The sequence below is a fragment of the Leucoraja erinacea genome, chromosome 1 (assembly GCF_028641065.1).
Source record: "Leucoraja erinacea ecotype New England chromosome 1, Leri_hhj_1, whole genome shotgun sequence".
Taxonomy (NCBI): Eukaryota; Metazoa; Chordata; class Chondrichthyes; order Rajiformes; family Rajidae; genus Leucoraja; species Leucoraja erinaceus.
In genome coordinates, this window is record NC_073377.1 from 69,884,909 (window position 1) to 70,029,087 (window position 144,179).

Sequence of the window (144,179 nt, forward strand, 5' to 3'; positions counted from 1 at the left end):
TTTTTCCCCCACATTGAATGGTCATGGTCTAGGACTTCTCAAGAGTCTGGGGATGTGTTGTTTTTCCTGGAACACTGTCTACTCTCCACCTTTTTGCTGTCCATCTGGGTAATGTCATAATGGGTCCAAGGAAAGGAGAAAAAGACTGGTCCAACATCAAGCACGTTTAATGTGATCAATCACAAACTGCGTTCATTTTGGGCAGGGATCGGCAACCTTGTTCTGCATAGGGGCCAGGACGCATGTCTGAGCGGATGATGGCCCACATCTATCAAGTGTACACATAGATCCTGCCCCGGATGGCAGGCATCAAATCACGTGTACACATAGATCCCTCCCATTCGAGGACGCCACCCGGAGCACTGGCCCCTAGTTACGGGCTTTGGTTACGGGCATTCACGAGCCTTCGGACCATTGCCTTGGCTCTGTCCTGAAGGCAGTGGTTCAAATGCTCACACTCACTCGTCCCTGGCCTATTAACAACCCCGATCCCGACAGTGAAGCCTAGACACAGAAGGTGCGCAGCTGTTCTGGCGGCTCTGCGCAGGATGCGGTACAGCCAGAGTTCGGCGCTGCTCGACAGCTCCACCATTGCGGCCGCCAGCACTGGCCTCCTTGCATCACCGCGCCTGGGCGTCGTGGCCTCGGGCCCGGGAGGTACCGGAGATGACGGAGGTCTGCGGGTCGGATAACTACGGGGGGAAAAATACCGCCTGCGGGCCGGATGATTTCAGGTTACGGGCCGCATTCGGCACGGGGCCCGTAGGTTGCCAACCCCTGATTTAGGACCTCGGTGCTACGGTTGTTGGTTCATTTGGTCTGCTAATAAAATTGGAGGATTTTGCAGGAAATGCTCAGCATTAGCTCTCCAGTGCTTTGAGATGCCACCTGCAGATATTCCAGGTTTTAGAAACGGTAGAAGAGCACAAATCAGTGGCCCCTAGGCCATTGGTTCTGTGACGTTTCCAGATGATTTTCAAAGACTGTACTTGTACATACTTTTTGTATAGTCTTTTCCCCCAGGAGTCACAAGAGACTGCAGATACTGGACTCATGATTGAGAAAAAACAAACACAGGTTAATCGGACTAGTTGAGATGCATCTTGGCTGACATTGATGAGTTGAGTTAAAGTGCCTGATTCCATGTTGTATGACTATGAATAGCCGTTCCTGAATGCAACATGAACAACAAGATGTAGCCAGGGTGATGAATATGTATTATGGAAGGACCCTTTCCCATGCAACTGCATGAGGTGCAGTACCTTCCTGCATCAAACGCCCTATTCTCAGATTGCCAAGAGTAAAGAAAAAATATCCAAGAATATGATTTTGTTCTTGAAACATGCAGTGTGCCTGCCATCCAATTAAAGTTCCTACCCCATCACCTCTTAAGAGAGCAGGAATATCTGGAAATGACTGGGCACCTTGGGTCTCTCCAAAGGGAACAAGCTTAGATCATCCAAACTGCAGAAGAGATACACAACACCTCATTACTTGTATCCATGAGCATAATTGCAGTGCACACCTATGTGAAGCAAGGCTGTGTTATCCACACTCTCCCACCACCATCTTTTCAATTGTCTCACTCCTCTAATGCACATCACCACCAGCAAGCTGCCCATCTGCTACCTACAGATTAAACTCCATGTGGTAGGGTCCGAGGTTCCCACACTGGCCTCAATTGCCAGAATTCAAATGGAAGCCAACTATCTTAACCCCTAGGGCTAAGGAAAGTGCATGCCATTGTACCCAAAATAGATGACATATTTTAGCCTTTTCGTTATTTAAATAGGAAAAGAGAAAGTCTGCAACTCCTCAGACACTAATGTACTGTGTGAATTCATTGAAAAAAATATACTGCTAGTAGTAAATCAAACATTGCCATTAATGTTAAATGCTAAATCTAATATTAAGGCTTTGACTTCTAATTGACTAATTTGTATTTTAGAAGTTGAACTATGTATGGTGCACTCTCTGATTGAAATGTACTTTAAAAACCCAATATAACATTTTAAAGAACAGCTTGGAAGTATGCCAAATATATCTTGGTTAATATTTTATGAAAGTATGACTAGAGATTTTTTTTCTAACAAACGTGTCAGTCTTTTAGATCATATTGATGGATTGTTAACATTCATCTGCTTAAAGCATTTGAAACTGTTAGTGTGCATACACATATATCCCCACGTTTCTTAACTCCTTCCATTTTAATGCAATGAGGGTAAAAATTAAAGATTGATTTTTGTTAGTTTTAAATGATTGATTGTCAAATGGTGAGCCATTGACAAATATAAGCAAATACGTAGGATTCAGCAGATGATAGTGAATATTAGCCACCAAATTTGATCTTAAATCTTGTTTTCCAGTCTGCCGCCTGCAATGTTTTACAGTGAGTTTTAGAGAAATAGTGCGGAAACAGGACCTTCGGCCCACCAAATCTGTGCCGACCAGTAGTCACCCCACACACCAACACTATCCTGCACACTAGGAACAATTTTACTATTTTTACCAAGGTTGACTAACACCTTTGGAGTGTGGGAGGAAACCAGAGAAACCCACATGGTCACAGGGAGAATTAACAAAACTCCCTACAGACAGCATCCGTAGTCAGGATTGAACACAGGTCTCTGGCACTGTATGGCAGCAACTCTACCACTGCGCCACTGTACCACCCAATAGTTACAAGATGCGTTTTTGATGACCACTTTTAAGTCTGAACAGAAGAACATGGGGCACCAGTGTTGCTGCCACTTCTGTGCACATAACACATTAGTATACGTAGGCTACCAGGTCTTCATAATGACATTACATTGCATCATTGTTTGTTGTCATCCATACAAAATTCGTCAGTGTGGCTCTAAACAACATCCACAGTGATCCATTAAGCAAGTCTTAACCACAGCATTGAGGACTGCTTCAACATTAAGAATTCTCTTGCACCAGGCTTTGTGTGTGCATGGACCGCGTATTGTGTGTGGATGGCAGGTTTTCATCTTCCCAAATGAGCTTTTATCCTCAACTCATCCACAGTTAGGGATCCACTGATACACTGCAAGCACAAGGACATGCTAAAAGCATACAGTACCACAGGAATACAGGTTCAACCATCACAAGCTGCGAAGCAAACCAGCATTCAGCCTCAATAATCCCATCCATGTAGCAACCTTTCCTGAGAAAGGGCTTTATACCCCCAAAGCTGAACGATTTAACAAAGGAGAAGAACCCTTGGCCTCACCCATGATAAAATATATGTCCTTTGTGGATGAAGCAAGACTCAAAAATAATCTGTAATAAAGATAGCCTTTATCTCAAGGGATCGGATTATAATTCAATCCAAGTTGGATGGTTGTAGCAATGCTTTGCAACAGGTGAACAGAAGATGACAACTTATCCAATTTGGCAAATATTTATTGTTGCAATGCAAATTCCTTGTCCACATCAGCAAAAAGCATTTAGGTGTATTTAGGTGAGAATGGAGGAAGAAGTGGATGATCTTTAACTTTAAAAGGAAGACATGTTTTCCTCAATTAATATCAGCTAAGAATTCTATGAGATCAATTGAAAGGGGAGCAATATAATGGAGTATGGGTGTGGGGTTTTAGCATTGAAGTTTCAGGTAGAAAGCAAGAAACAAGGAATTGAAAGAGATTACAGTGGTCTGAATGCAATGGTACAATTTCAGGAAGAACAGAAAGAACTTGAAGGAACCTATAGAAACAGAAAATAATGAAAGAACATGTCAGGATAAGAGCAGAGAAAAGTCTAGTCAAGTTTATTGTTAAATTGCACACAACATTGGTGAGGTACAGATACAATGAAAATCTTATTTGCAGCAGCATCACAGGCATATAGACTCAGACAACACATAAAATAAATTATGCATCAATTATTCAAAAATTACACATGTTCTGCAGCAAAAGAAAAAGATCTGCAGAAATACCAATAAATTAGTCCTCTGTAATGCAAGAGGCAGCCTGTAATATTTTATTGCCAATGTAGGATTAGGCCTGTGCAGGTCTGTTTAAGAACCTAATAGTTCTAGGAAAGTAACTATTCTTGATCCTGGTGGTGTGGGACTTCAGGCTTTTGTACCTCTTGCTCGACATTAGTAGCAAGAAGGTATAACCCAAATGGTGGGGATCTTGATGGGGCATCCCCCTCAAGTAGATGATTTTGATGGATGGAAGAGCTTTGCCCATGATGGCCTGGGCTGAGTCCTCCACTCTCTGCAGCCTCTTGCATTCCAGGCCATGATGCAACCGGTGATGATACAATATTTGTGTAGAATTGTGTCAGAGTACTTGGTGAAATACCAAATCTCCTTAAAAACTTCCAAGACGCTGGTGCACCTTCTTGTGATTATGTCCATGTGCTGTGCCCAGGGGAGGTCACCCGAGAAACTAGCCTCATGGATTTTGAAGCTGCTAACTCCACCGCCAACCCACGAATGAAAACTGGCACGTGGTCTCCTGACTTCACTTTCTGCAGTCAACGATTAGTTCCTTGGCACAATAAACTGGAATAGCTCAGTGGGACTGGCAGTATCTCTGGAGAGAAGGAATGACCCAAAACACCATCCATTACTTCTCTCTAGAGCTGCTGCCTGTCCCGCTGAGTTACTCCAGCTTTTTGTGCCTATCTTCGGTTTAAACCACACACGAGTTCCTTGGTATTATTGATGTTGAGAGATATTGTGTGGCACCATTCAAACAGGTGTTATCCCTCTCCTGTACACTCATTCATCACGATTCGGGATTCAGCTCACAACAGTGGTGTCATTAGCGAATTTCTAGATGGCACTGTTTAGTCACATTGGGAGCAAAGGGAGAAAAGCAGGTGGCTAAGCCAGCAGCGTTGAGGTGCACTTTTGTTGATAATCAGTGAGGATGGATCATGTTAGTGACCAAGAAATGAAGGAAAAACATAGAAATTAGGTGCAGGAGTAGGCCATTCGGCCCTTCGAGCCTGCACCGCCATTCAATATGATCATGGCTGATCATCCAACTCAGTATCCCGTACCTGCCTTCTCTCCATACCCCCTGATCCCCTTAGCCACAAGGGCCACATCTAACTCCCTCTTAAATATAGCCAATGAACTGACCTCCACTACCCTCTGTGGCAGAGAGTTCCAGAGATTCACCACTCTCTGTGTGAAAAAAGTTCTTCTCATCTCGGTTTTAAAGGATTTCCCCCTTATCCTTAAGCTGTGACCCCTTGTCCTGGACTTCCCTAACATCGGGAACAATCTTCCTGCATCTAGCCTGTCCAACCCCTTAAGAATTTTGTAAGTTTCTATAAGATCCCCTCTCAATCTCCTAAATTCTAGAGAGTATAAACCAAGTCTATCCAGTCTTTCTTCATAAGACAGTCCTGACATTCCAGGAATCAGTCTGGTGAACCGTCTCTGCACTCCCTCTATGGCAATAATGTCCTTCCTCAGATTTGGAGACCAAAACTGTACGCAATACTCCAGGTGTGGTCTCACCAAGACCCTGTACAACTGCAGTAGAACCTCCCTGCTCCTATACTCAAATCCTTTTGCAATGAAAGCTAACATACCATTCGCTTTCTTTACTGCCTGCTGCACCTGCATGCCTACCTTCAATGACTGATGTACCATGACACCCAGGTCTCGCTGCATCTCCCCCTTTCCCAATCGGCCACCATTTAGATAATAGTCTGCTTTCCCGTTTTTGCCACCAAAATGGATAACCTCACATTTATCCACATTATACTGCATCTGCCAAACATTTGCCCACTCACCCAGCCTATCCAAATCACCTTGCAGTCTCCTAGCATCCTCCTCACAGCTAACACTGCCCCCCAGCTTAGTGTCATCCGCAAACTTGGAGATATTGCCTTCAATTCCCTCATCCAGATCATTAATATATATTGTAAATAGCTGGGGGCCCAGCACTGAGCCTTGCGGTACCCCACTAGTCACTGCCTGCCATTGTGAAAAGGACCCGTTTACTCCTACTCTTTGCTTCCTGTTTGCCAGCCAGTTCTCTATCCACATCAATACTGAACCCCCAATGCCGTGTGCTTTAAGTTTGTATACTAATCTCTTATGTGGGACCTTGTCGAAAGCCTTCTGGAAGTCCAGATACACCACATCCACTGGTTCTCCCCTATCCACGCTACTAGTTACATCCTCGAAAAATTCTATAAGATTCGTCAGACATGATTTACCTTTCGTAAATCCATGCTGACTTTGTCCAATGATTTCACCACTTTCCAAATGTGCTGCTATCCCATCTTTAATAACTGACTCTAGCAGTTTCCCCACTACCGATGTTAGACTAACTGGTCTGTAATTCCCCATTTTCTCTCTCCCTCCCTTCTTAAAAAGTGGGGTTACGTTTGCTACCCGCCAATCTTCAGGAACTACTCCAGAATCTAAAGAGTTTTGAAAGATTATTACTAATGCATCCACTATTTCTGGAGCTACTTCCTTAAGTACTCTGGGATGCAGCCTATCTGGCCCTGGGGATTTATCGGCCTTTAATCCATTCAATTTACCCAACACCACTTCCCGGCTAACCTGGATTTCACTCAATTCCTCCAACTCCTTTGACCCGCGGTCCCCTGCTATTTCCGGCAAATTATTTATGTCTTCCTTAGTGAAGACGGAACCAAAGTAGTTATTCAATTGGTCCGCCATATTCTTGTTCCCCATGATCAACTCACCTGTTTCTGACTGCAAGGGACCTACATTTGTTTTAACTAATCTCTTTCTTTTCACATACCTATAAAAACTTTTGCAGTCAGTTTTTATGTTCCCTGCCAGTTTTCTTTCATAATCTATTTTTCCTTTCCTAATTAAGCCCTTCGTCCTCCTCTGCTGGTCTCTGAATTTCTCCCAGTCCTCCGGTATACTGCTTTTTCTGGCTAATTTGTACGCATCATCCTTCGATTTGATACTATTCCTGATTTCCCTTGTTATCCATGGATGTACTACCTTCCCTCATTTATTCTTTTGCCAAACTGGTATGAACAATTTTTGTAGTTCATCCATGCAGCCTTTAAATGTCTTCCATTGCATATCCACCACCAACCCTTTTAGAATTAATTGCCAGTCAATCTTGGCCAATTCACGTCTCATACCCTCAAAGTTACCTTTCTTTAAGTTCAGAACCATTGTTTCTGAATTAACAATGTCACTCTCCATCCTAATGAAGAACTCAACCATATTATGGTCACTCTTGCCCAAGGGGGCACGTACAACAAGATTGCTAACTAACCCTTCCTCATTACTCAATACCCAGTCTAAAATAGCCTGGTCTCTCGTTGCTTCCTCTACATGTTGATTTAGATAACTATCCCGCATACATTCCAAGAAATCCTCTTCCTCAGCACCCCTGCCAATTTGATTCACCCAATCTATATGTAGATTGAAGTCACCCATTATAACTGTTTTGCCTTTGTCGCACGCATTTCTAATTTCCTGTTTGATATAATCTCCAACTTCACTACTACTGTTAGGTGGCCTGTACACAACACCCACCAGCGTTTTCTGCCCCTTAGTGTATCGCAGCTCTACCCATACCGATTCCACATCCTCCACACTAATGTCCTTCCTTTCCATTGCATTAATCCCCTCTCTAATCAGTAACGCTACCCCACCTCCTTTTCCTTTCTGTCTATCCCTCCTGAATATTGAATATCCCTGGATGTTCAGCTCCCAGCCTTGGTCACCCTGGAGCCATGTCTCTGTGATCCCAACTATATCATAGTCATTAATAGCTATCTGCACATTCAACTCATCCACCTTATTACGAATGCTCCTTGCATTGAGACACAAAGCCTTCAGGCTTGTTTTTACAACACTCTTACTCCTTATACAATTATGTTGAAAAGTGGCCCTTTTTGATTTTTGCCCTGGTTTTGTCTGCCTGCCACTTTTACTTTTCACCTTGCTACCTATTTCTTCTACCCTCATTTTACACCCCTCGGTCTCTACGCTCACACATTTAAGAAACCCTTTCCCTTTAACTCCATCCTCCACTATCCCATTCAACACCCCACCCCCCTTATTCAGTTTAAAGCCACCCGTGTAGCAGTGGCAAACCTGCCTGCCAGAATGCTGGTCCCACACCTGTTAAGATGCAATCCGTCCCTTTTGTACAGTTCCCCCTTACCCCAAAACAGATCCCAGTGATCTAAGAATCTAAATCCCTGCCCCGTGCACCAGTTCCTCAGCCAAACGTTCAGGTCCCGTATCTCCCTGTTCCTGCTCTCGCTAGCACTGGGAACTGGAAGCAAACCGGAGATAACAACCCTGGAGGTCCTGCTTTTCAACATTTTTCCGAGCTCTCTAAAGTCATGCTGCAGAATATTCATCCCCTTTTTTCCGACATCGTTTGTGCCGACATGCACTACCACTTCCGGATGTTCACCTTCGCCCTTGAGGATTTTCTGCACTCTGTCCATGACATCCTGGATCCTGGCACCGGGAAGGCAGCACACCATCCTCGCATCCCGTCTGTTGCCGCAGAAACCCCTGTCCATACCTCTCATGATGGAGTCTCCCACTACAATGGCCTTGCCTGCCTTAGGCCTTTTTGGTTTTGGCTCAACAGCCCTATTCGCATCGCAAGCCAGTCCGCCGCTCACGTCTTCTGTCCCAACAGCTTCTAAGCGGATGAACCTGTTTACAAGAGGTACACCATCCGGGGACGTTGGCATTCCATGCTTCCCTCTCTTTCTCACTGTCTCCCACCTTCTCTCTTCCAGTACCTTAGGTGTAACAATCGTACTGTAGGACTTGTCGAGGAACGACTCCGTTTCTCGTACGAACCGGAGGTCATCCACTTGCTTCTCCAGTTCCCCAACACGGCCCTTCAGGAGCTCTACCTGGATGCATTTTTCGCATTTGTAGCAGCCAGAGGCACCAGCGGTGTCCTTGACCTCCCACATCCTGCAAGCATCGCACTGAATCAGCTTGCCTGACATCTCCTTCTTTTGTCTCTCCCTCTCAAGCGTATTGCGTGGTCTCCTCTCCGAAGACTCTCGAGCCAAAGAGTCACACTTTACTCACAGGGCACTTCACTCACTGCCGCTCGCTAAGAGCTGTCCTGCTTAAATTGACTGATAAATTGCCCGATTTACCAATTTACAAGCAAATTCCTCAGTTTTCAACTGTTTTCACCCCTCTGACTCACTTCTCTCCTCCCACTTGGGCTAGAGCCAATCAGTCGTATCTCTTGCTAATCTGCTGCTGCTGTTGTTCCTCCCAAATCTACAGCAGGAAGAAAGATAGGAAGGGGAGCAGGGCTTGAAAATAAAACATTGAAACAAGGGGAGGGAATAAAATTGCACTTGCAACAAATCCAATCAAGAAGAGAACAGGAATAGCTTGGAGGGACCAGCTATCAGCTTGGATGAAGTGAGACAAAACAGTAAGACAGAAAGAGCTAATACATGTCAAACTATTAAAGTAAAACTGAAGAAATTTACCTGCGATCATAAGCTTTCAAGATAACTTGATATAATTGGCTCCTTGGTGGGATAGCTACAGCACTTTGAAAAACAGACAAATTGATTTTGATGTCATAAATACTAAGTTTTGTTATTTGGGTTTTGTATTATATTTTGGATCCATAATGTTTGTATCCACAGTAAACATCATGAACTCTAACTTACAACGAGGACTTGGCACTAAGTGCAATAAAAAAATAACAAATGCAAGGAAAGGTTGGTGAATTATACAAATTGGATGTATAAAGGCAAAGAGAAAGCAAGGAAAATCAGCAAAGATCAGTTCCCTACAAGATCAGGTGTCTGCACAAAACTGGTTAGGCATTTTCAGTGACAACTGTTGTCAGAAAAAATCATTAAATTGTCATTATAAAAGAACACTTGGGAGTCATCCAAAACTTACCCTATCCAAAGATAGGTGCATTGTGTCAAGTGTCTATTGATTTTAATGGGGCAGGTGCTCTCTGCAATTTAAGATTGGAGTTTTTCAGGTGATTAATTTTAGCAGTTGGTACAATGAACTGTTTCCTCCGAAGGCAGGCAATATTTGTCATATTTTGGCATCAGTAAACATTTTTAGATTTCGGGAAGGACCATCCATTAATCACAAGTGAATGCAAAAGGTAATTAATTACTTACATGGCTGCTATTATCAGCCTATGGAAATCACTCACTTGCATTAGAACAGTATTAGCTGATATCACAAATTAATGACATTTTATTTGAATTGTTAAAGTGTCAACAAAAGCATTTACTAAAGGATCTAGCTGCTTTGAATGTAATATGCTCACATATCATTGCTGTTCTAAAATACTGGAATAGCATTTTGCACTGTACAATTGTTGCTTTGCAAGATGACAATAAAGGTTGATTTGATTTGTAAAGCACACTGAACACAGTGCAGCACAGGAACAGATCCTTCAGCCTGCAATGTATTTGCTAACCATGATGCTAATTTAAACAGCACATCTGTCAGTACCTTCATTTCTTGACTTTTCATATGTCTGTCTAAATGTCTCTTCAATTTTGTGACCCTATCTGCCCCCATCATTTCTAGGCAAAAACAGTAAAAAATCTTGCTTTGTAAATCTATGAATTTTGCTCATCACACCTTAAAGCAATGTCCTCTCGTCATTTTACATTTCCACTGTGGGAGGAAAAACACCCCATCAACCTATGCCTCTCATAAATCTACAAACTTCTATGAGGTCACTGGACAGCCTCCAATGCTTCAAAGAAAACTATCCAAATTTGTCCAACCTCTGATAACAACCTCTAATCCAGGCAACATCTTCTGCACTCTCTCCAAAGCCCCCACATTCTTCCTGTAATTCCACAATCAGCCTTACTGTAGTCTGAACTTACTGTAGCAATTTAAATGTTTCAAAAATATCCACAATGATTAATTTCAAAATCCACATCATAAATTTTATATTTGTGAAATTACATGTTCATATTTCATAGGTTTGTTCATTATGGGCCTGTCCCACTTAGGCAAATTTTTAGGCAACTATAGGCAACTAGTTTGTCGCCACATGTTCGCCGGGAGTAGTCTCTTCAGTCGTGCAAAAAGTCAAAGCGTCTTTCTGGTCGCCGGTTAACTTTCAACATGTTGAAAATATTTTGGCGACAGTGGGTTTGACGCCTACGACTGTACAAGCGTAGCTTGACTTCTCCCGATGTAGGTGCTGTCGTAGGTTATCGCCAGGATGACGTAGATTGTCGCCGTTTCTTTGGCGATCTGCTACGACAGACAGGTGCCGGCAGTTGCTAAAAATAAATAAATAAATAGATTGAAGATTAATTTGCTAAGTGGGACAGGCCCATTAGTTCCACTATTTTTAAGGTTCTCACCTACCTGCACAAAAACATTTCTTCACAACTCACATCCAGAAGTGTCAAGATATGATCATAGTTTAAGTTACTTTTTTGTCACATGTACCATGATATGGTGAAATTATGTTTTGCATACAAACCGGTAAAATTATACTATACATAATCAGTCATACATATATAAAAAGCACAAAGAATGTAATGTGAAAAAATGGTAAACATCTGTTTTAGCGAGGAAATTTTTCAAATTCCAACTTTCCAAGCAAAAAATCTGTGATTTCCAGCCAGTTAAATATTCCTGGATCAGTCGCCTAAAATTTATGAAAATAAGATTTGCATTGTAAATCTCAGATACTTGTGATAATGGCCAGAGCAATGTAAAATTATATTTTAGTCACATAAATGAGACCATGTTTTAAATGAATGAGAACCAGAAATACTACCAATGTATCCCAAATGTACCCCTCACTCAACTTTAAAGAAGATCCAATCCTCATCTCATTGCTCTTTGACTTTTACTACATCACCACAGAGATGGCACTTTAGAAGAATATATTCCAGCCATGTACGGGATGATTTGAGGTTATGAAAGATACAATTCTCCTACATCCTTGTTTTTCAATCTACCAATCTTGGACCCCCCCTTTCCCTCCAACCTTCCATCAAATTAGAGAGGCCATCGCTTGTGCAAAAGAACAATTTACTTTTCATAGATAGACCAGACAATATCAAACTGAATCATGTTGAAGTCACTGTAACTAACAATTTCTGTTGTTACACTCCATTTGGTCTATTTTATTCCTCAGAACCAGGTCCACATTTACCTTCCTTACTAGACTAAAGATATATTTTGATCAGATTTTATTCTCCTGCACACATCAAAAAATCGTTCTCATCTTGTCTTTCCTATTATTGCTATACATTGTGGTCAGGCAGTCCAGTTGAGCATGAATTGTTTAGTGTTAGCAAGTATCAAAATCTGTCAAAGGTCAGAAGGATGTTTTTTCAGACAGTATACACACAAAAAAACAGGCAAAAGAAGCAGTAACAGCAATAAACCTCTGAATAGAATAAATAGGTTAACAGGATCTCAAGAAATAAGATCAATCACTTAATTAGCAGCACTTTTGGTCAGGGCAGGGTGGTAGACATTGTCTATACCACCAGGGGCGCCGGGGAGATGGCCAGCCCTGCCGGCAGTCTGTTCCTTTTTTCAAATTTTTGTTATTTTTAGCATCTGTTTAAAGTTTGTTTTTATGTTCTTCAGTTTGTTTAATGTGGGGGGCGGGAAGAGGGGATCGGGGGAGACTTTTTTTTCAAGCTCTTACCTTCCTGGAGATGTTATCATTTTTTTGATCACATTCTCCGGGCTCTGCGGCCTACCAACGCTGGAGCTGGGAGCTGCCTCGGACTGTGGTGAGCCCCACCGCGGGGCACGGACTTACCATCGGAGCGGATCCCTTGCCTGGGATCGCTCCCACCGTGGAACCCAACCTGTGAGCCCAACAAGGGCTCACAGTCTCGGGAGAGGCAAGTCGGGAGCTCCAACGCCTCAGGTTCATCCAACCCCGATGCGAAGTTCGATCGCCTGGCGCGGGGGAGCTGACATCCCCCCCCAATTCAGGAGCTGAACGCCTCGACGCGGAGGGCCCGAACACCGTCGGCTATAGGAGTTAAGACCGTCCTGGCTACGGAGGGCTCGAGACGCTCGACCAAGGAAGAACGAAGGAAGAGACTTGAACTTTATTTCGCCTTCCATCACAGTGAAAAATGTGTAGGAGTCACTGTGGTGGATGTTCATGTTAAAAATGTGTTTTTGAATCTGTTGCTTTTAATTGTATGACTGACCTGGCCAATGAAATTCCTCATATATTGCAAAACGTACATGGCGAATAAAATCTGATTCTGATTCTATATCACCTTCAGCAAGGCCTTTGACAAGGTAGGCCCCTCCAGAACATTAGATGGCATGGTATGCAGGGTGAGTTCACCAATTGGATACAAATTGGCTTGGTAGGAGTCAGAGGGTTGTACAACAGAGATCTATGAATACAGGCACCTTGTTCCCTAAAAGTGCTGGCACAGGTACACAGTGAAGGCAACATTAGGCACACTTCCCTTCATTAGTCAGGGGTTTTAAGGTCTCGACACAAAACGTCAACTATTCCTTTTCTCCAGAGATGCAGTCAGACCAGCTGAGTTACTCCAACTTCATATTTTTTTAGAATATCTAGCACTTCAACTGTAATGCGGACTGTCTTCATGACATGCCATTCACTTTCAAGTCTTTTTCTCTCAAGAATTGAAATTTGTACAATAACAATACAAATGTTATTAAAACGCCTTTATTGAGTATACATAAATCAGTTAAGGTAATTTAGATTAAGGCATAAAGATAAGATGCTGCATATTAATGCACAAGTTTGTCATCGAGGAAAGGTGCTAATACAAAAAGTTTAACATTCAGATCCACAATAACATGAAGCAGTATTTAGTGCAGCAAACATTTGTATTATGTACAATTTATGCATCTTTAGGGAATCAAGCATCTATCAAATTCAATTTAAAGCTCAAGTGTGCGAAAATATCCTATATTAGGTTTTCTGAAATGATCCATACATAATACTTTAGCAGGTAAACATTTAAGCTAGTAATAACTCTGATGCCATTGCCATTTTCTGAAATGTTTCCAGTCGATTGAAATAGAATCACATTTATGTTTTTCTTCCACTAATTCCCATGATTATTACAATAACATAAGATGGTCCATTAATTGCACTCTAGCACTACAAATATAAAGTAAAGCAAACAATTGGTTATTACAATGTCAAGACAAATGGAGCAGTGAAATAATATAAAGCATTAAAAGTGCAACAGGAAATCTATAACAGAAATTAACCGTTATATGGTTTCCATTTGGCTTGTAAAATTAAAAAAAAGTGCTGGAGTAACTCAAGGGGTCAGGCAGCATCGCTGGAGAACATGGATAGGGATGTTTCAAGTTGGGACCCTTCTTCAAACCGATCCAAAACATCACCTATCCATGTTCTCCAGAGCCGTTGCCTGATCCGATGATTTACTCCTGCACTGTCTTTTTTGTAAACCAGCATCTGCAGTTCGAAGTTTCTTCATCTGGCTTGTAAAATAGATGTTGAGTCACTTAACTAAATCTTAAATTTGTAACTTTTCATGTCATTATTAATTTCAATATACTCCAACAATTGCAGTGTGCCACATTGTAATAGGTGAAGGAGGCAGTAACAAAAAACAAACTGCATTTGTTCCTTGGGTTGCTTAGATTGTGAAACAAAACAATTGGTGCGCGTTATAAATTTGATAATATCACTTCTAAAGTTCATGTAGTAGATGCAAGTAACTGAATATTTCTAAAGATGCCAAGGAACCTGGAATAAACAAAACCTCCAGTAAATATTTCAGCAAAATGGTCTTTCAATGTGTATGTGTCCCAAGTTACTGAATGTGAGAAAACAAGCTGAGGTAAGAGAGATCACCGCCAATTTGGAATGTTTATTTAAATTATGTTTTGGAATGGCCATTATCTCGCAAGTACAATGGTTGCCTGGGTTACCTGACTTACGGAAATCTGAAGCGTAAATTTTCCCAAACATTAAAAAAAATCAAGAGTGCTGGATCTCCTTATACGGGGAAAGTGGTTCAGAGAAGAAGGAACCTGAAGACTGCCTGCAGATGATTCCCATGATCCATTTATTTTTCCCCTTCTACACTGGTTGTAAGACTTCGTTATAAACAACTAAATATTCATGGTTAATGATCAGAGTACAAAAAAATATATAGGTCAGGAAAAAAGAACACTGAATATGCAAAAGGAATTTCAAAGTTACTCCAGCACAATCATTTTGCTTAATTAACATGAGTTTGTCAATAAAAAAGTTGCATAGAACTCAATTTAGCAATGCCCTTTTCAAGTTCTGGTCAGCTGAACATGATGGGAAGTTTTCTCATTTTAGTTTCTTCAATCGCTGTAACTTTTCATACTGTGCAATGGTTCCACAAGTTTATTGTGCACATGCATTAAACCTAAGAAATAAATGTTTCATTAGTTGGCAGGACTCCAAAATCACACAAGGATACATTAAATGCATAATCCTCCATTAAAGCACGTCACCTTATAAAAATAACTAGCAACACAAAGTACTACCATTGACAGGAAAAAGGGCAAATCAAACAATTTGCATGGCACAGCACCAAATAAACCTTTTAAGTTAGTGAAAGCATGATGCGATCATATTGAGGAAGAATCATTCTAATAATGGAGTAGATTATGACAGCTGTTTTGATCAATACTTACACGATTCAACAAAATCACGCAAACAATACAATTTTATGTTGAGGCTTGGTTTATATTAGAACAGAGAAAAAACAATTTTAATTAAATGGCCATTTTAAACATGATACATTTAAGTTTGCATAGGAACAGCACAATGAATTCCCTGTTCAAAAAAATGGTCACATGAATAGGTTCAACATATTTCTAGATTTGAAAAACATTAAAGTGGTGCTTATATGAAGTTTCATAAAAAATAATTGTGTTTACTTGGAATAATCATTGCACTGAATAAGTTGAGCAGTCAAGCCTCATGCTCATGTTTTATCAACAGCATCATGAAGGAGTTCACTCGCTTCTTCAGTACTCATCCACAAGACACTAATTATAAAACTCAATACCAAAATAAAATGAAACCCTGGCCCCACTTCCCCCATGCCCAGCCTCAATCACAACCTGCTGTTATTTTTTTTTATCCTGTATTTTAAGCATTTTACCTACCTTGGAAATATTTCACAGTTTTAACTTTAAGCTCCAAAGTAGCATCTTCATCACAAACAAAGGTTGTACGTGGATGTTGCTGGAATGCAGAAACTGTCCACATATGATTGACTCCCTCTTCTATTGCCTTGTACAATGCAAATGCTTTGTGCGCTCCTGTGATGAGAATCATTACCTATAAAAATAAGTTTCAAAACTAAGTTAGTTCAATCTTATACATCTTTATCAAGAAACTGGTATTAACAGCAAAATATAGGATTTGAACAATAAATGTGGACTGAATTTTTCAACAATTAAATTAGTTTCTATTTTTCAAATAAATATCTGAATATGCATATCTTAAACCACATTGGTAATTCATACCGTTGAACGAATCGAAGTGTGGCTTAAGGACAACTTTTAGTTACCATAAAATATAGGATGCAAATCACATCTGTCCACTTTCTTCCCCAATCCAGATCTTCAAGAAGCACAAAATTCTGCATTGTTTTCAGATTTAAATATTACCTCTTTAGCATCCATCACTGTTCCAACACCAACAGTTAATGCCATGTGAGGCACTTTTTTCAGATCGCCATCAAAAAATCGGGCATTAGCAAGAATGGTTTCTTTTGCTAATGTTTTCACCCTTGTTCTTGACACTAGGCTGGATCCAGGTTCATTGAAAGCGATATGTCCATCAGGACCAATGCCTAGTAAGAAAACGTAAACATATTTTACAAACAACAGCCTGAATAGCAAATCAACGTACACATGTATTTAAAAATGTTTAGCTAAAATAAAGTTATAAACCTTCCATGCATTAATAATATTCTTAATAATTAAACAAAATGTAGACTTTTAGCTAATTACCATTTAGAACTATAACATACTAGACTAAGTGGGACCCGTTGGGTCCCATGTTCACACAGGAGGGCTGGTCCCCCAACGCAATATTCCAGCTCTCCACCAATTCCAATATTGGTGGCCAGTGGGGGTGGGGAGGGGGGCTTTCTGGAGAGTTGGTATGGGTGTTGTTGGCTGCAGGGACTACTGGTCTCCAGAGAGCTAGTATGGACATTGTGGGCCAAATGGATTCTTGGGAGTGGCAGCTCAGTCCCTCAAGCCTGATGTGCTGGCAGCTCACTCACGGCTGGTGGGCTGGCAGTTGACTCACGGCTATTCCTTGAAATTCCATTTCAAGCAGAGTGCAAGGCCACCAAATTCAAATCCAGCTTCCTACCATTTCAAGCAGGGTGCGAGGCCACAAGATTCAAGTGCAGTTTCTTACCTCTTCGAGCAGGGTGCAAGGCCACCAAATTCAAGTGCAGTTTCATATCATTCAAGGAGGGTGCAAAGCCACCAAATTCAAATACAGTTTCATACCATTTCATGCATTGTGCAACAACACCACATTCAAATGCAGTGTCATGCCATTTCATGCAGGGTGCAAGGCCACCACATTCAAATGCAGTTTCATACCATTTCAAGCACGGTGAAACTACCATAAAACCACACAAAACACCACACTCACAGTTCAGTAGACATTCAGTGTGTTCAGTTGATTCACAGCTCAGACAGAGTTGTGACCTCTCCCTCCCTCATCATACAGAGACTGAGCCACACCCACACTTCCGGGTTTTTATAATTCCTCCCCCTTCCACCGGAAAAGGTGTGGCCTTCATGGCGTGATTTTGAGGAGAGAGATTCTCATCTTTTATTTTTCATTGATGGGAAGAATCCTCTGCACCTGATCGGCGGAGGGGGACTGAGTAAGACGGGCAAAAATCACAGCTATAAGTGGTAGCGGTTTACCTAAAATCAATATAGTGCAAACTGGAAGTTGTCAAATTTAGCCAAAATACCATTTGCAGTGCATTTTTACTTCAACCCAAACAACCATTTGCAGTGCATTTTTACTTCAACCCAAACAACCATTTGCAGTGCATTTTTACTTCAACCCAAACAACCATTAGCAGTGCATTTTTACTTCAACCCAAAGAGCATTAGCAGTGCATTTTTACTTCAACCCGAACAGCCATTAGCAGTGCATTTTTACTTCAACCCAAAGAGCCATTAGCAATGCATTTTTACTTCAACCCAAACAATCATTAGCAGTGCAATTTTACTTCAACCCAACCATATTTTTATTTTCAAACCACATTAAGGGCACTCACAGTTGAGTAGACATGTGTTCAGTGTTATTCAGAGCTCAGAGAGATGTTAACCTCTGGCTTCCTCCATCTTGCAGAGACTGAGTGAGGCACACCACTTCCTGGTTTTATAGTCTCTCCCCCTCCCTCCAGCAGGGGCAGCAGAGAGAATGGCAAATTATTTAAAAACATTAATATCTCAGATTTTTCATCGATGGGAAAAATCCTCCGGTCCCGGAAGGGGAGGGGGGCTCAGAGCGAGGTGGCCAAAAATGACGGCCGTGGGTGGCGGCGTTCTCTCGGAAATCACGCTACAGCGAGCCAAAAGCGGTAAAGATCAGACTTTTAGTAATATAGATAAGGAAAAATGCCTTTAAACTTTATACCCTACGTGGAGAGGCAATTTGGGGTGATATATTCTGGCACACAAATACTTGGTGAAAATGCACTACTTTAGATAACAACATTTCTGCCTGCGAGATGAAACTTTAACAATGTTTAAACTGACGCTAAAATTAAAATGGGCATTAATTAATAAATATACAACTAAAGTAGTGTCCAACTAAAAAGTGAAAAACTGTGTTTAATCTGGGCTGCCTAATTTTACAAATTACTGAAAATATCAATTCACCATTACCATAAAAAAATGTTCAAATTTGATCATTTGAAACATAACACCAGTTTTCTCTCTTATCTAAATGTTACTGGATGATAATTTGAAAATCATTAGCAAATTTCCAATTCTGAAGAAGGGTCTGGACCCGTAACGTCGCCTATTCCTTCACTCCATAGATGCTGCCTCACCCGCTGTTTTATCCAGCATTTTTGTCTACCAGCAAATTTCCAATTAGCAGGTTTTCCAATTGAGGCAGAAAAGAGGAGGTGTTTTGTATATAATCACTAATTCATGGAGCCATTTCCCAAGTAAAGTACATTTAAATTCCTACTCAAGTTTAAAAATAACCTAAAAAAAGGGCCAACTTAGTAAATTGCACATTTCCAAAAAAAATGTAAGCTTTACATAATGGCGTCGGACAATGTTTGAACAATGTTGCAGCACAATGAAATGACATTGCATTACAGTTTAGTTATAGAATAAAACATCAACATTCTTGCGTCCAAAAGGTTTGACTGCCTTAGAGTACAATTTAAAAGCATTGGGCACCTTATTTCTCAGTAACATGTTTTTAGTTTAATTTGTACATTTTGTGGCATACATATAGAATTATTACACTTTAAAAGAACACAAAATGTACCTCCGACAAAGAGCTGAATCCCTCCAGCATCAGCAATCTTCTTCTCAAATACATCACACTCTGCCTGCAGATCTGGTGCATTACCGTCAAGAATATGAGTATTATTTGGATCTATGTCAATGTGTTTAAAAAAAGTATTCCACATATACGAATGGTAACTTTCTGGATGATCTCTTGGAAGTGCTAAACAGCAAGATAAAAAGAGATTTTAAACCTAAAATGAATCACAATGTTAAATTCTGAATGACTGCAAGCAAACTGTTGAAACTAAATAACAAAGGTACAGCACTGAAGCTTTCAGTCACTAAAGCTTTCTTCAGCACCATTTGTTACTATACATTAGCCCTACACTTCAGAATATACCGTACAGAGCTGATGCTAAATTAGACAATATTGGAAAGAATGTTATTTGTTCGAGTAGAATTCATGCTCCAACTACAACTTTGTAGGTCAGTTTTTATAAAAACTGAAATTCTAACAGATGATTCCCAAAATAATTTTTCCCTTTTTTCCCTTTTTCCCGTAACTAACAGAACTGATGAAACTGAATTAAAGCTTTAATATACAGAAGATATTTAAACGCTGGGAGCCTTTATCTGCAACTGGCTTTTGGATTTCCTGACAGGCAGACCTCAGTTGGTTAGAATTAGTTATAATAAAGTTTCCTCAATGCTAATCCTCAACACTGATACTCCTCAGGGTCGTGTGCTCACCCCTATGCTCAACTACGTACACCCATGTGTGTGGCCAAGTACAAGCTCATTCAATCTTTCAGTTCACCAATAACACTACTTATAAGCTGGATCAACAACAAGACACAAACAGGAAAGAGATCGAGAACCTTGTGTCATGGTATCAAGAAAACAACCTAGCCCTTCACAAAGGCAATACAAAAGAGTTAGCTGTTGACCTACGGAAGTTTGGAATTAAACGCAGCCCTGTACTCATCAATGGAGTTGTGATGAGGTTTGTGCCTGCTGTAAAGATGGTTAACAGCTGTGTTGCATGGCATCCTTATTAACAGCAATCAGTTCTGGTCCTTCACATTGAGGCAGTGATCAAGAAAGCACATTTCAGGCTTTTGAGAAGATTTGGTATATGCACAAGAATTTTGGCAAACTACTACAGATACACTATAGAAAGTATTCTGATGGGGTACTTCTGAACCAGGGGTAGAAACTGCTCTGCCTGACTGCCTAAGCCTGCAGAGAGTGGTGAACACACCTGTCCATTATCAATTCCTTGCATCTAGTCCATCTTCATGGTGTGTTACATTATCAAGGATGTCTGCCATAAAGTCATAGAGGGATAGAGTGGAAATAGGCACGTTGGCCCAACTTGCCCAAACCAGCCAACATATCCCAGATACACTAGTCCCACCTGCCTGCATTTGGTCCATATCCCTCCAAACCTATCCTATCCATGTCTTAACTGTTTCTTAATGTTCAATAGTCAATAGTCAGATTTATTTGTTACATACACAATGAAAGTGACATACAAGTGCAGTGAAATGAACTTGCCAGCAGCGGTACAATAAAAAAGAACACACAATACACAATAAAAATGCAACATAAAAACATCCACCACAGCATTCATCACTGTGGAGGAAGGTACAAAGTTCAGTCAGACCTCCTCTATTTTTCCCCATGGTCGGGACCACAAACCTCCGCAATCGCCGCTGCGGGCGGCCAGATGTACAGGCAAGGTAAGTCCCGAATCGGTGCTTCCCTACCAGGGCTTCAAGATGATGTAGGCCGTAGGCCGGCAGTCGAAGATCTAAGTCCCCGCCGCGGTTAGAAGCATCGCAGGCCGCGGGCCGGCGGGCACAGCTCTTCTCCGGAGTCCCCAACGAGGGATCCCAGACTCCGCAGACCGCGGCTTCAGGATGTAACAGTCGGCGGGCCTGCGATCAGAGCACTCCATTCTGGTGACCCCCGGCGAGGGCTCACCCGCTCTGCGATGAGAAGTTCACGCTGCGCCCGCTGTTGAAGCTCTGGGCCCCGACTCCTGGAAAGGCCGCACCAATCCTTGTTGTTAGGCCGCGAGGGAGACGACATGGAAAAAAAATTGCCTCTCTGTGGAGAGGGCGACCAAAAGCGGTCCCCCCCCCTCACACCACCCCGACACAAGACACACCGAGAGACATTAAAACAAACATTTGGACATACTAAAAAAACTAAACAGTAGAAATGACTAACACGCTGCTGGCAGGGCAGCCATCTCGCAGCGCCCCCACCGACTGTTGGGATAGTCCCTCCTCTGGCGGCTTGTCCACCCACCACCCTTTGTGTGAAATAGTAACCCCTCAGATTCCTAGTAAATCTTTTCCCCTTCACCTTAAATCTATGTCCTCGATTCACCAACTCTGGGCAAGATACTGTGCAGATACCCGATCTATTCCTCTCATGATTTTATGCATCTCAATAAGCTCACCCCTCATCCTATTGCACTCCCAGGAATAGTCATAGCCTGCTCAACCTCTCCCTATAGCTCAGACCCTCTTGTCCTGGAACATATTTGTTAATCTTCACTGTACCCTGTCCAGCTTGACACCATCTTTCCTGTAACAGAACTGAACACAATACTCTAAATGTGGCCTCAACAACTACAACATAACCTCCCAACTTCTAAACTCAATACTCTGACTGATGTGCCAAACGCCTTATTGACCACCTGACCTACCTGCGACTCCATCTTCAAGGAACCATCCCTCTGCTCTACAACACTCCCCAGAACCCTACCATTCAATGTGTAGGTCATGCCCATGTTAGACTTCCCAAAATGCACCACCTCACATTTCTCTGTATTAAATCCCATCAACCATTCCTCAGCCCCCCTGGCCAATTGATCAAGATCCTGCTGCAATTTTTTACAAGCATCTTCACTATCTGCAAATCCCACCCACTTTGGTATCATCTGCAAAATTGCTAATCTTGCCGTATATATTCTCATTCAAATCATTGATGTAGATGACAAACAGTAACGAGCCCAGTACCAAACCCCGAGGCACACCACTAGCTACAGGCCTCCAGTTCAAGACACAAACTTCCACCATCACCCTCTACTTCCTTCCATGAAGCCAATTTTCTATCCATCCAGCTCTCTCCTTGGATCCCATGAGATTAAAAATTAAATATTAACCTTCCAGAGCAGCCCACAATGCAGAACCTTGTCAAATGCTTGCTGCCACCAGTCATTCCCTTTTTCTTTTACCTTCTGAAAAACCCGATGTCACTGAAGAATAGCTTCTTTCCCACTGCTATCAAACGCTTAAATCAACCGCCTCATTCACACCCCCTATTATTCATATATTGTACTTTTATATTCACTTGCTTTAGATTACTACAATCTTTGCACTTTGTATTTGCTCCTGTTCACCATTGTTGTATGCATCCTGTTTAATTGGAGCTTCATTGCACACTGCACATGTGAACATAAACTAATCTAATCTGAATCTTATTTTAATCTCATACTGGCCCCATTCAATTGAAAAGTTCAAAAGCATTAACCAGAATTTGTTTCACACCAAAACCATTGTGCAACAATAAACATTGGTAGGAGATTACAAACATTAGAAGAGATGAGACAAAGATCAATTATAGACAATTTCAGACAAATGTCAAATTACATAGAGGAAAAGGTAACTATTTACATTCATGTCCAGTTCCACTCCCTCCCCCCAACCCCCAGAACGATCCTCACTTTATTCCAGGACAGCTACATTATTCATGCTTTTCATCATCTATTAAATATTACTTTTATCTGTTCAAGGACTTCAGCCACTAACCCAAAAAATGCCAGGATTGAAAATTTATGCTGAAGCTAAAAGTGTCAGCCTATAAATAGTATTTCCAAACACAGAAAATTTGAAATACAGAATATTAATTTATTTTTCTATCGGAGTTGCCTTCCAGAGGGAAGTGCTTCAAAGAGCTTGTGGCCAGGGTGAGAGGGGAGAGAGATGATCTTACCCGCTCGCTTCCTGGCCCTTGCAATGTACAGTTCATCAATGGAAGGCGAAGGTTGTAGTTAACAACCTTCTCAGCTGATCGAACGATATGCTGCAGCCTCTGGATGTCGTGCTTGGTGGTTGAGCCAAACCAGACCATGATGGAGCAGTTGAGGACAGACTCTATGATGGCCGGGGGGGGGGGGGGGGGGCTCTTCTAATCTACTATTAATTCCACTGTCTTAAGCATTGAGCTCCAGGTTATTACGAAGGCCAGCTTTGTCACTTCCTGTCTGAAGGTAGATTCCTCCCCATCATGGATCAGTCCAATCAGGTTTTAAGAAGGGTTGTGTCATCCGCAAACTTGAGAAGCTTGTCAGAGGAGTTTGTGGAGATGCAGTCGTAGGTGTAGAGAGAGTAAAGGAGAGGGGAGTGTACCCAGCCTTGCGGTGCTCCTATGCTGAGGGTCTGCGGGTCCAAGATGTGCTTTCCCAGCCTCACATGCTGCTTCCTGTCTGTCAGGAAGTTGGTGATCCACTGACAGAGGGGTTCAGGCACAGTCAACAGACTCCGAGCGGACAGGACATCAGACTCCGGGAAGACCAGAGGTGGGGGCCTGTGCATTTATGTAAACAAAGCATGGTGCACGGACTCCACCATCATCGAGAGTCACTGCTCAGCTAACCTTGAGTTCCTCTTGGTTAGATGCAGACCGTTCTATCTGCCCAGAGAGTTCACCTCCACTGTTGTGACTGCAGCCTATATCCCTCCTGATGCTAATGCCAAGCTTGCAATGAAAGAGCTGCATACTGCCATTAGCAATCAACAGACGCACAACCCCGAGGCAGCCTTCATTGTTGCGGGTGACTTCAATCACTCTAACCTGAAGACTGTACTCCCCAAATTCCACCAACATGTATCCTTCCCCACTAGAGTAGACAAGACACTGGACAAAGTCTACACCAACATGGCTGAAGCTTACAAAGCCATCCCCCTCCCCCACCTTGGTCAGTCTGATCACGTCTCATTGTTCCTGCTCCCTAAGTACTCCCCACTCATTAGACGGGTTAAACCAACTGTGAGGACAGTTAAAGTCTGGTCAGAGGAAGCGGACTTCACACTTCAGCAGTGTTTTGGAAACACTGACTGGAAGGCATTTGCAGCCCAGGCCATCCTTGACTCCCACACGGACATTGATTCCTACACATCCTCTGTTCTGGACTTTATAAAGTCCACCATCAATAGTGTCACCTCCCTCAAACAGGTGACCATATCCCCGAGTCAGAAGCCATGGATGAACAGCGAGGTCAGGCTACTGCTGAAAGCACGGGACACCGCTTTCAGGTCAGGCGATGCTCGAGCCTACAGTTCATCCAGGGCTAACCTGAAGAGGGGCATCAGGAAGGCCAAGCACTGCCATAAGCTCAGGATTGAGGAGCACTTCAACAACAACTCCGGCCCCCGACGCATGTGGCAAGGCATCCAGGCCATCACGGACTACAGACCCTCCAACACCACCCCCTCATCCAGCGACGCCTCCTTCCTTGAGGAGCTTAATCACTTCTATGGCCGCTTCGACAGGGACAATCTAGACAGCCATCAAGGCTGTTCTACCTGCCGATCACCAACCCCTCACACTCACCCCCTACGACGTCAAGTCAAGTCAAGTTTATTTGTCACATACACATACGAGATGTGCAGTGAAATGAAAGTGGCAATGCTCGCGGACTTTTGTGCAAAAGACAAACAACAAAACAACCAAACAAATTATAAACACAATCATAACACACATATTCTTTTACATAATAAATAATAGAAGGAAAAAACGTTCTGTAGAGTTAGTCCCTGGTGAGATGGGCGTTTACAGTCCGAATTGCCTCTGGGAAGAAACTCCTTCTCAACCTCTCCGTTCTCACTGCAAGGCAACGGAGGCGTTTGCCTGACCGTAGCGGCTGGAACAGTCCGTTGCAGGGGTGGAAGAGGTCTCTCATGATTTTGTTTGCGTAGAAGCACTGGAGGATCCTCGGAGACACTCTGAATTTCGTCAATTGCCTGAGGTGGTAAAGGCGCTGCCTTGCCTTACTCACCAGTGCTGAGGCGTGTGATGACCATGTCATATCCTCATATATCCTCATGCCACGTATACGTGGCACTGTGTAGGACTAATACACGTAAGGCTGCTGGCCCTGACGGCATCCCCGGGCGCGTGCTCAGGGCCTGTGCTGCGCAGCTGACAGACGTCTGGACTGACATCTTCAACCTGTCACTTGCCCAAGCAGTTGTCCCCACTTGCCTTAAAACCACCTCCATCATGCCAGTGCCAAAACACTCCACTGCGGCAAGCCTCAACGACTTCCGCCCAGTTGCACTTACCCCCATCATCACCAAGTGCTTCGAGAGGCTGGTCCTGGCACACCTCAAAAGCTGCCTACTCCCCACACTGGATCCCTATCAGTTTGCCTATGATATGATATGCTATGATATGCCATTTATTGTCACTATACATGTACAGTGAAATTGAAAGCTGCTCGTACTCAGTGCATACATATAATTTAGTACAAAAAACAAGAAACAGAAAAACAAAAACAGAAGGGAGAAGGGGGGGGGCGGGTGGGAGGGGGGGATAGGTGCACAATTCTGCGTCGCTATATACATATATACAGATGGAAGTCCGGGTGTTGGGCTGTGAAGTCAGTGCATGTGTGAATTTGAATTAAGAGTAGTTATAATTTTCGGAAAGCAACTATTTCTGAGTCTATTTGTCCTGGATTTGATGCACCTATAGCGCCTTCCAGAGGGCAGCAGGTCGAACAGTCCAAACGCAGGATGGGAGCAGTCTTTGATGATCTTCTTTGCCCTGCTAAGGCAGCGGGAGGTGTAGATATCCATCAGGGAGGGGAGAGGGCAACCAATGATCGCAAGAACAGGAGTACGGAGGATGCCATCTCAACGGCACTTCACTCCGCCCTCTCCCACCTCGACAACAGAGACACTTACGTAAGAATGCTGTTCATCGATTACAGCTCAGCATTCAACACCATTATACCATCAAAACTGATCACCAAACTCGGTAACCTGGGCATCGACCCCTCCCTCTGCAACTGGATACTGGACTTTCTAACCAACAGACCCCAGTCTGTGAGGTTAGACAAGCACACCTCTTCAACCCTCACCCTGAACACTGGCGTTCCACAGGGCTGTGTGCTGAGCCCCCTCCTCTACTCCCTCTTCACCTATGACGGCACACCTGTACATGGTACTAACACCATCCTCAAGTATGCAGATGATACAACGGTGATTGGCCTCATCAGCAACAACGATGAGCTGGCCTACAGGGAGGAGGTCCAGCACTTAGCAGCATGGTGCGCTGACAACAACCTGGCCCTTAACTCCAAGAAGACCAAGGAGCTCATTGTAGACTTCAGGAAGTCCAGAGGCAGCACGCACACCCCCATCCACATTAACGGGACGGAGGTGAAACGTGTTTCTAGCTTCAGGTTCCTGGGAGTCAACATCTCCGATGACCTCTCTTGGACCCACAATACCTCTACTCTGATCAAGAAGGCTCATCAGCGTCTCTTCTTCCTGAGGAGACTGAAGGAGGTCCATCTGTCTCCTCAGATCCTGGTGAACTTCTACCGCTGCACCATCGAGAGCATCCTTACCAACTGCATCACAGTATGGTATGGCAACTGCTGTCTCCGACCAGAAGGCATTGCAGAGGGTGGTGAAAATTGCCCAACGCATCACCAGTTCCTCGCTCCCCTCCATTGAGTCTGTCCAAAACAAGCGCTGTCTGCGGAGGGTGCTCAGCATCGCCAAGGACTGCTCTCACCCCAACCATGGACTGTTTACCCTCCTACCATCCGGGAGGCGCTACAGGTCTCTCCGTTGCCGAACCAGCAGGTCGAGCAACAGCTTCTTCCCGGCGGCTGTCACTCTACTCAACAACGTACCTCGGTGACTGCCAATCACCATTCCCCCCCCCGGACACTTATTATTATTTATTCAAATCATTTGCTATGTCGCTCTTCCAGGGAGATGCTAAATGCATTTCGTTGTCTCTGTACTGTACACTGACAATGACAATTAAAATTGAATCTGAATCTGAATCTGAGTTTGGAGTGTAGTAGCTCTGGCACAATGGTGTTGAATGCAGAGCTAAAATCCACAAACAAAATCCTTGCATAGGTCCCCTGGCGGTCTAGGTGCTGGAGGATGAAGTGCAGGCCTAGGTTGACAAGCAGCTTTCAATTTCCGGTATGCAAACTGCAGAGGGTCTGACAGGGGGTTTGTGGTATTTTTCAGCTGGGCCAGCACAAGTCATTCAAGGGTCTGCATTACTACAGACGTCAGTATGACAGGCCTGTAGTGAGTAAGACCAGTAATCCTTGTCTTTTTGGGTCCATGGACAATAGTGGAGAGAGTGGACAATGATGCATCTGCATTCATTGAAGACCAGTGAAGTAGTATGAAATTTGGAACAATTACTGAATATTGAATTTCAGACTAATGGTTTCCCGTACAATCTTTCTATTGTGGTTTGATTGTGTGTACATGTTACATACAAAACTAAAAAAAAATTACTGAAAACAGTTTCAAACTCAATATTTGATTCTGCTGAAATACTGACAAACTCATTTCACATTGTTGAATTTAAATCTAAGCAACTCACCAACATATTCATCCATGTTAAATGTCTTCACATATTTAAACGAGAGATGGCCTTTTTTATAATATTCAATCAACTTTCCATAACATCCAGAAGGTGTGCTCCCTGGAAGTATAATTAAACGCCTAATTTACATTTAAACTTCATGTTAGCATTTGTTATGCATTACTAATAACCAAAAGGTTTATTATAGCAACTTTACAATTAACTAGAGAATATAGGGGATATAAATATCGGGCAGCACAGCGGTAGAGTTGCTACCTTACAGCGCTTGCAGTGCTTGAGACCCGGGTTCGATCCCGACTACTGGTGTTGTCTGCACAGAGTTTGTACGTTCTCCATGTGACCGCGTGGGTTTTCTCCGAGATCTTCGGTTTCCTCCCATATGCCAAAGACGTTCAGGTTTGAAGGTTAATTGGCTTGGTATAAGTGTAAATTGTCCCTAGTGTGTGTAGGATAGTATTAATGTGCAGGGATTGCTGATCAGTGTAGACTTGGTGGGCCATTGAGCCTGTTTCTGCACTGTACCTCTAAACAAACATAAACTGCAAGCGCATTCAATTCTAAGTGCAACTTAAGAGAGAAATAACTATTTAATTCATATAATTCAAGTGAAAACTAGGCAAACACGCACAGCTGGCTTTTATCTCTATCTGGAGGGTGCAGGAATAATCAAAACCTGAATTCCTTTGAACATTGTTGCCTTCTTAAATGGTAAACACAGGTTCTATATCAGACACTTGGTTCATGTTGTCTATTTGTGTGACTGCCAACTAATTACCACTTGTAATTATAAATGTAGATAGTAGCTTAGAAACAAAGTGCAATATCAAAATGAAGATAAACAATGTTCAAACATATTTTAGAATTCGAACAGCATTGCCCACTGCTAGATATGATGATTAATTTCTGTACTATTAGCTAATTATAGAATTCTACTTCAGAAATTTATGACACGGGGCTAGTCATTTGGACCAATGCATCGATGCTTGTGAAAAAGAATGATCAAGAGAAATACACTTTTTTGTAAACTGTAATACTTCCAAGTACCTTGAACGCAATTAAGATTTGTGATGCTACTATTTTTACAAGTTGAATGTTCTTACACCCCGAGTAACTATTTTGCCAATCCACTTTACTTCCTCTGCAAAATAGCTCAAATCTGTGCTCCCTGGTTTTTGATTTCATTAAGCTAAATAGGTCTTTCATATTCATCAACTCAACTTTGTGCACCTTACGTAAATCACCATTCAACTATCTCTTTTCCAAGAAAGCAATATTCCTAATTAAAATTCCCTAGATCTCATTACATTGCCAATTTCCACACTACCTTCTTTAGTCCAATCATATCCTTCTAGTTGGTATTTATCCCATTAAATTCCATGCTTGTAGGACTATAACCTTCCTATTGGCTACAACCCTCTGCCAAGACCTATCTGAAATTGCAACAGACTATTTGTGACCTTGCAGGCTTAATCAACAACCTAAGGGTTAATCAACAACCTAAAGGAGAAACAAAGAGTGACTACAAGTTAGCACATGCAGATAAATTAAGTCTTGAGACAGTGGATAAATCTTGAGGCAGCAGCTGATAGGAGCCAAAATGGTTGAAGAGGAACTCAGATAAGATGAATGTAATTATAAAAAAATGCCAGAAGCACTCAGCACATCAGGTAGCATTTGTAGAAAGGGAAGCAGTTACTACTTGGGTCCTAATACTTCATCATAAACTATCAGTTAACCATAAAATAATTTCAGGTTGTTGCAAAAGAAATACATACCTGTGGGCAAACCCAGCGTAAAGTATCGATCTGGGCCTGGCTTGAATCGAACAATGGAATTGCAAATGTAACTTGCTGCCCATTCACTGGCCTTGTCATAGTTGTCAAGAATAACCAACCGCATCGTAATGAAAAAAAATCACTGCAGGGAAAGATTGTCAATCTTAGTTCAATCTCAAAATAAATTCAATCTTAGGTCAATATGAAAACTAACCTTTTCAGCAGATAAGATTGCATTTCAAGTATCAATTTACACATTACTGACCCAAGGTGAAAAAAGTGCATGAGGGGAAAAATTACTTTTGCCAATAGAATTTTAAGCTATAGCAAAAAAACTTATTTTCTACCTGTGGCTTTCAGATGCATATCAGGTTGCCGAACAAAATAATCACGTTTACATAAAAATACTTAACATTATTAATAATTAACACTCTGGATCTACTAACTCTTAATTAACCATTCAATGTTGTGTAAATGCAGAAATTTTACTTAAGAATTACGTTATTTACATCTGGACAAGCCAAGTGCAAATTTAGACAATAGACAATAGGTGCAGGAGAAGGCCATTCGACCCTTCGAGCCAGCACCGCCATTCAATGTGATCATGGGTGATCATCCTCAATCAGTACCCCCTTCCTGCCTTCTCCCCATATCACCTGACTCCGCTATCTTTAAGAGCCCTATCTAGCTCTCTCATGAAAGTATCCAGAGGACCGGCCTCCACCGTCCTCTGAGGCAGAGAATTCCACAGACTCACCACTCTGTGTGAAAGAGTGTTTCCGCATCTCCGTTCTAAATGGCTTACCCCATATTCTTAAACTGTGGCCCCTGGTTCTGGACTCCCCCAACATCGGGAACATGTTTCTTACCTCAAAGCGTATCCAAACCCTTAACAATTGTATATGTTTCAATAAGATCCCCTCTCATCTTTCTAAATTCCAGAGTGTACAAGCCCAGCCGCTCCATTCTCTCAGCATATGACAGTTCCGCCATCACAGGAATTGACCTTGTAAACCTACGCTGCACTCCCTCAATAGCAAGAATGTCCTTCCTCAAATTAGGGGACCAAAACTGCACACAATACTCCAGGTGTGGTCTCACTAGGGCCCTGTATAACTGCAGAATGATCTCTTTGCTCCTATACTCAACTTCTCTTGTTATGAAGGCCAACATGTCATTCGCTTTCTTTACTGCCTGCTGTACCTGCATGCTTACTTTCATTGACTGTTGAACAAGGACTCCCAGATCCCATTGTACTGCCCCTTTTCCCACCTTGACACCATTCTGATAATAATCTGCCTTCCTGTTTCTGCTACCAAAGTGGATAACCTAACGTTTGTCCACATTAAACTGCATCTGCCATGCATTTGACCACTCACCCAACCTGTCCAAGTCACCCTGCATTCTCATAGCGTCCTCCTCACAGTTCACACAGCTACCCAGCTTTGTGTCATCTGCAAATTTGCTAGTGTTACTTTGAACCCTTCATCTAAATTTAAGGGTGTAAGCCCACAAATTACACAAGTCAAAGTTACGCAACTTAGCGATACATCTAAGACACGATGTCTCTCATTGTCAATAAACACAATCAATCGCGAGACGATAGTCAGATATTCAGTTCCATGCCCAATCAAGTTGCCTTGAAATCTGCCCAAGACGAAAACTGGAAGAGCAACAATTCTAACTGTATTGCATTTACCCGGAAGAATTTTCAAAAGTTAAAGGTATTGCATAACTTTTTTTAAAAATGCCTTGGCAGATTGAAATTGTGGTTGTCATATAGACTGAACGTTCAATCTCAACTTACAAGAGAAAAAGCATAAGCTACTCAAAAGGTCAATTAGCATTTGCGAAGAGAGAAATTCTCTCCATAGATGCTGCCTGACCTGCTGAGTGTTTTGAACATTTTCACATCCTCTGTAATTTATCTGCTTTTCAGTTGAAAGTTACTCCAATGTGAAACTAATTCTGATGAACAAAAAGCTAGAATAGTTCTGGCTCAGCATCAGTATCCTTCGTTTAATGAATGGAAACGGCAAGGTTTATTGATTCAAAAGCAGGTCAGACTATAACAAAGCAACTGCATTAACTAGCCCAGTTTGCAGAAACTGTCCTCAATTTGATGTTAAATTGCTTCAGCCACATGGGAGTACAGTACTAGAAAACATCTATTTACAAGGAATGTTTAAGAAAGAACTGCAGATGCTGGAAAAATCGAAGGTAGACAAAAATGCTGGAGAAACTCTGCAGGTGAGGCAGCATCTGGAGCGAAGGAATAGGCGACGTTTCAGGTCGAGACCCTTCCAAGGAATGGTACTTTATCAACGGGACTAATATACTATGTTCTTAAAATTGAACTTTACTCAAAGTTAAGGTACATCATACAATAGAGCAATCTCCATGGATTGTCACCTTGTCGTGGTGGAAAAGCTTGTGTGGTTCTGAGATCCTGAGAGCGATGCCATCTGGAGCTATGCTCCTGTAGGGCCACCAATTGCGGTAAGGTCGAGGGGGAGGTCTCTGACAAAGAGCAATCCAACCAAGACCTCAACGGTGGAACAGGCGCAGGATGATGGCACACTTTAGTGGAGCATCACAACAGCTGGGAAAGCGGATGAAGGCTGCAGCAGAAAAGGGTCTCTGGTCGTCTTGGACTTCATGCCACTGGATCCTGACCCAGATCTGTCAAGAACCGTGTGGTGGCTGTCTGTGCACCAGTCTCCCCACGTTAAACAAAGTCACGCACAGGTGTCCTCCATATAGGGAATCCACCCTAACACCCTGGATTAAGTCCTATGGCGATCAGCAAGTGGCGACGGGGGCAGGATTGTGAGATCTGGAAGCCCCTAGTCATGAGCTGGCACATCAGGCGGTGGGTGCTAGATTCAGTCGCTGGACTCTTGAAACGAGGCAGAAGATCCCTTCAGCAGCTGCACCCACGACTGAGCAGTCCTCTTTCAGATCCACTCTGCTCACCCCACTTGGGGAAAGGGCTAGAAAAGGTGCCCTAAAAATAGCCTGAAATGAACTATGGAGCACGGAATGTGCGCACATTGATGTATAGTGCAAACAGAGAGGAGAACTGCGATTATCGCAAGAGAACTGAGAAGATGCCGGATTGACATAGCTTCCCTTTCTGAAACCCGGCGGGCAGACGAAGGACTACTGAAGGAGGAGGGTGGCTACACTTTCTTCTGGAAAGAAAAAGCTGCTGATGAGCCCAGGATCCATGGTGCTGGGTTTGCTATCAGGAATCAGCTCATCAGCCACCTCTCTGAACTTCCAGTGGGAATCAGTGAGCATCTCATGACCATCTGTCTGGTGCTTGCCAACAACCAGATGGCAACAGTTGTGAGAGCTTATGCCCCTACTTTAGACTCTGAAGAGGAAGTAAGAGACCTTCTACGCCTGCTTGGACGAGACACTGTCTACAATCCCCAGGGAGGAAAAGATTATTCTCCTAGGAGACTTCAATGCCAGGGCCAGCCGGGACCTACACCTCTGGAACGGTACCATAGGAGGCATCGGGAACATCAACTCCAATGGAGCTCTGCTTCTCAGCAAATGTGCTCAGCACGACCTCATCATCACTAACACCCTCTTTCACCAGAAAAACAAACTTAAGGCATCTTGGAGACAGCCACACTCTAAACAGTGGCATCTCATTGACTATGTCATTGTCTGAGAAAGGGACCGTCGTGACGTGAACATCACAAGGGCCATGATCAATGCAGATGACTGTTGGACAGATCATCGCCTCATCCGCTCCATGAGTCCTTCAAACTCAAGAGGAAGAGGAGGATTCAAACAAAGCAGATCCGGCCAAGACTGAACCTTGAAAGCCTGGAGAAAACTGCCACCCAGCAGTGGTTTCAGGCTTCTCTTAGGGAAAGCCTCCAACAGGAATATCCTGAAGATATTAAAGGGCACTGGAGCCGGCAAAAATCCACCATCCTTGATACCTGTAAAAACATCCTTGGGTGCAAGTCCAGAAAACACCAGGACTGGTTTGACGAGAACGACACAGAGATATAACAGCTCATCTCCAAGAAAAGGAAAGCCTTTTGTGCCTGGCAAAATGATGAAACCTGCAATGCCAAAAGAGCGGCTCACTCCAGTGCCAAGGCAGATGTCCAGTGCTGGGAGAGTGAACTTAAGAACTCTTGGTCAACAGATAAGGCTCTGGAAATCCAGAGACTGGCAGGCTCGGGTGACACCAGAGGCGTTTTCAGCGCTACTAAGGCCGTCTATAGTCCAAGCTAACATGGCTTAATCCCCCTGCGCTCAAAAGACGGACAAGAACTGCTGAAGGACAATCAGTCCATTAACGCCCGATGAAAAGAGCACTTCCAGGAACTCCTCAACCGTGACAGCACAACTGAACCAGACATTACCCACCGCATCCCCCAGAGTCCAATCAGAGATGACATTGAAGAACCTCCCACTATGACAGAGGTTCAAGATGCCATCAAGAGCCTTAAGAACAATAAGGCCACCGGTCCAGATGGGATCCCAGCTGAGATCTTAAAGGACGGTGGACTGGAGCTCCTGCACCATATGGTTGAATAGATATTTTGGATCTGTCTTCACTAAGGAAGACACAAACAATCTCCCAGATGTACTGGAGGACAGAGGATCTAAGGGGGTAGAGGAACTGAAATAAATGTTCATTAGGCGAGAAATAGTATTGGGTAGGCTAATGGGACTGAAGGATGATAAATCCCCTGGGCCTGATGGTCTGCATCCCAGGGTCCTCAGGGAAGTGGCTCTAGAAATAGTGGATGCATTGGTGATCATTTTCCAATTTTCAATAGATTCAGGATCAGTTCCTGTGGATTGGAAGATAGCTAATGTTATCCCACTTTTCAAGAAAGGAGCGAGAGAGAAAACGGGCAATTACAGACCAGTTAGCCTGTCTTCAGTGGGGGGAAAGATGCTGGAGTCAATTATTAAAGAGGTAATAATGGGGCATTTGGATAGCAGTAAAAGGATTAATCTAAGTCAACATGGATTTATGAAAGGGAAATCATGCTTGACTAATCGACTGGAAATTTTCATCGCACCCACCCTGTTTGTCGTATTCATTGCTGCCATACTTCACCTCATCGGTGAAGAGCTGCCACAGGGGATCCCAATCCTCTACAGAACTGATGGTGGACTCTTCAACATTAATAGGTTGAAGGCCAAGAGCAAAGTCAGTAACACCGCCATCATGGAGCTTCAGTTACCGGATGACTGCGTCATTGCAGCACACTCTGCAGAAGACATCCAGGGCATCCTGTTTAAAAAAGAACTGCAGATGCTGGAAAAATCGAAGGTAGACAAAAATGCTGGATAAACTCAGCGGGTGAGGCAGCATCTATGGAGTGAAGCTATAGGTGATGTTTCAGGTCAAGACCCTTCTTCAGATTCAATAGGTGATGTTTCGGGTCGAGACCCTTCTTCAGACTCTCTTCTTCAGTTTGATGCTGCCTCACCCGCTGAGTTTCTTCAGCATTTTTGCCTACCTTCCAGGGCATCCTGAATGCCTTTGCCAAGGCATACAGAGCCATGGGCCTAGCCTTAAATATCAAGAAGACTCAGGTCCTACATCAACCTCCACCCAACCAGCCGTCTACCCATCCCACTATAAAAGTGGCCGACACTACTCTCGAAAACGTTGACCACTTCCCCTACCTTGGCAGCATTCTTTCCTCAAAAGCTGACATCGACTACGAGGACAACCATCACCTCAGTTGTGCCAGCGAAGCCTATGCCAGATTCAGGAAAAGAGTCTTTGAAGACCGAGACCTAAAGGATCAAACAAAACTGCTGGTCTACAGAGCCGATGTCCTCCCCACCCTGTTGTACAGAGCCGAGTCATGGACCATCTACAGCAGGCACCTGAGAGCCCTGGAACAATACCATCAAAGATCCTTACGAAAGATTCTGAGGATCAGCTGGTAGGACAAACGCACCAACATCAGCGTTTTAGAGGGGAACATGACCAGCATCACCACCAAAATAATGCAGCACCGACTTCGATGGACTGGCCATGTCATCCGCATGTCCAACACGTCTCCCTAAACAAATCCTGTACTCTCAATTGAAGGAAGGTCGGCGAGCCCCAGGCGGGACAACGAAACGCTTCACGAATAACATCAAGAACAGTCTGAAGAAATTCCACGTCACATCAAGCAACTGGGAGCACATTGCACTGGACAGGCACTCCTGGAGGAAATCCGTGCAGGAAGAAGCTGCACGTCACAAAATGGAACTACGCCCTGTCGTAGAGACAAATCGACAGCACCGTAAGGAGAGAGAGAAGGGGGCTTGACGACTACCAACCACCGCCAGTTGCACCAAGGTGTGTGGATCACGGATCGGCCTCTGCAGACATCTGAAGACCCACAAATAGACGACCCTATGGAGAGGAGAGGACAGTCATACTCGTTTCGAGTGACTGCCGATGATGATGATGCTGATGAGAGCATACTAACATCAATATAATCTGGCCAAATTCTTTTTTCCGTGTAACTATTTGGTACAATATTACATACAAGTGATTAAAGGTGGAAGTTTATTGAAGTAAGTTTATATATTACATAAGGGGCTTGCAGAAACTAGGGCTGATCCCTATTGGTGGCAATAATTATGAAACTGAATTTTAATTAATTGTATCCCAAAGCTTTCGAGTATCTTGCACTTCACCTGGGGGCATCTTTTTGACATCTATAACTAATCACTTGAATATATTATTTAAAAATGGAGTAAAGCATTTAGGAAGATCAAAATAATTGATTTAGCTTTGATGTAGAGGAACTGGGAATATAATTTTGCCACACTTTATTTCTTCCTCTATCCTTCACTATGTAACAACTGTAAAATATCAGGCAAGACTCTTTAAATGCACCAAATACATCAAATTACAAATTACACCCACATCCCCATGTTATTTTGGGTGGTTAACTAAATCACTGAACAGATACATTTCCAAAAAATGATTGAACAGTGAATTGTTTTCTGAAAACTAGCCTCAGGGAAAAATGTGCACTTTCCCCAGGATCTTTCTCTTGAATATACAAATATGTGCACTCGATTGTTAGATTTTGTAAAAGTTACACCCTTATCCTTGACACTCACACTGTAACAAGTGCAACAAGGTGCAAGAACCCCGAGGGATTTTTTGGGCCAAACTTTCAGGTTCCGCAGCTTCAGGAAACATTCCAAGGGCTACAACACTTTTGCTCCTCATTAAAATCATGGTTATTCTTCCATCTCAGCACCAATCTTTGAATGTGGAGGATATGGTGTTTATTTTAAGTTCAGTGCCACTTTCTGGTACCAAATCCATGCCTTTATTTTAGTTTATTGTCACATGTAATGAGGTATAATGAAAAGCTCTTTGTTGCATGCTATCCAGTCAGCAGAAAGACTATACATAATTACAATCGAGCTGTCCAGTGTACTGATACAGGATAAAGTTACATAATAATGTATAGTGTAAGATAGTCCAGTAGAATCCAATTAAAGATAGTCCGAGGGTTCCCAATGTGATAAATAATATCCAAAAAAATGTGTTTTCAACATGGTAGGTAATCAAGATTCTATATCCCTCTTCAATAGTGAAATTTTCAGATTCCCTACCCTCTAGGTGAAGAGATTTCTCAGATCTCAGACCTGGATGACTAACTCTTTATGTTGAGACCGTGGCCCCTGGTTCTAACAACCTAGCCAGGAGTAACCTGTCCATTGTATTCCATCTGCCATGCCCTCCTCACTTGCCTCTCTACATCACCCTGAATGAATCTTCTCTGCAACCTGCTCACAACACACAGTACTTACCGGTCTCGGACACTTTGCGAGTGCCACAATTACAGCAGACCACAGCAAAAGGCAGCCCCAGATTTGCTCCTTTCTTTGGAGTGGGTGCGGGGCGTATAAGGGGTCAGGAATACCTCATTGTCCCTAGTATGGCAATTTGTTCCACGCAAGGTGACAAATCTGGGTGGACACGACCCGACAAACTCCCCTACCTTGGGCCAGTACAGCAGCCCCCCATTACAATAGCCCATGGCCCCCGTGTCTCATTCACCAGCTGCTGACAACATCACCCGCAGCCAACCTCCCCTCACCCCGTTCCCATCCATCCTCCACCCCCTCCTTTCCCCACCCCTGATCAGCCACTGTAGCCCCCGACTCCCACTTTTACAGCCCGCAGCCCCTTTCCTCTCCACACCTCTACCCTCCATTCCCTTCCCTGTCCACCACCCCACCCTCCCTCCAACATGGTGGTGATCAAAGATACTAGAGGAGCACCTCTGTGATATTTAGTGGTGACGGTGTCGCCGCTTCTCCTTCCTTCTTTCTAACTAACCCTGGCCCCTCTCTCCCTCCCCCGTGTGTGTGTGTGTCCCCTCTCCCCCTGTGTGTGTGTGTGTGTCCCTCTCCCCTGTGTGTGTGTGTGTGTGTGTCCCTCTCCCCTGTGTGTGTGTGTGTCCCTCTCCCCCGTGTGTGTGTGTCCCTCTCCCCCGTGTGTGTGTGTCCCATCTCCCTCTATCCCGTGTGGGGGTGTATGTGTGTGGAAATGTGTGTGTGTGTGGGTCCCATTTCCCTCTGTGTCCGTGTGTGAGTCCTTGTACCCCTGTATGTGTGTGTGTGTGTGTGTGTCCCCCGTGTGCGTGTGCGTGTGTGTGTGTGTGTGTGTGTGTGTGTGTGTGTGTGTGTGTGTGTGTGTGTGTGTGTGTGTGTGTGTGTGTGTGTCCCTCCCCCTGTGTGTGTGTGTGTGTGTGTGTCCCTCTCCCCCACTGTGTGTGTGTGTGTGTGTCCCTCTCCCCTGTGTGTGTGTGTGTGTGTGTGTCCTCTCCCTCTCCCTGTGTGTGTGTGTGTGTGTGTGTGTGTCCCTCTGTGTGTGTGTGTGTGTGTCCCTCTCGCCCTGTGTGTGTGTGTGCTCGGTCCCCCCTCTCTCACTCTGTGTGTGTGTGTGTGTGTGTGTGTGTGTCTCTCCCCTTTCTCTGTGTGTGTGTGTGTGTGTGTGTCTGCATGTCTCTGTGTGTGTGTCTGTGTCTCTCTTTCCCTCTGTGTGTGTGTGTGTGTGTGTCCCTCTCCCCCGTGTGTGTGTGTGTGTGTGTGTGTCCCTCTCTCCCCGTGTGTGTGTGTGTGTGTGTGTGTGTGTGTCCCTCTCCCCCGCTGACGCACCTGTCTGTCCGTCTGTCTGTCTCCGTCCACCCGCGGCCGCACCTGAATCACGGGACGTCGCGAGTCACGTGACCTCCCACCGACGAGGAGCGCGGACCCGGGGTCACGTCACCTCCGGTCGCTGAACGCGGGCGGTTTGAAACAACGCTCTAGAATCTTTGGTTTGAATTCGGCTTGGCTGCTGATGAAAGATTCTACAGGCTCCGCTATAGGACCTTTGCTGCTGGTGGTCATTGAACATTGGGTTAGGAGCAGAGATACTCGAGGAGTTATCTTTGGTTAGGAGCATTGTATTGTCACATGTCCCGAAACGGAACAATTAGATTCTTACCAACAGCAGCAGCATGACAGGCTTGCAAATACAATACTCAACAGATAATATAATGAATCATCAAAAAAGGAAGTTCAATAAATAAGAAGACCTAAAGTAGTGCAAAACAAAAACAAACTCCCTAATGAAACTCTTCAGAGTTTAGTTCGAGTTGGTAGTGTTCAATAGCCCGACGGTTTTGGGAAGAAGCTGTTCCTCAACCTCTGTGTTACAGTTTTTGGATTCTTAGATAGGGGGGTTGCACGTAAGGTCACTGGGTCATAAGGCTTGACGCACGGAGCCGCTCAATCCATCTGGAGGACATCGCAGCTTCCGGTTAATGCACGAAACGCGTACTTTCCACCACCTATTAAAAACCACCAAAATGTTGAATTTTTGCGCTGTAAAAATTTTTGGAAATCGGGGTAAGCGTGAGAGACATGTACCCAACTTCAGAATTCCAAAAGTGAAGCGAAATGAAGGTAAAGAGAAGCGAGAGCTGAAGGGACAGCAACAGCTAAAGTGCTTGGCAAACATTGAAATATAAGATATCAAAATTGAAAATATTGGGAAATATCGCGTTTGCTCACCGCATTTCATCAACAGTAAGGCATTATTTGTGTTTTTTCTTGATTCCTTTGGTATCTAAAAAGTCTCAGAAGTGATAAATCTGGCTGTAAAATTTGCTTCAGAAGCATTTTATTTTTGTATGTAAAAACCCACATGAGAACCATGGGCGATTTTAAAATTTTACAGCCAGATTTATCACTTCTGAAACTTTTTAGATGCCAAAGGAATCAAGAAAAAACCAAAATAATGCCTTACTGTTGATGAAATGCAGTGAGCAAACGGCCAATGTTCGCCAAGCACTTTGGCTGTTGTTGTCCCTTCAGCTCTCGCTTCTGTCTAACGTCATTTCTCCTCACTTATGGAATTCTGAAGTAGGCTAAATGTCTCTCACGCTTATCCCAATTTCCATAATTATTTACAGCGCAAAAATTGACCATTTTGGCGGGTTTTAACGGGCCCGCTACGCTGGAAACAATGGTCAGTGCTTACCTGCAGTTCATCGCGTGTACTCCAGTTGGCGTAGCGGAGCAACAGTACGGGTCATGGGTCGTGACCTGACTGCCGTGCATATTCTTCCTGATGGCAGAAGTGAAATGACAGCATGAGACGGCCTTTTATAGGTACCTTCGATGTTGGGGATCGACAAAAATGCTGGAGAAACTCAGCGGGTGAGGCAGCATCTATGTAGGAAAGGAAATAAGCAACATTTTGGGTCGAGACCCTTCAGACTGATGTGGTGGTTTTAGTTGAATATATGGTGCTGGGCAGATACGTTACCTACTTACAAACTATTCTGAAGAAGGGTTTCGGCCCGAAACGTTGTCCATTTGCTTCGCTCCATCGATGCTGCTGCACCCGCTGAGTTTCTCCAGCACTTTTGTGTATCTTCGATTTGCCAGCATCTGCAGTTCCTTTTTAAATACAAACTATTCTGATTACAAGTAGATCTGTTGAATGGAACTCTGCAGTAATCTTGGGAGGACTTGCATGATCAGGGCAAAAATATTAAAGAATTTGGGGCCAAGAACTAAACGCTGGAGTATTCCACTCACATGAATGCTGTACATTTACTGAACTGGGCAGTGTGTGTACGCTGTGCTTCCAATGAAATCAAGCGTGTTTGCCATCATACCTGCTGTTTAGACTCTGGAACAAGAACATTTCCATCGAGTACACGCTGGACTGACTTCTGTTTCGAGTGGATATCATTTTGTGCAAGGATCTGCACTTCACTGAATTTAGTGATTGCCAAGATAAATTTTAATTATCTAGGGAATTTTACCATATAATTTCCCCCTGAAACTGCACAAGCAAAGTACAACAGATGTTGACAATCTGGAAAAAAGACCAGAAAATGCTGAATTTTCTTGCCAAGTTTTGCAGGATCTTCAGAGTTGAACAGTTACCATTTCATGTCAATTACCTTTTGTCAGAATTGGGAATAACGGGAGATAAATAGAAAGGGGGTCGGGAGTAGCAGGACAAAACAGTAGGCAACATTAATTATAGACAAAAGAATCTGCAGATGCTTTAACTTTGTACAAATAACAAAGTGCTGGAGGAACTTAGCGGATTGTGCAATATCTGTGGAGGGAAATGAACAGACAACATTTCAGACTGAAGATGGGTCCAAACCTGAATCATCAACTATCCATTTCCCTCCATAGATGCTTCCTGGCCTGCCAAGTTTCTCCAGCACTTTGCTTTTGCCCAAGGTTTTGATAGGTTTAATGGTCCAATGGATATTTATTATCACAAATGCAATTAAACATTACATAGTGAAATTCTATCTAGGATAGACAGTACCTTGAGAGGACAAATGAGAAAAGCAGTGGAAATGCAAACAAAAATCTTGAAAAAGGTGAAAATGCACAATTATCTGAAATCAATTTCATGAGCCTTTATTGCATTCTATTTATCATAATCATAAGTATGGAGACTAGACCTGTACACAATATTCAAGGTGTTGTCTCACCAAAGACCTGATTAATTACAGTACAACATCTTTACTCATGTAATCAAATCCTCCTACCAAAAAGGCCAACATACCATATGCTTTACTAATTGCTTGTTGCTTCTGAACATTAATTTACAGTGATTTGTTCCCTGATCACTAACACATTTTAATCACACCATTAAATAATATATTCCATTCTGTTCTGCTGAACTTTCTCCATTATATTCCTTCTGATAATAGATAGATAGATAGATAGATAGCCTTTTATTGTCATTCAGACCGAAGTCTGAACGAAATTGCAGCAGTCATACATATAACACAATACAATAAAACAACAATAAACACATATTAACATCCACCACAGTGAGTCCACCCAGCATCTCCTCACTGTGATGGAGGCAAAAGTCTTAGGTCTGCAGTCTCTTCCCTCCTCTTCTCCCTCTGCGCTGGGGCGATACCACCCCCCCCCGGTCGATGTTAAAAACAGTCCCGCGGCTCAAACACCGCGGCCCGGGGTGGTTGTAGCTGCCGCCCACCAGTTCTGCAGACGCAGCCGCTGGCCCGCGGCCGAACCCCGGACTCAGGCCACCACCGCCAGAACACCGTCCCAGCCACCCTCACGTGAATACTGCGCCGTCTTCAGCCTCGGGCTGGGCCGCCCCGGACATGGGCGTCGCTTCTCCCCCGGACCGGGCCGCCCCGACTTGGGCGTCGCTTCTCCCCCGGACCAGGCTGCCCCGACTTGGGCGTCGCTTCTCCTCCGGACCGGACATTCACTTACATTAGCTCATGTATCCTGAAACCTTTCTGTGTACTCCCTACAACCTACACTGCCACTTGGGTTAATGGTATTTGCAAACTTGTTCATGTATATTACTTGGTCCCTTCATCCAAATCATTGATATGGATTGTGAATAATTTTTATTCCTTTATTTAAGTAGTCAATCTACATGATCCACCTGCTCGATTTCATTAAAACAACATGTTTGGAACTTGAGACATCCATTGTTTTATTTGGATGTCATTTCTTTTGTCTCATATTTTCCTTGTATTGCCTCACTCTTTTCAATTTACATCAAATTAAGCAGAAGTAAACTGCATGGCCCATTAAGCCAGCTCTTCCACTTAATAGGATAATTTGTTAACTCTATAATAAGTCATAGAAAAAATAATAGCAAGTGGCTGACATAACATATGTAGACAAAAAAATCTATATGGTTTTATTTAAATTTTATATAGTAATGGCACTAAATTACAAGTAACATAGTGTGTTAAATTTGGATGCCCATTTGTCTACAGTCTAAAATTAGAACATTATATATAGCCTGTAGGTTTGGTTTGCACTCGATCATTCGCTGAGTTTAAACTCTGTTGGTTCACTAACCTTCCTTCATACCGTCAAGAAAAGGATTCATTCCTGATTTGGTGTAACCTTTTGCTTAAGGTTTGTAGAATTAACAATTTCACAACTAACATTGGAAATAAAGTTGTGTTATTTAGTTGCTAATCTAACATTAACAGCTAAAGTGGGCAAGGTTATTATTAATAGAAAATATCAACGTTACTACCAGTCTCTATTTAAACAGAGCAAGTTGGTTGTCAAATGCCTGCTTCTGAATTTTACTACAACACAGTATTTGTGAAGATTTAAAGCTGAAAAGCAGGAGATGCATTAGTGGCTGGAGAGCAGTTTTTAAGAGATGTCTCGCCATCAAGATTTTTATTATTTGTGAAGCAGTTGACACATGTCTCAAGTCTAGTGATAGAATACTTTTTCTAAGTACTTGTTTACATGATGTATCTTCAAAGTCGTGTTCTTGCACTGATTTGGCTTATGGTCAATGCTGGTTTTGTTGGCAGAAAGAGGAGTTACTATTCGATGTGTAAATCTGTTTCCCCACAACTGAAATTGCCAGATGTTGACAAAGATAAACTTCATTTTAAAACAAGAACTATTTCAAATATCATCTCACTTAGTTTAACAATACAAACAATATTTATTCATTGTCATCTGAACCTCAAATGAAACTCTGTTTCTACAGCCATACATACAGAAACAAATTTCTACGACACACAAACAATTCAATTCACACAAACATCCATCACAGTGAGGAGGAGATTCAGATCCATCACAGTGAGGTGGAGAAGGCAAAGTATTTTCTCTCCCCTGTGTTCCATTTTTCTCCCGATGTTAAAGCCCCAGGCGGGCGATGGTAAGTCCCACGGTTGTTAAGGTCGCGCGGGGCAATGTACGGCCCTGCTCCAGGTCTTAATGTCTCAATGTGGAAGCCCCCAGCGGTCGTTGGCATGTCCCGCGACGGTTAAATCTGCGCCGGCGATGTAAGGCCCCGCTCCGGGTCGTTCCAATCCCGCGACATGGGCGGGAGAAGTTACGTTGCAGGAGCTCCAAAAAGCGGTCTCCCACCCGGACTCGCGAGCTCCCGATGTTCCTGTCCACCGGGCCTGCGGCTGGAGCCTCCAAGCTCCGGAGTCGGGCCGCAGCAGCGAGCCACCACCACTCCCCACGCTCCGAGGCCAGCCAGCCCCACGATGGCGAGTAGTCCGCAGGCTCCGCGACTGGAGCCCCCAGGTCGTTCCGGTTGGAGGCCGCTCCACGGTGCTAGGCCCCAACGACAACGGAGACCCGACAGGAAAAAGTTTGGGTCTCACGTACAGGGAAGAGAGTTTAAAAATGTTCCCCCTTCCCTCCCCCCGTCCCCCGCATATACACAGTTAAAAAAACTATTTAAAAAACACAAACAACTACATTTAACAAGACAAAAAAAAAAAAAAAGACATACAGGCTGCAAAGGGCCTTTGCAACGTTGGTCGCGCCGCCAACTGGAAAACTGAGCAGTAATGAAGAAACTAATGGCGCAAAATAGGAACAGATCCCTAGAACTAGACCGCTTCCATTCCAGCAGTGTAAAGAAGTTGGCTAACAATATTGCAGGAACCTAATGTTCAAACACAGCTGACATTTCCTTGACTTAAAAATAATTCATTTTGATTGAACATTCCTGTTTGTCGATTTACAACATAAAATATTAGAAAGGGGATCCGGAAAATGATCAGAATGAATCGAACGGCATTCAGCCTGCTGCACAGACTTGCCACTTGCTGATGCAAAGTGAGCTGACTCCAACCCCTTCCCCCCCAAAGGACATCCAGCAGTGTGTGAATTGGCCCTCAGCAGCCAAGTATACCTCGGGCACCATACTGATGAAGTAATGTCTGCAGAGGACATCGACAGACATCAGCCAAAGGATGGAGCTTTTTCTTGGATGAAGGTCTGCGATGCTTAGCAACAGTTTTTCAATGATTAGTTTAGATTAGAGATACTGCGCGGAAACAGGCCCTTCGGCCCACCAAATCCGCGCTTGACCAGCGATCCCTGCCATTAAAACTATCCTACACACTAGGGATAATTTACAAATTTTTACCAAGCCAATTAACCTGCAACCCTGTTCCACACAGGTCATGGGGAGAACGTACAAACTCCGTACAGACAGCACCCGTCGTCAGGATCAAACCTGGATCTCAGGTGCTGTAAGGCAGCAATGCATCTATGCAATGCAATAATGTCAAAATTTTTATGATTATAAAATAAAATTCCTGAAACGTTAAAAATGTAAAGAATAAATTTTTTGAATTGTATTAAAAATTCATTTAGAAATTATTAAAAGCTTTGAATCAAAAATAACAAATACAAATATATTCAATGAACTTGCTTCACTTATCTTTTCCTACTTAACCTAAAGGGCCAAAAATCAGATGGTGTTGCTGCTCACAAATGCATTCTGCTGCGCAATCCTGAAAATGTCACATCACAGCACATTGGTGCAACAATTCCCTGACAGTTGCCTGACAGCTTCAGGGACCTGGATTTGATCCTGGCCCAAAGGGTAATTATTGGCCATATGTGAGGGAGAATATGTTATGGGGCATTGAGAATGAGAGGGGAAGGGGGATAAGATTGTTCTTCTGGGTGCTAGTATGGACCCTAAAGGCTGAACGGCCTCCTATATCATAAATATAAGATGGAGCAGAGTGACAGATGTGCCCATATTTGCCACTCAACAGTGCTGGACATATGGTTTTACCATGTAGGTCAGTAGCTTAACTACTTTGGAGCTTCTCAACATCTGAACATCTGTTGTTGGGATATTGTTGGAATTTGTTTGGTTGAGTTTGTCCAGAAATAGAACAGGATCAAAGAAGCATGTGAGTATGTTTTAATGATCATGCATGCACATGGTCATTAAAACTATGGTCAAATGTAAAACGTCTTCAAAAAGGCCAGTGGACTCCTGCCCTTTATCTACAGGGCTACAATGCAACCAAGCAAGATATAAGGTGCAGTACTGAGAGCAATTAGGATATATTAGCCTTGGAGTGAATGATAGTTGGAATTCAAAGGTTAAATAGCACTTAGCAATTACACACACTAAAGTTGTATTCACAAGGGTTTAGAAGGTTAAAGGCTGACCTGATCAAAGTGTACAAAATATTAACAAGAACCGATAAGGTAGATAACGGGAAATGATTGGCATGGTTTGGAGAGTGTAGAACTAGGGGCATAGTCTAAAGATTAGGACGAATCTTATCACGGTGTATTCCTGCACAGAAATCGGGGTAGAAGTCTTTGATATCTGGTTAATTGTGAATTTTAAATCAGAGGTTGATAAAGTTTTGTTAACTAAGGTAGTAAGGGCTATGGGACAAGGCAAGCACACAATAATGATTACAGAAAATATTTACCAAATGTTTCTGGGATGAGGGCTCATAATTAAATTGGAAAAGATGGATTTGTTATTGGACATAAGAGGTTGCGAGGAGAATTGATAGAGGCAGTTGAAATTATGAAGGGTAGATAATTTAACAGGAAATTATCCTCATTGGCAGAGTATCAATGACTAGGAAAGATAGAATGGAGGTTTAAAAAAAAAAGTGACAAGTATTTTGCTTACACAGTTCAGCTGGAACCTACTGAACACTTTAAAATGGATTCAGTATTCAGAAGGGAGTTTGATAATTATCAAAATGAAAGATGTTTCAGGTCTGTGGGGAGAGGGCAGGAAGGTGTTGTTAGCTGGATTGCTCTTGCCAAAGAGCCCATAAGGGATGGACTGGCTGAATGGCTTTATTGTGTGCTGTAACTTATTTTATTTAGTCATGATCAGTGAATTACAAAACAGACTTGAGGCAACATTCTGATCATCTGCAACATTCATTGCGTTGTCTGTGTTTCTCTCGTATTTCCAAATGTTTTATTTTCGTTTCATAAATTTGTGGGTAGAATAGTCCAGATAAAAGAATGTAAGTGAGAGAAATGTAATTTCTTGCAAAAAACCCCATGTTAAAGTCATTGAGCAAGTAGGTTCTAAAATATGACATTATAGGTTATGAAAGTTTGTAGCCTGATTTTGTTTAGTATTATTATGAATCATTTCCAAGAAATCAGATATGATTTATTGGACAATCATTGCTTATATTGTGTAGTGCTGTATTCATAGGAATTCAGAATGTGAAAGGGCAACTTGAAGGAGACTTACAAATAAGAACCTATTTAGTTTAGTTTAAAGATACAACATAGAAACAGGCACCGGCCTGCTGAGTCCACACTAACCCGTTCACATTAGTTTATGTTGTCCCACTTTTGCATCCACAATAGGAGCAATTTACAGAGAACAATTAACCTACAAACCCACACATCTTTGGGATGTGAGAGAACCACAGCATCCAGTAGTAACCCACTTGCTCACAGGGAGAATATGCAAACGCCACACAGACAGCACCCAAGGTTAGGATCGAACCGGGTGTGAGGCAGCAGCTCGACCAGCTACGCAACTGTGCTGCCCATTTCCATTTTGTCCACCAGATGAATGCCTCAATCAACAACATCCAATTTCTCTCTATCTAAGAGGGGATTACAGATTGCTAACGTGTATATTTTCTCTTTCTACAGATGGTGTATTTTTTTGTTTTTACCATTGATCACAGTTTGTGATTGAAGTGAAATTGAACAGTATAAGTATAGTATTGGACAAATTCGCCCTCCTACACCCTAGGGCCCTATTTTCCCAGTCTCTATCAGAAATAGGATTATATCCTATCTTAATAGCTTGGGCAGGTGCTATAGACCCGCACGGGAAGGTAGACGCTCTCACCCCCATGAGTCTCGGGCACATGGGGCTCATCAGCCTGGGAAGGCAGTCCATCTAGGAGAGGGAAAACTCTGATTTAAAACCTCCACTGCCTTGTGGCAATATCCATTCATGGAAAAGGCTGCTGGAGTAAACCACAAGAAAATCTGGAGTTGGAGACCCTAAGGTGGTTTTTGTTATCTACAACCTCACTCTGGCAGCTCCTGCGACGGCGCTGGTGCCAAACTGTAACGGCCCTGCTGTTCCTTTGAATCGATCAGCGACGTGGAGAGGGGGGACGTGCTGCATGGCAACAGCCTGTCCTCCATATGACATCGCCCAGGCTTCATTTGACCACACATCACCTGCAAACTAGAATGCATCACCATGGTCAGTCATGACCGAGGGGGCCTACTAATGGCTTGTCTATAAGAATGGTGCATACTAGTGCAACCCTGTTTTAGCGCCTATCAGATATTAGATGCACCTACCCCAAACATCAAACATTAATGGGGTGTAGATTAAGGTGATAAGGGTAGATCATTAGTCCTGTAAATTACTACCCAATACTTTTAGTGCATAAGGTTGTTTCAGTTCACATTCTATGAAGTCATGCTGATGGAAGATGGCTTTAAAGGTTTTAGGAATGTATCGAAGGCGGTAACAGCATTTTACATATCAAGCATTGAAGATGCTGCATCCACCAAGAATTTGGTATTTTATCTGATCAAGAGAATTTGCAGTTGATTCTTGATTTTGCCACGGGAGATTAATTATATTATCATTATTTTCCATCATTTTTTTCAGAATGTCAGCCTTTGAGCAATTTAATCCAGACTTTTATCAATCAAATTATGACATTAACGACCAAGAGGACACATCCAATGACCATGGAAGCAACAGTAACCCTGCATCAAGTGGGTAAGCTAATTTATACAGACTAACGTAACTTCATGGTTCTAGTCTGCCCACTAATTTAAGTGGAAAAAATAGTGTCAATGTTTGTTTTTGGTCACAAACTGAGTATGGGATACTGTGGTGAAATTAGAACATGGATCAGTACAACACAGAAACAGGCTCTTTGGCCCATGTCTGTGCCAAACCCATATCTGCTTGTACATAATGCATATCCTTACATTTTCTGCATATTCATATGCCTATCTAACAGTCTCTTAAATGCCACTATCCTATCTGCCCATCACCTATTCTGGCTGCATGTTCCAGGCGCTCACCGCCCTCTGTCTTTAAGATTTTAAGAGTCTTGCCTTTAATTATATATTTTCCCCTCACCTCTCACTTCAGATTAAACTCCATCTGCCATTTCTCCATCCATTTCTGTGGCTGACCTATATCCTGTGTAAGATGGAACTGCAGATGCTGGTTTAAAACAAAGATAGACACAAAAATCTGGAGTAACTCAGCGGGACAGGCAGCATCTCTGGAGGGAAGGAATGAGTGATGTTTCGGGTCAAGACCCTTCAAAGGGTCAGTTCACATTCAGGCTTCTAATTTCTACTCCCTTGTGCCTCTGCAAATGTGTGCAGGCACTCCACATGGTGTAACCCAAATTATAATGCAATATTAAGATAACCCCACCATTTTCAGTTTTATGAGATTAACACCAGAGCCTTGATTTATTTTTTATGGATTGGTGAACTTTACTCACCTTGATTAGAAACCTGCAATGCAGTACAAAAACTGCCATGCTGGTTTTCTGTGGATGGCAATTGTACTTGGGAAATACTGCTGAATGGTAATATACGTGACACAGCTATTGACTAGGCAGCTGACACCTAATAATTTCTTGGTTATTAAGCCAATAAAATTAGTGCCAAAGTTTGCTTTGAAGCATTCAAAAATCAATCTTTGAATAATTCATGAACAGTAAATTCCAGCTGAATTTTCAGTTTTTTTTCCACCCAGGAATAATTAAATCGTGTTATATTTCCTCTTGTGTAAAGAATGCAATCAGCCATGTCATCACTGAGAAGAACTTCTTTTCTTATGTTAGAACTTCTGTTAAACTCATCAATGCTTTGCAATATTATGAGGTTGTTTAATCCATCTACATTGCAAAAGTGAAATGCAATTTGTGAATCAGCCGGAAAGAAATCTTCACACTTTGTTGATTATGTATCGATAATACACCATCATCAATGAGGATAGGTAACAACACCTCCTCTAGAATAATTCTCAATACTGGTGCCCCGCAAGGATGCGTTCTCAGTACCATACTATATTCTCTATACACTAATGTCCACAACCAATTTGGCTCCAACTCCATCTACAAATTTGCAGATGAATAAATTGTAGTGGGCCCCATCACAAACAATGATGAGACTGGGTATAGGAAGGAGATAGATAACTTAGTGTGGCATGATGTCAGCACAAAATCTTATTCCTCAATGTCAGCAAAATGAAGGAGCTGTAGTTATTGACTTCAGGAAATATGGTGGACTACATGCCCCAATCTGCATTAATGAGTGGAAATGGTCGAGAGCTTCAAGTTGCTTCAGATTAATATTATCTCCAATGTGTCATTGGCCAACCACGTTGATGTGACAGCCGAGAAGGCACATTAACGCCTCTGCTTCCATCAGAGACTGCGGAATTTTGACATGTCTCTAATTACTCTTACAAACCTACAGATGCACCATAGAAAGCCTACAGGTGCTCCATAATGTCAGGATGCATTACAACTTGGTTTGTGTAAATAAGTCATTACACACGTGTAACTTTACAATGGTCTTTAATGAGCCCGGCAGCGGCGTCCTCACTCCACGTGGTCCGTCTTTGTCCATCGTTCGCCGCCCTCATTGACGTTAAAAGGCTGAGAACTATATCCTGCACTCTGTATCCCCCCTTTGCTTTATATATGTACTGCAGTATGACTTAATTGTATTTATGTATAGTATTATCTAATTTGATTGGATAGAATGCAAAACAAAACATTTCACTGTGCCTCAGTACACAAGACAATAATACGCATAAACCTATGTGACTTCCCACTTTGTGGGCTCAGTTGTCTATTGGACTGAACAGAGCAGAATGTTGAACAAAGGGTTAAAAAGTGGCAGAAAACAATACTCAATGCACAATACCCACCCGCTGAGTTTCTCCAGCATTTTGTGTCTACATTTGATTTTACTGGCATCTGCAGTTCTTTCTTAAACACAAAATAGTAAGATGCAGTCTGTATTTTTATGGCTTAATTGTACCTGTGATGGGATTAAGATCAGTGGTTCAAATGTACAAAAAGCAAGAGTGGCCCAACAATGGCTGACACAGGAAATTGTGGGTAGAATTAGATCTAAGAAGATAATTCCTCTCATGATTTTGTACACCTCCATAAGAATACTCCTCATCTTCCTGCACTCCATGGAATAGAGACCCAGCCTCACACCATGTTGATCAGCCCATACCATTTGTCCTCATTGTCTCAAAGTATGCAGCTCCACGGAAAGTCTAAGAATGGCCCAATTAATAATCATAGTTAGTACAATGTGACTGTAGGAGCTTATTTCACAGCTGTTGAGTTGTTGTCCTCTCTCTACTGATCCTCAATGTTGTGCTAAGTGCTTCCAGCATTTCTGGGTTTTTCATATTTTATTTAGCAGGATAAAGAGACCTTTACAACCCATCAAACCTTTACAGTATACCACAATGTCAGTCACACTCCTACAGAAAGTTAATTTCTCACATTGCAGGCTTATATTTTCTATCCAGTTTTCCAAAGCATCATCCTGGCAATTCACCAATTGGTTGCATCTTAATTTGTTATTTCTTTCATTGATAAAGTTGTTATATAACAAGCCGACAGCCAGAATACTGACTAATCAAACACTCTCACCTAAATTTCAATTATCCAGGGGCAATAGACAAGGGTGTGCATTATCACATGCATAAGAATACATCCGAACATTCATGGCTATAATACTAAATATTCTTATAATAAGATATTGCTGTTTGCAGATGACGTACTATTATATATTACCAACTCCCAAGTTAGTATTTCAAACACACTAAATCTTATAGAAGAATTTGGTTCCTTTTAAGGGTATAGAATAAACTGGGGGGGTGAAAATATGTCAATAAAACCTCAAGACCCGACACACCTTCTAAAATTTCCTTTTAGAATTACTACAGAAACATTTAAATATCTTGGAGTTTACGTAACTAAATACCGTTCTTTATTTCAAGCAAATTTTCCACCATTAATTACCAAACTAAATGCCCTGATTCCATTTTGGAAAACGCTTCCGATCTCCCTCATTGGTAGAACTAGACTAAGTGGGACGAGTTGGGTCCCATTTCCACACAGGAGGGATGGTCCCCCAATGCAATGTTCCACCTCTCCACCATTTCTGAGGTGGCAGCTCAGTCACTCAAGCCTGATGTGCTGGCAGCTCACTAACGGCTGGTGGGCTAGCAGTTGACTCACGGCTATTCCTTGAAATTCCATTTCAAGTAGGGTGCAAGGCCACCAAATTCAAGTGCAGTTTCCTACCACTTCAAGCAGGGTGCAAGGCCACCAAATTCAAGTGCAGTTTCCTACCACTTCAAGCAGGGTGCAAGGCCATCACATTCAAATGCGGTTTCATACCATTTCAAGCAGGGTGAAACCACCATAAAACCACACAAAACACCACATAAACACCATTCTCACAGTTCAGTAGACATTCAGTGTGTTCAGCTTTCACAACTCAGATTCGTGACCTCGCTCTCCCCAATCTTGCAGAGACTGAACAGCCACACCCACAGTTACAGGTTTTATAATCTCTCCCCCTCCAACTGGAAGGGGCGTGGCCTTCATGGCATGATTGACAGGAGAGAGATTCTCAATATTTTTTTAAACACTAATAACATTTTTATTTTTCATTGATGGGAAGAATCCTCTGTACCTGATGAGTGTCGAGGAACTGAGTAAGATGGCCAAAAATCATAGCCATAAGTGGTAGCGTTTTATCTAAAATCAATATTCAGTGCAAACAGGAAGTTATCAAGTTTCCACCAACATCAGCCATTTTTTTTTTGCCTTGCAGCCTTTCAAAGCAGTTACCACAACCATCAAAAGCAGTTACCACAACCATCAACAGCCATTTTTTTTGCAGGGCAGGCTTTCGAAGCAGTTACCACCACCAACAACAGCCATTTTTTTTTTGCAGTGCAGCCATTTAAAAGCAGTTACCACCACCAACAACAACCATTTCTTTGCGGTGCATAGCCTTTCAAAGCAGTTACCACCACCAACAACAACCATTTCTTTGCAGTGCAGCCTTTCAAAGCAGTTACCACCATCAACTACAGCCATTTGTTTTTTTTGCAGTGCAGCCTTTCAAAGCAACCATATTTTCATTTTCAAACCACATTAAGGCACTCACAGTTGAGTAGACATGTGTTCAGTGGTATTCAGAGCTCAGATAGACGTGATCCTCTCGCTTCCTCCATCTTGCAAAGACTGAGTGAGGCACACCACTTCCGGGTTATATAGTCCCTCCCCCTCCCACCAGCAGGGGCAGCAGAGAGAATGGCAACATATTTTAAAACATTAATATCTCTCTGATTTTTCATTGATGGGAAAAGTCCTCCAGTCCAGTATGGCGGAGGGGGGCTCTGAGCAAGGTGGCCAAAAATGACTGCCGTAAGTGGTGGCGTTCTCACGGAAATCACATCGCAGTGAGTCAAAAGCAGTCAAGATCTTACTTTTAGTAATATAGATAAATGCCATAAAGATGATCTTCCATCCACAAATCCTGTACCTATTTCAATCAATGCCGATTTTTTTCCCTAAAATTAAAAAAAAACTCGATTCTGTGATCACAAACTTTATTTGGGATTACAAAACTCACAGAATTCATAAACGACATTTATGTAAACCTAAAGAAATCGGCGGACTGGCTCTCCCTAATTTGTTTTACTATTATTGCGCAACGATTATTAAAAATTGAATCTATTGGATGGATGATACATGCCAACAGGTAAACTGGCTAATACTGGAGAGCGAAGATTGTTTGCCTTTTAATATAGGCGCGATTCTTCTCTGTCCAATAAATCTGAAGGAATCAGCATATGAGAAACATCCGATAATCCATAGCACCTTACAAATCTGGAAACGGGTGAAGTCAATGCTTAAATTGAGAAATTTATCTCTTCTCTTACCAATCACCAATAATCCCTTGTTTAAACCGTCTACTTTAGATATGGCGTTTATACAATGGGAAAGGTTAGGAATTAAAAAGCTGGGAGACCTTTATGTGATGGGGACTCTCCTCTCATTTCAAGAATTACTATCGAAATATCATTTGAAAGGTAGCCAATATTTTAGATACCTTCAAATACGAGTCTATGTGAAATCACTCATACAAGACTGTCAATATATGGTTCCAGACATACTAGATGAATGCATGAATAGAAAGTCTGATTCAAATAAGTTAATATCATACCTTTATAATACCCTTTGAAATATACAAACTCCATCGTCGGAAATAATTAGGCGAGCTTGGGAAGATGAACTGGGCCTAACAATTTTAAAAGATAGTTGGGAGGAAAGCCTTCTATATATACACAACTGTTCTCTTAATGTTAGGCACTCGCTAATACAATTTAAAATACTGCATAGACTTTATTACTCAAAGTCTAAACTGAATAAGATCTTCCCAAATGTCTCCCCTATTTGTGATGTGTCTCCTTCAAGAAGCAATCATAACCCACTCCTTTGCCTCCTGTATAAAGTTACACAATTTCTGGAGGGGCATTTTTGATATTTTTTCTAAAATACTTAAAATAAAATTGGGCCCCGACATAGAATAGATCACATTAGGTACGTCAGAAGCCTGTTCTGAACTAACATTATTTCAAAGACGTTTCCTTAACTAAGGCCTGATAACGGTGAAAAAAATAATACTTAAATTTTGGAAACACACATCAGTCCCTACTGTGAAGATATGGATTACATCCATAGATGCTGCTGCATCTGCTGAATTTCTCCAGGTATATCTCCACTTTCCTTTTATCATTTTTTTCTCTTTTATCTCTACTCACTTTTCGGACACACTACTGTGGTAGTCTAGGGTCTTTTCTTTGTGCTTTTTCGAGCTATCTTTTCACTTTTCACTTTTTCCCTCTCTTGTTCTCTTTCTTTTCTTTTCTCTCATTTTCAGGTTATAAGGTTAAAAATGAAACTGTACAATAATTGTATAATTTTAGATGCCGACTGTTTTATCCTTGTACAATTGCTTCTAATAAAAATATTAAAAAAATAAAAAATAAAAAATAAAAATTGTTATCTCCTTTTAAAACTATTTACCTTCCACATAAATTATTTCAAGCGTTTGAAGTTGTGTTATTAAATAGACTGCTTCTCTCATGTTTTTCTTACAGTCAGTTTGAGCCCAAAGTATTTGTTCCCTCAGCAACGACACAGACTTCAGAACTCTATGCAGGACATTTCTTACAACCATCTGAGGTCTACACTCCATTCGGCCCAACATCCACCATATATGGAGGCACTGATGATGAGCCACCACTTTTAGAAGGTAATTCTGCAAGATTTTTGCATTTGGAATTGGTTCACCGCACTCTGTACAAGTGATGCAAGGTTGCTGGTGTATTTCCACACACACGGTTACAGATTTCACACGTGGTGTTGTCTCCATCTCCACCAACTCCACACATTGATCAAAGGAATTATGGTCAAATTAGAAATTAGCATTCATCCCTTACCTGTGCATTGGCCTTGGTGAAAGTCAGTAAGCAGCTCTCCACCAGAATTACTGGTGTGATAGAGACTTGATATAGCTCTTCCTCTCCTAAATGAATTTCAGAAGTTTGATGACCAGGCACCCTCCTTGTCTTAACCTCTGCTAAATTGCACAGTCTTAGTTTTCATGGTGTTAATCATTAAGGATCATCAAAGTCTAAATATTCTAGATTATACCAGAGCAGGAAAGAACACAAAGTGCTGGGAGTAACTCAGCAGGTCAATCATCATCTCTTGAGAACATGGATAGGCGACATTTTGAATCGAGGCCCTTCTTCAGACTCTGGAGGAGACGAATAGGAAAATAGAAACATAGGAAAATAGGTGCAGGAGTAGGCCATTCTGCCCTTCGCCTCAGCATCACCATTCAATATGATCATGGTTGATCATTTAAAATCAGTACCCCGTTCCTGCTTTTTCCCCATTTCCCTTGATTCCTTTAGCCCTAAGAGCTAAATCTAACTCTCTTGAAAACATCTTGAATTCCATAAATTCACAACTCTCTGGGTGAAAAAGTTATTTCTCATCACAGTCTTAAATGGCCTCTCCTTTATTCCAAGACTGTGGCCCCGGTTCTAGACTCGTCCAACATTGGGAACATTTTTTCTGCATCTAGCTTGTTCAGTCCTTTAATAATTTTATATGTTTCTATAAGATCCCCCCACATCCTTCTAAACTCCAGTGAATACAAGCCTAGTCTTTTCAATCTTTCCTCATATGACAGTCCCGACATCCCAGGGATCAATCTCGTGAACCTACGCTGCACTGCCTCAATCACAAGGATGTCCTTCCTCAAATTAGGAGACCAAAACTGAACACAATACTCCAGATGTAGTCTCACCAGAGCCCGATACAACTGTCTCAGTGTCAATCTCAATCCCAATCCCTTATTCTTAAACTCTGGCTGCTGTTTCTGGACTCCCCCAACATCGGGAACATTTTTCCTGCATCTAGTCTAACCAATTCTTTAAGAATTTTATATGTTTCTATAAGATTGCCTCTCATCCTTCTAAATTCCAGGGAATACAAGCCCAGTCGATCCATTCTTTCTCATATGTCAGTCCCATCATCCCGGGAATTACCCTGGGGAATGTACGCTGCACCCTCTCAATAGCAATAATATCTTTCCTCAAATTAAGAGACCAAAATTGCACACAATACTCCAGGTGCGGTCTCACCAGGGCCCTGTACAACTGCAGTAGGGCCTCCTTGCTCCTAAACTCAAATCCTCTCGCAAGGAAGGCCAACATGCCATTAGCTTTCTTCACTGCCTGCTGTGCCTGCATGCTTACTTTCAGTTACTGATGTACAAGCACACCCAGGTCTCGTTGCACCTCCACGTTTTCTAATCTGACACCATTCAGATAATAATCTGCCTTCCTGTTCTTCCCATCAAAGTGGATAACCTCACATTTATCCACATTATACTGCATCTGCCATGCAACTGCCCACTCATCCAACCTCTCCGAGTCACCCTGCAGCCTCATAGCACCCTCATTTCAGCTCATACTGCCACCCAGCTTTGAGTCATCCGCAAATCTGGAGATGCCACAGTTAATTCTCTCATCTAAATCGTTAATATATATTTTAAATAACTGGGGTCCCCACACCGAGCCTTGCGGCACCCCACTAGTCACTGCCTGCCATTCTGAAAAGGACCCATTTGGAGTCATTTTGTGTATTTACTTTCTGGAGAGCTAATATGGGTATTGTGGGCTGAAGGGACTGGTTTCCATGGATTCTTGGGTTGGCGGCTCAGTCACTCAAGCCGGTTGTGCTGGCAGCTCACTCACACACGGCTGGTCAGCTGGCAGTTGACGGCTATTCCTTGAGGGTGCGAGGCCACCAAATTCAAGTGCAGTTTCTTCCCACTTCAAGCAGGGTGCTAGGCCGCCAAATTCAAGTGCAGTTTCATACCATTTCAAGCAGGGAGCAAGGCCACTAAAGACAGCCAGTAGTGACCTCTCCCTCCTCCATCTTGCAGAGACTGAGGCACGCCCACACTTCTGGGTTTTATAGTCCCTCCCCCCTCCCAACAGAAGGTGCATGGCCTTCTTGGCATGATAGACAGGAGAGAGAATCTCAACATTTTTTAAACACTAATAACACTTTTATTTTTCATCGATGGGAAAAATCCTTGGCACCTGATGAGCGAAGGGGGACTCTGACTAAGATGGCCAAAAATCACCGCTGTACGTGGTAGCGTTTTTTTCTTCTAAAATCAATATAAAACGCAAACAGGAAGTGGTCAAGATGAGACTTTTAATTATATATAGAAGGCAAGGCAACTTTAATTATGCAAGGCAACTTTAATTAGGCAGCTTTAGCATTTCCAAACCAAAGGCAACACAGCTTTAGCATTTCCAAACCAAAGGCAACACAGCTTTAGCATTTCCAAACCAAAGGCAACACAGATTTAGCATTTCCAAACTATATTTTCAAACCACATTAAGGGCACTGACAGATCAGTAAAACCACTCACAGTTTAGTAGACATGTGTTCAGTGTTATTCACAGCTCAGACTGAGAGACGTGACCCTCTCGCTCCCCCATCTTGCAGAAACTGACTGAGGCACTCAACACTTCTGGGTTTTATAGTCCCCCCGGAAGGGGTGTGGCCTTCAGGAGATAGAATATCAACATTTTTTAAACACTAATAACTTTTATTTTTCATCGATGAGAAAAATCCTCTTGTCTCCCTCTGGGACTCCGAGCAAGATGGCCAAAAATCACAGCCGTAAGTGGCAGCATTTTTTTCTAAAATCAAATATACAGAACAACAGGAAGTGGTCAAGATCAGACTTTTAATAATATAGATGCTAGACTAATTGGGACCCGTTGCCCCAATGCAATATTCCACCACTCACCTATAGCCTCTAACTGCGCAAGCGCGGCTCATTTCCCCTCATCCCCAGCACTCCCTCCCCCTCCTCTTCATGTGTGGGAGGGGAGGAGGGAAGTGGGGTGTGTGGTGGTGGGGGGTGTGGGGTGGGAGTGAGGGGAAGTGGGGTGTGGGTGGACGGGGAGATGTCGGAGGGGTAAGAGAGGGTGGTGGTGTGGGGGGAGGGGGGGGGGGGGGGGGGGGTGGTAGGGGGGAGGGGTGTATGTGGGCGGAAGAGATGTGGGAGGGGAAGGAGGGATGTGTGAGGGGTGTGTGTGTGTGGGAGGGGGGTGTGTGTGGGCAGGGGGGATGTGTGTCTGGGAGGATGTATGTGTTTGGGAATGTGTGGGTGGGTCTGTGTGTGGGGGGGTTGTGGGGGGGGGTGGCTTGTGGGGGTGTTGTGGGGGTGAGGGTGTTGGGGTGAGGGGGATGTGGGGGAGGGGGGTTGTGGGGAGGGGGTGTGTGTGGGAGAGGAGGGGTTGTGGGAGAGGAGGGGTTGTGGGTGAGGGGGGGTGTCGGTGGCGGGGTTTGTGGGCGGTGGTGGGGGTGGTGCGTGTGGGTTGCGTGGGTGTGTGTGGGGGGCGTGGGTGTGTGTGGGGAGCTGGTGTGTGGAGGAGGGGTGGGCTGTGTGGGGCAAGTGACCACGGAGAAAAGATGGGAGAAAAGAGGGGGGCATCACGAGGGAGGGGAAGGGAGGGGAGAGGAGCCAGCGAGGGGGACCAGAGGGGTAGTGGCTGGAATTGATGGTGCGATGGGAACACAGTGGGCGCTGGTCGCTGGTCGTTCTCCTCTGCCAGGATCAGAGTTTCTGCTTTCCGTTTGGCAACATCGGCGATATCTCCGATTCTGGGCTGGGCTGGGTCGGGTCTTCGACGCTGGGCTGCTGCTTGGGGCAGGGCTGCTTCTGGTCCCTCCGAAAGTCCGGTTGGAAACATCCGCCGGCCATCCTCAGCTCCACTAAAGGCGCAATGGTGCAGGAATGGGCAGACTGACCCGGGGAGTGACAGGGGAAGAGACTAATCCGCAAGGTGCTGGAAGGCAGGAGAACAGATCGATCTGCGATCGCGCAGTTTTAAAGATTTTTAAATGCTGCTAACTTTTACGACATTCAACCTATTGGAATGAAACTTGGTGCAATCACAGCATTGGAGAACCCTGAGTGAACTGGCGACAAATCGTAGTGCTATCGTGAACCGTTCTTGCGCAAAAAATAGAATGACCGCCAAACTGGAAGATAACAAGATTAACGTTTTAGTTATGTATAGATGCCGCAGGTGGTATTGTTCAAATATAATTATTGCCTTTTTATTGTACCTGTTCTGTCCTTTTGAAACATAAATCATATCCATGATATATCCCTTTACTGCTAAAGGGATGGACATTTTACTTCGGAGTGACTATGTGAGTCACGTGAGTGACTACGTGAAGAAGACCCCGTCTAGCCACACACGCATCATATCGTCAGACGCATAGCGCAGCGGTAAGTTTAAAAAGCCTGAAGTGGTTTCACTTTCGCTTTCAGGTCGCTTTCTTCCAAGAGACTGCTGTGTGCTATACAAGTTAGAATGGAGAAAGTGCGTAAAGGAAAGAGGAGGCGTACCGCAGGTAAAACTCGAGAAGACCGCGGGTCTGCGAGTAGCGGGCACCCGCTTGAGGAGTTGGTGGCAGCGAGCCATTGACTACAGAAGCGGTCATACAAAGTACCGTTGCTGCGCCATTAAGGCGCAAGGCCAAGAAAAGTCTGTTCGGCCAGTAGACTCTGAGGAGTCAGACCCGGAGTTTTCCTCTTCTCAGACAGAGATTATGTCTACTTGGGCCACAAATCTAGAATTCCTCATGGGGAAAATGATTTATCAGCACCCACTCCAGGAGGAGTACAGCCCGCGTTGGCCTATGGGAGAGCCAGCGCAGGGAGTGCCTGGAAAAGGTCCGGCTCAGCGTTGGCCTACAGGACAGCCAGCGCAAGCAATGTCTGAGGGAAGACAGTTTATGCATTGGCCTACAAGAGAGCCAGTGCCAGCAGCACCTGAAAGAGGGCTGCCAATGCGTGGGCCTATGGGAGAGCCCACGCGGGGAGCACCGGTAAAAGGGTTTGCTATGTGTGGGCCTACGGGAGAGCCAGCGCTGGAAGCACCTGAAGCAGGGATACCAGATCGCCCCCATCATGAGGAGGATTATTTTACGGGGCAGCAAGATTCGGATGACGAATCATATGAGGACCAAAGCCCAATAACAGAGCCTAAAATACCAGGTCTGGCCCAAAAATTTGCCGTCCCCAGACTGAAAAGGGAACCATTGGGAAATGAATTAGCAATGACAATAAACTACTTGCTCTCCCATCAGCTCCAGGAACTGACTATGGACGAGATTGTCAAAAAAATATGAAACCCTGCAGAATTGCGCACTGCTAGCAGTGAATAATGTAATATGGGGCTATTTGGACATTGCAGTATGCGCACAAGAAATGAAATTACAGCGGGTGTTGAAGTTGCTGGAGTCAGGCATTACGGCTTTCGCCAGAGGCTTGGATGAAGAATACGTGTCTGTATCACAACAGGATGCCTTAGCACTCATGTGCAGTGCACACTTTGAAATAAACCGTATTCGTAAAAGTGCTATAAGGCCTAACATACATCCTAAATTTGCGGGGCTCTGTAAACCAACTAATATTCAATTACCTAATCTGCTTTTTGGAGAGAATCTAGCTAAAAGGGTAAAAGACCTGAATGAAGAAGCAAAAACCATGGGGATGATGAAACCACCGGTGCTCAGCAGATCAGTTCGAAGGCAATTTCCCTACCGACGGGCGGTGACTGGGGCCGATGAAGGAACAAGTCGGTCCTTCCCATATACGCGTTATTGGCGCACTGCTCCTGGGGCATGTGGAGGTTACAGTGTTGCCACTAAGAGCAGGGGACAACAATTGTCACCGGCAAACCCTGAGGTAGGTGGGTCTGGTCCTGAAAGAGACTTACAAGTTGGGGGAAGATTACAATTCTTCCTAAAAGAATGGCAAGAAATAACATCTGATGCATTTGTACTGTGCAGTATTATGGGGTTTAGAATTGAATTATACCCGTATATATCCCCCTACTCAACATGTTTCAAGCTGGACACGTATTTTCTCAAAAGTAGAGAATATGGAGATTCAGACAGTACTTGAAATATTGTGTAAAAAAGGGGTAATTGAGAAGTCAGTTCACCAACACCACAAAGTATATTTTCTAGAGCAAAAAAGGATGGTGGGTGTAGAATTATTCTCGATCTGACGAGTCTTAACACCTTTGTACAGTATAAACATTTTAAAATGGAGACATTTGCCAATGCTATACAGCTAATTTCAAGGAAATGCTACATGGCTAGCTTAGATCTTCAAGATGCATATTAGTCTGTGGCTGTGCATGGTAATGATCAGAGATATTTAAAATTTAGCTGGATGAGTCAATGATGGCAATTTAAAGCATTGCCTAATGGTTTAACCACAGCTCCTAGACTATTTACCAAATTGTTAAAGCCAGTCTTAGCACTACTAAGAGCTCAGGGCCATTTGGTAATGGCCTATTTGGATGATATTTTGATTGTCTGGGACACTCGGTGTCAATAGGCAAGCTCGCATTCGAGAGGCTGAGGTTTATTATCCATCCAGATAAGTTCAAATTGTCACCAAGCACAGTAATTGATTACTTGGGTTTCACTATTAATTCAGGGCACATGAAAGTGACTGCCCAATGATAAAAGGCTGCAGTTAATTGAAGGTTGTATCAAGCTCATTACACAGCATCAACCCTCAATTAGGCAGGTGGCAAGCTTGCTTGGCAAACTATTCGCTTCATTTCCAGCTTTGCAGTTTGGACCACTGCATTATCAGCAATTACAGCGAGCAAAGGTACAGGCATTGAGGATACATTCAGGGCATTTTGACAGGCCCATGCAATTGCCAGTTGCAGCTATTACTGAAATACAATGGTGGATCAGGAGTGTCTCAAATGCTTCCAGGGAAATTCTGGTTGAAACGCCTTCCATTATTCTATAGACTGATGTAAGTCCTCTAGGTTGGGGCGCTGTGGAGGTAGATGGAATGTGGAGGAAGTACCTTTGCTCCACGTACAAAGGGTCAATTACCTAGAGCTTTTAGGAACATTTTATGGGCTTAAAGTTTATTGCTCTAATATGCAAAACTTGCATGTTCAGGTACAGATTGACAACACTACAGCAGTAGCGTATGTTAATCATATGGGTGGAATCAAGTCAGAATCTTGTGATAGATTGGCAAACATGATCTGGAGCTGGTGTATTATCAGACACATTTGGCTTTCGGCCATCTACCTACCAGGTAGATTCAACATAATTGCAGACATCAGGTCACGTAAATTCAATGACAATACAGAATGGATGTTGAATCGTGACAAATTTAATAAGATTGTTGCAAGGTTCGAGATGCCAGAAATTGACTTGTTTGCATCCAGACTTAACCACCAAGTACCTAAATATGTTTCATGGAAACCAGATCCTGGGGCAGTAGCAGTGGATGCGTTCTCGCTGCATTGGGGTGGAATGTTTTTGTATGCATTTCCTCCATTTTGCCTCATTAGTCGGTCTACAAAAGATCAAACAGGACTCCGCTTCAGGAGTATTGGTGGTACCAGACTGGCCTACACAACCATGGTACACTCTGGTGTTAAAAATGATCACAAAGCCTCTTATGATTATTCCAAAACAGAAAAACCTACTTGTGCACCCTTCACATCCTTTACATGATCGTATTGGCTTGTTGATTTACAGATTCTAAGGAGGCCATATCTTGGAAGAGGACTATCAGATCGTACTGTGAATGTGATTGTAGCAGCCTGGAGGGATAGTACCCAGAAGCACTACATTTCTTACATAAGGAAATGGGAGATGTTTTGCTTAAGGCAGAATATTTCATACCACACTGCAGACATCCCAGATGTATTAGAATTTCTGTCAACTCTCTATTTTGATTTTAAGTTAAGCTATAGTGCGATCAATACTGCAAGGAGTGCTCTCTCTGCATATTTATGGAGGGAATCAGAACAATATCTTGTAGAGTCACACCCTTTGGTCTGTAGGTTTATGAAGGGAATTTTCAATCCCAAGACTTCTAGACCCAGGTATACAATAATCTGGATTGTAAGAGATGTGCTGATGCTCCTTCGTCAATGGACTCCTATTTCAGATCTGTCCTTGGCCAAAGTTACCATGAATGCAGTCATGCTCATGGCACTGGTTTCAGCACAGAGAGTACAGACATTGCAGAAACTACGAATAGACAGGATAGAAATAGCAGCAGAGGCCATTACATTCTATGTCTATGATTTGCTCAAACAGACCTGGAGTCACGGGGTGTGTTGGTTTTTTCAGCATATCCTACGGATCCATGCCTATGTGTAGTGTCACATTTACGAAGTTACATTGAAGCCACCAGAACCTTAAGAGGTGTAGAATCAGCATTCTTTATCAGCCATAAAAGAACGCATAAGAAAGTGTCGGTGCAGACTATCTCAAGGTGGCTGAAGCAGGTGCTGGTTGATGCAGGTATTGATACTGACAAATTTAAATCTCATACCACCAGGGTGGCATCAACATCGGCAGCCAAGGATTTGGACGTCACAATAGACCATATCCTCGCGGCAGCAGGATGGGCAAGTGAACGAATGTTTCACAAGTATTACCATAAGGCGATTGCAGAACCTGGGGTATTTCGTGGTGCTGTTTTGGATTCAATGTTCAGTTTCCCCCTGTGATAGAGGGGTTACTATTGTTGTGATAAATAAACCATTAACTGATTGCATCAATGTTATGGTTATGCATTGTTGATTACTTTATTCATTCAGAGTCAATCAATGCAGTGAGACGCCTGGATTTGAATCTACGGCATGAAATCTCAAAGCTTTGACATCTTCACGTAGTCACTCACGTGACTCCGAAGTAAAATAGTACGATTAAACGAGAACTTACTAGTTTGAAGTTTGATCTTTATTTTATGAGGAGTTACGATGAGGGACTACGTGCCCTCCGCTCCCACCCCTCATAAATGTCATCTGGAAGTTCTAGTCCTCACATCTTACTATTATACTTCAGTCACTATTATCTGTGATTTCACACCGCTGCTTTGAAGATTGACGGGTGTGCGGCTGGACGGGGTCTTCTTCATGTAGTCCCTCATCGTAACTCCTCATAAAACTTCAAACTGGTAAGTTCGCGTTTAATCTTACTATTATAGATCAAACTGCTTTTCATGAATTGAATAGTTGATCTGAACAACTTTTCATGAATGATAACCTTACCTACAAGGAGCGCTCACATATATTTTAAATTAAATCATGGACCTGGCATAGCCATGGTTCCTATATCATGACTCTGATTTCACCAAGAACATACTGGAAAAACATGCATCATACATTTAAACTCACCACTCAGGGCTCCAATTAAATATTGATATGGCTGGTAGCTCCATTATGATTTATTTTTTTATCTCTGACAGAGGGTTCCCTGTACTTTGAAATACATGTTTCTTAAAAACTTTGTGATCGAGGATATTGCACTGCTTCACTCACCACTATAACATGCCTGGTTACAAATAGACAAATCATGAATGGCTGCTCTATTTTAATTCAGAATGAGATTAAAAAACATCAACACATATACTATTAGGTGAGGTATTTCCTCAAGGGTCCATAAACTTGGAGACAGATATGTTGGCACATTCTGAAAATTGAGAACAACAAGTCATGTCAGACAACGATAGATTAACGTGGTTTGAAAATATATGTTGTAAATTCTACATGAATATTACATAATTAAAGCTGAGGAACTATTAATTGAAATGTATCTGATTACCATGGTATTTTAAACTTTATTTTGAAACCTTGGTGTAATAGACTCACATACTGTGAGAGACGGCATTGTTTGACTGGGTTTATAGTATTTAATCCAACACCAAAACCGTAATGAATAATCTAAGCTGGGAGTGATATATTGATAGGGGTGCTAAGAGTCAGGTGAACTGTTAAACAGATGTGACAGGTTGTTCGACTGTTTAAAGCTGACCAGAAATGTCTCTGTTTCTTAACCAAGATTCATCCCTTGAGGAAGCACCAAAACAAATCAAGTTATCCAATTCCATTTAGTGCAACATGGCAGAAATTTGCCAACTGGAAAAATGTGCAGCATTTCCCAAATAATTAAATGTCTGGGTCAATAAATATTATTTTCATTAAATAAGACAAGCATTTATGCTGAGAACACAAAATGAAGAGAAATTTAATAAAGCATACTCTTGAGATAAAACAAAATATTCAACTTTATTCCATATATATGAAACACCTGTTTTAAAGTCATAGAGTGATACAGTGTGGAAACAGACCCTTTAGCCCAACTTTCCCACACTGGCCAACATGTCCCAGCTACACTTGTCCCATCTGCCTGCATTTGGCCCATATCCCATGTACCTGTCTAACTGCTTCTTAAACATTGGGATAGTCCTTACCTCAACTACCTCCTTTGGCAGCTTGTTCCATGCACCCACCACTCGTTGTGTGAAGATTTCACCCCTCAGATACCTATTAAATATTTTCCCCTTCACCTTAAACCTATATCTGGTCCTTGATTCACTTACTCTGGGTAAGAGACTCTGTGCAACTACCTGATCTATTCCTCTCATGATTTTATACACCTCTATAAGATCATCCCTCATCCTCCTGCACTCTAGGGAATAGTCCCAGCCTGCTTAACCTCTCCCTATAGCTCAGACCCTCTATGTAAGAAGTATAAGTAAAACTAAGTTGGCTAACTTCATAAAAGGTACTTTATTAAGAATACATACGCGAGGCTAGCCGACTTCGGGGCTGTGGTTGCGGTGCGACCCAACTTCCGACCCGACTTTGGAGCCTCGGAGGCTCAGCCGCGGGCCAGTAGACGACATCGTCGGGAGCTCACAGGTCACAGGTTGGTGACCTGTTTTTCTGGAGCTCCCGCAACTACAGCTGCGTCCGCTGGACTGGAGGGTGGCAGCTTCGGCAGCTTCGACAGCCCGGGTTTGAACCGGCCAGTTTGCAGAGCTCGGATTCGGCCGCTGGACTTGCTCACCATCACCCGGTGGGGTCACAACATCGGAGGCCTGGATTGCCTCAGCACAGAGGGAGAGCAAGGAGGGAAGAGACAATGACTTTGGGACTTTAAACGTTGAGTGTTTGTTTGTTATTTATTCCATGTCATGACTGCAGGCTAAACCATTTTGTTGCACTGAAAAGTGCAATGACAATAAAATTGAATCCAATCCAATCCAATACAGAGACCATGGCATTGGCATCTGCAAGGTATCTGCAAGGTACAGCATCTTAGATTAAACTGAGGTCTTAGCTTATCGCACACCATCAGGACAGCATAGTGGAAGCCCGGCATGGATTATGGATGGGGTTGGCAATAGTAAAACCAGACATGGATCAAATCAACAATAGTGATTGATCTGCATCCTCCTTCTTAGGCTTTTGCGTCAGAAGCTAAATACTAAAGGGCCTGTCCCACGGTGATTTTTACAGTGACCGCGGCATCATTGACTGACATATCAGGTCACTTCACATAACCTTAACAGCTTAACATTTTGAACATATAGCCTCCTTCAGCACATTGATAACTTGATGAAGCACGGGTAGATCTGTGTATTCTTGTGCAGGAAACACAAAACGTTTACTAACCTGTTAGGAAAGCAAATGGCATATTAGCTGTTATTGCAAGGGGGCTGAAGTTTAGAAAGGGAAGTAATGCTACAGCTTTACCACAGCTGACAATAGCTATTACCAAAGCTTGGCCATACTAGGAACACTGCACAGATTTGGTTCCATTACACGCGATCCTAAGGGGTTGAGGTTGGGCATATAAGGTAGATGTTGAGATATTTCCAATAGGCAGAGTTTTCAACAAAGGAGAATAAGTGAGAAACAGAGAATCACACTATTTTTGTGAATCCTAAATCACACTTTTATCCTATTCACAGAGATTGGGATCAATTTTGATCACATCTGGCAAAAAACGTTAACAGTTCTGAATCCGATGAAACCAGCAGATGGCAGCATTATGAATGAGACTGATCTGGCAGGACCAATGGTCTTCTGTTTGGCATTTGGAGCCACATTGTTGCTGGTATGTTAAAATGACAGCATAAAGGATACAACATGGAAATATTTAATTTACCTCAGGCATTTCCTTCCTCTTTCAAATATTTTTCTTGTATATTATGTATTTCATTTACCACACCGTGAAAATCAGAAGAAATAATTTTACTTTATTTTTGTAGGAATGTCACCGCATGCCTGAGGCTGTTTCTCTCAGAAAAGATAATTGACACAATGCCAATGTTATTCACAATAACAAGCAAATTTTTAAAATAAATTGCGTAAAACAAGTTTTGACCTGATTTGCTTTGCCTTTTTAAAAGAGGGCACAGAGAAAGGTATTTGTATTTTAATAAGATGCTAGTTAATCTGCTGATACACATTGTGAAAAAAAGCTATTTTATTATATTTATGTATATTCTGATGATACCACATCTTCAAAATGTGTTTGTCAATAATTGTGTTTGACATATGAGATGCAACAACTTTTCCACACTAATGCCTTGCATAATGTCAAGTTATATGAGTCTGAAGAAGGGTCTCGACCCAAAACGTCACCCATCCCTTCTCTCCAGCTGTGCTGCCCGCCCTGCTGAGTTAATCCAGCATTTTGTGTCTATCTTCAAATTATATGAGATCAGGCTTAGGAATAGTTAAATAGAGGACAAAAGAAGCATTTACCATAAGCAATAAATAGAAGCAACATTGCAAGTACTTATCATAAACTTTTGAGGGTCAATAGACAATAGGTTCAGGAGTAGGCCTTTCGGCCCTTCCAGCCAGCACCGCCATTCATGGCTGATCATCCACATTCAGTACCCCGTTCCTGCCTTCTCACCATATCCCCTGACTCCGCTATCTTTAAGACCTCTATCTAAAAGCCCTATCCCACTGTACGAGTTCATTCAAGAGTTCTCCTGAGTTTGCTCTTATTCGAACTCGGAGATTTATGGTAATGGCCGCTCGTAAGTACTCGGGGCTCTCGTGGACATTTTTCAACATGTTGAAAAATCTTCACGAGTCTTCCCGAGTTTACCGCTTTTCCCGGGTACCTGCCATTGACGTTATGAGCCGCTAAGAGATGTCCCGACCTCCAACGTACCCGCTATGTTCATTCTACGTGCTTACCACGAGTTTGTTTTGTTTTTTAAACTCATGAGAGCACTTGAATGAACTCGTACCGTGGGACAGGGCTTTAACTCTTTCTTGAAAGTATCCAGAGAATTGGCCTCCTGATGCAGAGAATTCCACAGATTCACACCTTTCTGGGTGAATAGGTTTTTCATCATCTCTGTTCTAAATGGCCTACCCCTTATTCTTAAACTGTGGCCCCTGGTTCTGGATTCCCCCAACATCGGGAACATGTTTCCTGCCTTCAGCATGTCCAATCCCTTAATAATCTTATATGTTTCAATAAGATCTCCTCTCATCCTTCTAAATTCCAGAGTATACAAGCCCAGCCGCTCCATTCTATCAACATATGACAGTCCCGCCATCCCGGGAATTGACCTTGTGAACCTATGCTGCAATCCCTCAATTGCAAGACTTTCCTTCCTCAAATTTGGAGACCAAAATTGCACACAATACTCCAGGTGTTGTCTCACTAGGGCCCTTTACAATTGCAGAAGGACCCCTTTGTTCCTATACTCAACTCCTGTTGTTATGAAGGCCAACATGCCAATAACTTTCTTCACTGCCAGCTGTACCTGCATGCTTACTTTCATTGACTGATGAACAAGGACCCCCCAGATCCCGTTGTACTTCTCCTTTTCCTAACATGACACCATTCAGATAATAATCTTCTTTCCTATTTTTGCCACCAAAGTGGATAACGTCACATTTATCCACACTAAACTGCATCTGCCATGCAGCTGCCCACTCACCCATCCTGTCCAGGTCACCCTGCATCTTCATAGCATCCTTCTCACAGTTCACACTGCCACCCAGCTTTATGTCATCTGCAAATTTGCTAATGTTACTTTTAAATTCTTCATCTAAATCATTGATGTATATTGTAAATAGCTGTGGTCCCAGCACCGAACCTCGCGGTACCCCACTAGTCACTGCCTGACATTCTGAAAGGGACTCGTTAATACCTACTCTTTGTTTCCTGTCTGCCAACCACTTCTCTATCCATGTCAGCACTCTACCCTCATACCATGTGCCCTAATTTTGCCCACTAATCTCCTATGTGGGACCTAATCAAATGTTTTCTGAAAGTCCAGGTACACTACATCCTCTGGCTCTCCCTTATCCATTTTCCTAGTTACATCCTCAAAAAATTCCAGAAGATTAGTCAAACATCATTTCCCCTTTGTAAATCCATGCTGACTCGTGTGCTCACAACTTTCTATTGAGTATAATTGATCGATATAAAATTGTCAGCAAAGCAAAGGCAATTCCTGAAATATTAAGTAGGTGGGCAAGGCTATATTCCAGTAGCAAGCATGCATGAAATTAGCACTGATTTTATTTTCAGTGTTTGCATCGAAAGATTATGTTTATGATTTGCCTGTGGACGAGTGCAAATTGAAATAATTACTTTGACAGTGTGTGTATATTAATCTTATAATATTTTAAATATAATTATCCATAGTTATGGATAAAGACAGGGCGGGCCCGCGAGTTAAAATTCTAAATTGGGGTAAGACCAACTTTGATGGTATTAGACAGGAACTCGCTGAAGTTGATTAGAGCAGGTTTTTTGCAGGAATAGGAACATCCGGAAAGTGGGATGCTTTTAAAAGGGTGGTGACAAGAGTTCAGTTAGAGTGAAGGATAAGGCAGGTGACAAGAGAAATTGAGGCTCTGGTCAAGAATAAGAAGGAGGCATGATACGGCTAGAGACAGCCAATATCAAGTGTATAAGAAGTGTTTAAGAAGGAACTGCAGATGCTTGAAAATCGAAGGTACACAAAAAAGCTGGAGAAACTCAGCGGGTGCAGCAGCATCTATGGAGCGAAGGAAATAGGCAACGTTTCGGGCCGAAACCCTTCTTCAGTCTGATGCTGCTGCACCTGCTGAGTTTCTCCAACTTTTTTGTGTACCTAGGATCAAGTGTATCCCTGGAGAACTCCCACATAAAAAATGTCCCTAAAAGCCCTGTCCCACGGTACGAGTTCGTTCCAAGAACACTCCCGAGTTTGCCCTAATTCGAACTCGGAGATTTACAGTAATGGCCACTCGTCGGTACTCGGGGCTCTCGTGGACATTTTTCAACATGTTGAAAAATCTTCACGCATCTTCCCGTGCTTACCTGCAGTTAGCGAGTCTTCCCGAGTACCTGCCGTTAACGCTACGAGCCGCTAAGGGATGTCCCCGAGCTCCGACGTACCCGCTACGTTCATTCTCCGTGCTTACCACAAGTTTGATTTTTTTTTAACTCGGGAGAGCTCTTGGAATGAACTCGTACCGTGGGACAGGGCTTTAATCCACCTATCTAAATGCATGTATATCTTATCTCTCAGAACATTAAACTGACCTTGAAACCTTGTTTCAGGAACTGAGGAACACACAAAGAAAGAAATCAGTAGGGCAAAAAGGGGACAGGAGATAGCTCTCAAATCAAGTCAAGTCAAGTCACTTTTATTTCTATAGCACATTTAAAAAACAACTCTTGTTGACCAAAGTGCTTTACATTGGTGGAGGTACTAACGTTATACAATTATCATTGGTCCATAGATTAAGTACATACATAAATACATACATATAACCCTCCCTCAGAGGACGTCAACAAAGGCTTGAGAGTAAAGATGAGTTTTAAGTCTCCACTTAAAAAAGTCGATGGAGGGGGCAGTTCTAATGGGAAGAGCGATGCTCTTCCACAGTCTAAGAGCTGCAACTGCAAAAGCGCGGTCGCCCCTGAGCTTATGCCTAGACGATATTCAGTAGCCCCAAGTCGGCCGATCTGAGGGACCTGGAGGTGGTGTGGTGGATAAGCAGACTTTTAATGTAGGTGGGGGCAAGCCCGTTAAGGGCTTTGTAAACATAAAGAAGGATCTTGAAATTTATTCGGAACATCACAGGGAGCCAGTGGAGAGAGGCCAGAATCGGGGTGATGTGGTCCCTTTTTCGGATGCCCGTCAGGAATCTTGCTGCGGCGTTTTGGACCAGTTGCAGGCGGGACAGGGAAGATTGGCTGATACCAGTGTAAAGGGAGTTTCAGAAATCGAGGCGGGAGGAGATAAATGTGTGGATGATCTTTTCGAGGTCATCAAAGTGGAGGAATTGTTTTATTTTAGCTAACGTCCAAAGCTGAAAGAAGCTAGCTTTTACCACGGCATTGACTTGTTTGTCAAATTTCAATGCTGAGTCAAATATCACGCCAAGGTTTTTGATGTGAGGTTTGAGTAATGGGGTAAGGCTTCCAAGTCTGCCTGCTATCATTTTGATTGAGTCCGAGGGGCCGAGAAGGATGACCTCAGACTTACTCTCATTTAGTTGGAGGAAGTTCTGGGCCATCCAACACTTTATATCCTGGAGGCAGTGGATAAGGTTAAATAGATTTGATTGGTTTTTGGGCTTCAGAGGGAGATAGAGTTGTGTATCATCTGCATAGCAATGGAAGGAAATGCCGTGCCTTTGAATGACTTGGCCTAAGGGGAGCATATACAGGGAGAAGAGAATGGGGCCAAGGATGGAACCTTGTGGAACCCCACAGCAGAGGCTAGCTGGGGAGGAGAAAGAGTTGCCTATGTTAGTAGAGAAACTCCTACCTTTGAGGTAGGAGATGAACCAGCTCAGGGCAGTGCCATCAATACCAACCCCGTACTGGAGACGGTCAATTAGGATGGTGTGGTCGACTGTATCAAATGCTGCACTGAGGTCGAGAAGGAGCAGGATTGCACAGTCGCCGGAGTCAACGGTGAGCAGTAGGTCATTATGTACCTTCAACAAGGCAGACTCTGTGCTGTGGTGGGCCCTGAAACCTGATTGGAAAGTTTCCAAGATAGTATTTTGGTGAAGGTAAGGCATAAGTTGACTTAAAATTACCTTTTCAAGGGCTTTTGAAAGGAAAGGCAGTTTTGAAATAGGTCTGTAGTTGCTTGGCAAGGTGGGGTCAAGGTTAGGTTTTTTCAGGAGTGGTTGGACCACCGCATGCTTGACGCAGGTAGGAACAGTGCCAGTGGCCAGAGAACTGTTGAAGATGGCGAGGATGCTGGGACCGGCTTTTGTAATGACATCCTTCAGAAGGGCAGAGGGGACAACGTCGAGGGGGCAGGTCGTAGGTTTCATGGTGGTGACCAGTTTTACAAGGGAGGGTAGAGTAACGGGTTGGAAACAGTGTAATTTTGAAGAACAGACCAATGAGACAGCCAGGTCACAGATGGGAGGGGAAATATTCGTTCTGATGTTCTTAACTTTGCCGGTGAAAAATATAGTAAATTCCTCGCACTTAGCAGGGGACCCAGTTAAGCTGGTGCTGGGGGCAGGACATATGATAGAGGTGATGGTACTAAAAAGGACCTTGGAGTTATGAGCGTTTTTGGAAACAAGGGCGGAAAAGTATTTTGTTCTTGCAGATTTTACTCCTTGATGGTATTTGTGAAGATTGTTTTTCAGGAGTTCAAACGAAATTTGAAGCATCAGATTTGTACCGTTCAGGGTGAGCTAGCTGAATGGATAGACAATTGATTGCTTGAAAGGAAGCATAGTGATAGTAGATGGTTGTTGTTTTGATTGGAGGCTTGTGACAAATGGTGTACCCCTAATGGGACCATTGCCGTTCATGACTCATATCAACGATTTGGATGAGAACGCGCAGAATATGATTAGTAATGTTGCAGCTGGCATGGTAGTATTGTAGATAGCGAAGATGGTTACCAAATATTACAGGAGGATCTTTATCAGTTGGACAAGTGGGCAGAGGAAAGATTAATGGTGTTTAATGGAGATAAATGTGAGGTGTTGCATATTGGGAAGTCTCACCATCACAGTAAATGGCAGGGCTTCCAGGAGTGTTGTAGTGCAGAACGATCTAGGAATGCAACACATAGTTGCTTGAAAGTGGCATCATAGATAGATAAGGTGGTCAAGAAGTCTTTCGGCACATTGGCCTTCATCAGTTAGCTTATTGAGTATAGAAATTGAGATGTTGTGTACAGCTGTACATGGTGCTGGTGAGGTCACAGTTGGAATTGTGTGCCCTTTTGGTCTCATTGCTATAGGAATAATGTTGTTAAGCTGGAAAGGGTGCTGAGAAGATTTACCAGGATGCTGCCAGTACTTGAGAGCCTGAGATGGAAGGAGAGGTTGGGCAGGCTAGGATTGTATTCATTGGAGCACAGAAGGATGAGAGGTGATATTATAGATGTGTATAAGATCATGAGGGGAATAGACAAGGTGGATGCACAGTTGTTTACCCAGAGTGTGTTATTGTCATACATACAAGACAGAACAATAACGTTCTGACCACTGAAGAAGGATCTCGACCCGAAACGTCACCCATTCCTTCTCTCCAGAGATGCTGCCTGTCCCACTGAGTTACTCCAGCACCCAAGTCTATGTAGTTCAGAGCTTATTTGGAAGTTGTAGTAGACATGGGTTTAAGGTGAGGGGGGAAAGATTTAATAGGAATCTGAGGGGCAACTTTTTCTACACAAAGGGTGGTGATATATGAAATGAGCTGCTGGAGAAGATAGTTGAGGCAGAAACATTGCAAATAAACATTGTGTAGAATTAAAAGGTGTTGGTAATGTTAAACCCGATTGACAGCTTATTTAGGTTATCCTCAGACTAACATGAAGATTTCTAAACATATTAATGAAATTGATTTCGGTACCATTAAGCTACCAGGAAAATGGAACAAGATGGGGGATTTGTCCATGGAGAAGAAATGACTGATTTGTTAGATCCTAAAGATTACAGAACAGTGTTATGGGATTAGAAAAGATATATCCACACAGATGAGACTAGATCTTCTGCCGACGACTACGATAGTCATCAATGTGCGGCTTTTGGTGATTTATTTACCATTGTACAGGTCAGTTAGCATTCGCTGTTCACTGTTCCACTATAATTGTTGTGATGAGGAATGCATTATCTGAAAAAGTGGTAGAAACAGATTAATCGGGAACTTTAAAGAATTGCACATGAAGTTGAAAATATAAATCAATTTCAAGGCAATGAGGAAGTAGCAGGGGAGTGGAATAAATTGAATAGCTCCTGCACGACAGTCACATAGAGTTGAAATACATTGTCTGTGGTCTGTGCTCTGTAACAAATAGGGCATTTCTAATTCTCTTCCTTCGGCAAAAAGCAGATGAAAGGAAAATAAAATTGGGAACAGAACAAAAGAGATCAAATTCTCAGCTTCCGTTTCTTCGGATTGGAGATAAGTGTTTAAATTACTCCTATTATCAATCTAGGAAATCTCTTATCACATTTATTATTTGGGACCAGACAAGTACCCAGTTTTGTGTTCTTATACTGGTTCATCTATAACTGTTCTATTCATTTGCTTAGTTTGTTGGACGAATACAAGAGAGTTTATACCATTAATTTGACCTGGATACACAAGAGTAAGTTTCTAACTTCCTGGACGATGCAATCCCTTTGTGCCGTTTTTAATGTATTTTCTGTTTGTCACAATTCAATTCAAATTAACATCCTTTAGTTCGATAGGTCAACAAAAGTAGATCTCAGGTTAGCTTGATGAATAATGTATTTCTACTCTCTATTGCAGGCTGGTAAGGTACAATTTGGCTATGTTTATGGAATCAGTGTCTTTGGGTGTCTGGCAATGTACACACTGCTGAACCTGATGAGTTGCACAGAGGTCTCGATTGGCTGCGTGGCCAGCGTCCTGGGATACTGTCTCCTGCCAATGGTCATTCTCGCTGGCATTGCCGTTCTCTTTTCACTCCAGTAAGTATGTCAAGGTAGAAGTTGTGGATATGTATCTGAGACTAATTAAGGTAAAGCTGTTATAAAATGTTATTGATCTAGAAATCAAAAGCCATGGTGGTGACATTATCCTGCAGTGGCCCTAGGTGGTGCTTCTAACTGTTCTGTGCAACTTGTAAACTTATTGCGTAAAGGAAAGGTAGAAAATATGCAAAAGATAGACACAATAAGCTGGAATAACTCAGTGTGACAGGCAGCATCTCTGGAGAGAAGGAATGGGTGACGTTTCGGGTTGAGATCCCTCTTCGGACTGAATAGAAAGTATTCAATGCAGGTGACCCAAATCCATCGGGTGGCGCCAGCAATGGATGCCTCGCCAACAGTCTGTCTGTCCCTTCCTTCTTTGTGTCTTTTTTGTATGTGTTAAATGTATGTTTTAGTGTTCTTTAACTTGTTCTGTGGGGGAGGTGTGGGGAGGAGTTGGGAGCAATATCTTCGAATCTCTTACCTCGACGGAGATAGGATTCTTTTCCATATCGTATCTCCGTCCGCACTGCAGCCTAACATCGTGGAGTTGGCGGCCTTTACTGGAGATCGACCAGGGAGCTCCATCGTGGGAGCCTGCGGACTTACCATCACGGAGTTCGCGATCCCTGTCGGGGGTCATCTATGGGGCCCCAACCATGGGAGCCTGCGAGACTTTAAGATCGTGGAGCCCGCGGTCTCTGGTAGAGACCGACATCGGGGACTCCAAGCCACAGGAGTTTCGACTGCTCGGGCACGCAAGTTTCGATCGCCCCGACGCGGGAGTTTTGATTGCCCCAAGGGGGCTTCAACTGCCGGCTGCGGATGGTTCGACTGCCCTGACCGTGGAATAAAGAGGAAGGAGATTGGATTTTATTGCCTTCCATCACAGTAAGGAACGTAGGGAATCCGCTGTGGTGGATGTTTATGTTAACTTTTGAGTAGTTGTGTGTCTTGTTGCTTTTTTTAGTATGGCTGTATGATAATCTGAATTTCACTGTGCCTTAATTGGTACATGTGACGATAAATTGACCTTGAAACCTTGAAAGAAATTCAGTTGTACTTTTCAAGATTTCCCTTTTATAGATTAAAAAGGGAATGTGTGAATATCAGAACATACTTAGAGTATATATGTCTTTGGATCTTGGTCAGAATTAAGAGAATCTGTTTGGGAGGGCAGTGAATGAAAAGTTTTCTTTGTTTGGCATAAATGTTATTAGTCCGAAGAAGGGTTCCATCCTGAAATGTCACATATTCCCTTTCTCCAGAGATGCTGCCTGACCTGCTGAGTTATTCTGGCATTTTGTGTCTACCTTTGGTATAAAACAGCATCTGCAGTTCCTTCCTACACATGAAAACTGTTTGTCACTTAACTAAGGTGGGCCTTACAATTTGCATAATTTGGTCTTGATCTTGAGGGACTGTATGATCTACTCCCAACGTTATTACAAATTGTTTTTTTTAATATCAAATTAACTTAACAATGAAGGTTGCAGCCTGGGATCCCATTAGTCATCATTTTGCACAATGTTTCTGTTAAAAATGAATGCTGCTTCAAGTGTTTGACACACCTTTGCTGGTTTACATAAGAGAGTAAGCAGTTTACATCGGAGTCAAGATAAAGCAGTCAGATATCTCCCTTCCCGCATACATAATATAGTTTGTATAGTCTGTGCTATTGAAAATTAAACTTGCCCTGGTCTGTTGTAGAGTTGGCCTATTTTGTACTCCAGGTAATGGATCTGAAAATACTTGATTGCTTCTCACAGTGGAATGTGTTGCATACTGTGTTCCATCATTAAGAGCACTCCTACTGAATACATTCCGTTTTATTTTATTACTTTTTTTTGTATATTTATCATCAAGATAGCAGGGTGAGAAACCAAGTTTTCCGACAAAGTCTCGGCCAGGTTTCCTTCATAGTACAAATTAAGCTAATCTTGTTAGAAACATAGAAAATAGGTGCAGGAGTAGGCCATTCGGCCCATCGAGCCAGCATCGCCATTCAATATGATCATGGCTGATCATCCAAAATCCGTACCTCATTCCGGCTTTTTCTCCATATCCCTTGATTCCCTTAGCCCTAAGAGCTAAATCTAACTCTCTCTTGAAAACATCATGTAATGGCACTTCTCTGAATGCTATAGAATTATTTATTTCTCTAAACATAACCTAACAAAACATAAGATAAGTCCACCAATGAGCCAATCAATGAGCTGAGAAAAAAATGTGAGAAAAAATGAATGAGATTTGTTGCTGCATGTTTGAAAGTGATATGAGCACTGCTCCCTGTAGGCGCTAATGAAGAATTAAGTATTTTACTTTGAAACTATCTTGTGGTCTTTAGTGCACCGTCATGCTAATTACATAGCTCATTACTCAGAGAACAGCAGTAAAATGTGGCAGTCTTTTGAAGTCTAATGAAGCAGAAAAGAACTTGCACTTAAGTTGTAGAAACATGGAACTGCAGATGCTGGCTTACACAAATGGACACTAAATGCTGGAATACCTCAGTGGGTCAGGCAGCATTTCTGGAGAACATGGATAGGTGAAATTGTGTGTCGGGAACCTTCAGACATTGTCGTGGGGTGGGGGAGGGGAACTCAGTCTGAAGAAGGGTCCCAACCAGAAACGCCATCTATCCATGCTCTCCATAGATGCTCCTTGACCTGCTGAGTTACTGCAGCACTTTGTGTTCTTTGGTATTTAATTTGTCTCTTCTTTTGTCCGCATACTGAGGTGTGCAAATGGAAATAATAGAGCTCTCTTTGTTTAATACCTGTACATTTAGTGATTTAGAGGAACCACAGAAGCATATAGCATCACATGAGACCATTTGGCCCACGGTGTGCTGGACTAACCCACAACCAACCTCACTGACCATCTCTATGTCTTGTATTTTCCAGTTTTCTCTGTGGTAACGTTTTCAATGCTCCCAATGACCAGTTAGCTGGAAAGTAATTTCTCATAATCTTTCTTGTCATTCTCCCTGTTCCAATTTTAAATCAATGACTCCTCATTTCTGTGCCCCTACCAGAAGATATAAGATATGCTGCAATTTATCCTGATCCATTTGAAAAAAACGTAAGGCAGTAATATCTTCCTTCAGCCTTGTGTACTTCAGCGGAGACCACCTCAATATATAAATTATCTCTATGTAGCTGTAAATTTCCAATGTGGACGTCACCTCAGTGAATATACACCATTTACTTGTGGGGAGATGGGGGGGGGGGGGGGGGGGGGTGTAGAATCCATACTATTCACTTGGAGGTGTCGAGGGGGGTGGGGGAGAGAGGGAATCAAGGAAAGTTTTAACCAATTTTAACAATGGAATCAGCTTGATGTCAGGTTTCCAGTGACTGAACTACAGTGGCTAAAGAACCCCCCCCCCCCCCCGTCCTAGGACATGACGATGAACTATGTGTATAATTCCCCAGGCTTCTCGGATGTTCAATTATGCCATTACTGTGCAAGGTCTGGCAGGCTTTTCCTGCAAAGCTTATTTTGACATTCCAGCTTTAACATATTTCATTATTCAAGTTACTTCCCATGCATACATGAGGAATAGCTTCAATCCAGTAACGACTTGGAAATGTTGCAGCCTAACCATCATATACTCCAGATCTTTCCAAACGAGTGAAAATCCTCACCGTGAGGCCACATGGCTAAAATATCTTTAAATTTGTATCAAAGAATAATTTTCACAACAATATTTAGAAAGAAGCTTGCACCACATCTATCAGCCTGTTAGAGAAGCTGCCAGCGTGACTATGTGTATGAGCCATACAGCAGATCATTGATGTACAATATGTCTCCCATAAATTCATTTGTGTAAGAAAGCACTTTGTTGGTTCAAATTGCTGGCTGTTTTCCAGGATGAGAGAGAGATACTGCGAAAATACTGTCTCGGAATCACAATGCAATATAGATTTTTTAATCTGATTTGGGAAATAAGAGTATTATGTGATGAAGATAGAATAAGTAAAGTACCTGATACACAATGGTTTGGAAGAATAAGAAGTGGTCACATTTAACACACAAGATCTTATGAAGGAATTGGCAGGGTGGAAGATAAGAGACTGTTTTCTCTGGCTGGAAAACACAAACAAAGGTACATTGTCCTGGGATTAGGGTTTGGTCGTTTAGTTTAGTTTGTGGAAGGACATTCTTGCTATTGAGGGAGTGCAGCGTAGGTTTACAAGGTTAATTCCCAGGATGGCGGGACTGTCATATGCTGAGAGAATGGAGCGGCTGGGCTTGTATATTCTGGAATTTAGAAGGATGAGAGAGATATATAAGATTATTAAGGGTTTGGACACGCTAGAGGTAGGAAATATGTACCTGATTTTGGGGGAGTCCAGAACCAGGGGCCACAGTTTAAGAATAAGGGGTAAGCCATTTAGAACGGAGATGTGGAAACACTTTTTCACACAGAGAATTGTGAGTCTGTGGAATTCTCTGCCTCAGAGGGCGATGGAGGCTGGTTCTCTGGATACTTTCAAGAGAGAGCTAAATAGGGCTCTTGAAAATAGCGGAGTCAGGAGATATGGGGAGAAGGCAGGAACGGGATACTGATTGGGGATGATCAGCCATGATCACATTGAATGGCGATGCTGGCTCGAAGGACCGAATGGGCTACGCCTGCACTTATTGTCTATTGTTTAACAACCATCAGTCTATTGAACACAATAAACTCCAACTAAACTTCAAACTACGAACTTCCTGGGCTGCAGTAAAGATTTTGGGCTTTGTTTTGTTTTCTCACTATATTGGTTTTTTTTGTTTATTGAACTTTTTGTTTGCTGTTTATTATATTAGCTATTGCGTACTGTGCTTACAAACCTGTTGTGCCACTGTTGCAAGTAAGAATGTTGTTGTTCCATTCAGGTACATATGACAAAAAAACACGAGTTGACTACTCGAATAATATTTCGTTTGATCTTGTGCCTCAGGGCCAATTTCTTGCCCACTCACCCATATTCTCCAATTACCTTGTGTGCCTAAAGACTAATGCCTCTGTCCCACTTAGGAAACCTCCCGGAGGTTTTGGTCACTCTCCCTAAAGGTGGAAAGTGGTTTCCGCATAGTTGAGGCTTCTTCTATGTTCCTGCGATTATTTAAAAAAAAACAAAACCGGCCTCGACTAAAAATAGGTTGCCGTTTGGTCGAAGCCAGTGGAGTCGGGTTGCTATTTACTTACAGGCAGTCGAAGGCAATCTCCTTCGCTGATCGGCCATTTTGATTGGCTCATTGGAGTTTTCAGCAAAGATCCTATAGGATCTTTGGTTTTCAGGACCTAGAAGATCCACTGGAAGGTAAAATGCCCACTAACTTTATTAAACTTTTAAAACTTTCTCCACTCCTTCTCCCCCCTTTCTCTCCCTCCTTCTCTCTCCCCCCTTCTCTCCTTCCTCCCGCGCTCTCTAAAGGACATACCGTGTTCTGTGGCAGGCGTTTACCTTCCTCTTCATCGCGCAGACAGCACTCCTCAGCTGTCCCTGGCCCCCACCTTCGCTGTGTGTGTGTGTGTGTGTGTGTGTGTGTGTGTGTGTGTGTGTGTGTGTGTGTGTGTGTGTGTGTGTGTGTGTGTGTGTGTGTGTGTGTGTGTGTGTGTGTGGTCAGTAGCAACGATCCTGTAGGATCATTGGTCAGTAGATGCAGCTCATGCTTCGGTCGAGGCTTTCCAGGCAAGTGACCAAAACCTCTGGCGACTCATGGAAACCTTGGTTGGGGCTCAAGGTCACCAGAGGTTTCCGTTCAGGTTTCCTAAGTGGGACAGGGGTATTTAGCGTTCTTAATCAAAATAATACTCAAGTATGTTTTCTCGGCACTTTGATGAAAATAATTTAAAAAATGTTCAATTCTCCATATTAACACAAAATCTCAGATACTTGCTAAAATACATAGTGTAGAAGAAGACCATTTGGTTCATCGTGTCTGTTGTGGGAATGGATGGACATAATTCAACTTCTCTACTTTTGGTCTTGCAAGGTACAGTTCCTGAAGTATCCATAGAGGCCCTTAAAAATGTGGTGACGTTCTGGTTTCATAGTCTTTTTGCCCACTACTCACTTGATGAAATGATTCCTTTGTTATCAACTCTTCAGCTTGCCTTCTACCTACCTGTGACATCAAGTTTATGCCCCTTAGTCATGGGTTCTCAGCAGGGAGTTAAGTCCTTTCCGTTTACTCTTCCTTAACCTCTCATGATTTTGTGACAACCTAAACAAATCTACCCCCAACTTTATTTACGCCAAAGAAAATAATGTCAGCTTATACAATCTATCCATAACTGTAATTCTCCCATCCATGCAACATTCCAGTAAATCTCCTCTACACTTTCTCAGTTGCTATCTCATGTAGCACTCTGACCTGACAAGTACTCAGTACTCTGGAATAGCCTAACTAGTTTAGAGATAGAGCATGGAAACTCTGACAAACTGCCAACAAATGGAAACCGACCCTTCGGCCACCGAGTCCACTCCAATCTGTTCACAATCGTTCTCTCCATAGACTACGGGCAATTTTACCGAAGCCAATTAACCTACAAACCTACACATCTTTGGAATATGGGAGGAAACCAGGGCACCTGGAGAAAACCCACGTGGTCACAGGAAGAATGTACAATCTCTGTACAGATAGCACCCGCAGTCAGGATAAAATTGCGTCTTTGGCGCTGTATGGCAGCAACTCGATCACTGCATCACTGTGCCATCCTTAAGTGTTTCAACATTATCTCCTTGCTTTTGTATTCAATGCCTCATCCAATAAAGATAAAGGGCCTGTCCCACTTAGGCAACTTTTTATGAGAATTCAGGAGACTCTTTGCTTGCTCCCTCTGGTGAGTCTCCATCATGGTTGCGAGGAGTTCCCACATTCTAAATTAAACTGCACCCAATACTCCAGGTGTGGTCTCAATAGGGCCCTGTACAACTGCAAAAGGACCTCGTTACTACTATACTCCTCTTCAAATGAAGGCCAACATGCCATTCACTCTCTTCACTGCCTTCTGTACCTGCATGCTTACTTTCATTGACAGATGAACAAGGACCCCCAGATCCCGTTGTACTTCCCCTTTTCCCAACTTGACACTATTTAGGTAATAATCTTCCATCCTGTTTTTGCTACCAAAGTGGATAACCTCACATTTATCCACATTAAACTGTATCTGCCATGTACTGTATCTGCCCACTCACCCAATGTCCAATTCACCCTGCATTCTCATAGCATCCTCCTCACAGTTTACACTGCCACCCAGCTTTGTGTCATCTACAAATTTGCTAATGTTACTTTGAATCCCTTCATCTAAATCATTGATGAATAGTGTAAATAACTGCAGTCCTTACATCGAGCCTTGCGGTACCCCACAAGTCACTGCCTGCCATTCTGAAAGGGACCCGTTAATCCCTACTCTTTGTTTCCTGTCTGGCAACCAATTTTCTATACATGTCAGCACTCTACCCCCAATACCATGTGCCCTAATTTTGCCCACTAATCTCCTATGTGGGACCTTATCAAATGCTTTCTGAAAGTCCAAGTACACTAAATCCACTGGCTCTCCCATGTCCATTTTCCTAGTTACATCCTCAAAAAATTCCAAAAGATTAGTCAAGCTGGTTTCCCCTTCATAAATCCATGCTGACTCGGACCGATCCTGTTACTGCTATCCAAATGTGCCTCTATTTCATCTTTTATGATTGACTCCAGCATCTTCCCCACCACTGATGTCAGGCTAACTGGTCTATAATTCCCTGCTTTCTCTCTCCCGCCTTTCTAAAAAAGTGGGATAACATTAGTTACCCTCCAATCACAGGAACTGATCCTGAATCTATAGAACATTGGAAAATGATCACCAATGCGTCCACGATTTCTGGAGCCATTTCCTTAAGTAACCTGGGATGCAGACCATCAGGCCCTGGGGATTTCTCAGTCTTCAGTCCCATCAGTCTATCCAACATAATTTCCTGCCTAATGTGAATTTCCTTCAGTTACTCCGTCACCCCAGATCCTCTGGCCACTAGTACATCAGGAAGATTGTTTGTGTCCTCCTTAGTGAAGACGGATCCAAAGTACCTGTTCAACTCATCTGCCATGTCCTTGTTCCCCATAATAAATTCACCTTTTTCAGTCTTCAAGGGTCCAACTTTGGTCTTTCTGAATTGTTTCCTTTTCACATACCTAGAGAAGCTTTTACTATCCTGCTTTATATTCTTGGTTAGCTTACCTTTGTACCCCATCTTTTCTCCCCGTATTGTCTTTTTGGTTATCTTCTGTTGTTCTTTAAACATTACCCAATTCTCTTGCTACTTCTTCGCTTTAATTTTTATACTGTCCCTGACGTCCCTTGTCAGCCATGGTCGCCCCTTTCTCCCCTTGGAATCTTTCTTCCTCCTAGGAATGAACTGATCCTGCACCTTCTGTATTATTCCTAGAAATACCTGCCATTTTGGTTCCACTGTCATCCCTGCTAGTGTATCTTTCGAGTCAACTTTGGCCAGCTCCTGTAACACTTTCCAGTCAACTGTAACACTGACACCTCCGATCCACCCTTCTCCCTCTCCAATTGTAGATTAAACCCAACCATGTTACTGTCACTACCTCCTAATGGCTCATTAACCTCGAGGTCCTTTATCAAATCCGGTTCATTACACAACACTAAATCCAAAATTGCCTTCTTCTTGGTGAGCTCCAATACAAGCTGTTCTAAGAATCCATCATGAAGCCCCTTTCTTGGGGTCCAGTACCAACCTGATTTTCCCAATGTACCTGCATGTTGAAATCTCCCACAACAACCGTAGCATTACATTTCTGACATGCCAATTTTAACTCCCGATTCAACTTGCGCCCTATGTCCAGGCTACTGTTGGGAAGAAGTTGTTGCTGAATCTAAATGTTACAGTTTTCAGTTTTCAGACTTCTACAGTATATTGAGTGGTAGAGCACACTTACCACACTTGATATGGCCTACTGCTTCTACTTACTGTATGTACTTTCAATCTCAGAGATGAAAGTGTATTCCGATTTATCCCTGTCAATACTTGAAAAGCATTTGACAAAATATTCAGAATTCTCCATAGTAACTTTAATGGATAGCAGTCAAAACTTGCTGCTACTTTCTGAAATCTAGGCTCAGTGTGACTAATCTAATGAATCTCAGAAAGCACTCCAGTTTATCTGCTGAAGTGGTCAAATTCGTGGCCTAGGACTGTCAATGAAGATCAGTTTCAATGCTGATCAGTTTCAAGTATGTCCTAGTAAATTGCAGAAAGCATGGAGGAAATTAACAGTTTACAAGAATAAAAATATGATTACTCCCCCTCCCACTCCGTATCCGACCTCTCTGTCCTGGGTCTCCTCCACGGCCAGAGCGAGCAACACCGGAAATTGGAGGAACAGCACCTCATATTCCGCTTGGGGAGTTTGCATCCTGGGGGCATGAGCATTGAATTTTCCCAATTTTGTTAGTCCTTGCTGTCTCCTCCCCTTCATCAGCCCTCCTGCTGTCTCCTCCCATCCCCCAGCCTTCGGGCTCCTCCTCCTTTTTCCTTTCTTCTCCCCGCCCCCCCAACCCCCATCAGTCTGAAGAAGGGTTCCAGCCCAAAACGTTGCCTATTTCCTTCGCTCCATAGATGCTGCTGCACCCACTGAGTTTCTCCAGCTCTTTTGTGTACCATATGATTACCCTTGTTCTTTCCTTCCACATCATCAGCTTGTTTATTCAATGAATTAATGTTTATCATTTCTGACACTTGCAATGTTGTACCACCACCCAACACATCCCTCTTTCCCCGTCCCTTTCAACATTCTGAAGGAACAATTCTATACTGAACATCCAGTTTGTTCCACCAATACCCATTCCAATGACACTTTCATTTGCAAATGCAGGAGGAGCAAATTGCCTGTCTTGTTAGTGCCTCCCTTTTTGTTCGTCCAAGGTCTGAACCGTCTTTACAGTTAAAGCACTGATATGTGTAGCTTGTAATTGTAATTGAATTCAACGTACATTTGTATAGCCTCCTTGATGAATTTTATCCTCTTTAAATCTTCTTGCATGAACCATAAAAACAGATAACTAGGTTGTTACAAAATCCTTGTTTGTGAAGCCTTATAGCGAAACGATGCCCACATTATAACAAGGTAAAGCTCTCTGGGATATCCGAGTCATAAAAAGTGCTGATTTTAAGTGCTTATTTAAAAACATATATTTTAAAGATGCTCAGGACATTTATTTAAGCTCACGTGCAGAATTATGAGTAGGTACCAGTGCCAAATCACTATTTGCATAAAGTAGTGCCACCTAGCACCACAATGAAATATTAGAACAAAATAATTCAAGAAATCTGATATTAAAATTTTAGTCTCCCTCTGTTTGACAAGTTTCAAGATAAATAAAAAAAATTAATATAATTTAAGGCAAGTTAACCTCATTTTCTGGCATCATTCGAGCACATTCAGCCATGACTGAAGGTCTAATTCCAAAAACATGACCAGAAAATTATATTTGTGATTAGATTGATTTTGTTTCATTATCTGCATTTGCACAGTCACCCTACACAACAGCACTAACCAAACATGACATATTTGCTGTCACTTCTCTTGGCTAATGGATTTCCATCCGTGGATATTTTCTTAGTTCCTTTTCTATTATCCATAGGTCATGTAATTATTAATGATTACTCAAGTAATTTTACATGTAAGATCAGTGACCCCTGCAGGAAGGAGCTGGATGACAGCAATATGTTTTACTAATATACTGTATGACGCAGGTAAGGCCTGAAAACTGCATTATTTTGGAGTGATGGGTTAATGCAATGGATCAGCGCACTTTCTATTCATCTCAAGGCGTTTGATTGAAACAATAAACAAATGCCTCTGCTTACTGCTGAATGCAAAAAATCCCCAGTGAAATAGGAGGGTGTAGGTATGAAGAGTGTGAAGCCAGAGAAGAAAAATGTTACACTTCTGCAAAAAATTACCACAATGCCAACTCTCCTTAGATATTTGCATAGAAACATAGAAAATAGATGCAGGAGTAGGTCATTCGACCCTTCGAACCAACACCGCCATTCAATATGATCAAGGCTGATCATCCAAAATCAGTACCCCGTTCCTGCTTTCTCCCCATATCCCTAGATTCCGCTAGCCCTAATAACTAAATCGAACTCTCTCTTGAAAACATCCAGTGAATTGGCCTCCACTGCCTTCAGTCGCAGAGAATTCCACAGATTCACAACTCTCTGGGTGAAAACGTGCACAGAATAAAAGTTGGCAACATGTTCCTTTTGAGAAATTAATAACCAGGGTAATGATGATATTTTTTTAAAGTCATAAAATAAAACAAGTAATGGGCCTGTCCCACTTAGGCGATTTTTCAGTGGACAGCCGGCGACTGTCAGGTTGCTGGCAGTCACCTGAAACACCGGGAACTGGGACGGCGACTGTCAGAGTGGAATACACACACACACACATCGCAAAGGCGGGGGCCAGGGGGAGTGCTGTCTAAAAAATTCCCACGGTGCAAAGCCAAGGTGATACAGACACACACTGCGATGAACAGGAAGGTTGGCGCTGTAATTAAGACGGCTAAAGCACAGTGTAGATTATGTAGCAGCAGATTTTCATATCTTTCAGGTAATTAGCACCCTAGCTGCTATTTGGATGAGAATGGTTGTTCCAAACGCATGCGAGCTCACTCACAGACACCTTCTAGAGCTTCTTCACAGATATGGCTTCAAAATAGTCTTTTAATGAATAAATGCTTTATTGGGGATAGAAAACAGTGAGATACATCCAAATTTCCTCCGACTCATTACAACAGTCTTCTTCGAACTCCAACTTATTACTTTAGACATTAGAAAACACCTCGTGTCTCCGTAACACTGGCAAGATCTGGCATGTGGCCCGCGTGATCCCGCGTGACTTCCCCATTCAAACTAATTTAAAAACTAAACTTCTGTGCAAGCATCTAAGCTGCAAATATGACCAAAAACACATCATAAATCCCACCCACAATATAACGGGCAGTTATATTGTGGGTTCTTCTAATTCCATGATTTTAAAGAGTTGGCAGATTGCTAAGTCTTTAAATTAATCGAACAAAAGTATCTGCTAGTAGCTGTGGCTCTGTTTTGTTAACATTTTTTTTCAAAACCAAACATACTGATAATGTAGAAAACATCTCTCTAACTCCAGGCGCAAAAAGATGATTCTACTTCAAATGGAATGTGCTTATCACAAGCGATTCAAAACAATCCAAGGTTGGTCTGCTTTCCCCAGACAAGCTGGAGAAAACACCTTCTGGTGGCTCTGTTACAGAAGTCTTTTAAAATAAAGCGGTAATTTCAAATTCAAAGAGTAATAATCGATTTGTACTGACAAATCCAGTGATACGTCTTCAGATAAGTCTCGATGCTGTCGATAGACCTCAAGGCCTCTATCTGGCCGAGAACTTTATCTTCAGTTCCTCCTGGAACCACTTTCTTCTGGTATGATCCCGCATGTGGCCCGCATGAGCCGCATGATCCCGCATGGTAGAAGGGTTAACCTTCCCCATCGTCTCTCCAAACTAATCTAAAAACTAATCTTCTGCGCAAGCATCTAAGCTCCAAACACGCCCAAAAACACGTCATAAATCCCACCCACAATATAACGGGCAGTCTAAAATTTAAATGCCCGTGCCATCATCAATGACATGCAAAACAGGCCAAAAGGCCACTACAGTTTAAGTCCTTTAAAAGATGGGGGAGAGGGGGGAGAAGGAGCGGAGACAACTGTTAAGAAGCCAGAGATACACGGCTGTGAAGTTCAGCGGACATTTTAAAGTTACCGGTCGGTTCCTTGGTTCTGAAATCTACTACTTACCTTTTTTCCCCACAATGAGCCAATGAAATTCACCTGTCAGCACCAGCTCCAAACTACGTGAAGCTTCAACCTCCTAGCAACCCACTTGCGACCCACCCACGGCTCTGGAATTCTCGCTACTCTCCATGGCGACTTCATTCTAGTTGCCGCTAATTTTTCAACATGTTGGAAATTTCTTGGCAACCATAATGAGGCCGCGACTAGTTCCCAAAATGTGGGAACTCCTCACGACCATGAAGGCGACTCCCCGGCAACCACCCATGAACATCCCTTTAGCCACAAGGGCCACATCTAACTACCTCTTAAATATAGCCAATGAACTAGCCTCAACTACCTTCTGGAATTCTCTGCCACAGAATGTAGTTGAGGCCAGTTCATTGGCCATATTTAAGAGGGAGTTAGATGTTTCTATGTTTCTATGTGGCAGCTGCAAAGTCTTCTGCAGTCGCCTAAAAAGTAGCCTAAGTGGGACAGGCCCATAACTTTATTTGAGGATTACGATGAATAAGCTTCAATGATTTGAATAAGTCATCTGCCTCCAAATCATTCTCCGTCATCCTGCTATATTAATACTAATATATATAATTTTAATAGAGGTGTTCAGAAATGTATAACAAGGAAATTGTTGTTTCTATCTATTGTGATAGATGTTAACCTCTTCAGTTTCAAGATGAAACTCCTAATCAAGTGTTATCAATTGACAAAACACTCCTATTGAGTTAACTTATTTTCTAATCTCTACACTATAGACTAAAGACTAAAAACAAGACTCACTATCTTGGTCATCCCTCCCATATAATTTTGATACTAGTCTGCAAATCCCTTTCAGATGAACTGTAGATAAACTTCAAGGAAATCACAAATATTTTTTAAAATATCTGACATTGCATTGTAGAAACAAAGCATTGCAGATGCTGGTTTATACCAAAGATAGACACAAATGCTGGAATAACTCGGCGGGTACTTGCCTGACCCATTGAGTTACACCGCACTTTGTGTCTGACATTTCATTGCTGGTAATCTTTGCCAGGATAATGTATTTTGTTTTGTCAATCCTAGGGGAGTGCTTGGAGTTCTGCTCGCTTTGATTGTCATTGGATGGTGCAGTCTGTCAGCCTCAAAAATGTTCACTTCTACTTTGGCAATGGAAGGACAACAGCTTCTTGTCGCTTATCCTTGTGCCTTACTCTTCGGGATCTTTACACTTCTGACAATTTTCTAAGTCTTTGCTTGCAACATTAAATGTGCATCTTAAATTTATTTTCATTGGAGCTTACATTTTTCTTTGTAATTTTAGGATGCAATAAACAATAAAAGATTAGTCAGATTTAAGTGTTGTGTATTGTGATTTATATTTTACGAACTTTTACATGAACTTACACTCATCATTAAAGATTTCCACAACACTGTACAAGAAGAGGGTGGCATGGTGGCACAGCGGTAGAGTTGCTGCCTTACAGTGCCTGGGTCACAGGTTTGTTCCTGACTACATGTGCTGTATGCAAGGAGTTTGTACGTTCTTCCCGTGACCGCATGGATATTCTCCGGGTACTCCAGTTTCCTCCCACCCTCCAAAGACATACAAGTTTGCAGGATTCGATTCGGTAAAAATCATTAATTGACCCTAATGTGTGTTTGGATAGTGCTAGTGTACGGGGGCAGCTGGTTGGTGCGGTTTCGGAGGGCCAAATGGCCTGTTTCCATGGTGTATCTCAAAACAAAATCTGAAGTGGTCACATTTTTCTTTGCCAGATGTGGAGCGAGCACTTTCTTTTCTATTCGGTTACTTTAATTTGGGCAATTTAGGCATAGTTTGACATAAACTTTCTCCTGAAATGAAATTGGAGTCTGGTACATTTATTTTAATTAGTCAAACTTACCAGCAGATGGCACTGGGAAGTTTCCTGCTACCTGCCCATCCAGCATATCCCATTCCCTCGTGTCCAAACAAGGAACTGCAGTTGCTAGTTTACAAAAAAGATACACAGTGAGTCATCAGTGAGTCAGGCAGCAAAGTATAGATGCTATTTCAGGTCGGGACCCTTCTTCAGACAGGTCCCAAACTGAAGCCCTTTTCCTGATGCGAGGTTATTTGATACCAGTCAGATCCTGGTAATGAACTAACTATGAGTAGATTGGCTGGTTAGAAAAGCAAATACTGTGCATATATTTTAGTCAACAATCAGATTGTTAAGCCTGTTTCAGAAGATTTATCCAATTCTGATCTCAACAAGATGGTGTAAGGCCTGGATAGAGTGGATGTGGAGAGGACGGTCCCACTAGCGGGAGATTCTAGGAACAGAGGCCATTACCTCAGAATAAAAAGACGTACCTGGAGAAAGAGAGTTTAAGAGAGAGTTAGATAGAGCTGTAGGGGCTATTGGAGTCAAGGGATATGGGGAGAAGGCAGGCACGGGTTATTGACAGGGGACGATCAGCCATGATCACAATGAATGGCGATGCTGGTTCGAAGGGCCGAATGGCCTCCTCCTGCACTTATTTTCTATGTTTCTAAAGGAGATAAGGAATTTCTTTAGTCAGAACGTGGTGAAATTGTGGAATTCATTGCCACTGAAGGCTGTGGAGACCATCCATGGATATTTTTAAGGTGGAGATTGATAGGTTCTTATTTAGTAATGGTGTCAAGTGTGTGCGGACGTGGCGTCGACAGACAAGAGGCCGAAGCAAAGGGGAAGAGAGAGGAGAAGAGGGAGAAATGTGGAGAGAGAAGAGGGGAGAGAAGGGAGAGAGAGAAGCGGGGAGAGAGAAGGGGGAGACGGGAGCATGGGAATCATTTCCCCACACAAGCCATAGGTGACTGGGCAATCTGAACCCAAGCACCAAGTTGAAAGCGACCGAATGTGTGCATCGTTCGGGACAGCCGCCACTCTCACACTGCCACTCTCCGCGGGCTGCGGGTCGGGTGGAGCGGAGGTTTGGGACAATGTTCATGCCTTCACAGTGATGTGATGGACGCGGGGGTCTGGACCAATCGCTGACATGTCCCGCCCACCGGCAACGTCATGTCCGTTATTGGACGTTTCTGTTGGGCGGCAGTCGGTCCTTTGGCCTGTAGGCGACGCCGCCTTTTGGGTAGGTGGTGTTTCGACAGAGCGGCCATTCGGTAAGTTTGCTTTTATGGCGACGCAGCTTTTTGGTTCCTTGTGATGTTTGCGTCCCGCCCTTTCGGTTAGTTTGCAGTTAAGTGTCCCATCCTTTCAGTTAATAGGCGTTTCGTCTTCGGACTCTTTCAGTTTATTGTCATTTCGGCCTCGTTTCCACAATGGTGGTGTCTTCTGTGAATTTTTTAAATTGAATTAGATTTGTACATGGCTGCACAGTCATGGGAGTATGAGGTGTAAAGAAGGGGGCTGAGAACGCATGTATCCTTGTGAAGTGTCAGTATTGAGGATTATCGCAGAGGATGATTTGTCCCCTATCCTCACTGATTAGGGTCTGTTGGTCAGGAATTTGAGGATCCAGTTGCAGAGATGAGTGCTGACTTCATGAGTTTGGTGATGAGCTCAGTTAGAATAATGGTGTCAAAGGCAGAGCTGTCATTTACGAATAGGAGTCTGGTGTCGGTGTCTCTCTTATCTTGGTGTTCCAGGGATGAGTGTAGATGGCATCATCCATGGACCTGTTATGGCAGTCGGCGAATCGTCGTGGGTCAAGGCTGCTTGGTAGACGGGATGTAATGTATTCCTTAACTTGCCTCTCAAAGCATTTCATGATGCTGGATGTCAAGACAGTAGTAATTTAGGCCTGATAGACACAAAATGCTGGAGTAACTCAGTGGGACAGGCAGCATCTCTGGAGAGAATGAATGGGTGACATATCGGGTTGAGACCCTTCTTCAGACTGATGTCAGGGGAGGAGGAGTACAGAGATAAAATGTAGTCAGAGATGGGAAGACGGGTCACAGAACTGGGAAGGGGGAGGGGATGGAGAGAGAGTGGGATAGCAAGGGCTACTTGAAGTTAGAGGTCAATGTTCATACCGCTGGGGTGTAAACTACCCAAGCAAAATATGAGGTGCTGTTCCTCCAATTTACGCTGGAAATTTTCCTGGGCCTCCTCTGACAATGGAGGAGGCCCAGGACAGAAAGGTCAGTGTGGGAATGGGAGGAGAGTTAAAGTGTTGAGCAACCAGGAGATCAGGCAGGACCGAGGTGTTCAACGAAATGATCGCGGAGCCTTTTCAGTAAAATGATCGTCGAGCCTTTTCACCGAAACGATCACAGAGTCTTTTTCAGGCATTTAGTAATTTAGGCACATCTATCACCCCACAGTTAAAAAATGGAGAACTGAAATGCTTTTGGCATTAATTAGGAAAAACATGTGATAGTCTAGAAAATCTGCTAATACGACATCACCAAAGTCCCAAGGCAGCCAGAATATTGAGCTTTACTGTAATGTCAAAATAGAATCTGAAATAATCTTTACATTTATGTCAATAATATACTGAGAGGAATGTGGCTGCATGACCTTCCTCCTCTTTCAGCTGTTGAAGCTATGGGTCATAAGCCAGAAGCTACGGGTCATAAAGTTGACAGTAAACCCACGTCATTTGATTTAATGCTGTTTAATTTTACATTAGAGGATTCAAATATTATATTAATTGTGGAAACAATGCCATGAGTGCTCATTAGCCATCCTGTCAGTAGCAGGCTAATTTTTCAATGAATGTTTAATGCAATTGTTACATTGGCATTTAACGTTCCTCATTCTAATCTACAATTTGCAGCAGTCAACATTCCCAAGCGCATGATCTTGCGCCAATGTCTCTCCTGCATTACGTTCCATTGGTGGAAAAATAGAGGGTGGTGGGTATATTCAATGAGCTGATAGAGGAGGTAGTTTAGGCAAGAACTACAGCAATATTTAAAAGACATATGGGCAGGTACATTTAGTTTAGTTTAATTTAGTTCAGAGATACAGCGCGGAAACAGGCCCTTCGGCCCACTGGGTCCAAGCCGACCAGCGATCCCCGCACACGAACGCTATCATACACACACAAAGGATAATTTACAATTATATCACGGCAATTAACAACTTGTACGTCTTTGAAGCGTGGGAGGAATCCAGAGATCGTGGGGAAAACCCGCGCAGGTTACGGGAAGAACCTACAAAGTCCGTACAGAGTCTTCCCATAGTCAAGAACAAACCATGTCTCTGGCACTGTAAGGCAGCAACTCTACCGCTGTGCCACTGTGCCGCCCATGGACATGTTACATGGATGTGGTTTAGAGGGATATGTGCCAAATGCGGACAGGTAGGATTTGTACAGATATCTACACTAGTCATCTTGGCATCTTGATTGGCATGGGCAAGTCGGGCTGAAGGGCTTGCTAACATGCTATATGATTCTATGACTATGGGACTGAAGTAGCATCCAGTAGACTGCTTCTCTGTCCATACCTTCATTACAATTTCTTAAGTATTTTGAAGATTCATTCTTGAAATCTTCTTCTCAAGATATTTCACCACGCATCCCCCACTCCCACCCTCCACCTTGCCCAGATTAGTTGCTGAAAGCAACTGGCATTTTAATGGTATGCACCTCTGCTATTTCACCCAACCTTAGTTCATCAGATGCCTTTCTAATGTTACACTGCAAACAATAAAAATACTTGATAATAATCTGTCTTCTTGTTCTTGCCAGCAAAGTGAATAACATCACATTTATTCACATTATACTGCATCTGCCATGTATCTCCCCACTCACCCAACCTATCCAAGTCACCCGTCATCCTCATAGCATCCTCCACGCAACTCACACCGCCACCCAGCTTTGTGTCATGTGCAAACTTGGAGATGTTACATTTAATTCCTTTGTCTAAATTGTTAATATATATTGTAAATCCCAGCACTGAGCCTCACAGTAATTCCTACTCTTTGCTTCCTGTCTGCCAACCAGTTCACTATCCGTATCAATACACTACCCCCAATAAAATGTGCTCTAATTTTACACACTAATCTCTTGCATGGGACCTTGTCAAAGGCTTTTTGAAAGTCCAGATACACCACATCCACTACTCTCCCTATCCATTCTACTTGTTACATACTCAAAAAATTCCAGAAGATTAGTCAAGCAGGATTTCCCCTTCTTGAATCCATGCTGACTTTGACCGATCCTGTCATTGCTTTCCAAATGCGCTGTTATTACATCTTTAATAATCGAGTCAAGCATCTTCCCCACTACCGATGACAGGATAACTGGTCTATAATTTTCTGTTTTCTCTCTCCCTCCTTTCTTAAAATGTGGGGTTACATTTGCTACCCACCAGTCCACAGGAAATGATCCAGAGCCTATAGAACATTGGAAATTGGTCATCTATGCATCCACGTTTTCTAAGGCCACCTCCTTGAGTACTCTGGGATGCAGGCCATCAGGCCCTCGGGATCTCCCACTAGATCTTCATTCCCTCATATTTCTGGGAGATTATTTGTGTCTTCCTTAGTGAAGACAGAACCAAAGTACTGGTCTGCCATTTCCTTGTTTCTCCATTATAAATTCACCTGTTTCTGAATGTAAGGGACAATTGTCTTTACTAATCTGTTCCACTTCACACATCGATAGAAACTTTTAAAGTCAGTTTTTATATTCCCCACAAGCTTTGTTTCATAGTCTATTTTCCCCTCTTAATTGACGCCTTGGTCCTCCTCTGTTTAATTCTAAATTTCTCCCAGTCCTCCGGTTTGCGACTTCCTCAGGCCAATTGATATGCCTCCTCCTTGGTTTTAACACTATCCCTAATTTCCCTCGTTAGCTATGGTAGAGCCAGCTTCCCTGTTTTATTTTTACGCCAGACAGGGATGAACAATTGTTGTAATTCATCCATGCAATCTTTAAATCTTTGCCATTGCATATCCACCATCAACCCTTCAAGTATCATTTTCCAGTCTCTATCCTAGCCAATTCCCATCTCATGCCATCAAAGTTAATTTTCTTTAAGTTCAGAACCAATCTGAATTAACCGTGTCACTCTCCATCTTAATGCAGAATTCTACACTGTTGCCCAAGGGGCTTTGCACAACAAGATTGCTAATGGGCCTGTCCCACTTGGGCGACCAAATCTGCGTGTTCTGACGAGTTTGCCCTCGACTCATATTCGACACGAGGTCATAGGTCGCGGCGTTTTATTCAATATGTTAAAAAATGCCTGCGAGTAAAAAAAGGTCGCCATGGAAAAAATCAATACATTTTTTACTCGTAGGTTTAGGCGTAGTAGATCGTAGTAGGTCAGCATGTTAGTCGTAGGTAATCGAGGGTTGTCAAAGGTAGTCAGTCGAAGGTAGTCATAGATAATCTTCATCATAGTCGAAGGGCGGTCGAAGGAGATCGAAGGAGGTCGTCTTCACGCTACACTATTCGGTGTCCTATTTTACCGAATATAGTCATAGCTAGTCGTAGCTAGTCGAAGCTGGTCTTCAACATAGTCAAAGGAGGTCGAAGGAGGCTGTCAGCATAGTCAAAGGAGGTCTTCAACATGTCATTTTTTCAAACTCTTCTAAACTCACCAATTAGGTCGCCCAAGTGGGACAGCCCCTTAACTAATCCTTCCTCATTACATTATACCCAGTCTAGGATGGCCTGCTCTCTAGTTCGTTCCTCTACATATTGGCTTGGATAACCGTCCCACTCCAAGATGCACTCCAAGAAATCCTCCTCCTCAGTGTTGTTATTAATTTGGTTACCCCGATCTATATGTAGATTAAAGTCACCCATGATAACTGCTGAACCTTTGCTACACGCATCCCCAATTTCCTGTTTGATGCTATCCCCAACCTCACTACTGCTGTTTGTTGGTCTGTATACCACTCCGACAAGCGTTTCTGCCCTTGGCTATTTCGCAGTTCTACCGATACAGATTCTACAGCATCTAAGCTAATGTCTCTTCTTACCATTACATTAATCTCCTCTTTAACCAACAATGCCACCCACCTCCTCTTGCTTTCTGTCTATTCTTCCTGAATATTGCATGTTTACCTCCCAGCCTTGGTCACCCTGGGGCCATGTCTCCATAATTCCAACTATATCATATCCCTTAACTACAAACTGCGTATTCAATTTATCCACCTTATTACGAAAGCTCCTCGCATTAAGGCACAAAGCTTTCAGGTTTGTTTTAACATTCTGAGCCCTTATAGAATTATGTTGTAATGTGGGCCTTTTTGATTTTTGCCACTGATCTCTCTGCCTTCCACATTTACTTCTCTCCCTTTTGCTTTTGCCCTTATTTTACAGCTCTCTGTCTTCTGCATTGGTTCCCACTCCCTGCCATGTTAGTTTAAATTCTTCCCAACAGTACTAACAAACATTCCCCCGAGGACATCGGTTCCAGTCCAGCCCAGGGGGAGACCTTCTGGTTACTGGTCCCACCTCTCTCAGAAACAGCTGCAATGCCCCAAGAATATTAACCGCTCACCCTTGAACCATCTCTAAAGCCACGTATCCTTTGAAAATATCCTGTCATTTCTATTCTTACTAGCGCATGGCACGGGTAGTAATCCAAAGATTATTAACTTTGAGGTCCTACATTATAATTTACCATCTAAATCCCTATATTCGCTTTGTAGGACCTCATCCCATTTTCTACCTTTGTCATTGGTAACTACGTGCACCACAATAACCGACCACACAACAACTGGCTTCCCCTCCAGAATGCCCTGCAGCCGCTCAGAGGCATCCTTGACCCTTGCACCAGGGAGACAACATACCATCCTTGAGTCTCTTTCTGTGATCGCAGAAACACCTCTCAATTCCCCTTACAATGGAATCCCCTATCACTACAGCTTTCCCACTCTTTTTCTGCTCACCTGTGCAGCAGAGCCCTCCATGGTGCCGTGAACTTGGCTGCTGCTTCTGTCCCCTGATAAGCCATCTCCCCCAACAGTATCCAAAAGGGTATATCTGTTTTGGGGGGGAGATTGTCGCATGGGACTCCTGCACTACCTGCCTTCTCTTGGGCAGACTGGTGGCCACCCATTCCCTCTCTGCCTGAGCAACCTTCACCTGCGTTGTGATCAATGGACTTAACTTGCTATGCACGACACCCTCAGCATCGCGGATGCTCCAAAGTGTATCCATGCGCAGCTGCAGCGCCACCATGCGGCTTGAAGGAGCTGCAGCTGGACACATTTCCCGCACACATAGTCATCAGGGACACTGGAAGGAAGAATAGAATCGAATAGAATAATTTTATTGGTCACATACACCTAGGTGTAGTGAAATGCTTCTTGCCATACAGCACATAAAGAAAGAATACAGACATAACGATAATAAAGAAATTTAAACATAAAAACATCCCCCCACAATGGTTCCCATTATGAGGGAAGGCACAGTGTCCAGTCCCCATCCCATGTCCACCCATAGTCGGGCCTATTGAGGCCTCCACAGTTGCCTTTAAGGAGGCCCAATGTTCCAGGCCGTTCTCGCCGGATGATTGTACTCCGGCATCGGGAGAATCCTCTCGGCGGCTTGGGAACCCTGGAACTGCCGCTTCCCTCACCGGAGACCGCGGCTTCCGAAGCCAACAAGGCCGCGCCGGTTGGAGCTCCACCACTGGCGATCTCATCGAGAGATCCCAGGCTCCCGATGTTTAAGTTCAGCGCCGCCGCCCGCAGCTGGTCGCTCCACAGTCACGCAGCGCTGCGATGTTTATCTTGGCGGTCTTCAGCTCACTGGAGTTCCAGCGCAGCGACCCGGGCAAGGTATCGCCTGCTCCGCTCCATGATAGCGCTCCAGCGCTGTGCTGCCACCGAAGCCAAGGTTCCGGGCGGTCCCCAACAGGAAACACCGCTCCAGGCCCGCTGGTAGGCCGCGAGAACGGGTCGAAACAGCAGCCCAGAGAAAAGCTGCCTCAAATCTTGACATTTGTCTATAACTACAACAACTGTCTCATAGACATTTTTTTTTGCAGCAATACATAGAGGTACCTACTAGAGGAGGGGCAGTGCTAGACCTCCTGTTAGGAAATGAGACGGGAGAGGTGGCGGAGGTATGCGTTGGGGAGCACTTCGGGTCCAGTGATCACAATACCATTAGTTTCAATATAATTATGGAGAGGGTCAGAACTGGACCTAGGGTTGAGATTTTTGATTGGAGAAAGGCTAACTTTGATGAGATGCGAAATGATTTAAAAGGAGTGAACTGGGACATTTTGTTTTATGGGAAGGATGTAGAAGAGAAATGGAGGACGTTTAAAGGGGAAATTTTAAGAGTACAGAATCTTTATGTTCCTGTTCGGTTGAAAGGAAACAGTAAAAATTGGAAAGAGCCCTGGTTTTCAAGGGAAATTGGACATCTTGTTCGGAAAAAGAGAGAGATCTACAATAATTATAGGCAGCATGAAGTAAATGAGGTGCTTGAGGAGTATAAGGAATGTAAAAAGAATCTTAAGAAAGAAATTAGAAAAGCTAAAAGAAGATATGAGGTTGCTTTGGCAAGTAAGGTGAAAGTAAATCCAAAGGGTTTCTACAGCTATATTAATAGCAAAAGGATAACGAGGGATAAAATCGGTCCATTGGAGAGACAGAGTGGACAGCTATCTGCAGAGCCAAAAGAGATGGGGGAGATATTGAACAATTTCTTTTCTTCGGTATTCACCAAGGAGAAGGATATTGAATTATGTGAGGTAAGGGAAACTAGTAGAGTAGCTATGGATACTATGAGTTTCAAAGTAAAAGAAGTACTGACACTTTTGAAAAATATAAAAGTGGATAAGTCTCCAGGTCCTGACAGGATATTCCCTAGGACATTGAGGGAAGTTAGTGTAGAAATAGCCGGGGCTATGACAGAAATATTTCAAATGTCATTAGAAATGGGAATAGTCCCCGAGGATTGGCGTACTGTGCATGTTGTTCCATTGTTTAAAAAGGGTTCTAAGTGTAAACCTAGCAATTATAGACCTGTTAGCTTGACTTCAGTGGTGGGAAAATTAATGGAAAAGATACTTAGAGATAATATATATATAAGCATCTGGATAAACAGGGTCTGATTAGAAACAGTCAGCATAGATTTGTGCCTGGAAGGTCATGTTTGACTAATCTTCTTGAATTTTTTGAAGAGGTTACTAGGGAAATTGACGAGGGTAAAGCAGTGGATGTTGTCTACATGGACCTTAGTAAGGCCTTTGACAAGGTTCCTGATGGAAGGTTGGTTAAGAAGGTTCAACTGTTGGGTATAAATGCAGGAGTAGCAAGATGGATTCAACAGTGGCTGAATGGGAGAAGCCATAGGGTAATGGTGGATGGTTGTTTGTCGGGTTGGAGGCCAGTGACTAGTGGGGTGCCTCAGGGATCTGTGTTGGGTCCTTTGTTGTTTGACATGTACACCAATGATCTGGATGAAGGTGTGGTAAATTGGATTAGTAAGTATGCAGATGATACCAAGATAGGGGGTGTTATGGATAATGAAGAGGATTACCAAAGTCTACAGAGTGATTTAGGCCATTTGGAAGAATGGGCTGAAAGATGGCAGATGGAGTTTAATGCTGATAAATGTGAGGTGCTACACCTTGGCAGGACAAATCAAAATAGGACGTACATGGTAAATGGTAGGGAATTGAAGAATACAGTTGAACAGAGGGATCTGGGAATAACCGTGCATAGTTCCTTGAAGGTGGAATCTCATATAGATAGGGTGGTAAAGAAAGCTTTTGGTATGCTAGCCTTTATAAATCAGAGCATTGAGTATAGAAACTGGGATGTAATGTTAAAATTGTACAAGGCATTGGTGAGACCAAATCTGGAGTATGGTGTACAATTTTGGTTGCCCAATTATAGGAAGGATGTCAACAAAATAGAGAGAGTACAGAGGAGATTTACTAGAATGTTGCCTGGGTTTCAACAACTAAGTTACAGAGAAAGGTTGAATAAGTTAGGTCTTTATTCTCTGGAGCGCAGAAGGTTAAGGGGGGACTTGATAGAGGTCTTTAAAATGATGAGAGGGATAGACAGAGTTGATGTGGACAAGCTTTTCCCTTTGAGAATAGGGAAGATTCAAACAAGAGGACATGACTTCAGAATTAAGGGACAGAAGTTTAGGGGGAACTTCTTTACTCAGAGAGTGGTAGCGGTGTGGAATGAGCTACCAGTGGAAGTGGTGGAGGCAGGTTCGTTTGTATCATTTAAAAACAAATTGGATAGGCATATGGATGAGAAGGGAATGGAGGGTTATGGTATGAGTGCAGGCAGGTGGGACTAAGGGAAAAAAGTTGTTCGGCACGGACTTGTAGGGCTGAGATGGCCTGTTTCCGTGCTGTACTTGTTATATGGTTATATGGTTAAATGACATAGTCATACTAATCGAATAATACCTTTTAGTTAATGTCCCTGACACCCCCAGTGCAATTCTAAGTGCATCCTACCCCAGTGACAAGTCAAACTAAATAAAATGATGGGAAAGAGAAGCTCTGAGAGTATTCTACATTGATCCCGGGTCTCATGGAGATTCCAGCCTGACATGGAGTCTGACATCTTGACAAGCTGATGAGCTTTATCCTCACTTTGTTCATGTACCAGTACTTCTACATTGAGAGTAGTAAGGACATAGACTTCAATATCTATCACCAACTCTGGATCAGTCACATTACCTGTAAATGAAATGGTTAAGCAATGAAGGATATAACTCTTGATCTTCCAACCAGTCTGTTGCTGATGTGTACATAACTCTGTGATTAATTATTTTGTGGCTGCCACACTTCATTTTAGACAGAAACTCACTTCAGGTTGAGGGCACCATCATCTTCTTCTTTCGTGTCCATATTCCATGTTTCAAATGTTGACATTGCTGTCATCATCCGTTCTGAAAAGGACGCAAGCTTCCGGCGACAATCAGTGGGAGTTATCACTTGTTGCAATAGATGATGGTGGTAGCAGAATTGGCTCGGGATACTTCTAGTTCCAGCCCCGCAACGTGGATGCTTCTGCTATGGGGCCAGGACACCAACATGCTCACATAGAACTTTGAACCGTATAGCACAACAACAGGCCCTTGGCTCACAATATCCGTGCTGAACATGTTGCCGTGATCTCCTCATGATGCCATGATCTCCTCTGCCTATTTATATAGAATGGATGAGTTATGAAGGTAAGCTGGCCAAGAATATAAAGGAGGAATATAAAAAAGCTTCTTTAGGTATGTGAAGAGGAAAAAAATAGTTAAGACAAATGTGGGTCCCTTGAAGACTAGAAACAGGTGATTTTATTATGGGGAACAAGGAAATGGCAGATGAGTTGAACAGGTGCTTTGGTTCCATCTTCACTAAGGAAGACACAAACAATCTCCCAGATGTACTAGTGGCCAGAGGACCTAGGGTGACAGTGGAATGGAAGGAAATTCACATTAGTAAGGAAATGGTGTTAGGTAGACTAAAGGCTGATAAATCCCCAGGGCATGATGGGCTGCATCCCAGGATACTCAAGGAGGTGGCTTGAGAAATTGTGGATGCATTGGTGATCATTTTCCAATGTTGTATAAATTCTGGAGCAGTTCCTGTGGATTGGAGGGTAGCTAATGTTATCCCACTTTTCAAGAAAGGAGGGAGAGAGAAAGCAGGGAATTATGGACCAGTTAGCCTGACATCAGTGGTGGGGAAGATGCTGGAGTTGATTATCAAAGATGTAATAGCAGTGCATTTGGATAGCAGTAACAGGATCGGTCCAAGTCAGCATGGATTTACGAAGGGGCCATCATGCTTGACTAATCTTCTGGAATTTTTTGAGGATGTAACAAGTAAAATGGACAAGGGGGAGCCAGTGGATGTAGTGTATCTGGACTTTCAAAAAGCCTTTGATAAGGTCCCACACAGCAGATTATGGGCAAAGTTAGAGCACATGGTATTGGGGGTAGGGTATTGACGAATAGAAAATTGTTTGGCAGACAGGAGAGAAAGAGTAGGGATTAGCGGGTCTCTGTCAGAATGGCAGGCAGTGACTAGTGGTGTGCCACAAGGCTCGGTGCTGGGACAGCAGCAAATTACAATATGCATTAATCATTTAGATGAAAGAATTAAAAGTAATATTGGCAAATTTGCAGATGACACAAAGCTGGGTGGCAGTGTGAATTGTGACGAGGATGCCATGAGGATGCAGAGTGACTTGGACAGGTTGGGTGAGTGGGCAGAAGCATGACAGATGCAGTATAATGTGGATAAATGTGAGGTTATCCACTTCAGAGGCAAGAACGGGAAGGCAGATTATTATCTGACTGGTAGACACAAAATGCTGGAGTAACTCAGCGGGTGAGGCAGCATATCTGGAAAAAAGGAATGGGCGACATTTTGGGTCGAGATCCTTCAGACTGATATTCTATTATTATTATGATGATTATTATTATGATGATGATGATGATGATGATGATGATGATGATGATGATGATGATGATGATGATGATGATGATTATTATTATTATTATTATTATTATTATTATTATTATTATTATTATTATTATCTGAATGGTGCCAGGTTAGGAAAAGGGGAAGTACAACAAAACCTGGGTGTCCTAGTAAGCATACAGGTACAGCAGGCAGCGAAGAGAACTAATGGCATGTTGACCTTTATAACAAGAGGAGTTGAGTATAGGAGCAAAGAGGTCCTTCTGCAGTTGTACGGCGCCCTGGTGAGACCACCCCTGGTTTATTGTGTGCAGTTTTGGTCTCCTAATTTGAGGAAGGACATTTGCTATTGAGGCAATGCAGTGTAGGTTCACGAGGGTAATTCATGGGATGGCGGGACTGTCATATGATGAAAGAATAGAATGACTGAGCTTGTATTCACTGGAATTTAGAAGGATAAGAGAGTAACTTATAGAAACATATATAATTATGAAGGGATTGGACACGCTGGATGCAGGAAACATTTTCCTGATGTTGGGGGAGTCCAGAATCAGGGGTTACAGTGTAAGAATAAGGGGTAGGCCATTTAGGATTGAGATGAGGAAACACATTTTCACACAGAGAGTTGTGAATTTGTGGAATTCTCTGTTTCAGAAGGCAGTGGAGGCCGATTCACTGGATGCATTCAAAGGAGTGTTAGATAGAACTCTTAGGGCTTGCGGAATCAAGGGATATGGGGAGAAGGCAGGAATGATGTACTGATTGTGGATGATCAGCCATGATCACATTGAATGGTGGTACTGGCTCAAAGGGCCAAATGGCCTACTCCTGCACCTATTGTCTATGTATATATGTATCTATTTATTCCTCCATTCCCTGCATATACTGTACATGTATAATTCATTCACTCATTCATGTGCGCATCCAAAAGCATCTTAAATGCCAGTTGCAATGAACATTGTATTGAGCTAGAAATGTTCAGTATAGATCTACCAACTGCAGGATTTGCAACCTCATGCCCTGCATATTCTACATGTGACTTTTACTATCAAGCCAGGATACCAATCTTGGTTGAAGATGAGTTAGCATGTCAAGCGCAGCACAAGGTGAGTGGAGAAGTGAGGTGATAACCAAGTACTGTTCAATACAACGGCAAGATGCATGCTGACACAGCTGTGTAGACCGACAAAGAACCAATCAACACATGGCTCAGTGTTTCTGCACATTCACTTGTGAATGATGGTTGGCAATTAAATAACAGAGATGGAAGCTCAACGAATATCAATTTTCTCACTAATAGCAGGACCCACCAGGTGAATTAAGCCAGAAATGTTGAGTGAATGAGGGTGGCATGGTGGCACAATGGAAGAGTTGCTGCCTTACAGCATCAGAGATCCGGGTTTGAACGTGTGCCGTCTGTACGAAGTTTGCACGTTCTCCCCATGACCATGTACGTGGGTTTTCTCTGTGTGCTTCGGTTTCCTTCCACACTCCAAAGATGTACAGGTTTGCAGGTTAATTGGCTTGGTAAATTGTAAATTATCCCTATTGTGTGTAGGATGATGTTAGTGTGCAGAGATCGCTGGTTGGCGTGGACTCGGGGACCAAAGGGTATGTTTCTGCATGGTTTCTTTAAATTGAAACTAAATCTAAATCTCTACTTTTGCAGAAACTAAACTGCAGCAATTTAATTCACTCCACGTGAGTTCAAGAAACACCTGAGCAAACTGGAAATAGCTGAGTCCTGGGACCACATGCAACTTTCTACTGTGTTTGAGGTATATGTAAGGCTTCTCGTGGAAATTTACAACTTACGTGGATGAATAAGCTCCAAAATCACACAAACCGCACTATCCATGATGTGGGAACTCCTCACAACCATGAAGGCGAGTCCCCGGCAACCACCCGCGAACATGGGGCGACCATGTGGCGACTGCCTAGTCCCTTGCAGTCGCCTAAAAAGTCTAGTTTGTCCAGTCCTTTTATAATTTTGTATGTTTCTATACGATCTAAATTCCAGTGAATACAAGCCCAGTCTTTCCAATCTTTCCTCATATGACAGTCCCGCCAGCCCAGGGATTAACCTCATGAACCTACGCTGCACTGCCTCAATAGCAAGGATGTCCTTCCTCAAATTAGGAGACCACAACTGCACACAATACTCCAGGTGTGGTCGCACCAGGGCCCTGTACAACTGCAGAAGGACCTCTTTACTCCTATACTCAAATCCTCTTGTTATGAAGGCCAACATGCCATTAGCTTTCTTCACTGCCTGCTGTACCTGCATGTTTACTTTCAGTGACTAGTGTACAAGGACAATCAGGTCTCGTTGCACTTCCCTTTTTCCTAATCTGACACCATTGAAATAATAATCTGCCTCCTTGTTCTTGCCGCCAAAGTGGATAACCTCACATTTATCCACATTATACTGCATCTGCCATGCATCTGCCCACTCACTCAACCTGTCCAAGTCACCTAGCATCCTCTTCGCAGTTCACACTGCCACCCAGCTTTGTGTCATCTGCAAATATACTCGTGTTACTCTTAATCCGATCATCTAAATCATTAATATATATTGTAACTAGTTACGGCCCCAGCACTGAGCCTTGCGGCACTCCACTCGCCACTGCCTGACATTCTGACAGGGGCCCGTTTATTCCTAGTCTTTGTTTCTTGTCTGCCAATCAATTCTCTATTCATGATTCCTCTCTCTCACTTCTTCAATTTTAAATTACCAATGTTACATTTATTACACTTTTCAATTAATTTTAAGTTTCAGTCCTCCCTGTTATCCCATCAAATTCTATTGGAGTCATACATCGTGGAACTAGGCCCTTCAACCTAACTACCCCATGTCGACAACATGCCCCATCTACACTAGTTCCACCTGCCTGCGTTTGGCCCATATCCTTCTAAACCTCTCCTATCCATGCACCTGTCCAAATGGATGTTATTCATTGCTAACACAGATGGATTTCTTACCTAGTGTTAGGAGTCCCATCCTAAGATAAGACTGCATATAAGATCACCTCTCATCCTCCTGCGTTTCAAGGAATAGAAACAGAGAAACATCGAAAATAGGTGCAGGAGTAGGCTATTCGGCACTTTGAGCCTGCACCGCCATTCAATATGATCATGGCTGATCATTTAACTCAGTATCCTGTGTCTGCCTTCTCTCCATACCCCCTGATCCCTTTAACCACAAGGGCCACATCTAACTCCCTCTTAAATATAGACAATGAACTGGCCTCAACTACATTCTGTGGCAGAGAATTCCAGAGATTCACCACTGTGTAAAAAATGTTTTTCTGTCTCAGTCCTAAAAGATTTCTCCTTTATCTTTAAACTGTAACCGCTTGTTCTGGACTTCCCCAGCATCGGGAACAATCTTCCTGCATCTAGCCTGTCCAACCCCTTAAGAATTTTCTAAGTTTCTATAAGATCCCCCCTCAATCTTCTAAATTCTATTGAGTACAAGCCGAGTCTATCCAGTCTTTCTTCACATGAAAGTCCAGACATCCTCGGAATCAGTCTGGTGAACCTTCTCTGTACTTCCTCTCTGGCAAGAATGTCCTTCCTCAGATTAGGAGACCAAAACTGTATGCAATACTCCAGGTGTGGTCTCACCATGACCCTGTACAACTGCAGTAGAACCTCCCTGCTCCTATATTCAAATCCATTTGCTATGAATGCTAACATACCATTCGCTTTTTTCACTGCCTGCTGCACCTGCATGCCTACTTTCAATTCTAGAGTCTATTCTATTCTATTCAATTCTAGAGTCTATTGAGCAGGCTAGGATATCTATTCTAGAGTCCTAGCCTGCTCAACCTCTGCCTGTAGCTCAGACCCTCAATCCCTGGCAACAACCACATAAATCTTCTCTGCACCCTTTCCAAAGTGACGACATCTTTCCTATAACATGATGACCAAAACTGAACACAGTACTCAGGTCTGAGCTGGATCTTACCAAGTAAATGGCTGAAACAAGATTTTGGCTGATTTGCTTGAGGTTTTTTGCTGGAAGTTTTAATGAGAAATTGGGCTCTGTACCCTAAGTTTCGAGGCCACTGCCCACATCCCTTGCTCTGTTTTTTGTTTCAGACTTACCAAGACTGAGCGCAACACTCCTGTGATAAGCTTCAAAATCCTGCATTGTCCACATCACTGAAGCGTGAACAAGCCTGAACTCTGTTCTCCACAAGTGATTTAATTTGTCTTCACTAACCATCTCTCAATACTTTCTGACATGTCCAAAATGTTCTAATTGCAACCGGACCTACCATTACCTCAGATTTGTATTCAGATTTGTCTCAGTTTCTCACCCTATATCTCATCAGTAGCAGTGCTGGGTGAGACAACCAAAAATACACTGTTGTAATTGCTTTACAGAAACGTTCCACTTGGACAGGTCTTTATTGAGATAATGCTCACCTATAAATCCTATCCCTCGAAGAACAAAGTAGGAAATTTGTTACATCTATTCTAGAGATTCCCATTTCCACTGGTCTACAGGGTTGAATTTGGCATCTAGAATTGGATCCTTCATCAGGCCCATCTTTCATGTGGCATACTAAGATTAGACAGTGCAATCGTGTGGCTGTTAAGCTATTGCCTGACAGTGCCAAAGATCAGGTTCGACCCTGACCTCAGGTGCCGTCTCTGTGCCGTTTGCATGTTTTCCTTGTAACCACAGGGGTTTCCTCCGGATGCTCCGGTTTCCTCCCACATTCCACATACAGGTTTGTAGGTTAATTGGCCTCTGAAAATTGCCCCTAGTGTTTAAGGAGTGGATGAGAAAGTGAGATAACATAGAACTAATGTCTATGGGTGATTAATGGTTGTCAGGGTAATTGAGTAATAAGCCAATGGGCCAATTTTCACGCTGTATCTCTAAAACTAAAAAGCTGTTATTGTCAGATACGCAGGTGACCAATGCCTTACCTGACTTTGAAAAGGGTGATGCTGAAAATGAATATAAAGTGTGAAAAAAAATGTGATTCCTTCCCCTTAAAAGGCATGTCAAAGGATTTTTTACCTTTCAAATTGCGTCCATTGATACCTATTCCTTGTCTTCAAAATGGAAGATTGTTGGCTCATGTCAGTTGCTTTCTTATAGTGAATGCAGCGCCGGAGACCTGGGTTTGATCCCGACTACGGGTGCTGTCCGTATGGAGTTTGTGCATTCTCCCCGTGACCTGCGTGGGTTTTTCCGAGATCTTCGGTTTCTTCCCACACTCCAAATACATAGTAGTTTGTAAGTTAATTGACTTGGTAAAAAATGTAAATTGTCCCTAGTGGGTGTAGGAACAATGTTGATCCTCGATAGCGGGGATCGCTGGTCGGCGCGGACCCAATGGGCCGAAGGACCTGTTTCCACGCTGTATCTCTAAACTAAATAAAACTAAACATTTTGTGATTATGCTTTATCATAGCATAACAAAGTATATTTGTCTCTGATTTTTTTGTAGAACATATCATGGTATTATGTTTTCTTCAGAATAAAGCAGCATATCCATATGAAGAAGAGTCCCGACCCGAAACAACACCCATCCGTTTTCTCCAGAGATGTTGCCTGAGCCGCTGAGTTACTCCAGAACTTAATGTATATATTTAACTTTATTCTTTGATCCAACTACATCTGATAATCTTTTCCACTGGAAGAGGAAAGCTTACAAATTGAAAACCTAGTTATACATGAGATTGAACTGGTTCATCTAAGGGTGATTAGAAAAATGCATCAGAAAGCAATGGACACATTTTTACTTAATTTGTTACATTGACATTATTTCACACGTTATTTAGTGATTACTTTTCAGCTTTAGAGGAAGCAAAAGCTAGTGGTCTCGGCTGCTCTGTTTCTTTCTTCCAAAGTTACCAAAGCCTTTACACTCTTACTGAAAATGAAAGTCACCTAGATTTTAACCTGATCTGATCAAATACATTTAATGCCTTGTTACACTGTCATGTTGCTGGCAGCAACTTTAATGCTCTCTTTCTTGTTCAGACAGATGCTTTACAATGAGCTGAGCTAGCCATTAATTACTGCACCATATCAGATCACATTCCACTTAATCACATCAATTCTGCAGTTATCCTTTAATTATCAATTGTCTTGCTGGCTTACTTTGACGATTTCAGATGCAGCAGAAGGGAAAAAATTCCTGTTACGTCAGTAATCAAATTCAATTTGGATATATTGATCTGAATTAACTTCAACCAATTTCACATTTATACAGCACGTTGTCTCGGATCTATGGTGCATTGAATGCTATCAAATTGCGTTTTAACTCACAATTATTGCTTGATAGCAGAAACTTGACTGGGAATGGAACTCAACCAATACTTTGTGTTTCCCTGTTACACATGCCCAATTGTCCCTCTCTCTGATTGTCCCATCCCATTCTAAACATAGAAACATAGAAATTAGGTGCAGGAGTAGGCCATTCGGCCCTTCGAGCCTGCACCGCCATTCAATATGATCATGGCTGATCATCCAACTCAGTATCCCGTACCTGCCTTCTCTCCATACCCCCTGATCCCCTTAGCCACAAGGGCCACATCTAACTCCCTCTTAAATATAGCCAATTAACTGGCCTCAACTACCCTCTGTGGCAGAGAGTTCCAGAGATTCACCACTCTCTGTGTGAAAAATGTTCTTCTCATCACGGTTTTAAAGGATTTCCCCCTTATCCTTAAGCTGTGACAGGAATTCCAATAGACTGTAGATCTATGTTCTCATTGGCAAGGTAATGTAGGATTCAGTTTCATTGGATGTATATCTGGTTTCTACTTTAATACAAATCTCCGCTCAGAATAAGAAGTGGGGGAATAGGAGAACAATTATCTACAATAATTATAGGCAGCATGGAGTAAATAAGGTGCTTGAGGAGTATAAAGAATGTAAAAAGAATCTTAAGAAAGAAATTAGAAAAGCTAAAAGAAGATATGAGGTTGCTTTGGCAAGTAAGGTAAAAGTAAATCCGAAGGGTTTCTACCGCTATATTAATAGCAAAAGGATAACGAGGGATAAAATTGGTCCATTAGAGAGTCAGAGTGGACAACTATCTGCAGAGCCAAAAGAGATGGGGGAGATATTGAACAGATTCTTTTCTTCGGTATTCACCAAGGAGAAGGATATTGAATTATGTGAGGTAAGGGAAACAAGTAGAGTAGCTATGGAAACTATGAGGATCAAAGAAGAGGAAGTACTGACACTTTTGAGAAATATAAAAGTGGATAAGTCTCCAGGTCCAGACAGGATATTCCCTAGGACATTGAGGGAAGTTAGTGTAGAAATAGCAGGGGCTATGGCAGAAATATTTCAAATGTCATTAGAAACGGGAATAGTGCCGGAGGATTGGCGTACTGCGCATGTTGTTCCGTTGTTTAAAAAGGGGTCTAAGAGTAAACCTAGCAATTATAGACCTGTTAGTTTGACATTAGTGGTGGGCAAATTAATAGAAAGAATACTTAGAGATAATATATATAAGCATCTGGATAAACAGGGTCTGATTAGGAACAGTCAACATTGATTTGTGCCTGGAAGGTCATGTTTAACTAATCTTCTTGAATTTTTTGAAGATGTTACTCGGGAAATTGATGAGGGTAAAGCAGTGGATGTTGTGTATATGGACTTCAGTAAGGCCTTTGACAAGGTTCCTCATGGAAGGTTGGTTAAGAACGTTCAATGGTTGGGTATTAATGGTGGAGTAGCAAGATGGATTCAACAGTGGCTGAATGGGAGATGCCAGAGAGTAATGGTGGATGGTTGTTTGTCAGGTTGGAGGCCAGTGACGAGTGGGGTGCCACAGGGATCTGTGTTGGGTCCACTGTTATTTGTCATGTACATCAATGATCTGGATGATGGTGTGGTAAATTGGATTAGTAAGTATGCAGATGATACTAAGATAGGTGGGGTTGCGGGTAATGAAGTAGAGTTTCAAAGTCTACAGAGAGATTTATGCCAGTTGGAAGAGTGGGCTGAAAGATGGCAGATGGAGTTTAATGCTGATAAGTGTGAGGTGCTACATCTTGGCAGGACAAATCAAAATGGGACGTACATGGTAAATGGTAGGGAATTGAAGAATGTAGGTGAACAGAGGGATCTGGGAATAACTGTGCACAGTTCCCTGAAAATGGAATCTCATGTAGATAGGGTGGTAAAGAAAGCTTTTGGTGTGCTGGCCTTTATAAATCAGAGCATTGAGTATAGAAGTTGGGATGTAATGTTAAAATTGTACAAGTATTCTTTAACAACAATGGAAATGAGTTTTACGCCAATGTTGGGTGCAGTCTACCAAACAACCCCTCACCAGTATCCCACTTTTATTTGTGTTGGAAGGAACTGCCGATGCTGATTTACATGGAAGAAGGGTTTCGACCCAAACCATCACCTATGACTTTTCACCAGAGACACTGCTTGACCCGCAGTTATACCAACATTTTGTGTCCACCTCTCTCTATCATTTGCTAGGCTTTGCTTCACACCCACCTCTCTACCTTATCCTCCTATTCCCCTATACCTATGTCATACTGTCGTACTGTCTGCCCTATTCCCCAATATCCGTGTTTCTCTGTACTCCTGTCTGCCCCATATCCCTGTTCTCCATGTTCCCCCCTCCTATGTTAACCATATAACCATATAACATATAACAATTACAGCACGGAAACAGGCCATCTCGACCCTTCTAGTCCGTGCCGAACACATAATCTCCCCCCCTAGTCCCATATACCTGCGCTCAGACCATAACCCTCCATTCCCTTCCCATCCAAATAACTATCCAATTTATTTTTAAATGATAAAAACGAACCTGCCTCCACCACCTTCACTGGAAGCTCATTCCACACAGCTACCACTCTCTGAGTAAAGAAGTTCCCCCTCATGTTACCCCTAAACTTCAGTCCCTTAATTCTCAAGTCATGTCCCCTTGTTTGAATCTTCCCTACTCTCAGTCGGAAAAGCTTTTCCACGTCAACTCTGTCTATCATAGAAACATAGAAACATAGAAATTAGGTGCAGGAGTAGGCCATTCGGCCCTTCGAGCCTGCACCGCCATTCAATATGATCATGGCTGATCATCCAACTCAGTATCCCGTACCTGCCTTATCTCCATACCCCCTGATCCCCTTAGCCACAAGGGCCACATCTAACTCCCTCTTAAATATAGCCAATGAACTGGCCTCAACTACCCTCTGTGGCAGAGAGTTCCAGAGATTCACCACTCTCTGTGTGAAAAAAGTTCTTCTCATCTCGGTTTTAAAGGATTTCCCCCTTATCCTTAAGCTGTGACCCCTTGTCCTGGACTTCCCTAACATCGGGAACAATCTTCCTGCATCTAGCCTGTCCAACCCCTTAAGAATTTTGTAAGTTTCTATAAGATCCTCTCTCAATCTCCTAAATTCTAGAGAGTATAAACCAAGTCTATCCAGTCTTTCTTCATAAGACAGTCCTGACATCCCAGGAATCAGTCTGGTGAACCGTCTCTGCACTCCCTCTATGGCAACAATGTCCTTCCTCAGATTTGGAGACCAAAACTGCACGCAATACTCCAGGTGTGGTCTCACCAAGACCCTGTACAACTGCAGCAGAACCTCCCTGCTCCTACACTCAAATCATTTTGCAATGAAAGCTAACATACCATTCGCTTTCTTTACTGCCTGCTGCACCTGCATGCCTACCTTCAATGACTGGTGTACCATGACACCCAGGTCTCGCTGCATCTCCCCCTTTCCCAATCGGCCACCATTTAACAAAGTAATCCAGTCTTGACTATTTTTTTCATCTTCACTTACCTAAAGAAGCTTTTACTATCCTGCTTTATATTCTTGGCTAGTTTACAGGGACCAAACGAGTCCCACTTGGTCTAGTTTCATATGAAAACAGAAAATGCTGGGATAATTCGGGTCAGGCAGCATTTGTGAAAAGAGAAACAGTTAACGTTTCTTTCCCCCAAATGTTACCTGACGAGTTTTTCCAGCATTTGAAATTTTTTAATGTGATTCCACTTATCCAGCATTTTTTGTTTCTATTTTGTATTGACAGCGCTTACATTTTTAAAATTCTCTTTTTATTTCATGCTGTAGTATTTGAATTATCAGCACGTACTTTGTCGATATCTGTGATATCGACAAATCGAACCAAAGTAATCCAGTTTTAAATAATCAGGGCGAGGAAAGCGACACTGCAAAGATAAAACAAAATATTGATTACAACTGTAGACACAGAATGCTGGAATAACTCAGCGGGTCGGACAGCATCTCTGGAGAATAGGAATGATTTACCTATTTCTAAACGTCCTAAACGTCACCAATTCCTTTCCTCCAGAGATGGTGCCTGGCCGCTGAATTATCCCAGCACTTTGTGTCTCTTTGATATAAACCAGCATTTGCAGTTCTTTCCTACACGTTGATTAAAATTGGTTCCCGTGGCACTGCAACAGATCAGAACAAGGGACGTTTTTCATGTATTATAATAAACAATTGTTGCCTTGGCAGTTTAAACGTGCATGTTTGAATTTCCTAATTTCGCCTCTTTAAGTACTATATTGTTTCTCCCATTCCCACTTTTCGGTTTCTTTCCCCACATCACGCAATCTGTTGATATATCAGTTCCAATCCGGTGTTATTCTCAACCCGTACGCTAAGAAGCGCTCCAGTGCAGCCTCAGGCGAGTCACTCGCTGTTTTTGCTCTCGCCTGTGTGGGGATGGGCTTTGCATCCATCCACATTCCCCTGGCGCCCAAGTGGGACTAAGCCCGTGCACAACCAATAGTCACAAACCCAAGGCTGTTCCTCTCATGGCATGTCATGCTAGTCGATATAATTGCTTTGCATGGCTCCTTGATGAATTACTTCTGAATCGCAATAACACCGACGGACTCGCTAATTAACCCACGTTATGCCTCCAATCTCACTATTTCTCAAATATTTGCAAATGAACATTTTTAGCAGTCATTTTATTTTGGACTTTGGTAAATGCACTGTTTTATAGTTAACTACAGCTTAATTTTAAAACCTATTGAGCAATTTAGACTATACTGCTGGAATAACGCCGCTCAATTTCCTCATCCATACATGCACGTTACCTTTGTATCTGAAAGAAGAAGATTATACACATTCGGACATCAATGTTGCTGGTTCGAAATATGCCTTAAACGTGGATAATGTGACGGTGTGCGTTTTTACAGAATTGACAAAGAGCTAGCAATAACATCGTGGGACGGTGACTTTGCCCGTAACGTTGCCCATTTCCTTCGCTCCATAGATGCTGCATCACCCGCTGAGTTTCTCCAGCTTTTTTGTGTACCTTCGATTTTCCAGCATCTGTAGTTCCTTCTTAAAAACATCGTTTAATCGTTCTGTACAGAGACTCGAATTTACACTCATATATACAATTGACAGATAAAACAAATGCAATTTCCATTTCAGCCAGTATATTGTATGTTATATTTACACTCAATGGACCTCCACCACGCCATTTAAAACATTTAGTAGTCCCAGTAAGTTTTCCCCGTTTTATTTGATCATATAGTTTAAACCTATATTAATATTCACAAAGCTTAAATCTTAAAAAAAAACTAATACAAAATATAAATTGTATCTAACAATATAAAGTTCCCTATTAAATCCCTACTAAATGTGTTAGACACAATATGCTGGAGTAACTTAGTGGGACAGGCAGCATCTCTGGAGAGAAGGAATATGTGACGTTTCCGGTCGAGACCCTTCTTATAAATGGTCTTATAAATGGGTCTCGACCCGAAACGTCACCTATTCCTTATCTCCGGAGATGCTGCCTGTCCCGCTGAGTTACTCCAGCATTTTGTGTTTATCTTCTTATAAATGTGATTTTCGGCGCCGTAAACGCGTAGAGTTCTGCTCTAAAATCGCTCTATTACTGCCGGCGATTAGAGAAAACTGCGCCCTTTCGTGTTGTTCAATCGACACAACAGGAGCGGTCGGGGTAGTTTTAAGTTGGGAGGAGCCATGCCGGGTATGCAAGTAGATCTTAGGGTTATAAAAGCGCACCTTTGGAAAGTTGTTTGAAAATATGTAAAGAGTTAATGGTGTGGGGCAGGCGCCGTGTGTTTAGCGCGGAGCCCAGCAGCGGCGAGGCTGGTGTTGTGGAGTCTGAGACCATGTCTTGGCGAGGAGTTGCTTGCAGCCGGCGTGACGTCAGGGAGCTTCCCCAGACTCCTGTATAACGTTGCCGGGAGTTGGTGGCGGCTTTTCTCCAGCGCACACACACACTCACACACACACACACATACATACACATACACACACATACATGCACACAGTCTACCCCGCCCTGCCCGCGCCTTCAGGTGGTGCCGCCGACTGAGCGATGCGCAGAGCGGTGGCCGCGGGCTGAGCTCGGTGCAACAGACAGCCTGCCCGACATTCAGTCAGTCCCCGGACCCAAGGGTTGGTCGGAGCCATGGCTGTCCGCGACAGCATCCTGCCCATCAGCGAGATGTCGGCCGCCCCCTTCCCCGAGGTGGTGGAGCTGAACGTGGGAGGACAGGTGTATGTGACCAAGCACCACACACTGGTCAGTGTGTCCGACTCGCTGCTGGCTCACCTCTTCTCCAAGAACAGCGTCCAGGTGCTTCCCCGGGACAACAGGGGCCGGTATTTCTTGGACCGGGACGGTTTCCTCTTCAGGTACATCCTGGACTATCTGCGGGACAAGCAGCTGGTGCTTCCCGACCACTTCCCGGAGAAGGAGAGGCTGCTGAGGGAAGCGGAGCACTTCCAGCTGGGGGAACTGACCAGGGTTCTGGCCCCCAAGGTGATGGTCAAGCAGGGCTCGGTGGCCGAGGATGCGGCGCAAAGCGACGCGGAGGAGAACTCGCAGGGCAGCGAGATGGTGCCCAAGGGCGGGACGTCCGACAAGAAGACTGGCTTCATCACCATCGGCTACCGGGGCTCCTACACCCTGGTGCGGGACAGCCAGGCCGACGCCAAGTTCCGCAGGGTGGCCAGAATCATGGTGTGCGGACGCATCGCGCTGGCCAAGGAGGTTTTTGGCGACACCCTGAACGAGAGCCGGGACCCCGATCGGCCCCCTGAGAAGTACACGTCCAGGTTTTACCTGAAGTTCACTTACCTGGAGCAAGCTTTCGACCGGCTGTCCGAGGCAGGATTCCACATGGTGGCCTGTAACTCCACGGGCACGGCCACCTTCATCAACCAGTACAGAGATGACAAGATGTGGAGCAGCTACACCGAGTACATCTTCTTCCGTGAGTTGCAACCCTTTTACTCCACCTTTACTTGATCGTCATTGCCGGTTTTAATGTGTTATTTTGCATAGCTCTTATCCATTTGTTCTATGTACCTTTTCATATCACTCGTTTCCCTCTTCCCTGACTCTCAGTCTGAGGAAGGGTCCCGACCGGAAATGTCACGTAGTTCTTCTCTCCAGAGAAACTGCCTTCAATTTAAACCCGCATCTGCAGTTCTTTCCTACACATGATACCAAGTGAAACTAATCTCCTCTGCCTGCATATAATCCCATCCACCTCCCTCCACCCCCTGTATCTAAAAGCATCTTAAACGCCACTATCGTATCTGCTTCCACCACTGCCCCCGGCAACCTGTTCCAAGTACCCTCTGTGTGACAAATAACTTGCCGCTGCACGACTTCTTTAAACTTTGTCACGTTCACCTTAAAGCTATGCCTCTAGGCTTTGGCATTTCGACTGGGAAAAGGGTTCAGACTTTCTGCAGGTTTCCCCATCCATTTAACGGGCACCAAGACCGACTCACAGAACAGCCTCATCAGGTCGAAGTTAATGCTGGAGCGCAGCGATTTATATTTTGTCCATAACGCTCCGTGACTGACCTCCGAAACACATTTCCGACACTTGTGTGGTCCAGGCACAGTGTAAGTTATCGGCATCAGTTCTCGTTCACTTGGGTTTCGAGCTCATTCTATAATTCAGGCAAACAATCTCGGCAACGCGTCGCTCCGCACCACTTCACTGTAGAATTAAACGATATTTCGTTATCCGAGACGTGAGAAAGTTTCTTTGGAAATTTGTGCAGCCCCGGTGGTAGCAGAAAGGGGCCGCGGGTCGCAAGACAGGAGCGACAACTGGAATCTACTCACTTGCATCTACTATCGAAAAAGACACACAGTTACGGAGTCCGGACCGTTCTTCAGACACGACCAGACCCGAAAGGTCACCTATCCGTGTTCTTCAGAGATCTTGCCTGACCCGCTGAGTTATGCCCCTGTCCCACTTAGAAAACCTGAACGGAAACCTCTGGAGACTTTGCGCCCCACCCAAGTTTCCGTGCGGTTCCCGGAGGTTTTTGTCAGTCTCCCTACCTGCTTCCACTACCTGTAACCTCCGGCAACCACCTGCAACCTCCGGGAACCGCATGGAAACCTTGGGTGGGGCGCAAAGTCTCCAGAGGTTTCCGTTCAGGTTTCCTTTGGGCCAGGGGCATTACTCCACCCACTTAGTGTGTTTTTTTTTGGTAAACCAGCATTTGCCGTTTCTTGTAGTTGCTTCTATGATTGCTCTTGCTAGTTGAGGACACATTTTGCAAGTTTACAAATCATGTTATAATCGCGATGTACTTCGGTTGTATGCAGAATCTCAATTATTTCTGAAATAATTCATCTCCAAGCAATGTATTCACTCTCTTCCTGAAGCACGGGATTTACCTCTGGAGCAACCAACTCTTCCCAGAGCAGTTTGGAACTCCTGAACCCACCGATTTGATCTGTTTCCTCCTAAATACGAATTTTCAGGGCAGTGAGGAAACTGAGAAAGATCAGCAGGTGGTAAATCTTTGAAAGGGTTTCGATATACATCTGGGATACAACAAACTACAGGTGCTGGAAACCTGCAAAACACAAAGTGTTGTAGGAAATCAGCGGGTCAGGCAGCATCCATCAGTGGAGGGAACGGATAGGCGATGTTTCGGTCGGGACTGGGTCTGAAGAAGTGTTGTTTAGAGAAGTGCTGGTTAGAGAGAATTTCTGTTAGTTGGAACACAATTGATCCTCTGAGTGAAAGCTCCAGGGACAATGCGCGGACCCTCGGGATATCGGGGAATCAAAGGATCATTGCTAATGGACCGCGTATCTTTTCCAGAATATCCCATTCTAACTGGGGAACCCTAATTTAAAAAAAAAACACAAAGTGCTGGAAATACTAGGCAGGTTCGTGGGATCTCTCTGGACACATTTTCCTACCAGCCGGTTAACGCGACTGTCACGTAATTTTAATGTGTTAGTTTCTTATTAGACTTAATCTCATTTTTTATACGAGGCGACACGGATGATTTATAAATGCTGCCCACCAACCGCATATGATAAATGCGCTCCTAATAGCATTGGATTACTTGCTGATGATCATAAAAGCAGCTGCCAAGTCGCTTCCAAACATCTGTGCAATTCCAAACCAGCAACCTTCCTTTTCATGCCGCGCTTTCATTTGCACCTGACATATTGGAGGACAAGGCGCTAGAGATTCAGTGGGGCCTGGCGAGTACCAGAAGTTTGAGACAAGAGACCCCGCCACTTTTGTTTCACACACTGTGCTTAGATTAGCACGAGGAATACATTTCTCGCTTAGATTAGCACGAGGAAGAAATTTAAGTTAACATGCTACAAAAAAAAAATATGCAGATGATGAAAAGAGGAAGGGAAAAACAGGAGCGGTATTTGTGGAGAGAGAAAACAGTTAAGTGCATCTTAAGTGCATCTATGCAGCGATTGTAGAGGGACCCATATTGCCCTCACTCGTTCTTCTCTATTTTATATTATATGGTTAGCATTGTACGGGATCACTTGTTCTCTCCTCGAATTACCATCCAAAGAGCTTGTCCAACACACTCTTTCTTCGCCTCCTCACAACTACACCGTGAAAGCATCTCGCTTTATTAGCCACATCTCATTATAAACCCTCTTCATCTTTGTTTTTTTTTTTCTTTTTTACACTTTTACACTTTGACACGTGGCATGGGACAGATCGAACTACTTCAGATTCTTATCCTTACTTTTTGATTAATCTAGCTATTTCAACATTGGAGGAGTTTTGCACAATCTACTTCGTCTTTCACCTTTAGCTGTTTTTAAGTGTTGGTTTTAATAGAAGTAACTACAGCAGTTGAGGAAATATGATTCCTGTTTGTGATTTTTTTAAATGTTAAGTTTAGTCTGAAAAAGAGTCTTGAACTTCAACGTTTTCAGTCCATTCCCTCCTCAAATGCAGCCTGACCCCTTCCAGCACTTTGTGTTCTGTTTATCTGGAACATTATTCCTGGTGGCCCCTTCGGAGGAACCAAATACCTGTCTTGTTTTATTTATTCCACCACACAGATCATGACATACAACCATTTCAAATTATAATGTTTTTTAAAATGTGTATTGCACATTCAGGTTAGTAATTCTATCAGCTGTTCATGTTCAAATTGTAATTATTGCAATCCTGGTTTTCATGTTAGATCTACTTCTGAATTCCACGCAATATCTTTTGTTTATTATAATTAATGTAATTTAGAACTGCTAAGTAAACTCTGGTGTATAAATAGTTGTATATTGTATAAGCCTATCACAACTGTATGCATTAATTTAACCACACTTAAAATAGCACTGAATGAAATATGTTTATATTTCATTCAGTGCTGTATGTGAATAGTTCTAGTCATAGAGACATGCAGCATGGAAACAGGCCCATCAGCCCACTGTATCCACACCAATATTCAACTAATCCCACCCAAATCCCATTTTATTCTCCACAAATTCCCATCAAATTCTACCACTCACTTGCACACCACGGACAACTTACAATTAACCTAAAATAGACACAAAATGTCGTGAGTAACTCAGCGGGACAGGCAGCATCTTGGTTTAGAAGGAATGGGTGACGTTTCTCCAGCCGTTACTCCAGCAATTTGTGTCTATTTTTGGTGTGAACCAGCATCTGCAGTTCCTTCCTGACCAATTACCAACCTAGCTGAAAATGTTTAGGATGTGGGAGGAAACCAGACACCCAGAGGAAATAAATCGCATCTCCATCAAGGTAAGAGACTGTAAAAAAGTTCCCCCCCCCCCCCCCTAAAAACACTAAAAACATACATTTAACACATAATAAAAACAACAACAAAGAAGGAAGGGACCCGGTGTATATGTATCATGTAAGAGATATTCAAAATTAGTAAATTACAGCTTCAACATCTTAAACTGGTGCAAACATCAAGGAACTATACTCAAAATCTTAATGTAGAAACAAGATACTGCATAAGATTGGGTAGTACACAAAAGGATACAGCTGGAGTAAATCAACAGGTCAGGCAGCATCTCTGTAGAACATGGATAGGTGATGTTTCGGGTCTTGCATTCTCCAGAGTTACTGCCTGACCTGCAAAGTTACTTTCGAACTTTGTGTCCTCAACATCTTAATGTTGAAATGCCTGCTTTTAGATTTAGGTGGAATCACTAAACACAGCTCTATTGTTTGTAATTTGCAAAAGTAATATTGATTTAGATTGATTTAGAAGAGCTATAGAATCAGAGTGCCCTATAGCATGGAAACAGGCCCTTTGGCCAAACTCAAGATGCCCCGCAACAAAGCTTGTCCCATTTACCCGCATTTGGCCCACATTCCTCTAAACATTATCTATGTAAAAGTAGATGAGAATAAGCTGAAGCAATTGAGAGTAAAGAATGGCGTCCTTGCAAGTGGTAGGGTGGGAGGTGGTGTAGTCAAGGTATCTGTGGGTGTCAGTGATAGTCTGGCCTCTGTGATGGGGACAGAGAGATCAAGAAAGGAGAAAGTGAGGTCAGAGATAGTCCAAGTGGATTTGAGAGAGGTTTAGTAGTAAAGTCGATAAAAATCAACATGTTCTGCATCAGGCAGCCTTGATGTGCAGTAGTGAAAAAATGGGGAATGGTACCAGAGTTCATTTGGAACTAGGACTGTTCAGTGTAACCAACAAATAGGACACGCATGAATGCCTGTAGCTTCACATGGCTTGAAATAAGTGAGAGGAGTCAAAAGAGAAGTTGTTAAGAGTGAAGAAGAGAATGAGGGGGCCAGGTGGAGAAGAATGTTAGATGAAGGGAACTGTTTGGTCTCTGTTCAAAGAGGAACTGGAGAGTCCTAAAGAGGGAATGGAGGTGTGAAGGAAATGGACATCTATCTATAGTACTAAAAGTCTGATCTGGACCAGTCCCTGTTGTTCTGTATATTGATTTTAGAAAAAAAATGCTACGACGTTTGGCTGTAATTTTTGGCCATCTTACTCAGAGCCCCCCTCCGCTGCAAAGGACAAGAGGATTTTCCCCATCGATTAAAAATAAAAGAGTTATTACTGTTTAACAAATGTTGAGATTCTCTTTCCTGAAGGCCACGCCCCTTCCAGAGGGACCATAAAACCCGGAAGTGTTGAGTACCTCAGTCAGTCTCTGCAAGATGGGGGAGCAAGAGGGTCACGTCTCTCATTCTGAGCTGTGAATAACACTGAACACATGTCTACTAAACTGTGAGTGGTTTTACTGACCTGTCAGTGCCCTTAATGTAGTTTGAAAATATAGTTTGGAAATGCTAAAGCAGTGTTGCCTTTGGTTTGGAAATGCTAAAGCAGTGTTGCCTTTGGTTTGGAAATGCTAAAGCTGTGTTGCCTTTGGTTTGGAAATGCTAAAGCTGTGTTGCCTTTGGTTTGGAAATGCTAAAGCTGTGTTGCATTTTGTTTGGAAATGCTAAAGCTGTGTTGCCTAATTAAAGTTGCATGGTCAGAGGCGAAAGTAGGGGGGTGGGACTGAGGATAGAGCGCAGTGATTGGAGGAGGGAGACGTCCTGGTGAAGCAAAGATCATAGAGCGGAGCTTGAATCGGCCCATTTGCGAGGCTTTTCATCACCTGGCTCAACGCGGCTTAAAATCGTCCGCGGGATCTTCCACCAATCCGCAGTCAAATTGCTGCGTCGAGGCGATCGAGGCTCCCGATGTTGAAGCCCTATCGGGCGATGAAAGGCCCCGTGAACGGGCCGATTGGAACCCCATGTGTGTGTGTATGTGTGTGCGCATGCATGAGCGGCGCAAAAAATATTGTATGTGTGTCCCCCCCCCCCCCCCCCCCCCCCATGTTTGATAGCGATTTCCGCCCCTTTGAGCCAGCTCCACCATTCAATATGATCATGGCTGATCATCTAAAATCAGTACCCCGTTCCGGCTTTCTCCCCATGTCCCTTGATTCCCCTTAGCCCTAAGAGCAAAAGCTAACTCTCACTTGATGCTGACTCGGCGGGCCAAAGGACCAGTTTCTGCGCTGTATCTCTAAACTAAACTAAACTCTTTTCCCTGCCCTGCCCACTACCCACTACACTGAAGTGCACACATTCCTCCCATTTACTCCCACCACCCCATCTACTCTTTTGTACATTCATCTCTTAACCTCGAGTCCCACATTCCCTTTTTTATCACCCCAGTCCCTTTCTTCCCACATCCCTCACTCCAGCTTTACATTTCACTCCTCCCTTCCTTATCTGACACGCTTTCATCTTTTTTTAAACTATCTTTTAGCACATATTTCACCCATTTGCCATTTGCTCCCTCATCTATATCCACTGTCACTTGGCAGACTTTCTCCCAACCCCACCTCTCTTTGCAGCTTTCTCCTCCCTACTCCAATCAGTCCGAAGAAGGGGCCTGTCTTTTTCCTTCACAGATGCTGCCTGATCTGTTAGAAACATTGAAACATAGAAAATTGGTGCAGGAGAAGGTCATTTGGCCCTTTGAGCCAGCACTGGCAATCATTGTGATCATGGCTGATCATCCACATTCAGTAACCCGTGCCTGCCTTCTCCCCATATCCCTTGATTCCACTAGCCCCTAGAGCTCTATCTAACTCTCTTTTAAATTAATCCAGTGAATTGGCCTCTACTGCCTCCCGTGGCAGGGAATTCCACAAATACACAACTCCCCCAACATTGGAAACATTTGTCCTGCATCTAGCTTGTCCAGTCCCTTTACAATTTTATACATTTCTAGAAGATAGCCTCTCATACTTCTAAATTCCAGTGAATACAAGCCCAGTCTTATCAATCTTTCCTCATATCACAGTCTCGCCATCCCGGGGATTAACCCCATGAACCAACGCTGCACTGCCTCAAATTAGGAGACCATAACTGCACACAATACTCCAGATGTGGTCTCACCAGGGCCCTGTACAACTGCAGAAGGACCTCTTTACTCTTGTACTCAAATCCTCTCATTGTGAACGCCAACATGCCATTAGCTTTCTTCACTGCCTGCTGTACCTGCATGTTTACTTTCAGTGACTGGTGTACAAGGACTCCCGGGTATCGTTGCACTTCCCTTTTTCCTAATCTGACACCATTGAGATAATAATCTCTCCTTGTGTTAATATTGGCTATATTAAAGACACCATAAAATGGAGGATCCCTGCACTTGTCAGAATTGCTTAACCCTTGTCAGCAAATGGAGGTTCCCTGAACTTTACAGGCTTTGATTGGCACCAGCCAGTCTAGGGTCAAACTGATATGCAGGATGGCAAGGGGTCCAGGGGTTCTCCATGTTTCTCTTAAATTGATAACGTGTGCAGCAGTTTTGCAAACTAACCTTAAATGCATTTTACCTATTGGGTCGCTGCAAAAGCATTGTAAACAGTATAAATAATGTTGCAAGACGGTTATTCTGGTTAATCGATGATTGGTCGAACTGCTGAACCTTGGCGAAATTATTTGAATCTCAGGGCACATGTTCAATGTTTGTTCTTGTTAGCTTCCTTCTAGAGCTTTCTTTCTTATACAATGTATTTAGCTGTTGTATTATTGGGTTAGAGAAATGTCTGTTATGTATGGGATTAATCCATATCTGTAATTGGGTTATTAAGAGATCACCTCCATGTGGTTTGTCCCCTCGAGGTCCCGGGATATATAAAACTCCGCTACCACGAGGTTCAGCATCGATCTTCTGGGAGAGCGCTTGGGAGTGCGTAAACCTCTGGAGTGTCTCTGTCTGAGCGAGGCCTTGATCAGGCAGATACGAGGATCAAACCCATGGTGGGATAGGTACTGTGACGCGCTTTTGTTAAAATAAAACGTAGTTGTTTCAAGTGCTTGATTCAGTATTTTTACTGAAACTAGACTGGGGAGAAGCTTAGAAACGAGCAATTTACACTTGTTTTTGCCTCCAAAGTGAATAACCTTACATCTATCTACATTATACTGCATCTGCCCACTCACCCAACCTGTCCAAGTCATCCTGCAACCTCTTAGCATCCTTTTCGCAGTTCACGCTACCACCCAGCTTTGTGTCAACAGCAAATTAGTTTGTGTTACTTTTAATTCCATCAGCAAAATCAAACTAAAACTCTGATCATGTGCTCCGATTCACGCGTTTTTTCTATTTGCGCAAAGACGGTACGCAATAGCGCTACAATCTTCAGCCAGCTCACTCACCGTTCTCCCGTGCTGCGAATCCAACAAGTTTTGTTCGGATCAGTGGTGTATTTTAAAAGTTAGCTTGGTTTAAAAATCTTAAAAAACGCGCACGCTCAGATCGACCTCCCCTCCTGCCAGCCAGTGCTGCGCGGATTGGACTCTTCTGTCACTCCCTGGGACGGTCTGCCCCTTCCTGCACCATCGTGCTAAGGGACACTGTAGATGATAGGCAGTGGCCGCTAACCGGCCACAATTTTCGGAGGGACCAGAAGCTGCGCGGAGTTGGAGATGTCGCTGATATCGGCAAACGGAAAGCAGGGACTCTGACCCCGGCGGAGGAGAACGACCAGCAACCAGCGCCTGCTGTGAGTCCCCATCGCAAAGCGAGCTCCAGCCCCTTCCCCTCTGGTCCCCCTCCCTGGTTCTTGCCCCCCTTCCCCGTGATACTCCCCTGTCCCACATTGCTCTTCCCCCATCTTTTCTCTGAGCTTTCTCCCCCTCCCCCCCTCCCCCCCTGCCCACAAACCCCTCTCTCCCTACAACCATCACCCCACACACACACTCCTCCCCCACAAACCTCCCCCCCAACACACCCGCTCACACATCCCCCGCCCCCACATCCCCATCCCCTTCTCAATCCCCCATGCCCCCACAGCCTTCCCCACACCCCCCACAACCCCCCCACCCACACACCTATCTCCCCCACCCACACACACCCCCACAACTCCCCCGCCCACAAACCCCCCACACAACTCCCCCCGCACACATGTCCCCTTCCTCTCCACAACCCCCCTGCCCACACACCCATCCCCCCCACTACCCCCACCCGCCCACATGCCTCACCTCCACCACAACCCACCCGCCCTCACACCTCCCCCCTCAACCCCCTGCCCCCATGTCCCCCCACACCTCCCCCCTCAACCACCCCTGCCCCCCACACCCCACCCACCCATCCACACACACCTACCCCGCCCGCACACCCCTCCACAAACACCTCCCCACACAAGCCCCCCACACACACTGCCCGCCCCCTCAAAAACCCCCCACCCGCAAACCCGCAAACCCCCCCCTCCCATACACCCCCCTTCCTCCCACAACCCCCCGCCGACACACTCCTCCCCCTCTCAACCCCCCAATAGCCACACCCCCACTGCCAACACCCCCCCTCTCTTACACACACACCCTCATACATCCCCCCTCCCCTCACCCCCCAAAAACATACCCTGCCCACACACACACCCTCCCCTCTCCACTTCCCACACACCCCCCTCACCTCCCATCCCCTCCCCCCACCACACCACCCCCTCTCCTCCCTCCCCACACCCCCTCCCCCTCCCGTCCCACCCCACACCTCCCCCCCACAAACCCCCCTTCCCTCCTCCCCTCCCCCCCCCCCCTCCCCTCCCCCCCCTCCCTCTCCCCCCCTCCCCACCCCCCCCCCACCTTCCTCCCCTCCCACACGTGAAGAGGAGGGGGAGGGAGTGCTGGGGAATGAAGGGAAATGAGCCGCACCTGCGCAGTTAGGGGTATGGGTGAGTGGTGGAATATTGCGTTGGGAGAACGGGTTGCGTTCGGGGACCAGGTTTCCCGTGTGACTGAGACCCAACGGGTCCCACTTAGTCTAGTTGTAAATAGTTGCAGCCCCAGCAACGAGCCTTGTGGCACTCCACGCACCACTGACTGCCATTCTGACAGATACCCGTTTATTTCCTACTCTTTGTTTCCCATCTGCCAACCAATTCCCTACCCCGAATACCATGTGCTCTAATTTTGCCCACTGATCTCCTGTGTCGGACCTTACCAAAAGCTTTCTGAAAGTCCAGATAAACTACATCCACTGGCTCTCCTTCATCCATTTTACTTGTCACATCCTGAAAAAATTCCAGAAGATTAGTCAAGCAAGATATCCCCTTCATACAGTAAATTCATGCTGACTTGGACCGATCCTTTTACTGCTATCCAAATGCCCTGTTATTACTTCTTTAATAATTGACTCCAGCATCTTCCCCCACCTCGATGTCAGGCTAACGTCTATAATTCCCCGTTTTCTCTCTTGCTCCTTTTTTGAAAAGTTGGATAACATTAGCTACCCTCCAATCCACAGGAACTGATCCTGATCCTGATCACCAATGCTTTCATGATTTCTAGAGCCACCTCCTTGAGTACCCTGGGATGCAGACCATCAGGCCCAGGGGATTTATCAGTGTTCAGTCCTATCTGTCTACCTAATACTATTTCTCACCTAATGCAAATTTCTATCAGTCTCCCTAGATCCTCTGTCTTCCAGTACATCTGGGAGATTGTTTGTGATTGTGTCTTCCTTAGTGAATTCCACTTGGACAAAAAAACACAAAGCACCGGAGTAACTCAGCATGACGGGAAGCAACTCTGGAGAACATGGACAGGCAGTTTGAAGAAGGATCTTGACACAAAACATCACCTTTCCATATTCTCCAGAATCTAAAATCAGTAACCATGTTCTGGCTTTTTCCCCGTATCCCTTGATTCCCTTGATTCACTTAGCCCTAAGAGTTAAATCTAACCTAATAATTATCCTGCCTTCTCCCCATAACCCCTGACACCCGTACCAATCAAGAATCAATCTATCTCTGCCTTAAAAAATATCCATTGACTTGGCCTGCACAACCTTCTGTGGCAAATATTTCACAGGTTCACCACCTTCTGATTAAAGAAATTGCTCCTCATCTTTTTAAAGGAACCTCCTTTAATTCTGAGGCTATAACCTCTAGTCCTAGACTCTCTAATTAGTGAAAACATCCTCTCCACATCCACTCTATCCTAGCCTTTCACTTTTGTGCATTAACCAGCATCTGCAGTTATATAGAACAGTAGAGCACAGGAAAGGGCCCTTCAGCCCACCATTTGTTTTGCCCACAATGTTTGTACCAGTTCCTTGATTTCGAATTCCGACTTTGTTTTTTGTTTAAGTGCCATCATGTGTTAGATTTGCACCTGTTCCCCAGACATAGCATGTTCATGAAATATAATCTTTCACTGTCTCGCCTGTCTCATCAGAAAAGTCACAATGATATGTGATATTACAGTTACAATGAAATTGATTTTAATAATTAACATGGGTAAAGCAGGTATTGTCATTAATCATTGTCAATTGTTAGCAGAACAGTGTATAAAATCATGAGAGGAATAGATCGGGTAGATGCACAGAATCTCTTGCCCAGAGTAGGGGAATAGAGGACCAGAGGACAAAGGTTCAAGATGAAGGTGAAAAGATTTAATAGGAATCTGAGGGGTAACTTTTCACACAAAGGTTGGTGAGTGTATGGAATAAGTTGCCAGAGGAGGTTGGAACTATCCCAACGTTTAAGAGACAGTTAGACAGGTACATGGATAGGACAGGTTTGGAGGGATATGGACCAAGTGCAGGCAGGTGGGACTAGTGTAGCTGGGATATGTTGGTGTGGGCAAGTTGGGCAGAAGGGCCTGTTTCCACACTGCATCACTCTAGACTATGACTCTCTATTACTCTCTATGACTCTAACCTCAATAATGGTGAGAAAATTAGCATGCAGTTATTTTTCTGGATAAAAACTGAAGAAGGGTTTCGACTCGAAACATTGCCTATTTCCTTCGCTCCATAGATGCTGCCTCACTTGCTGGGTTTCTCCAGCATTTTTGTCTACCTTAGTTATTTTTCTGGTTTGTGTTTACATGTCCTGAGGCTAGATGGCAGCGACAATGCCTTGGGACAATTATTTTTTTCATTCTGGGACAATTTGTTTAGTTTTCTCCCCTGTGTTCTGGGCAACATTTATCCCACACCCAGTCGCGAATAACAGAAAAGTGGTCATTATCTCATACGCGTAGGGACGGAGGAACTGCTGATGCTGGAGTAGCTCAGCAGATCAGGCGGCATCTTTGAAGAAGAGGAATAGGTGACATTTTGGGTCGAGACCCTTTTTCAGACTGACTTAGGAGAAAGGGAAATGAGAGATATACAGTAGGACAAATAAATGGAAGAAATGCAAAAACCAACGGTAATCAAGGAAAGGTGGAATTATCTCATATACATCGGAACATTACAGAGCACAAATTCTCTACTTGACTTCTTATCATATTTAAATACAAGCATTATCTTTTAGGAAATGGTTTATTGCTACAGTGTTGTCTTACGTAACATTGTGGTCACTTACGCAAGTTGAAAACCTAACATTATTTAAAGGGGAACACAAGAAATAAAAGCAGGAGAAAGTCACAAGGGCTTTAGAACCAGCTGTGTTGTTAAATAAGATGATGCCTAATCTGATCTTTAGCTTCAATTCCATTTTCTTCCTGATGTCCATAACCCTGGGGACTAAAGTATTTCTCTTTCAGCCTTAAAAATATTCAGTAACAAATCCACAGTTCTTTCTGGTAAAGAATTCCTAAGATTTATCGCATAAAAATATTCATCCTCATCTCACTTCTAAATGGTTGAAACACAAGGTAAAACTGTCAAGTAACTCTGTCAAGTGTCTTCGGAGTCATTTATGTTTCATTGAGGTCACCTCTTATTCTTTTATCCTCCAGAGAATACATGCCCGTTCTATTCAATGTTTCCCCATTCTAGGAATAAATCATAGAAACATAGAAACATAGAAACATAGAAAATAGGTGCAGGAGTAGGCCATTCGGCCCTTCGAGCCTGCACCACCATTAAATATGATCATGGCGGATCATCCAACTCAGTATCCTGTACCTGCTTTCTCTCCATACCCCCTGATCCCTTTAGCCACAAGGGCCACATCTAACTCCCTCTTAAATATAGCCAATGAACTGGCCTCAACTACCTTCTGTGGCAGAGAGTTCCACAGATTCACCACTTTCTGTGTAAAAAATGATTTTCTCATCTCAGACCTAAAAGACTTCCCCCCTATCCTTAAACTGTGACCCCTTGTTCTGGACTTCCCCAGCATTGGGAACTATCTTCCTGCATCTAGCCTGTCCGATCCCTTAAGAATTTTGTAAGTTTCTATAAGATCCCCCCTCAATCTTCTAAATTCTAACGAGTACAAGCCGAGTCTATCCAGTCTTTCTTCATATGAAAGTCCTACCATCCCAGGAATCAGTCTGGTGAACCTTCTCTGTACTCCCTCTATGGCAAGAATGTCTTTCAAGTGCACCTTTGCTGGATTTGTAGATCAAATGATATAAATTATCTTATATTATGTTATCATAGTCATATATTCTTACAGCATGGAAACGGGCTCTTCGGCGCAACTTGCCCACACTGGCCAACATGCCTCATCTACACTAGTCCCACTTGCCTGCATTTGGCCCATATCCCTCTGAACCTTTCCTATCCCTGTCTAAATGTTTCTTAAACATAGTACCTGCCAACTACCTTCTCTGGGAGCTTGTTCCATACATCAACCACCCTTGCAGTTCTCTGTATCTCCACTTTCTTATTTGTACTTATCTGAATGTTGCAACAGGCTCAAGGGACTTATACCCCTCAGGTTCCCATTACATCTTTTCCCCCTCACTAATCAATTATTATTATATTGTCATTAGGCAACATAAATTATGACAGATTGTAACGTTGGTCTTTGCTGCCATGCGATGTGACTGCCTGCATACCATCTTGTCGAATAGTCTGAAGAAGTCTTGACTCAAGACGTCGCATGTCCATTCCCTCCACAGATGATGCCTGGCCAGCTGAGGTCCTCCAGCACTTTGTGTTTTGCTCAAGATTGCAGCTTCTGCAGTTCCATGTATCTACACTTTCTTACCTGTACTTATCTGAATGTTGCAGCAGGCTCAAGGAACTGTTTAGTTTTTGAATGGTTGTACACAAGCTCTGCTTCACCTCAGAGCTGCTTGTGAGCAACACCCAACAGAGGAACCGTGGCACAGAGATCTTGCAGCCTCTTGATAAAAAATGGATTTGGGGGGGGGGGGGGGGGGGTAGGTACAGATAAGTAGAAGCCTGCATACCTTATGTCCCAATGTATATCCAAATATGGGTAGGATTCACTTCTGAACCCCATAATACTGCACAGTATAAATGCATCAGATGTTATTTTTTGCCATTCTTTTAGGAAGAATTGTAACCTTCCCCCAACTTGCATATGTGAAACATTTAATATGTTTCTTCCAGGACCATCCCCACCTGCCTCAGGGTTTGCTGGTGTCAAATGTTGTCCCCTGCCCCTAGTGGGAACACTGTAACCTCCACGTGCCCCAGGATCACTGCGCCAATAACGCGTATATGGGATCGACCGACTTGTTCCTTCACCGACCCCAGTCACCGCCCTTCGGTAGGGAAATTGCCTTCGAACAGATCTGCCGAGCACCGGTGGTTTTATCATTCCCACGGTTTTCGCTTCTTCATTCAGGTCTTTCACCCTTTCGGCTAGATCTTCTCCAAAAAGCAGGTTAGGCAATTGAATATTAGTTGGTTTACAGAGCCCTGCAAACTTAGGATGTATGTTAGGTCTTATAGCATTTTTATGAATACAGTTTATTTCAAAGTGTGCATTACACATAAGTGCTAAGGAATCCTGTTGTGACACAGACACTTGTTCTTCATCCAGGTCTCTGGCAAAAGCCGTAATACGTGACCCCAGTAATCTTAGCACCCGCTGTAATTTCATTTCTTGTGCGCGTACTGCGGTGCCCAAATAGCCCCATATTAAATTATTTACTGCTGGGTCTGCTAGCAGTACGCAATTCTGCGGGGTTTCATATTTTTTGACAGTCTCGTCCATTGTCAACTGATGGGAGAGCAAGTAATTTATAGTCAATGCTATTTCCTCTGTCAACGGTTCCCCTTTCACTCTGGGACCGGAGAGTTTTTGGGCCAGACCTGGTATTCTGGGCTCTGTTATAGGGCTTTGGTCCTCATATGATTCGTCATCCGAATCCTGCTGCCCTGGAAATTCCTCCTCATAGTGGGGCTGAACTGGTATCCCTGCTTCAGGTGTTTCTAGCACTGGCTCTCCCATAAGCCTACGTATAGTAAACCCTTTTGCAAGTGATTCCCTCGCGGGCTTTCCCGAAAGACATTGGCATTGGCAGCCCTTTTTTAGGTGCTTAGGTACTGTAGGCCAACTCCTATATTGTCTTTCTTCAGACTTTGCTGGTGCTGGCTCTCCTGTAGGCCAACCCATATATTGTCTTACTTGAGACATTGCTGGCGCTGGCATCTGTAGGCCAACGTGTAATGTACACCTCCTGTGTCCTGATGTGTCCTGATAAATCATTTTCCCCATGAGGAATTCCAGGTTAGTGACCTGAGTAGACATAATGCCTTCCTGAGGTGGGGTAACCTCTGGGTCTGTCTCTTCCAGTCTACTGGCCGATCAGTTTTCCTTTTTGCGTTACACCCTAAAGGTGCTGTAATGGTACTTTTTGTTACCGTTTCTACAGTCACTGGCTTTTCTGCCACCGACTCTTTTATCGGGCGCCCGCTACTCTCAGACCCGCGGTCCTCTTGAGGTTTACCTGCGGTACGCCTCCCTTTGCCTTTACGCACTTTCTCCATGTTAGACTTGTCTGGAACACAGCACAAAGTCTCCCGGAAGAAAGCGAACTGAATGCGAAAGTGAAACCACTTACCTTCAGGCTTTTTGCACTCACCGCTTGGAGGGGCTCTGCTGCTCCCAACGCGATCGCTGCCGCTATGCGTCTGACGATATGACACGTTATGCGCCTGGACGGGGTCTTCTTCACGTAGTCACTCACGTGACTCCGAAGTAAAATTAGGTTAAAGCGCCTCACATTAGTTAAATAGAAGCATAGATTTGTTCTTATTTTGATCTTGGTTACATTACATGACCAGTGTCTTCTACTCATGCCCAAACCCAGTTTGTTCAGTGTTTGTTATTTGAATAATATGATTATAGGTGACGTGTTGTACCTGCAGCTCTTGGATTATCATTGATTATTGAAAAATATTCTAACATAAAAAACACTTGTGATCGACAATGAACCTGCTTCGAAGAATCTGACTGAAATGATAGGGTGGCCTGTTTGAACATGACAAAAGCTCAGACCATAACAACAGCCCATTTAGTTAGGAAACAATCATTTCAGAAGTCATTGGATTTTAATTGTTATTCAAGTTGCTTCACCTATCCCAATTTACAGAATCATCAGTGGGATGGATAAAGTGAACACTCACAGACTTTTCCCAGGGTAGAGGATTTTAAATGTAAAAGCAAGAGGGGAGAAATTTAAGAGAATCTCAGGGCAATTTTCACTTGGAGGGTAGTTCATATTTGGAATGAGCTGCCAAAGAAAGCTACAAAGGCAAAATGATGATATAATTATGACTGTCTAAAGAAATGTGGACAGATATATGGAAAGGTATTGGAGGGATATGGGGTGAATTCAAGCAAATGGGACTATCCCAAAATACCAGCTTGATCAGCAAGGACAAGGTGGGCTGAATGGCCTGTTTCCATGCTGGATAACTCTAATATCGGATAGAAAGCACTATTACATCACATTTTAAAATTTTCAACTTGTGATCTCTTACAACAGTATAAAACAATAATGAACAATGCATTATAATTATCACAATTTCACAACATGGTTTATACAGGATTAACTTTCTTACATTAGTTTCGCCTAGAAATTGACTAAATTGGTAGTTTATCATCTGTTTCCTTTATCAGTAACTTCTTTACTCAGAGAGTGGTAGCGGTGTGGAATGAGCTTCCAGTGGAAGTGGTGGAGGCAGGTTCATTGGTATCATTTAAAAATAAATTGGATAAGCATATGGATGAGAAGGGAATGGAGGGTTATGGTATGAGTGCAGGCAGGTGGGACTTAGGGGAAAAAAAGTTGTTCGGCACGGACTTGTAGGGCCGAGATGGTCTGTTTCCGTGCTGTAATTGTTATATGGTTATATGGTTATCATGTACTGGAACGATATTGGCAGCACAAGAGGCTCCAGGTTGCCTTTAAATCATAGCACAACTAGATCATTTCCATTTCTTTGGATAATGTTATGAAAAAAAAAGATATTCTTTTAAAACTGTACATTTACTTCTGGGTTTCTTTTCATAGTTCATTTCAGAATAATGTTGTACTAGTCTTTGATAGGTTATAGATAAATATATCTGTGAAATAATTACATTAATTTAAAAACCTTAATCAAAGTACAGGTTATGATGGTGAATTTGGACAGCTGACCATACAATTCTCAATCAACATCCTTAATTTCTCTTCCCCCAACATAAACTTTAAATGCTTTTATTTCACTACTTTTGTATTTCTCATTTGGGTTTCTTTCCTTTTTCCTAAGAGCTTACTTTCTTCTTTTTAGTATTCCCTTGATTCTGCGCTCTATTTTTCCCTTTCTTGACATCAATCTTTGTACATCAAACTTCCGTCTCATACAGTAAATGTAGCATAGAAAACCTAGTTGGTTCTATTTAAGTTTAAAATTTTGAAGGTATGAGCATGTCTGTCTAAGTGAATCAGAGAAAATCTGACAGCAGATTCTGTAATCCAACATTGGGTCCACACGATCTGCAATACTTTCGGGGATTGGATGTAATTAACCAATCAGTCTGATTACAAATGAAACATGGACAGTGGCATCTATCAATAAGAAAGTATACTGTCCGACGCTTGGCTATTGCCAACCTGTGCCCGATCTCTCCAGATGCGAGTAAGTTGGTATATCCAATGTTGGAGTCTGATTTCGATAGCACATTGACAAATAGCTCAAATTCTACTTTGAAGTATATGAAATATAATGATGAATTTTTACAAGCGTAAGCCATCTGTTGAAAGGAATACTTAGCTAGCGGAATAATAGCTACAATAATAGTTAGTTCTTATCCCCCCTGACAGTTCTATGGGATTTAAATTCTTCATGATTCAGTGATGACTTTTGGATAGGAGAGTGCTGCTGTGATTTACTCTGCTCACAGCATTGGTTTCAGTGTCATAATTGCTCTCTTTCTACCACAGCATTGAAACTCACTGCTCTATAGTATGCAACAAATAAACAGGCTGAGTGTGGAACAAGCTGACACAAGAGAGATTATAGATATTCTCTTTGGTGAACAGAATATTTTACTCAATCTTCTCTTCTACGTTTTCCCCCTACTGGTATCAATATTCCCCACTCTCCAATTCTGGTACCATTAAAAGAAACCACTTTATTGAAAGAAATATATTTGGCTGTCATTATAAAAATGAATTAAACTACCCCTGATGGTGTTTGTATCTGTAATTCTCATAGTATAATGCAGACAGAGCAAGTGGAACTGTATTTTATCTCACTATTTGACACATATTTGACTGCTCCTTATGCTGCTGCAATGTTCCAAGACAATTGGGGTGCAGGGGCTTATATGTATCAAGCTGGGTTTAGCAATGTCAAATATTGTCAAATGCACAATTGTGCTAAAGTACAACGAAAATTGTGCTTACAGCAACGCAAAAAGACATAAAATGCTGGAGTAACTCAGCGGGTCCAGGCAGCATCTCTGGAGAACATGGATAGGCAATGTTTTGGGTCGGGATCCTTCTTCAGTTTGACCCAAAATGTACTCCAGAGATGCTGCCTGACCCGCTGAGTTACTCCAACACCTTGTGTTGAGTTTAGTTTAGAGATACAAACCCATTAGCCCACTGAGTCTGCACCAACTAGTGGTCCCCGCACATTAAAACAAGCCTACACACATTAGGGACAATTTACACTTATACCAAGTATACAAACTCAAGTCAATTAACATACAAACCCGTACGTCTTTGGAGTGTGGGAGGAAACCAATGATCTCGGAGAAAACCCACGCGGTCGTGGGGAGAACGTACAAACTCTGTACAGGCAGCACCCGTAGTCGGGATCAAATCCGGGTCTCCAGCTCTGCAAGCGCTGTAAGGCAACAACTCTACCGCTGCATCACCATTCTTGTGTGTAAACCAGCATCTTCAGTTCTTTGTTTCTACAACCCACTAAAACATGTTGTACAAAAATTACACTTTAAATCTGCAAGACAGTAAAAAAGAAAAAAGACTATACCAAAAAAATAAGACATTAGTGCAAAAAACAGTTTGCAAAACAAGTCCACGGTAGTGCTAAAGGTGGCCCTTAGTGTTCTTTTGCCAATGTAGTACCAGTTTTTGCACGTCTGTTCAAGGACTTGATGAATGTAGGAAAGTTGCTGTTATACAGTGATACGGTGTGGAAACAGGCCCTTTAACCCAACTTGCCCACACCGGCCAACATGTCGCAGCTACACTAGTCCCACCTGCCCCTGGTTGGTCCATATCCCTCCAAACCTGGCCTATCCATGTGCCTGTTTAACTGTTTCTTAAACTTTGGGATAGTCCCTGCATCAACTACCTCCTCTGGTAGCTTGTTCCATACATCCACCACCCTTTGTGTGAAAAAGTTACCCCTCAGAGTCCTAAAAAGTTACCCCTCACATTCCTGAACCTGGTGGTGTGGAACGTGAAGTTTGTGTACCTCCTGCCTGACTGTCAAGCAGCCACTTCTATGACAATTACTGAAAGTGCAGGCACATTATTTTCTGCTCGCTCAGACGTTATTGGGTTAGTTATCTTTGTGTACCCTATGACATTAACTGGAGGAATTTTATGAGTAGAGGTTTTCTCTGTGGTCCTTTATTTTATATTGTAATTAAGCAATATAAATGACTTCTCCTGTCTGCCCTTTGCAATGATTTAGCAATGCTCAAACTGCTATTGAGGTGATAATATGTTTTTTAAAATAACTCCATTATCACTCATACTTGTGATTTTGTTAAGAGCACGCAGGGACAAAAGTGGCCCATTTGTATATTTGCAATGAGAAAAAAATGATATCTGAACTATGAATAGAGTGAAGTCAGTGAGACTTATTCACTCTCAATGCTATTCCAATGGTGATAAATCTATTGGATCTCAGCTTCCAGATTTAAATCACAACTGATGAGCAATGATTAAAGTATTTATAAGTTGCATATCCAATACTATCTTTTCCTTTTCTGATAATGTATCTTCAAACTTTTTCATATCTAAAACACTCTAGCCCATTTAAAAGGTAAAATACAGGAAAATGCTTCATTTTGGGCCTCACGGGTCTCATTCACATTCGAGCTGGGTCAGACTGGTGAAGGTCTCACTGTCAACCCTGCCTTTGTCTTCCCAGTCAAAATTGCAGGCAGGGTTTGCTGGCAACATCACAACTCAAAATACAAATGTTAACTAAGAAGCTGACAACATGAATTGAGTTTTTGCCACCTGCAAACTTGAATGGGAATCTACTTCATTTATGGGACAGAGGCATTACTGGCATATACCCGTCTTCCCCTTTAAACAGAATACCTTTCTAAGCTATTTCAAATTGGTGTAGGTCTGGAGTCATATTTTTGGCTAGGTCTGTCTCAAAGAACTTTAGTGAATCGGGTTGGATTTTATGATCTGGTTAATTCTTGGTCCCTTATAAAACACAAAATTTAGGTTGCATGTGCAGTTCATTCCCAGTTGACTAAATATAACTAAAAATAAACTTTATCTAATATGAAATGTGCTAAAATTTCTGCATCCCTTGCGAAATTCAGTTTTGCACGGAAAGTCAAGCTTGTATTTCTGATGTAATTTCGATGTCAGGTGTTATCAAATGATGTAAATTTTGCAGTGTTCCATTTGGACTATGCTCATGAAAATATCTGGTCCGAGCATGGACTTGGTTCTTACATAATAGAAAAACTAGATTTTTACCTTTTGCAGCAACAAGCGAATTATGCAAGTTTAGTTTTAGTTTAGTTTAGAGATACAGTGCGGAAACAGGTCCTTTAGCCCACCGAGTCCACGCCGACCAGTGATCCCTGTGCATTAACACCATCCTGCACACAATAGGGTGAATTTACACAAACACCAAGCCAATTAACCTATATAGTCTTTGGAGTGTGGGAGGAAACCGAAGATCTCGGAGCAAACCCAAGCGGTCACGGGGAGAACGTACAAACTGCTGTAAGGCAGCAACTCTACCGCCGTGCCACCGTGGCTGCCCAAGTATTTCTAATGTACAGCAGACTAACCTAATGCTGTCAACACCAATATTGATATTGCTTCATATGATAATTTAATGAGGGACAGTTTTGGTTTTAAAATGAGCCTCAAATGTTAGATCTGCTGATGTTCTTCATGGATAAACATTTGTAGATTTGGGAAGAAGAGTAAGTCCTTTGTTCCAGAGATGCTGCCTATCCCGCTGAGTTACTCCAGCATGCTGTGTCTGTCATCAGTGTAACTTTAATTTCTTGTTTCATGTATTTTGTGTTTTTATGACTGTTGACAGATCAATTTTCCTCCTGGAATAAATAAAGTTCTATAGTATCGTATCATATCATATCGTATCGTAAACCAGCATCTGCAGTTCCTTCCTACACATTCTAAATGGATAATATTGTTACATAGAAACATAGAAACATAGAAAGTAGGTGCAGGAGTAGGCCATTCGGCCCTTCGAGCCTGCACCGCCATTCAATATGATCATAGCTGATCATCTAACTCAGTATCCCGTACCTGCCTTCTCTCCATACCCCCTGATCCCCTTAGCCACAAGGGCCACATCTCACTCCCTCTTAAATATAGCCAATGAACTGGCCTCAACTACCCTCTGTGGCAGAGAGTTCCAGAGATTCACCACTCTCTGTGTGAAAACTTTGCTAAAATAGAAATTAGTCTAACTTCATGTAAAATGCCTGACAAAAGGTTTATTAATTGTTACTTTGACACATGGGGATTTTGATAGTGAAGGACAAAGATCTGGTTATGGTCCCTGGCAAAGGTACTACTGTTTCCTTTGGTCCCATCTGAAAGTGACAATATTGTCAAGCATTGTATATTAGGCAGCTGCCAATGAAAAATATGAAATTTGCTGCTCCATTGATAACAAAACCTTTCCTGGCATAAATGTGTCAGCCACTCAGCTGCTTCTGATAGGAAGCCTCATAAATTATTTTTGGATCCACATTGTAATGCTTTCACCAGCTTATATCTGGTGTTAAACAATCTACCTAGCAGTTGTTAAACAAACTCAGTTATGCATTTCACCCCACTGAGCTTAACTAATTTAGAAGAGATGGTACTCAGATTTTATGAGCTTGGTGAAGATTAAAGGGAAACTACGATGAGATGTACAAGAAATTAGATAATAAAATAAATAAATTATGACATTGAACTACCAACTAACTACCCAACCATTATTGAAAGGGGCAATGTAAAATAGCTGAGAAAAAAACAAGCATATACTCCATCTTCATTATTATGGACCTTTTTATAATGGATTCTGTTTATAGTGCACAAAATCTGTTGTAACTGTCATTCATATTGGGAACAAAGAACATAGTTTGTTGCTTCATGGAGTGACTGTATTTGTTTACAATGTTTAAAGTATTATGAATTTTTATGAACATGTTAAATGTATTATTGCTTTTTTCCCAATACTGTCCATATTTACCACCCTTACTTAGTTATAGCGTATAATTGGCGATAACAGACCATTCCCCCACCCCTCTTCCACCCCATGATGCATTATAATGATGCACTCAACAAGTGGGTTCACTTTCAAAACACTACACACCAATCAATTTCTTGTAAGTTTTGTTTTCTGGAATTTATTAAAAAATAATAGAATTTAAATCATGTAAAATGAAGTAGGTCTCTTAAATTCTGTCCAAACTATTGCACCAGCTCAGTCATTACACCGTGGAAAATGTTTGAGGAAATGTACAGTGTAAAAACAAATATGGAAAAATAATTCTAATGGTTAAGGCATTCCTAATGTAAAAGCAACATAATCTTGCATCAGAAAAACATATTTTGATGCACATTCCTAAGCTGAAAGTATTAAAATCTACATCTAATTGAGTTATTATTCTGGAGAATTGTAATCTTATCTTTTGTACCATATCCACAATTGTTTTTTATGTTGGGTTTACATCAGATGCAATGAAAGCTATTATGAGAAATCTGATCTAACCTTTCCTGCAGTGCATCAGCAAATAGAAATGAGATTCCCAGCATTTGCAAGGATATATCTCAGTAAATTTTACTTTGTGCTTTGCAAAGATAGAAATTAAATATTCAATCCTTTTGTATCTTCATAGTTTAATATGTTATCACAGAACAATTCCAGTCCAATGACATTTAAGTACAAAACATTCAAGTGAAGTCACACATTTCTCATGCAAACTCTCCAAGTTCCCATCATGGGTCTGGCTATCAGTATTCAAAACAGTTTACTAAGTCCCACGAGTCGAATGATTTTTCATCTAACAGATTAGGACTTTGGCAAAGACAGCCGAGTGCCAGGGTTCTAGATTGATTTGATTTGTAAGTTTCCATCATACAGCTTCCATCTCGCTTTTCACTGACAGGGGTCATGGAAGCATAGAATTGTACAGAAAGTAGAGTGACCCTTTTGTCCCACCTTCTCCATGCCAACTGTGATGCCAATCTGCGTTAATCTAGTCTTGCAGCTATAAGCCTATATCCCCATGTGCCTTTCCCATCCCTGTACAAACACTTTTTAAACATTGTAATTGTATTTGCCTCGATCACCTTTTCTGGCAGACTGTTTACCTTCTATAACAAGTCTGGCTGCTTTTCACCACTACACTCCTAGCAGCAGGTCCTCCAAGTAATGGTCCTGTTCCCATAAACTGTACCACTGAACCATTGATTACTACTGCAGGTCTCCAATGCAATATCCCATTTTACTATGAATACCACCATCTTTTATTCTTGCATCCCATTTTGGATGCTGGAAATGCATCTACATGGGCCAGAATTTCATGTGTAAAAACATTTATTCCAAGGGGAGGGACTTCCATCAGAATATCTCGTGTCATGAGCAAGGTGAACATAAGTGGTCAAATTCACTCACATTTTTTGTTCTGACACATAGCAATTTTAGAAAGGAAATTTAATTTTTTGCATGCTCGGTATGAATGGGCGAAGAATGGACAATGGTTTTTTCAAATACCCCTAGCTAATGAGGTGTACCTTCATTATTAGCAGATTTTATCAATCATAATATTTAAAGTTGCTTCACTAGGAAAGTAAATGTGACAAAAGGAATTTTTCAATGCTATTAAAGCGGCGCAGTGACATAGCGGTAGAGTTGCTGCCTTACAGAACCTCAGACCTGGGTACAAATCTGACTACGTGTGCTGTCGGCACGGAGTTTGCACATTCTCTCTGTGACTGCATGGGTTTTCTCCAGGTGCTTCAGTTTCCTCCCCCTCACGCTCCAAAGACGCACAGGTTTGTTGGTTAGTTGGTTTTGGTAAAATTATAAATTATCCCTAGTGTGTAGGATATTGCTGGCCTGAGGGATGATGGTTAGTCGGCGCGGACTCAATGGGGGCCAAAGAGCCTGTTTTCGTGTTGTATCTACAAAATAAAGTCTACAGAGAAATTAGCATTAGTTTGCCACACTAGGTTTTATAGACATGTTTGAGACGTGGCATAAGTCTTCTGTCCACTGTATAAATAAATGTTGGAGTTTGCAGTGGTTAAGCACATAGCTGATTCTCACAATATACTTCCATCTGGTATTTTCATTGTGGCACAGCCTGTTTATTTGAACTAGGTTAACCCTTCTGTTAATGCATCAGAGATAGAAATGCATCAGACATTCACCCACCAACATCACCATGAATCAAATCTGGACTCATGTCCTGTTCAAATAGCAGGAAAATAGAGACAGCTGGCGGGTGTAACTCATCCATTGCATCATTACTTTTCTTTACAAGCTGAATGTTTATAATAATTTTCCAAAACATTATGTAGATGCTAACGTTTTTGGAAACTTTTAATGCTACTGACAAAAATGGCAGTAACTCAGGTCCATAAAAACTTTACGCAGAACATTTCTTTCAGCTGTAACGACCCTCTATTGATTATAAGTCAGATGCTTATCACTACGATGCCTAGAAATTGAAGCATGTTGTGCTTTTCTGCACCGCACAACCACAATGTAAAATAAAATAGCAAACTTGGGACAGTGCAATATGCAGAGTGTGCAGTGGATATATTTAATATATTACTCCTTGTTTTAGGCATGGTAATCTATAGACGATCCTGGGCATTGTACTATGGCATCTAACAGGGTCTAAATATATAACTGATTATTCATGTGCCAATGATTGAGTTTGCCTGATGGAGACCAATTTAAGAATGGCAAAGGAAAGTCCCTTCGCAAACACTCTTCTCACATTGAAATGCCTCTTCCAGGGAAGCCTCTTAGTGCCAGAGATTTCCATCTGAATGTACAAGCTCCAATCAGGGTTATTTTCAGCAACTTTAAATAATATGTCAGAGGTGGACGGCACAGTGGCACAGCAGTAGAGTTGCTGCGTTACAGCGCCAGAGACCCGGGTTCGATCCTGACTACGGCTGTCTGTATGGAGTTTGTGCATTCACCCTGTGATCTGCATGGGTTTTCTACAGGTGCCCTGGTTTCTTCCCCCACTTCAAAGACGTACAGGTTTGTAGGCTAATTGGCTTGGGGAAATTGTAAATCGTTCCTAGTGTGGGTAGGATCGTGTTAATGTGTGAGGTTCATTGGTTGGCACAAACTCAGAGGGCTGAAGGGCCTGTTTCCGCGTTGTATCTCTGAACTATACTAAGGTGGGATAATTCTGTTGTCCTACATTCAGAAGGTAAGTGAGGTTTGTATCTGCCTCTAATAGTTCAATGGTATTTTATCACGTGGTTTTTAATTTAGTTTAGAGATACAGCGCGGAAACAGGCCGTTCAGCTCACCGGGTCCGTGCTGATCAGCGATCCTCGCACATTAACACTCTTCTACACCCGGGGCCAAATTTTTTATTTTTACATTTACCAGCCAATTAACCTACCATCCTGTACACATTTGGAGTGTGGAGGGAGGAATAGAACATCTTGGAGAAAAGCCATGCTAGGTCACGGTAGAACGTACAAACTAATTAAGAAGACAGCACCCATAGTCGGGATCGAGCGCGGATCTCTGGTGCTGATATCCGCTCTAAGGCAGCAACTCTACCGCGACTGCCACTGTGTCGCACTGTACTGTGAGGTGCAGTGAAAATTACTTAGATATGTACAAGTGTTATAGGAATACGTACACTGAGGCAGTGTACCAAGAGTCGTCCAGGTTTTGATTGCCATGTGTCAACGACAAGTTGTTATGTGTAGAGTTCTTTTCACCTGGCCATAAAGGCCTGCTGTCCTTGCAGTGTTGCTGCAGCTTAAAAAAAAAGTTTTGGTCCTTCACTGCTGCTCCACAACTCCATGTCAAACACCGGTCTGTTTGCTTGGTTTTTGGAGCGGCACCCAATCACCACTGAGCTGCAATCTGCTGCAGGGCCACCCTCCACAGCGGACCCACTCCACCGATGCTTCCATCAGTTTATCCACCATCGTCCCTTGCCTTACACCCACCCCCATTCAGGTCCTTTTGTGCTGGGGGTGCCCCTCCCGTAGCGACTTTGTAGCATCCTGAGTGCTTTTATAATGTTGAATAACAATATTGACCAAGTCATCTAACTTTAATTTATGTTTGTATGGTACTGCAGATCACCCCCAGCCCTCTGTGTAATTTAACATGAGCCAATGCTGAACACCCGACTGAATGGCCAGGTGGTCCCTTTAATGTGGAGACAGACCTCACACACCTTTTATTTCCAACCCTGCCCCTCCTGCTCGTGCCCCACCTAACCATCTCACCTGTGTTGAAAGCACCATTCACCAACCCCTCTCGTGAGACACCTTAGCCTGAACCCAGATCTGACACCACAGGGAACTAGGTAGTCACACAGGCAGCCCTCGTTACACCCACCGCTTCCAAGGGCCTCATTTTTATTGATGTTGACAGATGCTGGAATTGATCCATATAAAGCCACCCACGCCTATTGCACACTATTAGATTCCTAACTCCATGTAACACGCAGCTAATCAAATTTGCTTGGAGGGATAAGGCCACATATATGTTTTGCCCTTAGTAGTATCATCGAGTACTCTATTCGCAGGTATCATCCAGACAAAAAGTCAATACATACCACGGACCCGTACCTGATCCCCCATGTAAGGTGCTGTCATCTTCGCTCGGCTGTAGTTCTCGCATCTTCCTCTTCTATTGCCAACCGTCCCCGTCTCACGCAAAGACCACCCACGACAACTACCGGAGACAATCCACAGAGGTAGATTCGCGTGGGAACTACGCCTACATTGGTCTGGATCAGGCGGGGCAGTCATACACCTAGCATGAGGCTTCCCAAGGCGAGCCACACTCCACGATGACTACCCTGTCCCGGAACAGGTCTGATGCGACTAGCTAGTCCTCTGGGCATGCAGCGTTCTGGTGCAACGATGCCAGTGCCACACCACGCAGCAGGTTGTGATGGGGATCGAATCTTCTAGCCCAGTGCTCCGGCGCTCCCCGACCTTTGCCCCTGCACGTCCCAGGATTGCCCGCCACACTTGCAGCAAGCCAATACCTCATATGGGCAGCCAACCGATTTCCCTCCCATAAACCCCACGACCACCACTCAGTGAACTTTGCATCGATTTAGGACACCATCGTCACCCTCTGGAATTGCTGTGTTGTATTATTGTTCACTGTTTTCGAGGAAAGTGTGAGCCATGGGGCCGGATGAATCCCGTGATCACCATCTCCAGCAGTGATTCACCCTAGTAAAGGGTTCTCAAGCGTTGACTCATTTGATAGCCAAGGATGACCTCAAAACTACATCCACAAGGTCTCTGCCCCATGTCCCAGTGCTCTCCCAAAGTGTTAACTTTAGTAATGTTAGTAGATTGACGAGTAAAGCTCACCTAAAGGTGGGCTAATTCTCTTGGC

General features: G+C 43.1%; 3 protein-coding genes across 4 annotated transcripts in view; 2 read left to right on the top strand and 1 right to left on the bottom strand.

The window, feature by feature from the left end:
• Positions 1 to 13,642: 13,642 nt before the first annotated feature.
• Positions 13,643 to 39,201, bottom strand: gnpda2 (glucosamine-6-phosphate deaminase 2). Its single transcript, XM_055636823.1, has 7 exons — positions 39,088 to 39,201; positions 29,911 to 30,052; positions 28,133 to 28,234; positions 19,509 to 19,691; positions 16,628 to 16,812; positions 16,121 to 16,295; positions 13,643 to 15,372 (listed from the first exon to the last, which is right to left on the bottom strand). The coding sequence occupies exons 2-7, from the start codon at positions 30,032 to 30,034 to the stop codon at positions 15,308 to 15,310; spliced, it is 834 nt and encodes a 277-aa protein (XP_055492798.1). The 5' UTR covers positions 30,035 to 30,052; positions 39,088 to 39,201; the 3' UTR covers positions 13,643 to 15,307.
• A 3,873-nt stretch (positions 39,202 to 43,074) lies between these two features.
• LOC129698016 (protein YIPF5-like) lies at positions 43,075 to 89,894 on the top strand. Its single transcript, XM_055636836.1, has 6 exons — positions 43,075 to 43,368; positions 48,878 to 48,991; positions 55,451 to 55,605; positions 67,726 to 67,871; positions 75,528 to 75,709; positions 89,633 to 89,894. The coding sequence occupies exons 2-6, from the start codon at positions 48,879 to 48,881 to the stop codon at positions 89,793 to 89,795; spliced, it is 759 nt and encodes a 252-aa protein (XP_055492811.1). The 5' UTR covers positions 43,075 to 43,368; position 48,878; the 3' UTR covers positions 89,796 to 89,894.
• Positions 89,895 to 115,020: 25,126 nt separating this feature from the next.
• The window catches only part of LOC129698025 (BTB/POZ domain-containing protein KCTD8-like), a 278,743-nt gene continuing 249,584 nt past the window's right edge, over positions 115,021 to 144,179 (top strand). Inside the window, exon 1 of one of the 2 annotated variants that reach the window (XM_055636866.1) lies at positions 115,021 to 116,164. In XM_055636866.1, the coding sequence (XP_055492841.1) occupies positions 115,357 to 116,164 (808 nt within the window). In that variant the 5' untranslated portion in view covers positions 115,021 to 115,356. The remainder of the gene's footprint in view (positions 116,165 to 144,179) is intronic. The other variant, XM_055636857.1, reaches the window with a different exon arrangement.

Bases quoted from the DNA above. Each gene is read 5' to 3' on its own strand.
- gnpda2 (XM_055636823.1), bottom strand. From the start codon at position 30,034: ATGCGGTTGGTTATTCTTGACAACTATGACAAGGCCAGTGAATGGGCA. The intron at 16,296-16,627 runs GTAATATTTAAA...TTATTTTTATAG, and splicing joins CAGTGATGGATGCTAAAGAG to GTAATGATTCTCATCACAGG. The intron at 15,373-16,120 runs GTAGGTAAAATG...TTTATTTCTTAG, and splicing joins AACTGTGAAATATTTCCAAG to GTTTAATGCATGTGCACAAT.
- LOC129698016 (XM_055636836.1), top strand. From the start codon at position 48,879: ATGTCAGCCTTTGAGCAATTTAATCCAGACTTTTATCAATCAAATTAT. The intron at 55,606-67,725 runs GTAATTCTGCAA...TCCTATTCACAG, and splicing joins TGAGCCACCACTTTTAGAAG to AGATTGGGATCAATTTTGAT. The intron at 67,872-75,527 runs GTATGTTAAAAT...TCTCTATTGCAG, and splicing joins TTGGAGCCACATTGTTGCTG to GCTGGTAAGGTACAATTTGG.